This window comes from Pristis pectinata, chromosome 25, assembly GCF_009764475.1.
Source record: "Pristis pectinata isolate sPriPec2 chromosome 25, sPriPec2.1.pri, whole genome shotgun sequence".
In the NCBI taxonomy this organism is placed as follows: domain Eukaryota; kingdom Metazoa; phylum Chordata; class Chondrichthyes; order Rhinopristiformes; family Pristidae; genus Pristis; species Pristis pectinata.
Window position 1 is genome coordinate 14768346 of NC_067429.1, and position 119140 is coordinate 14887485.

Below are 119140 nucleotides of genomic sequence, written 5' to 3' on the forward strand. Positions count from 1 at the left end.
TCAAGCAATTTTGCTGATGATGACCCCAAGAAAAATGAAAAGAGTTTAGCTTATCTGTGTGCAAGATATTATCCAAGCATTAATTTTAGCAATATAGAGAGGTTCTGGGAAGTACTTCAATTTGTTGAACGTAGGGTGGAAATTCATATTCATTACTTTTGACAAATTAACTAATGGCAACTTTAGCATCCTGTTCAATAATAAGCTTAGCTAATCATCTCAGGCATAAAGACCACAAATTTTTTTCTAATATTGTTAGGCTTTGTCCCTTCCTCAACAACTACTGAAATGTTTATTCATGCTTTTGGGTATTTATAGAGTTAATCAAATTTTGGAGATGAAATAAAACATGCAGTAACTGCCACACAATGCATCTAGTGTATGTGATCAAGGATGAACTTCTGTCCCAATTATATTTTAGTTACATTATATACCACGCTGTTTTTAAAAATAGAATTAACATGAATTTTTTTTACATTTTGCACCTTTACATACATTGGAATTAGTGGACATCATTTCAGCAATGTGTCATTTCGCTCAGGACTGTCCTTGGTTATTTTTCCTGATTGAGAGTTTTGACACACAATCTTCTGGCTCAGAGATGAGAGTATTAGTGATAAAATTATTCCTAAATTAAAAAATGTTTTGTGCTACTGGCACATTAAGAAAATGAAATGGATAAAATTGTTTGTTGCTATGATAATCCATGCGCCATGACATGCCAAAATAGTGAGATAGGCATTGACATACTTTGTCTGAATATGATGTGTCACAAATACATTTATGACATCCTTGTTTCATGTTGAGGGAAACTGAGTGTATATTGCATAACGTATCCTTAAGCAAGGATACATTGTTTGTTTAACAACTGAAATATATCTTCACTTAAAGGCAATCAGTAAGGGTAAGTTACAGTTTAACACCAGTTACCTTTTTTACCTTTTTAGACAGAATGAGTCACTAAAGGAGGCCACAGCAGAAGGCATGTCAATCAGCAGAAGTTGCTCAATATTCTGCAGATAAAGTGTGTGACTGTAGTGTCTAAACTAGCCTTTTAGCTCTGTTGTTTACCAGCCAGTTTGCTTTCTCATCCTCCTCTTGACCGAAAGCTGTTGAAAGCTGCCCATTGGGCAAAGAATGACAGATATTTTCTTCAATGACCAGAACAAGCAGAGTCAAATGTCCACAATAGTTTCCATAGTCAAATTTGACTTGTTCTTAAGGTCAACCCTGTCCTCGAGCAACATCCCCTCATTCCCAAGAGTAACAGCAGTCACGAGCAGGAACTTCACTGGATCTGAATTTCCAGAGCTCAAAGGACATAAATATTACCACTTCTATTATCATTGCAGCAATTGTTCCAAAGAGTTTATCAAAGATCTTAGTTTCAATTCCTGATCTACTTTAGTTGTTCATTGCTTTGTTGGTCAGTCAATTCATCAGTTGGCTGTGGTAGCAAAGAACTTGATCCCAAATTGAACCATGTAAAGATCATGATGAAGATATTGTTTTTATATCATTAATCCAGATGAAGGCATTGTTGGAATTTCCTGAAAGTTTGTTGATGACAGGAAGATGAGTGTATATCAGACTCTTATTCCTTTTCCCTGCCCCCATATATGTTTGCTTTTCAATGATTTAATTATTTCCCTTACAAAACATATTTTTTCAGGTTTTTGATTTTGCTACTGATTTTGGTAGAGCACTCTACGTCCTAGCAAACTGGTACATTAAAATTATACCCTCCAACAGCTTATCAACTAATGGAAAACATTTCCCTGATTTATAATTCCAAATACTGCCATCAGATCTTCTCATCACTTATTTTAAGTTTTCTTATAACCAAAGCCTCTTATTCCTGTTATCTTGCTAAATGTCTTCTGATCTTCACTTCCTACTGTAAGGTGCCCAAGGTTGGATGTAAATGAAAAGAAAAACTTGAGTTTATATGGCAAGCATCTTTCACAAATTCCAATGATGATTGGAAGTGCTTTTAAAGTGTAATTGTCATTGCAATGTAACAGAAGTTTGAGTCCAGCAAGCACCTACAAAAGCAGTGTTGTGATGATCGAATTGTTTTACTAATATTGATTGAGGAATAATTATTGGCCAGGATCACCATGAAAAGTTCACTGTGGGACCTATGTCAACTTAAATTTGTAGATGTGGTGTAGTTTTAACATCTCATCTGAAAGACATTGTCTAATGGTGCATCACTGTAGAGCCAGCCTAGATTTTTGTGCTTCATAGAACATGGAACATAGAGCACCACAGCACAGTACAGGCCATTCAGCCCACAATGTTGTGCTGACATTTTATCCTGCTCTAAGATCTATCTAATCCTTCCCTCCCACATAGCCCTCCATTTCTCTATCATTCATGTGTCTATCTAAGAGTCTCTTAAATGTCCCTAATATATCTGCCCCAACAACCTCTGCAGCCAACATCAAACCGGAAATTTTCCTTAAGAGTTTTAGAAATTCAACAGCAAACCTTTTATGATTTTAGTGTTGTTGTTGCTGAACTTCTATGGTAGTTACCTGGATGGAGATACTGGTGTCCTGGAGAAATTCCCAACAAACATTCTAATGGTGGAGTAGTGGCCCAATCAATGATTAGCATTGGTTTTGGAAGAACCACTTTGTTTCCGCATGCAATGGCCCTATTTATATTTTAAATTGCAGTTTGATTAACTGCCCTTCAATTTTTAAAGATTTGCCTATCTAATCTATAAAGCTTCTCTGTTCCTCAGCTTCTTTTAATGTTTTATTGTTTCTTAACCAGTTTATCATCTAATTCTTTCTCTTTCAATGTATTAGCTCACATTTCACCACATTTCATCTTTTGGCAGCCATTCTATCTTTCTCTCCAGATTTTCCTGATGTTTCTAACAATTCTCCTCCCTCCCACCTCATTAGTTAATCTCAGTAACTTTATCTTCCATTCTGTACTGTGCTTTTGCTGCTCAAATCAAAATTATGTACATAGGCCTAACAATGAGTCCTGCTTCTCTTTTTTAAATCAATTTGCTGGATGTGGGTGTCATTGTCAAGACTAGCATTTATTTCCTGCTCACCAACCCCCACTCACCACAAAAAAAGGTGGCAGTGAGATGGATTCTGAACCTCTGCAGTCCAAGGGCTTAGAGCATTCCTACACTGCTGTGAGAAACTGAGTTCTACTTTGCAGATGTGGTGATGGTGAAGGAATTGCAACATACAAGATCTGGGGAGGAATTAACATGTGGTGATGTTTCTTTGTCTCCACTGGTCTTGTTCTTCTAGTGGATGTTGTATCTTTGGAATGTATGATCCCAAGGAGCCACAGCAGTTTGCTGTGGTGTGTTTTGTAATGATACATGCTGGACCAACAGTGCCATCACAGTGGAAGGAGTGAATTTTTGGGGAGAAGGGGTGTTTATTCAGCACCAATTGCATTATCCTTCTTGAGCTTCTTGAGTTTAGTTCGAGCTGCACCTTCCTGGCAAGTGGGGAGTGTCCCCAAGTGGAGAGCAAGCGGAGAGCCTCTTGTAACCACAATATTTATGCTGCTGCTCCGCTCAAGTTTTTGGTCAACGGTGACCCCAAAGTATTAGAGTCATAGAGTTATAGAGCATGGAAACAGACTCTTCAGCCCAATTGGTCCATGGCAACCAAGACATCCCATCCAAGCTTGTCCCATTTGCCTGCACGTGGCCCATACAATTTTAAACCTTTCCAATTCATGTACCTGTCCAATTGCCTTTTAAAAGTTGTTATTGTACCTGCCTCAACCACTTCCTCTGGCAGCTCGTTTCATACACGTGCCAACCTCTGTGTAAATAAGTTGCACCTTGAGTTCTTATTAAATCTTTCCCCTTTCGCCCTAAATTTATGCCCTCTGGTTCATGATTCCTGGTAAAAAGACTGTGTACATTCACCTTATCTATGTCCCTCATGATTTCATACACCTCTATAAGATCACCTCTTAGTCTCCTACACTCCAAGGAAAAAACTCCTGTGCAACTTCTCCCTATAACTCAGTCCCTCGAGTCCCGGTAATATCCTTGTAACTCTTTTCTGCACTCTTTCCAGTTTAATAACATCTTTTCTATAGCAGGGTGACCAAAACTGAACACAATATTGGTGATGGAAGACTTGACATCTGTTTTTGGCGGTTGTCATTGCCTGATATCTGCATGTTGTATCACCACGTGCCTGAGTCTTGTACAGATCATGCTGTGCCTTCATTTTCATTTTCACCCTGAAAACATCATTTAACCATATTTTCAGTCCATTAACTAATTACATTTGCATACTACCATGTTCCCATTACTATCAGATCTCTTGATATTATCAAAAAGATACATTTCTTCAACATACAACATAGAATAGTCCAGCACAGGAACAGGCCCTTCAGCCCACCATGTCTGAACTGGCCATGATGCCAATCTAACAAATCCCACCTGCCTGAACATAGTCTGTATCCTTCTATCTGTTTATGTGTTTGTCTAAATACCTCTTAAACATTGCTATTCTATCTGCTTCTAACACCTCCTGTGGCAGTGTGTTCCAGACACCCACCACTCTCTGTGTAACAAACTTGCTTTGCAAATCTCCTCTAAGCCCAATGAAAACAGTTCAAGTTTGTCCAACCTCTCCTTATAGTTAGTACTCTCCAATCCAGGTAACATCCTGGGGAACTTCTTCTGTACCATCTCCAAAGCCTCCACACCCTTCCTGCAATGTGATGAGCAGAACTGCACATAATACTCCAAATGTGGCCAAACCAAAGTTTTATACAGCTGCAACATGACTTCCTAACTTTTGTACTCAATGCCCTGACTGATGAAGGCAAGCATGCCATATGCCTTCTTAACCATAACATCTTTTAAGAATTCACATACACAATTTCTGCTACACTTCCCTTGTCAATGCATTTCATTACTTCCACAAAAAACTCATAAGAAGTGATATTTTTATAAATATTTCCTGAATGCACATTCTAACACATTAACTATAATTGAGGGTACACCACTTAAACATTTTTCTTCAGGACTATACATCGTGTGCAGGTTTGTATCAGTGTATGTTTGTGTGTCAACCATTTAAATACTCCACCATTACTCTGATCCTATCTCTCATTTCTTCAGCAAAGACAATGATTGATGACAAACCACCCACGATTTATGTTAAGAGGCATGGAAAAACCCTTCGGGAGGAAGAGGTAAATCTTTAATATACATGTTTTAAAACAATCAGAAGATTGTCCAGCTGCAGAAGTGATTTCACAATATTGCAATAAACTAATCCTATTTCAACATGGGTTATCAAAAATAGATTAGCAAACAATCCACTATTACCTTAGTTAAAAAGCACTATTTAAAACTTATCAGCTAGTTAATACAATGCTTGATTCATTGTGCACATTGCCAAAAGTGACCTAAAGATTCCAGCTGCTAAATATTTGTTTTCAGGTGCAGCCCAGTCTCCTCAGTATTGAAACTAAAATGGCAGAAGTGCATTAGTTTTCTGCCATATTGCTTAAGGACTAACAATATGTTCTTTGCACACACCTGAAGCAAGTATTTGAAAATTTTTTTAAAAACGTAAATACTGGAAATCTGAACAGAAAATTCTGAAAAAAATCAGCAGGTCAGGTAGCATCTCTGGAAGGAGAAACTGTTGATGTTTTGGGTATGTGACCCTTTGTTCAAATCGGAAAAGAGAGAAGTATAAGTTGGTCTTCAGTAGGAGAGAAGGTGGGACAGAGATCAACCTAAAATCTTATTTACTCATGGACTAGTAAATAATAACTTGCAGTATACGGCATATTCACAATGCAGTGAGACATAATCAGAGAATTAAGAGAATCAAAGGAAAAACTTATCTCTGCTTTTGTTTATGGTGATATTCACCTTAGTTTTTCAAATGTAAACTTTCATGTGGAGAGTAAATTATATTTAAGGAAATGAAAATTAATAAGCCAAACAAGTAAATAATCAGCCTTACAGTTTCCACTTGCAGATACAATCGTTTATCACATATGTAATTCATTCATACTGGCTGTTCATAATGTTTCAGCTGGACCAACAAAGAGCTGCCATTCGAAAAGGTAACATGAAGATGGTAGAAAAACTGCTTCATCAGATTCAGAGACCCTCGACGGTTGATTGCTGGAATGACAAAAAACTTGCATCGTATGTCAATTGTTTTAGATTTTTTTCCTATTACGTTCATCAGTAAATTTTGTTATCCTCTTACTCAGTTTTTAGGTAAGGGGCCAAATGGAGACCACCTGGATTTCAAATCTGTTATTCATTAAAGATAGGTCATTAACAAAATATGCAATAAAAAAATGCCAGAAATACTTATTGTAAATTCAAGCCCAACTAGTCATAGAGTCATACAGCACGGAAATGGGCCCTTGATTTCAATGAGTCTCTGCTGACCGACAAGAACCCATTTACACCGCTCTTGCACTAATTGCATTTTATTCTCTCACATACTCATCAACTCTTCCCAGATCCTACCATTCACTTTACAGGACACAATTTACAGTGGCCAGTCAATTTACCAACCTGCCTGTCATTGGGATGTGGGAGAAACTAAAGCTTCTGGGGAAACACGAGGAGAATGTGTAATTTTCACACAGCACCAAAAGTTAATCATGTTACCCAGAGGCGAAACATGCCTAGATGGTGTAGCAGATGGTTATTGTATGGTGGCAGTAACAACAATTTTGGTCATTGACCTTAGTTGCTACTGAACTAGCTGTGCACTTTTCAAGGCTAGAAAGCATTATATCTAGAATCAAGACTGGGTCCTGGGGAGGAAAGTTGGCCAACTATGTAGGCTGTGGACTGGGGCTTGTAATTGAGTCGGTGATTAAGATGAGGGTGGTGTGATTCAAAGATGAAGACTGTAGTCATGGACAGCAGTGGGGTGAGTGGCCAAGGACCAGGATTGGGAGCCTGGTCCTTGCGGGGTAGAGGGGTTTATCACAGGGTAGCCTAATCACTTAACCTATCTATATCCTTCTCCAGGCTCTTTGTGTCCTCCTCACAATTTGCTAACCACAGCAAATCTGGCCACAGTACTTCAAACCCCTTCATCCAAGTCATCAATGTAGAGTGTAAATAGTTGAACTGTAGCACTGATCCCATAGTTACTGATTGCCAATCCAAATGACCCATTTTTCTTGAATCTCTATTATGTGTTAGTTAAGCAATTCCCTATCCATATCAATATATCATAGACAACTTGTGTGTTCCTATCTTGTGCAGTAATCTTTTACGTGACACCTTATTGGATGCCTTATGGAAATCTAAATCTACTATAACTACTTGTTCCTTTTATTCACCTTGTTGGTTATATCCTCCATCTCTACAAAGATGGTGAGATGATCACTTCTACCAATGCTGTCATGGATGGATACTTCTGCCATAAGAAGATTATTGGGTATGAGATCAACTAGTTTCTCTATCATGCTGTTTACTCATACATGTCACAGACCTAATCTGCCAGCTATGTTCTTCAGGACCTGGCTATTTTGATCAGTTGTAGTGCTAATAATCACTTCTTAGTGATGGACATTGAAGTCCCCTACCCAGAGTAAATTCTGTGGCCTTCTTAATTTCAGTGCTTTTTCCATCAGTTGTTTAACATGGAGCTGATTCATCAGCTGAGCAAGGAGGGTAGATGCTAATCAGGAGGAGGTTTCCTTGTCCTTGTTTGACCAGATGACATGAGACTTCATGGGATCTGGAATCAATATTGAGGACTCCAGAAGTTATTTCTTCCCACCTATGTACTGCAGTGTCACCGCTTCTGGTGGGTCTGTCCTCCTGGTCGTACAGGGGGTATCCAAAGATTACGATGGAGGAGTCTGGCATGTTGTCTGTAAGATATGATTCTGTGACCTTGACTATGTCAGGCAGTTGGTTAACTAGTCTGTGGAACAGTTCTCCCAATCTATGAACTTGTACCTAGATGTTTGTGAGGAGGACCAAGGTCAACATGGATGGGAGCAACTTTACCAAGTCTGATTTCAGTACCTAGATTGATGCCAGAAGGTCCATTCAGTTTTATTCTTTCTCCAGATGAATGTAGTGATAATGGTACAATTGAGTGTCTTGCTTGGCTATTTTCAAGGGTGTTTAAGAGTCAGATTACCACCGAGAACTCATAAATTACCTCTTTATGAGTCATTGAGCTTTTCAATAGAAATGAGCAAACAGAAATTTCTATTTAAAAAGAAATTATTTCCAAGTAATGTTAAACATATATCATTAATGTGCATGCACACTGCTTCTTCAGTGCTTTATGACATCATTTCCCACAGTTTAAACAGAGATGGAAGAGAAAGTGAACTGAGGAGAATTGCAGAAGATAACCGAGCCTTTGCAAAACGCCTGCAAATGATTGCAAACCAACCTGGAAGATACTACTATGATCACATAAGTCAGAAGGTAAGTTATTTATATCAGTATAAATGCATTCCTTTGCTAAATCTACAGAGTAGAAATTTGTCCTCTGTTCTATGCACTCAATGTACATCACAAATATACATGGACTCTGCTTCTGAAATTTGGTTTTATTGAAATCATTAAGGTGGACTTTCAGAAGGAAAGTTCATGCGTATTTTACTGTATCACAGTTTTAGAATTTACAACAGAAGGTGAATTTCGACATTTGGTAATTTTTATTTCACCCACATATTTTGTTTAATTTACAAATATTTGGAATTCAAATATGGTAATAGGTTGAATACAAGCCCTAATTAATTTGCATTGTTGAGATAATTTAATCAATATAATGAACTTTCTGCATATGAAAGTTACTGCTACTAATTGTTTTGTGTTGTTAAGTATATTAGTCTTCAAGTTAAGAGGACTCTTAAAGAATGGGAAGTGAATAATGCAGTCTTTCAGGCTTTATTATGAGTGTTGTGCACCTTATTAGCATCACCAAGTTGGTGAAATAAATAAAAGGTTTTAGATTTAGTAGAGGACTGCTGATAAGTCAGAGGTTTCAAATGACTGGCCAAGAAATTTGATTGTGTTGGACTCTTTATTTCAATGCTATGTGATTGAAAATGCACTTTACTTGGAGTAAAATGCAATGATGTTTCTGGTTCATATCACCTCATTCTGGAAATTCACCCCACACTGAAATCACTGTTCCAGTAGATTGGTTTATTATTGTCACATGTACTGAGGTACAGTGAAAAACTTTGTTTTGCATGCCATCCATACGGATCATTTCAGTACAACAGTGCATTGAGGTAGTACAACGGAAAACAATAGCAGAATGCAGAATAAAGTGTTAGAGTTACAGAGAAAGTGCAGTGTAGGCAGACAATAAGGTGCATGGGCATGAACTTGTGGTAACTTTACACTAGATCTGTGAGACAGAAGAGCCCTTTAATCTCTCTGTCTTCATCCCATTTGTATTTTCCTCTCATTGTTTCATCTTCTCTGAGTAACTTAAATTATAATTTTTGTTTCGAACTGGCTGGTTTGGATTTTAGGCATCCAGAGAGAATGCTGATTGGTCAAAGAACCTCACTATTGTTTGCCCTGTTCATGGAAACTGTCAATCGTTTTTAAGACTGCTCCCTGGCAAAAGTCCAGGATCAGTGGAAATGTTTGTCGTAACTCCTGTGCACAGTGGACAGCTGTCAGTGAGAAGGATGGCAATGGTAGTTCTGGGACTGATTCATGCTACCTATCCTTATTACTAAAAATAATTCACATTGTGAATAAGGGCTGATTTTAATCACATCATATTTCTGGGAGTAATTTAAATGTAGGGCCCAACAACTCTAAACCCCCAAATCCCCGATGTCCTGATCGCCTGAATCACCAATTACTCAATCGTTTGAGGATCCAATGGCCAAGTGGCTATGTGGCCTAATCTTCTGGTATCGCTGATGGAGACTTTGATCCCCAAAATCACCCCCTCCTCCCCACACCCAGGCCTACAGCTTTGATGGCCAACCCCTTCCACCCTGACGCTACACCCTGTTTGAGCCTCTAGCTACTAGTGCTCTCTGCCAACTCCCACCCTAGAAGACCTGCCTCTGCCCTGGATGTGCTTTATCCTTCTGCAGCTCAGAAAAGAAGAAGCATGATACTAATTCCATCACAACCTGGACCTTGGTCCTCTGGCAGTGGGCCTGTGGCAGACACAATTGTGTGTACACAACAGTCATTTGCATACCTACAACACTCTACTGCAATTTCTAGTCATTATTTTCTTTAAAGAGACATTAACTAGGAATTACTTGACAAGGTTCAACCATGTCCTTTCAGACACCGTATGGCTTAACTTTCTTATAAACATACATATTTACAAGCATGTGGCCCTGAAATAATTTTAAAGCATTCACATTGCCTGCATGTTGCATGAAAATATACATTTTATATTACTGTGATGCAATAGTACAGTAGTGAAAATAACAATATAAAATCCGGCTGATTCATCATGTAGCTTTGTGCGTGGACAATATAATTACAGAGGTGATGCTATAGATCAGTGTACATAGGAGACAGAAGAGAATGCAGATACTGGAATCTGGAGCAACAAACAATACGCTGGAGGAACTCAGCAGGTCGAGCAGCATCTGTGGTGGGAAAGGAATTGTCGACGTTTCGGGTCCTGATGCACAGTTTCGACCCGAAACGTGGCATTTCCTTTCTTCCCACAGATGCTGCTTGACCTGCTGAGTTCCTCCAACATCGTGTTCATTGTTCCAGTGTAGATAGGAACAGGACAAAGGCTTTCAGCTCCTCGAGCTTGTTCTGGCACTCAGTTCATTCATGGTGAAGCTGCTTCTTGAAACAATTACTCCTTTGTTCCATATTCCTTGACAATTTCACCTGACAATAATCAGTTCATCTCAGTCTTGAAAAATTATTAATTTGGATGACATTTAAATATATATTCCAAGTGCTTATTTCAGGAAAATAATTGTGTCTTTTCAGATGCTATCATTGTGAGAGTTGTGTTGGTGATGATTGGTAAGTTCATGTTTGTTGTCTATAAAGTAAAAAAGTTTTGGGACAATAATTTTGCTTTAAATTGTTGCTGCTAGTGCAGTAGATTACATTAATATATAGAATGTCACCTGCTAGGCCAAAATGAAAGTTACTTGTCTTATTTCTACACTTGTTCAAATTCATTTTTGGGAACTGACAGTCACTGGCAATGCCAGTATTTATTATCCATCCCCAACTCTGCATGAGAACATGGCACTGCAGCACTTCTAGTGAAGGTACTCCCACAGTGTTGTTCAGCAAGGAGCTCCAGAAATTGAACCCAGCAACAAGGAAGGACTGGCAATATATTTCCAAGTTAGGATGGTGTGCAGTTTGGAGAGGAACCTGTAGGTAGTGGTATTCCCAGGCACCCCTGCTCCCCTTGGCCTTCTTGCTCATAGAGGGTGCAGGTGTGTGTGCAAGAGCAAGGTGTGGGAGATGCTGTCAGGGTAGCATTTTGCTGGATGAGCATTGCAGCAGTGGCTCAGAGAAAGAGTCTAGCAGTTAGCATAACGCTTTACAGTGCCAGCGACCCGCGTTCAATTCTGGCCACTGTCTGTAAGGAGTTTGTACGTTCTCCCCGTGTCTGCGTGGGTTTCCTCCGGGTGCTCCAGTTTCCTCCCACATTCCAAAGGCATATGGGTTAGGAAGTTGTGGGCATGCTATGTTGGCGCCGGAAGCGTGGCAACACTTGCGGGCTGCCCCCAGAACACTCTATGCAAAAGATGCATTTCACTGTGTGTTTCAATGTACACGTGACTAATAAAGATATCTCATCTCAAAATGGTAGATGGGGTTCCAATCAAAGATGCTGCTTTGTCCTGGATAGTGTTGAGCTTCTTGAGAGATTTTGGCGCTGCATTCGTTTTTTAATGTGGCTGTTCCATTGGAGTTTCTGGTCAACGGAGACCCCAGGATATTGATGATGGAGGATTTAGTGACGGTAATGCCACTGAGTGTCAAGGGGAGGTGGTTAGACTCTTGGAGACAACTATTATGCTGTAAATGTTACTTGCCTCTTATTAGTCCGTGAGAAACAAGGAACTGCAGATGCTGGAATCTAGATGAAAAACACGATGATGCTGGAGGAACTCAGCAGGCCAGGCAGCATCCATGGAGAAAAGCAGGCGGTCAACGTTTCAGGTCGGGACCCTTCTTCAGGACTGAAGATAGGAAAAGGGGAAGCCCAATGTATAGGAGGGAAAAGCAGAGCAGTGATAGGTGGACAAAAGAAGGGAGTGGGCACAGGGGGGTGATAGGTAGATGCAGGTAAGAGAAAGTGATAGGCAGGTGCGGGAGAGGAAGGGAGAGCAGATCACCCAGGGCAGAGGCAGGTCTTCGAGGGTCGTAGTTGGCAGAGAGCACAGGTAGCTAGAGGCTCAAACAAGGTGTGGCGTCAGGGTGGAAGGGGTTGGCCATCAGAGCTGTAGGCCTGGGTGTGGGGAGGAGGGGATGATTTAGTGGATCAAGGTCTCCATCAGCGATACCAGATTAGGCCTCAGAGCCATTTGCTTCCCCTTTTCCCATCTTAGTTCTGAAGAAGGGCCCTGACCTGAAATGTTGACAGCCTGCTTTTCTCCATGGATGCTGCCTGGCCTGCTGAGTTCCTCCAGCATCATCGTGCTTTTCACCTTATTAGTCCATGCCTGAATGTCGTCCGGTGTTTCTAAGCTAATTCATAAACTAATTTATTTGCTGAGGAGCTGCAAGTGGAATTGCTCATTGTGCGATCATCAAAAAACAATTGTGAAGTTATGATGGAAGGAAGGCTTTTGATGTCGCAGCTGAAGATGGTTGGGCCTAGTTCATTGCCCTGAGGAATTCCTGCAGTGATGTCCTGGGGTTGTGACGATTGCCTCCTGTAACATCTCTTAATTTGTGCAAGGAATGACTCCAACCACTGCTGTGTTTTCCCTTTGAAGCCATTGACTTCAGTTTTATCTGGCACTTTGATACCACCTTTGGTCAAATGTTGCCTTGATGGGAAGGACAGTCACTCTCACCTCACCTCTGGAATTCAGCTCTTTGGTACGTTCTCTAAAACTGGATACACTGCCGTTGGATAGCTGAAGGATTTGTACATATATTTAATGGAACAATTGTGAAAAGTGGAAGACACTAAGATATAGAGACATAGATAGTAATACAGCACAGAAACTGGCCCTCCGGCCCAACTGGTCCGTGCCAACCAAGATGCCAATTACCTTTTCTCAATTGTCTTATTATTTACCTTTGTTCTCTTTATTGATTCCAATGACTCTCTATTGACCATGGGCATGCCAGGCTGCAACCCATTTTGTGCCTATTTCTGTCTTTGTTTGCTTAGAGAGTTATCTACTTCTACAGTCGACATGGGTCAAAAATTGAGTCTTGTGTGAACACAATTTATTTCAAACATGCTCACCATGCATTTTCTTGACCCATATTCACTGAGGGAATTTACCCTAACTCCCACCTTGGCAGGCTGTAGTGTTGTCATAGAGAACCAAAACTCTGGAAAATTCCTATTATAGGGTTTAATTTGAACCAGAATAAGTAGTGCTCACAACATGTGTGTATCGCAAACGAGGCCAGTATTTATTGTCTACAACTGAATTGACTGGCATGCTAGGCGATTTCAAAGGAAAGCTAAGAGTTAACCACAGTGATGTGAGTCTGGAATCAAAATATAAGTGAGACCAGGTAGGTAGATTAGAACATTACAGAACAAGAATTTCACCAAGAAACAAGTTATGTTGTTCACCATTACATATATCAATTTGTTAATCTCAGAGTTTATTTAATTAGCTGAATCTAGATTTTCCAGCTGTCTTGGTGGAATTTGAACCCATGTAATAAAAACAGAAAATGCCAGAAACACTCAGGAGGTCAGGCAGTATCTGTGGAAAGAGAAACGGAGTTAACTTTTCAGGTTGAATACTCTTCATCAGAATGAGAAAGAAAGAAAACAAGTTAGTTTTAAATTGCAGAGAAGATTGGTGGGGGGCGGAGGGGGGAAGAGGGGGAACGCAGGAGCAGAGGGGGAACGCAGGAGCAGCAGGGGAAGCATGGATAGGACACAGGGAATATCTGTGAAAGCTTGAGGCCAGGAATAAGTTGTAGTGATCAATGGGTTAAGGGACAGTTGGGAGAAAGTGAACAAGTGTCTTTGTTTCACCAGTCCAGGCCTCTAGATTTCTAATTTTTAACAGGGATATATATATTAACAATGGTGAATTTTCTTTCTTAATCTTAGTGGCCTCGTGCCAGCTTTTTGAGATTCTATTTCTGTAATTTGTGCCATTATTTATTTTAATCTAAATTCATTTTAATCCGTGCAGGCACAGAAGCCACACACCAGCTCACAACCAACCCACCTGTCATCAGATCGAAGACTTCCGATTTCTCTTTTTTTTCTTTCACTGGTTTTGTTTACTACAATATCTGCTTCATAATAAATTCTGTGTTTGTTTATGAAATTAGTTCTTTACTGCTAATTGCTGCACTGGCTTATATCCACATGACTGTTCCAGGAATGGAAAATGCCATACAGAAAAAGGCATCCTACCGCAAAGACTCCACTCTCAAAGGACACGGCTCTCAAATGCAACAAGTTGACATAATGAACTAAGTCTTGTTGAATTGGCAACTGGTTTTGAGGGTTTTCAATTAGGTTAGTAATTTAATAGAATTGAGTTTCCTCCTGAACTCTACGCTGGTAGAACTCACAGAAGTAAAATTAATGAGTTCCTATATTGGAACCCCCCCCCCCCCCCAAGTTAAGAAAATTTAGAGAAACTGGGCTGTTGAGAGTTTTGCTCATCTGAAACATTGCAATTTAGTTGAAGGTCTTCAAATATTCAGGAGGAACCAAAATTCTTTTTTTTTTGGAAATCATATATATATATATTTATATCTTTTGAAGCATCTGACCATAGCTACACGTTTTGAAAATGTTGTGCCATTATCATTATGTTTATTTTGTTTATTTTTGCACACATATAAATTATTTATAATTTGTTAATTTAAGTTTATGTTAACCTGCGTTTGTCATGTTTGTAATGTACTGTGCTGCTGCTGCAAAAAGCTAATTTTCATGGCATTTATACTCCGTGCCTATGACAAAAATAAAACCTGAATGCTGTTGTAATAGCCGATAAGAAATCCCAGAAATGGTATTAAGTAGCTGGGGAACTGGCGTAAACTGAGAGAAAATTCTGCTTGAATGCTTTCATTACTTTTTATGCTACAATTTAAATCCCCCTCCTGAGATGGTTAGCAAAATGTTAACAGCTTTCAGTGAGGTCAGAGAATGAGATAGAAGGGGATAGTACTGTAGAATCAGTGGCGTGAGTCCAGGATCAATAGGTCTAGGTAACGGCTCAACAGAAAGACAAGACCGTGATGAGATGATCTTTAGCACTGTAGGGACATGCAGTTAATGAAGGATTGCAATCAGGACTCAGACCTTCAATTTCTGGGTTTACAGGAGAATCTGAAGATTAATTCTATGTCTGCTGATGATATCTTTAAGGAAAAGCATGGAGATGATAAAGAGGATTGACCAAATTTAATTCTCTCAAAAACGTCACAGACAACTGCATTGGGATGGAAGGTGAAAATATGAGAGGAAATTAGTCTGTCAGAATGAAAGCAGAAGAAAGAATAATTTATGGGGAATAGAGCACGGAGAAAAGAAACAAGTGGTAAAACTGGTGAGACAGGACAAGAATTCATTGGGGATTTTCATAATGCAGCCTGGCAGGTACATGTGTGAATTAAATGAGAAAGAGATTGGCTCATGTTGTTCCTTGGTTAATATTGCAGTCACTATTGGAAGTGACTATTGGCAGTTGAATGTAAATATGGAGCTTTTTAATCCACCAGTGATTATATAAACAATTTGATGAGAGGATCTGCATCCTAGAAACAACTGGATCTCAAATTTTTGCCAGTTATAACGGTATGCCTCTAACATGTGACTCATTAAAATTAATACATAACACAACTTGGTTACCAATATATTTTATTCTTCTAAAGGTCATTCAAAGAAAAGTGCTTCAAATATATTTTTCTGCACATAAGCTCATAACCACACCTCTTATAACACAAATTAAATCAATACAACCACAAAATATTGTACACCTTTTTAAAACATGCCACTTTTTAGTGTTCAGTATATAAGAAAATAACGTTTTTGTTGTGAGCTGTGGATTGTTCCATGCTTATTAAATTAACCTCTACACACTAAAATTATATATTAATTAGGGATAATTCTGACTTTGAGTGATGGTGCAAAGTTAATGATATTAGATGTGCCACAATTCATACATATATCCAAAAGAGCAGGATGTTGCCTGCTTTGCCACAATAAAGCTTAATTTCTCTATACAGCCCGAAAATGTTTTTTTTAATATAAACTATATGGTTGATGATTATATGGAAAGTGACAAGGGTTTACACCAGATGTTATTGGTGGCCTTGACCAAGGAATAAATTTCCATTTTGCATTGGAGACAGATACCAGTAAATAGAACATCAGATGGTGACATTTTTCGGAGAATTCTGTGATTATGTAGTTACTGAAACTAACTTAGTATTTTTAACTTTTATTTAAATACTTGAATTTAATTTTCCCAGTTGCAAGTTGGGATGACGAGAATATTACAAATGACCTGCTCCTGCTTTGACAAATTATTATGCACATTTTTAATTTGAGCACTAAACTAGATTTGATTTCAGTTTCAAATCCTATGCTATCAAACTGCCATGTGGACCTACTTAATTTCATTTTGACTTTTGGATTAAAGAAAAAGCAGCTCGTTTTGCCATATGACGTATTGTTAGTCCATTCTACTGGATTAGTAGGAATATATCACTTGTTTGCTATTTCTAAGTTTCAGCTGCTAAAATACAGTCAGAAGAAAACTATCTGTAAATGCCTTGGATGTGTCCTTGGGAGCTGAGTCACACAGAACTATGGACCTAGTGCTAGAAGGTAGGTTTAGGCTGGTTAGAAAGTCATTATCCAGCACAGATATGATGGGCCAAATGGCCTCCTATGTTGTAAATTTTCTATCATACTATAATTTACTCCAACCTGTTCAATCCAGATCAGTATCAATCCACTCATTCCCAAGGATGAGGTTCAGTTTATCATGGTAGCTCTGTGGATTATAGGACTGAACATTCCTATCCCATATCCTAGTGACAAGTCGACCATAGAAAAGGTGCTCTGCAGATTACGACTCAAGTGGTTCATTCAGAGATCAGTACATATAGAACTATTATTGTAGATGTTCTGCTGAGGTGTTTAAGTGCATGTTTGGCACAGTGTAGGATAAACTGTAGCCTGGGTTTAAGGTGGGGGGGGGGAGGAAATGTGAATGATTGGCCTCTTTCTGTGCTATAATATTAAATGTAATCCGTGGTACCTGGAATGTTTAATGCTGATGCTAGAAATTTATACCAATGCTCAGCACCATCATATCTTATCATAATGATTTCTGTTCACTGAAATTTTAAAAGGATGGGACAAAGAAATTAATTAAAACCAAAGGCTGAATATGGCTAATTATAACCAGTTGAATATGTTTTCCTGAAGGCTAGTACAAGTGTAAAGACACCAGCAGGAGCTCCCAAGATAAAACTCTTAAGGATCATTGGATAAGTCAAGGGTAGCCTGTTTTTTTATTGCAGTAATCATAGCCTAGAACTGATTGTAGGTGATATCAATGGACAAATGCTTAACGGGTTGGATTGACATCCTTTTGTTTGTTCTTTCAGTTGTCATAATAAGCCATTTAAAATATGTCAGCCGCTATATTAAGACCATGAATAAAGGAATATTGTTAAAAAGTGTTAACTTGACCTGTCCTAACCCATCCATTATTGACTAATTTATTGATGGAAATATGGAAGTATCTTTTGCCATATGACTTCTGTACTCTTTTACCTAAAACAGTTCATAAGGATTAAATCGCTGTAACCTAATCTGAAATTTAATTTGAAAGTAAAAAATGCAGATGCTGTAAATCTGAAATAAAAACAGAAAATGTCAAGAGTCAACTAATCCGATGCTCCAACTCCATAAACTTCAGCTCACCCATAGCCACTGCTGCTTCCTCATCCCATGGTTTCCCATCTACCTGTCGTCCTCAATGGACTCCTCAGCAACATAACTTCAAATTGAAAGTTCACATTCATGTCTTTGTTATCCTTCATGATCTTAGCCTTCCTTGGAATCAGTGACAGCCCCACAACCCTCCCCCTGCAAAATAATAGGATATAAAAGGAAAGGGACACAGCGTAAATAAACAAAGGTACTAATAATTTTAAACATGTTATGTGCTAGAAACACTGACAAATTGGTAGTGCTTGCCTAGGTAAATTCCTCCTTTATATTTTTATCTGATTAGCATTGTTGAAAACAGAATTGTGTCAAAATTAATATTTCCTCTTTGAAAATTGTGATGCATAACATAAGGACTTGTTATTTATTTGACCTTCACTGGAATTAATTCTTTTTAAGGGTATGTTTTTATGGAAACTCATTCCTTGCTATAAAAATTAAATGTGGCAAATTGACAAGGGAAAACAATGTTTTTGTACTTCTGTAAATGTTCTGAATCAGAAAATTGGATTGAATCATCCAGTAAACTCACCTGTAATATTATCCATAATGCATCTAATAAGAGAATTAACAGGTACTTAGTGGGCCAGGTAATAGCTAAAAAATGTAAACCCAAATTTACTGTGTGTCACATTAGGAATGAAACATTTTAAAAGGTTGACTCTGGGAGTCTGAAAACCAAAGTATTTACTGTGTTGTATACAGTCAGAACCAGTGTAAACAATAATGTCAAACTTTATGCCTTCTCCGCTTTTGGATTTGCATGAAAGAGTACACACAGTAATTTGTTGGTTCATTGTGAGCACTTAACTTGCATCTGATGATATACTCAAATGACCAAAGTCTGAACAAATGCAATAACATATATAAACAATTTATGATGAAGTAAGTATGCTTAGAATGATCTTCAGCTGATTAAAAGGCATCGACTGGTACATTGGCCAGTTACTTGTTTACATATTGGGTTTGATTGAGTCAGAGCGATGTATTTCGAGGGGAGCTAATAACCAAAACTCTGACCAATTAATCTAACATACACAAAAAAATCCATACTAAGCGGTTTGCATTGCAAACATTTAGTTAAGCTAACTCCAATTCAGTGAGTGAGACATAGATATAGGAGTCATACAACACAGAAACAGGCCCTTTGGCCCTCAAATTCCATGCTAACCATCAAGCCCCAATCAATACCAATTCCATTTTATTCTCCTCACATTCCCACCTACTCCCCTTGATTCTAGCATTAACGCATACACCAGGGGCAATTTACACTGGCCAATTAACCTATTAAACAGCTTGTCTACAAGATGTGGGAGGAAACCAGGGCACCCATGGGAAGCCCATGTGGTCACAGGGAGAATGTAACCTCCACACAGACAGCACTGGAGGCCAGGAGTGAATTTGAGCTACTGGAGCTGTGGGGTAGCAGCTCTCCCAGCTGCGCTGCCATTAAATTAATTACTACTGGTCATTTTAATTTTTCCTAGGGTAAACTCTTTCACATTTCCATGAAGTTTTAATCATGACCACCCTTTAGAATAAACGTGTTTTAACTTGCCTTCATAGATTGGAAAACAGATTGCAGAGGACTGTAGTCTTAGTTTATCCCTGGCCCCCCATCAGTATTTAAATTAAGTTGTTTTTGCTGTACCCGAGGAACCTCCGCAGAAAACTTGATTTCCTCCCTGATAAAAAGAAGTTTCAAGAAGGGAGCAACTTGCAATAATAATGCAGTCATAATGCACTAGTTACAATGAACCTTTTTAACAATATCTTCATCACAATTGTTCCCCGTTGAATGTCTTCATTACAAGCATTCCCTTTCATGGAAGACTTTGAGACTGCAATGACTCCCGGCAACCAGGTAACAAAATAGTTGCTTCTGAACAAAATGCAATTTGAATTTTTGTCAAGATGTTGGTGTCGCCAGGTAGAACTATTTGGTTGTTTTAAATATAATGAAGTAATGACAGGTAATTCTTTCAGAGACATAACATTTTCTCAGCTCACAAGTCAGAACTCATGTGATCCATGATGTGTGAAAGTTGATGGTGTAGTGGATGCAGTCTGCTTTGTCCATGATCCCTAATCATACAAGGAAATTACACATGCAAAATGCAACCAAACACTTCTTAATATGATGGAAATGCATCCTGACAGATAAGATTTAGTTACAAAAGAAGTCCACTGTAGTTAAAAAATACTTCATTTTTCTAAAAAGTATTAGGTTGTCACAATCATTCTTCCTTATAAAAGGCTTATTGTCAACATGCAAAGTGATTGTTAATTTGAAAAGTATCCATTCACAGGGCTTGGTCAGTAGCAATGATGGCATTTATTGTCCATCCCTAATTGCCTCTGAACTGAAGAGGCAATTAAGAGTCAATCACACTGGTGGGAGTGGAGCCACATAGAGCCCAGTCTGGGAAAGGACAGCCTATTTCCTTCCCTAAAGGAAAATAGTGAACAAAATGGATTTTTATAACAAACTAGCAGCTTCACATTCACCTTTACTGTTATTTACTCACTTTCCAGTTATTTAATTATTTGAATTTAAATCCCCCATCGGCTCTGGTGGAATGTGAACTCACGTCTCTGGATCAATAGTCTAAAACTCTGGCTGCCAGTCTTACAACTTCCCTACAACAGTGTACCCTAAAATGAAGTTGTGTGCTCCTCACCCAACGTAATGCTTGCAAACACTTGGGTAGAAATTTGTCTAAAATTCCATTTCTATCCTCATAATTCAATTCCATCAAAGTCTACTGAAGCCAATGTAACCAAATTTAGCATGCAGAATACAATGTGCAGCCACGGTTATATTGCAAGTTGACCAAGTATGAATTCCTGCCCTCAATACACAGTACACAAGCTGAAGTCATGAATCTGTATGTTCAACAGCCTACCTTACTGGGAGTGCAAATCCATAATTTTTGCCTTATGTTCTTTGACCAGATGTGGTTTCTCTTCATTCATTTCCACAGCAGTTTATTATAAACCTATTTTCATTGACTTTGAATTTTCAGAAGTCGAATTCTTCAGTATTTAATTACCTGGTAGAACTCAGCCGAAGGAAGATGCCACTGGATGCCGGGTGTAGTAAAATGTTATTACTCCTAGTACACGAGGGGATATTTCTCATCGACCCCACAATTCCTCCTGAACCACACAACCCTCAAGTTTCAACATTGAACTTGAAATTCTGTACCTCATCTTCACCAGTCAAGTATTGCTAATAAAAAATAAATACTTTTTTCCAACTAAGTTATAATGTATTCATAGTTTCAGTGGTTTATATAAATTCCTTGTCAGCATATATACACACAACTAAGAATGGAGAGACTTAATTCAATTATACACATGTATGCCATGCGCACCAGTGAGATACTTGCTTTTCATGTGTGTAAACTATCACCAACAGCAACATTAAAATCTATTTCAGATCAATGTTTTGGATTTGTTCAAAGATCAGAAGATGGGACGCTTTTAATTTGGCTGCATTTGGTTCGTACAGCTACGAACGGACCCAGCTAGCCGGCACCCACATTGGTTCCCTTTCTATATTATCCAGAATTACTTTCAATTCATTGCATGCAGTTTGAAGGTCACCTTTCACCAAGACTTTATCGATGAGATGACCATAATTCTCTTCAATATAGGCTGCTGACTGAATCATTTCTTGGTAATCATCTTCCTACAATTAGAGAACAGAACCATTCTAAATAAAAAAATAAACAGGGAGTGAATGAGAAAGGTAGAAATTTACACTGGAGAGTGAAATGCCAACACAATGATTCAAACCACAAATGTACCACGGTAAATTAACATATGCTGGGGTTCACCAGAAATAAGAGCGAGGGTAATAACAATCACTGCTATTCACATGGGAACTGGACAGTAATGTCTGACAATGACAGGTTTAATTAATAATGAAATCCAGAAGTCACTATCTAAGATGAGACATTCATCCAAAAGTTTGTTGAAACTGCATCTCATTTTCTCGCTCCCCATTCAAGCAAACTGCAGAGCTAAAATTGGACTAAGCTCATCAGGGAAAGTTAAACATTACCCATTCTCTAGGAAATACCCATCGAGCATCATCCTAAGCTTCAGTTATTATCAAACAATCTCTATTGCTCTGACAGGAAAAGTCTCATTCCTTCACATTTTAATTACTAGCAATGTAATAAATAATACTTCAAAAGTAGAAAGTACTTTTCAATTTCATATTCAGTGCTATGGGTTGGGTCACATATTTGGCAGATTTCATTCTTTGAAGGACCTTGGTAAGAGAATCCAGGGGTTATAATTACTGATATTAGATTTTTATTTCTTAAATTTAAATTTTCCAGCTGCCACAGTGAGTTTCAAATGCATGACTCCACGATTCTCAATTCAATGCTGCACTCTGCCCTTCTCATAATAGTGGATACTATTGGGTGTTAAAATAATACAGTGAATTACAAACATTGCAGGGGTAGAGCTTAGAACACACTAGTATTCTGCCATTAAAAAGTTCTCAATGGGAACATTTTCCTGCTTCTTTTCTCTTACATTCTTTGTGAAAGTTAAAATGAAATTCATGACAAAACTTTGTAGCAAAAATTACTTTAAGTGTAACTTTGAACCGATTGGACTTACTCGTAATTCCTTAATGACATCATTCTCTGATGTTTCAGCTGTTGTTGAGTTTGCCCTTGGTTCTTGAATAAATGGCTTAACAAATATCACATAGGGTTTAAATTCTGCTGTTCGGAGCTGTTTGATTGTCTGTAATTCAGGCAAAAGATCAACACAGTTGTACAAAAAAGAACTATTGAATAGATATAACTGTAAAATGGATACTATGCTAGAGATGATTCTTCCTTAGAATATTAAAAAAGACCAAATTTTTATATTGTTTCTGTAAGAAAGACCTCAAAGCTTGGAACCATGAATAAGCATAAAGTGCAAATGGTTGTTTTATAGCATCAACCGATGTGGCCATTTTTCACACAATAACATCTCACAAATAACAATGAGATAAATAATTAACTGATTTGTTTTTGCTGGTATTAATTAAAGATACCATTGATTAACACACCTCCATTAGATCCTATCTTTTCTGCCAGAGCTGTGACATATTTCCAGCATTTTCTACTTTTATGTAAAGTATCTACTCTTCACTTGTGCAGTGTTTCAATCAGATTAGAGGTTCTGCTACAGTTCAAAATAGAGTGGCATGCAAAAGTTTGGGCACCCCGGTCAAAATTTCTGTTACTGTGAATAGCTAAGTGAGTAAAAGATGACCTGATTTCCAAGAGGCATAAGGTTAAAGATGACACATTTCTTTAATATTTTAAGCAAGATTACTTTTTTATTTCCATCTTTTACAGTTTCAAAATAACAAAAAAGGAAAAGGGCCCGAAGCAAAAGTTTGGGCACCCTGCATGGTCAGTACTTAGTAACACCCCCTTTGGCAAATATCACAGCTTGTAAATGCTTTCTGTAGCCAGCTAAGAGCCTCTCAGATCTTGTTTGGGGGATTTTCGCCCATTCTTCCTTGCAAAAGGCTTCTAGTTCTGTGAGATTCTTGGGCCGTCCTGCATGCACTGCTCTTTTGAGGTCTATCCACAGATTTTCAATGATGTTTAGGTCGGGGGACTGTGAGAGCCATGGCAAATCCTTCAGCTTGTGCCTCTTGTGGATTTTGAGGTGCGTTTAGGATCGTTATCCTGTTGTAGAAGCCATCCTCTTTTCATCTTCAGCTTTTTTTACAGATGGTGTGATGTTTGCTTCCAGAATTTGCTGGTATTTAATTGAATTCATTCTTCCCTCTACCAGTGAAATGTTTCCCGCGCCACTGGCCTCAACACAAGCCCAAAGCATGATCGATCCACCCCCGTGCTTAACAGTTGGAGAGGTGTTCTTTTCATGAAATTCTGCACCCTTTTTTCTCCAAACATACCTTTGCTCATTGCGGCCAAAAAGTTCTACTTTAACCTCATCACTCCACAGGACTTGTTTCCAAAATGCATCAGGCTTGTTTAGATGTTCCTTTGCAAACTTCTGACGCTGAATTTTGTGGTGAGGACGCAGGAAAGGTTTTCTTCTGATGACTCTTCCATGAAGGTCATATTTGTGCAGGTGTCACTGCACAGTAGAACAGTGCACCACCACTCCAGATTCTGCTAAATCTTTTGCAGTCAAACGGGGGTTTTGATTTGCCTTTCTAGCAATCCTATGAGCAGTTCTCTCGGAAAGTTTTCTTGGTCTCCCAGACCTCAACTTGACCTCCACCATTCCTGCTAACTGCCATTTCTTAATTACATTACGAACTGAGGAAACGGCTACCTGAAAACACTTTGCTATCTTCTTATAGCCTTCTTGTGCTTTGTGAGCATCATTTATTTTAATTTTCAGGGTGCTAGGCAGCTGCTTAGAGCAGCCCATGGCTGCTGATTGTTGGAACAAGGTTTGAGGAGTCAGGGTTGTGAGATCTCACAAATCTCCAGCGATTTGAAATTTGCATCACCTGGCCTTTCCTAACGATAACTGTGAACAAGCCAGAGCCCTAACAAGCTAATGAAGGTCTGAGACCTTGGTAAAAGTTATCCGAGAGCTCAAATCTCTTGGGGTGCCCAAACTTTTGCATGCCACTGTATGAAGTTTAATATTTGTCATCTGAGAAAAGATCACCTCAAATCTGTGTTCCACATTAGGCAGAAGATACAAGTCAGTGTCAAATGTTGCTTCAAAGTCAATTTATATTTGATTGCAAAGTAAGATGCACAACAGTGCACTACATTTGATGTGTTCTAAAATCAATAGATAGTATAAAGTGCTGGGTAAATGGACTGGAGTTATACATCTGGGTGGAGTTTGGCAAATGATTGTATCTATTAAGGCAATCATCATCATTTCCTCTCTGTTCCACTAGTTAAGTTCAACAAGTGTGAGAACTATATTCCAGGCAGCGTGACCCAAGTAGGCAAGTTGACTTGAGTTCATTGAGAAGAAAACTGAAAACTTTGAGTTGTTATGGATACTGCTGCAAGTTGCAAATATTGGTGAGAGAGTGAGTCACGTCTGTATCCAGCATATGTGGGTAATAAAAACTGAAAATGCTGGAAATACTTATCAGGTCTGGCAGCATCTGTGGAGGGAGAAACAGAGTTGATATTTCAAGTCTGAGACCCTTCAATAAAGGGTGGACAAAGACTTGGACCTGGAACATTAACTGTATCTATTTCCACAGATGCTGCCTGACCTGCTGAGCATTTCCAGCACTTTCTGTTTTTATTTCAGATTTCCAGCATTGACAGTGTTTTTAAATGATTTTAATTATCTGTAGGTAAATGTGGCATCACTGCCCGACATATTTGGTCACGTGTGTCTTTACCTCTCGTTGTCTTGGTGAAGCAGTCAGCATAAATCAAAGACCCCACCCACCCGGGACATTCTCTCTTCTCTACTCTTCCATCGGGTAGAAGATACAGGAGCCTGAGGGCACGTACCACCAGACTTAAGGACAGCTTCTACCCCACAGTGGTAAGACTATTGAACAATTCCCTTATACAATGAGATGGACTATGACCTATGACCTCATGATCTACCTTGTTGTGACCTTGCACCTTATTGCACTGCACTTTGTCTGTAGCTGTGACACTTTACTCTGTGCTGTTATTTTTTTTTACCTGTACTACATCAATGCACTCTGTACTAACTTGATGGAACTGCACTGTTTAATGAATTGACCTGTAAGATTGGTTTGTAAGACAAGTTTTTCACTGTACCTCGGTACAAGCGACAATAATAAACCAATACTAATATCACTGCAAGCATGCTTGCAGTATGAAAAAGATCCTGAATGAACTAATTTCACATTCTGGAGCTTTCAGTGTTTTCACATACTCTGTATGTTGTCTTCCTTTATTTCTGTGGCTCCTTTCCCCCGCCTTGATGACCTGCCCATCTCCCCTTCTCCCCTCCTCCATCCTTTACTCCATGGCCCACTGCCCTCTCCAACCGGATTCCTTCTTCTTCAGCCTTTGGCCTCTCCTACCTATCACCTCTCAGCTTCTTACATCTTCTCCCCCTCCCCCACCCACCTACCTTCCCCCTCTCACCTGGACTCGCCCATCACCTGGACTCACCCATCACCTGGACTCACCTCTCCCCTGCCTGCGTGTGCTCCTCCCACTCCCCCCACCTTCTTATTCTGGCTTCTGCCCTCTTCCTTTCCAGTCCTGATGAAAAGTCTCGCCCCAAACGTCGATTGTTTATTTCCCTCCATGGATGCTGCCTGACCTGCTGAGTTCCTCCAGCACCTTTTATGTATTGCTCCAGATTCCAGCATCTGCAGAATTCCTTGTGTCTGCATGTTACTTCACTGTAGCTTGGGGCACAGACATTATAAAGTGCAAGTTCAAAGTTCCATAATCAGATGACCTCTTTCAATGCAACCATAATGGAAAAGCAAAGAACTGCACATGCTTAAAATCTGAAAGTAAAACAAAAATCCAAGAAACACTCAGTAGGTAAGGCAGCAAAGAGAAACAAAGTTAACATTTCAGGTCGGATACCTTTCATCAAAACTTTTAATGAATCTGATCCAAAGTTTGCCATCTGATCTGATAGTACTTATTTTTCCAATATCTGCAGTGTGCAATATAGTGAATTGCTTGCAGTAACAAGAATTGAAGTTTGATCCTTACCCACTTCTGCATTTCTAGATAACATGTGTTTAAAGTTTACCACTTCTCCTAGCTTGGAAACCATTCCTCAGTGAAGACAGACATTGATGATGAAATATGCCATCATTGTCAATGTGCCAGCACAGCCTTTGGTCAATTGAGGAAAAAGATGTTTGAAGATCAAGATTTCAGACCTGGCATAAGTCTCATGGTCTAGTAGAAAGGAGTGCCTCCTGCCCTCCAATCTGCACTGACACTTGGACCACCTGTGGCAGGCATTGGAAAAATACCTCCAACTTGTCTCCACATAATCCTCCAAGTTCACTAGAAGGATAAATGAACCAATGTCAGTTCTCCTCCCAGGCTAGCAGCCCCAGTGTTGAGACTCCAGTTACTCCCTGGACTGGCCACATTGTTTGCATGCCCGAAGCAGATTCCTGAAACAGGCACTCTGTTCTGGCTCTCATGGAAAGAGATTACCAGACAGACAGAGGAAAAGATTTAAGCATGCACTCAAAGCCTCCTTGAGAAAAATATTATTGCCTGACTCCTGGGAGTCTCTCAGCTCTGACAGCTCAAAGGAAAGGAGCATTTGGGATGGTATTGAGACTGTCGAGTCCATGCGTCAGGCATGCTTAGAAATGCTGCAGAAATGATGGAAGGAGCACACCACTTCACTGCCTGCCCCTTCAGGCTGCAGGGAGGGTAGGTAAAGGGAATGGGTAATTGCTTTGCGGAACACTTGCATTCGGTCCGCGGCACAACCCTGAGCTTCCAATCGCCTGCCACTTTAATTCCCCATCCCACACTCTGACCTATTAGTCTGCAGCTTCCTGCGCTGCTACAGTGAGGCCCATGGTAAGCTTGAGGAACTGCACCTCACTTTCTGTTTGGGCACATTGCAGTCTTCTGGACTCAATATTGAATTCTACCACTTCAGGTAACTTGGTCTGTATCAGTAGTCCATCTGTAATATTAACTCAGCTTGTTTTTTTCTGTCCTTTATTTTCTCTCTGGGAGTGGAGGACCTGCCAGGCATGTCTTCCTGCTCTGCATTTCACAACTCCCACATTCTTTTGTCTTGGTTCTTCTGTCAGTGTTCTCACTCTCTAACTGCTCCCATTCACTCATTGACCAGATAACCTTGTTTACAGCTTATCCCAATGGTCACCTCGTTTTATTTTCTATCAGAGATATCCCCCTTCATCGCCCTCCCTGCAGCTTTACAAACTTCTTGTGTTTCCTTTTCAGTTTTGATGATGGATCTCCGACCTGAAGCGTTGACCCTGTTTCTCTTCTTACAGATGTGGCCCAATCCACTGAGTATTTCCAGCATTTTCCATTTTTATTTTAGATTTCCAGCATCTGCAGTTTTTTTTGATTTTCTCTGGCATGAGGCTCTTGATCTACTTACTGAAGATAAATAGATATGAAGTAGTTTCCAACTGCCTTCCCTGGTTTTATCCTCTCTTCTGCTGGATGATTCTAGTCAAGTCTACAGAGACATGGTGAGGCGGATGTACCACCGGCACTCAACAGATGGAAGCAATCTAATATTTATGCACCACGCTCTGGTCTCCAATCAATTGAAGTCACAAAGTGTTCACCTTCTAACACACAAATGGGAATGCTACTGCTAAATCAAAGGGCCTTGGACGCAAGGTATTACTATCGTTTTCAGAGCCCTTAATTGTCCTGCAATGTAAACTAAGTGAATCCGGAACATCAAGATTGCGAATACGAATAATCTCTGATTTATAATAACCTTTAGTTTAATTTGGTATTATGTTCAGCACAGACATGGTGGGCCAAAGGGCCTGTTCCTGTGCTGCGCTGTTCTGTGTTCTATGTTTTGTCCTGAAGCTTTATTTGATGAAGATATTTTCACTGTTATCATTGCTAATATTGCAAGTTATTCACCTCACTATAATTGCTTCGATTGCAATAGAAAGCAATGGTTACCAAAGCACTTACTTGAGGATTTGCATCCACTAAGCAAATCTTCTTTTTCAACATCACTGTGCGGATGGAATCTACGTTTATTCCATACAGATTGTCTTTGTATTCCCCATGTTCAACAAATCTAAAACAGAAGAACAAAAAGCAGCAAATCAACCTTTTGGACTCAATATCTAACCTCTTCGGTCTGAATTATTTTGGAAATAGATGCCTTTTTCACTTCATTATATATCTGAAGAAGAATCAAGAGTTTGTCAGATATCTGGTCATGGTCAATATTCCTTCCTTAATCAACACCAGTGCAGAAACTCATTCACTGTCTGTGGAACTTTGCTGACACATTTTGGATGATATTTTTCCCTATAAAATGACTGTGATTTTAAAAGCAATGAATTAATTACAATATGACTAAGGACATCTCAGGTACATTAGTCCTAATTCACAAAATATTCTGCAGATACTGGAATCTGGAGCAATACACAGAAAGTGCTGGAGGAACTCAGCAGGTAAGGCATCATCCATGGAGGGAAATAAACAGTCGACGCTTCGGGCCGAGACCCTTCGTCAGGACTGGAAAGGAAGAGGGCAGAAGCCAGACTGTGGGTGGAGGGGGAGGGGCACCCGCAGGCAGGGGATAGGTGAGTACAGGTGACAAGGGGATGGTAGGTGGGTGGGGGAGGGGGAGAAGATGTAATAAGCTGAGAGGTGATAGGTAGAAGAGGCAATGGGCTGAAGAAGGACGAATCCAGTAGGAGAGGGCAGTGGACCATGGAATAAACTATGAAAGAGGGGAGGGGAGGAGATGGGCAGGTTGTCAATGTGGGGGAAGGGAGCCACGGGAATAAGGGAAGACAAAGGAGTGGAGGGGAAGAAGAAGGGGTGGGGTTACCGCAAGTTACAGAAATTGATGTTCAGGCCATCAGTCCTGATGTAGGGTTTTGAGCTGAAACTTCGACAATTTCTTTCACCCCACAGATGCTGCCCGACCCGCTGAGTTCCTCCAGCAGCTTGTTTGTTGCTCCAGATTTCAGCATCTGCGGTCTCTGGTGTCTCTCAAGTACACTGTTTTGTTCCCCTGTGCTAATGCAGCTATTTAACAACAACAGGCACAAGCTGCTTTTAACAATGAAAGAAGATCTTTCTTACTCTTACATGGGCTGAGCTGCAGTCACTTGGGTGTCAATGCACCTTGGTTTCAACAGAAAAGTGCATTGAGTCCAGAAAGTTTAAGACTGAGCTAGAGTATTAGCTTTCTCCAGCAGCAGGGCCAATATTTTCAGAGACAGATGCCTTGTTCTTTGCCTTCTTCTCTGCTTTGTTATCTGCCTCCCAGCAAGTGGAGTGGCTCAGAATTTCTAGAGAGCCCAAGCACTTATCCTTTGGCTTCTGATCTGCAGGAGCTTTCACCATTCAGTGAGCAAATGATGTTTGTGTTGTTGGAATATTAATCAATTGGCCCAGAAATAAAACAATGTGGATGCTGCAACTTAGGAGCAGTACACATGATTGCATCAGTTCTGCTCTGTTACATGCAATACAGGAAAACAAGACCATACTTTAAACCATTTAGGAATGCTCCTGGCTGAAGATGAAAGGAACTTTAACCAGAGTAATTCTGTGAGTTTTGGAGAGATGTAGCAAGTGGAGAAACACAAGATAAATACATTGCAGGATGCTTGTTCAAAAAAACCCCAGCAAATATTTGATTCAGAATGTTGCTTTTAGCCAGACCCTAAAAATATAGGAATTGCTGGCCCAAAGAATAAAGTCCATTTAGATTGCTTTTTATCAGTCTAGTAACTGCATGATGAATGATCCTGGAGTATCTGGCTAATTACTGTAATAAAATATTCATAATGTAGAGAAGTTCCACTTGGATTGAATGCCATAGAAATTCACTTAAGATTAATTTTTAATTCTCACTGTCAAAAGTAAATTGAAATGGAGGACTTTGTTATAGAATGGAAGTTGACATTCCTGAATGCTACAGGGTATTTCCTGTCAACAAAGCAACCCTACCTGTTCTTCTGAATATCTGCTTCAAATGAGGGTTTGCTGACGAAATGATACTCCATTCCTTGCCTCTCATGGACTTTCTTTTGCCTTGTTGTTGCTGAATTCAAATAAAATAAACAATTACACATTTAGTAACCTCTCAGTTCAGATCATTGGACTAATTCTTTTTCTATAACATTCATACCAGCCTTTGATTTCAGTTGATTGAACATCACCTTTCGATCTGGAAGACTTGGGTTTAAATCCCACCAGAATTCACTTATACTCAAATGTCTTTCTGATGGATAATATATAGGTGGAGAAAAAAAAAGGTCATTACTTGCACATTGCCACAATAACTGACTATAAACACTCAGGGATATCAGCATTGGGCCCAACAAATATCTATTGGACATCAGGTAATCCCTTTTAAAGATTAGGCCCATCATTTGCACCAACACTAGTTAGGTGCTAGTTTGGGTCACAAGGCCACTGCTCACCTGAAGATTCCCCTGAATGTTTTCAAATCTGGGATGAATCGTGATGTTTCATTTCATTGAATTGTGAGTCGTACTGCACAGAAATGGGCCCTTTTGGCCCATCTTTTCCATGTCAACTATGATGCCAATCTATGCTAATCCCATTTGCCTGCATTAGGCTCATATCCCTTTATGCCTTTTCACAGAATCAGAATCAGGTTTATTATCACTGACATATGTCGTGAAATTTGTTGTTTTGTGGCAACAGTACAGTGCAAGACATAAAGACATAAAAAATTACTATAAGTAACAAAAATAAATAAATAGTGCAAAATAAGAATAACGAGGTAGTGTTCATGGGTTCATGGACCGTTCAGAAATCTGATGGTGGAGGGGAAGAAGCTGCTCCTGAAACGTTGAGTGTAGGTCTTCAGGCTCCTGTACCTCCTTCCCGATGGTAGTAATGTGAAGAGGGGCATGTCCCGGGTCCTATCCCAAGTAACTGTCCAAACTGCTTTCTAGTGTTGTAAGTGTATCTGCCTTCACTACCTCCTCTTGCAGCTCATTCCAGGTATTCACCACCCTCTGTGTGAAAAACGTACCCCTCAGATCTTTCTGATAAGTGTTCCACAAGAAGAACTTGAGAAGTATTTTACACTTTGTTAATTTAAGAATCTTAAATGGGACTTTTAAATCGCCATTGCTATGTGAATTATAAGCTGCTTCACTTAGAATCAAGCAATGAGGCATCTATTAGCTGGTTGATGTAGTCAAAAAGCACCTACTGCAATGTTATTGTGGAAAAGAGCTTGGCCCTGAAATTGGAAGGCTCTATTGAAGGACAGTTGAGGCAGGGCAACTACCCTTTCAGTGGAGAACCAGCCATTCAGTAGCTTTCAAGACCCGAGGTGTAAGTGCTGCTGTACAGGCCTTACAAGGCAAGTCTGACTGCAGGTCATGAGTTGAGGTGTTGTCAAAGAGGTGAGAGACCCAGAAAGGGGGAAGGGTGGGGGGATAAAGGAAGGTGGATGTGTGGGGGAAGGATCATAGATCAATAGGAACGTTCCTGTGTGGAAATTGGTAGGAGGGTTGGTAGATTTTCATGCAAGGAAAATTGGTAATAGGATGGTGGGGGGAGTATGGTCAAGGACCGGTTGTCAGGGAGTGCGGGCTGCAGATTGGTAATCAGGTGTTTGGATGAGGATTGCAAGCTTGTGATAGAATTTGAGAGGGGGTGGGGAGGTGAGTATGTGGGGGGTTGAAATTTGAGGGAGGTTTTGGGAACTTGAAGGAGAGCCAGCTGAGCATGTTATCTGAGGGGTATTCCCAGCACTAGAATCTCAAGGTCTGGGATGTGCTCAGGTCCACTTATGTAATCTCCTTACCAAACCCTGCAATAGCATGCAGACTAGGACCAACACTCATAAGGAGAGACTCTGACTCTGGGATTCAGAGAATGCTGCGTACTCCAAAAGTCTGACAGAGGGTGATCACCTCATGTCATTGATGGATAGTATACTGGTGTGAGTGCTTGTCCTTTGCCTTAAAATTTGAATAAATTTTATACATTTCACTAATTGTTAGTGGTGTATCTCTAACGTAAGTGGAAATTTGATGCAACTATCTAAGGTTTACAGTAATGAATTACTATCCCATGTGAATTTTTTCGAATCACTACTTGGAATTTGCAATTCAGTTCCAATATTACAAGTTTGCCTTGAATGAACAAATGTTAGCTGAATGCACTTATTTAAACAAACATGCTGGTACTTACAAGGAACAGCCACATTGTAGCGATTGGGATTTTCTGCTATTATTCTTTGCCTCATCTCATTTATTTTTGCTCCTAAAGAACCTGGAAAAGTGCACAAAACCATCGAAGTATAAAGGCAAGAAACTAAATATAAGATTTGAACAGATTACTACATTACGATATTTGAACAGATTTCTATAAAGATATATTCTTTAAAAACTTTAAATTTTCATTAGTATTCCAGTTGCTTTTTAATTTTTTTTAAACTCATTAAGAGGTTTTGTATCAACCCAGCATCCAGCAGTGGGTTGAAGTGGCTTTATGTGATGATAATTATATATCCTCAGAGTTTTTCATCTGTTGCACACCTTCTCATTGTATGGAACTGCAGAAGTCTGGAGGTGGTTTGCATGATCATGATACAATTAGTGAATGACAGAACTTACCAACCAGGACCACCAGTCTGTGTGAATCGTTAGGACGCCGGTGGTAGATGGCCACTTCTTCATAGGTTAGATATCCCACGCTCTCATTCTGCTTTGTCTGTTTTTCTTCATTTTGGTTAGTCTGTCGGCATTTCCTGCTCAGCCGAAAGCTTCTCCGTAAGCCAGCTGTAACACAACATCAAGGACAACTGAAGAAGAGGGAAACAACTCATTGGGGCTCACTGCATAAGACATTGTCACCATACAATTCATGTGAGCAACAGATCACTACATGAAATATTATATTGACACAATGCAAACTGATGAATATTTCCTTTCAAAATAAATACAATTTTTAATTCCACTGGATATTTCGCAGAGATGTGTTGATCTGAGCAAGTCCACCTGGCCCACCTTGGTCATCACGGTCTTTCCAATTTAAATGCACACGTTGAGTTACTGTGGAAGAAATTCTCAATTTCATTCCTTGTGATCGATTTATTTCAACACTAGCTTCTATGTGACTAGTTCTGTCATTATTTGGGTTGTTTTACTTCCTTTATGGAATAAAACACTACTTTGAATAGTATTTTACTTTACTAGCATCTCCCCAAACTCATTAAATGCCTGGTAAGGCTTATCTGGGTCATCATATAAATGGAAATGCAATCCTTGTAGTTGTTCAGCCACCTCCAGTAATGGTTTTCTACTGATGTCTTTTTGGGTGAATGCTTCTGGAGAGAAATAATTTCGTATGTCACTGGTTTTTACTTCATCCTCAACTTCAACCACAACTGTATCCCTAAGGATCTTAGTTTTTCCCTCATATCTTTTGTGCTGTTATTATATTGTTGCTTTTGATATGTAACTATAATTGCAATTGTCCCTGTCCTTTATCAATATGGTTTTGATTATTCAGTTTCCTCCTGGTGATCCTCTCACCTTCCTTACAGATTTTGGAAAGTTTCACTCCTTTATTTACTGGCGTTCATTCTGCTCACTTGTACATATCATCAGACATCTCATTTGTTCCTTATCTGCCCCTCCCAAGTTTGTCTTATTGCTGAATTTGATCAATTTGAATGGCACTTTTGAATCCGTGGATTAAATAGAATGGAAATAGCCAGTTACCAGCACAGATCTTTGCAGCATTTCACTCATTACACCTTCTCAATGAATCAAAGTTCAGATACGTCGCATCATAGTGCTTTCCCCAAAATCCACTCCACATCAATTGATATGTCACTTGACATGGAAAGGTAACTGAGAAAAGCACTGTAATGAAAACACTTTGTTACACTGACATTGGACAGGAGATCAAATGGTTTATATCGTGTTTTAGCTATCAATTGTTATCGACTGAAAACAGTTAAAGCATTTCCTCTTTACAGCCCTTAAGATACTGTGATGCACTTATATCTTAGTAATATGGAGAAATGTTTTATGGTTGGCACAAAAATGCTACAGAATGATTTACTGAGTGAGATTTACCAAAAATAGAACTGACACCACTACATTTGCTTTGTTGTTCTTTGCAGTTTTTGGACAAATGTTACCTTGTGAGAAGCCTTGTGTTTCTATAATCAACAGAAACTATTATACTGGACCAGAAATCCTCTGAAATTTGTAAGAGCTATTAAATTTAAAAGGGATGCAATTTGGAAATGAATGGAAACAAACTGGAAGTTATGATTTATATTTAAACTAAACACTCCAATCAGCTAAATGCACAAAGGAATGTGGCATTATTTTGATTACTGGCTGCATTTAACCTTTGCTGAAGGTTAACTTACATTTTCTATTTTCTTTTGCAGTTTAATCCTCACGCAGACTACAGGTTGTTTTTTTACAAAGAATACTTTACAACACATGCTTTCACTCAACAGCAAGCTATTTACTGCTCACTATCAATCGTTCATCTAACTGATTAACTCTCAATGCATATGGAGGGTGTGTTGGCATGTTGGCGTAAATCAGTTTCATGTCTGTAAGTCTGTACTGATTTCAGAGAAAGATTTAAAATGAATGCCAATTTATTCCAAAAAGAAAATATATCATTCTGAATTAACAATCATTACCTCTGCATTGATTATTAAAATGTTCAGCAATGCAGATTCATTAGTCTATTATTGCTGAGACTGAAAGAAGGTCATCAATGGCTTCTCATCATCACCCATTAATTGCTGGAAAAATGAACTGTGTGGATCGGACTCTCAGCAATAATATCCTACATAGTGTCACAGTAACAATTCAATCTAAATGTTTCATTTGATAGTCATCAACTTGAAATGAAATGATCAGCACTGGTGTTAAACTAACATCACAAAATCTACTCTCTATACCGACAAATACTGAACAGTTATTTGGGCAGGTAGTTGATAACTTTTCCCACCCATGGTATTATGGTCCTGTGTGTCTTTAAGGAGAGGGGAATAAAGGACAGGAAATTGTGCAGAAAAGAAGTATTTACACTGGATTATAGAGGCACAGGATGAAGCTGTTCCAAAGCCTTCAACAAACACGACTCTAGAACCCGTGCATCAGACTAGACACAGGCTTGAGAAAAAGAAACAAATGAATTGAAATACAACCCATACAGTTCAACAAGCATTTGTAAGCAAGAATAAAAATTACAAAAATGTCATATATTTTCATTGTAAGTCTATCAAATTCCATGAAAAACAAATCTAAGAAAGACCACAGTTTTATGATTTTGGATAAAGTAAAATCTGATTTATATTGCTTGGGATTCTGCATTTTCCCTGGTTTTCAGAGCAATTACATTCAATGATTCTATTACCTTGTGTTTAAGCTTTGGATATATCACCGCTTGAAGGATTAAATTCCACTTTTGTTCGTGATTCCAATATTTTAGGATCAAACTTGATGATATTTTTTCCAAGAAATTCTAAAACAGTGGCCTTTATAAAATTGCATTAGAAAGTTTAGCAGAATCTAGACTCTCACCTATATAAAGCCCATTCAAATACCCATCACAATCACAGTCCTCTGTGAGGCAGAGAAGCAGCAAATAGAAAAGGAAAGAATGATCAAGATCAGAAAGTAAAAAGCAGAAAACTAATCAGTGTCTGAGAACCGCAAATCAATAAGCCATCAAACAGCACTCTACAGTATGTATGGAGAGTAAAATTAACAAAACACCGCAGGTCATTGTCTCAACCCACATTTCTGGGAGTTATTTAATACATCCTCGAGCCTACTCTTGTGCTTATTCATTATTCAATTATAATTCATAAATTTATCACATTTCCACAATTAAGAAAATCTATATTTTAATTTGATTTCAAGTATCTTTTCAGAAAATGGCACCCAATCCACCACCTTAAACATTTGATTCCATCCAGAACTGGCCTACTCTGACTGCAGTGGATACTTTTTACAGGATGGACTCAACATTGCCATGTTTCTTCAACAGTAGCTTCCTAATCTTGAAGGACAAAGGCAGCAGACTCACAGAATATTACCCACTTCTCATTTCTACTACACAGCAGACACAATCCGAACATTGGAATTTATCACTGACTCTTCATTATTATAGATACGAAATCCTGGATCTCTTTCCTCTTTGTGGAAGCTCACGGAGAGCAGTGCTACAAGAGGAAGTATCATCACTTTCTCAAGGATATTTAGGGATGGGAAATAAATGGTGGCTTTGCGAGTGATGCCCACATCCTACTGATAAATAAAAGTAAGGCAGAATCTCTTAAAAGACACTCTGTCTTTGATAATACCACAAAGATATTTCTTTACATCACTTTCTTTAATTTCAAGACATCCTTGTCTGTTCGTTTCTGTATGCTATCCTGACTCACAGCAACGAGGCTTACTTTTAACACCCCTCTGAAGTGACCTAGAATACCACTCTATCCAATTAAATGTAAATAAATGTTGGTGAGCTCAAAACATAAAAATAGAAAGTTAAATAAAATCAAAGATAGCTATTGTGATTCTTATGATAAGTACTCTTTAGACAAGCTCAGAATTGGAACTGAAACAGCTGTTATAAAAAAGATATTAAAACTGTTCAGATAATGTTAAAATGAACATTAATTGACTGCTTTCTTAGCAATATTATTTGATTATCTTTAAGATTTGCAGGCCAAAAAATAATCATTTAAGTCGCATTAAAAGTGGAGCAGTTTTCCTAATTCAACGTTTAATGCAATAGTATTGTACCGCATAATAATAAATCTGAAATAATACTGTTCCTGCCTCAATCTGTGTGCATTAATCCTTCTACGATCTTTGAAACAAATATAAAATATTAATGTGTGGATATGTTCTATATCATGAGTAAATACTGAAGATTTACAATCATTAGCGCAGCTAGGCATGGTCATATGAAAATATACATGCAATTTACAGATGTGGAGCACCCACCTTTCTCACAACTTTTGTCATCTAAGAATAGCGTTAATAAGGAAAAAGGAAAAGATTGAAAAAATTTATTTTCAGAATTAAAAACTGATCTGGCTCATAGGGTTAACCAGGATATAGGTATCAAATCAATATGTTAGGATGTTCAGATTCATAGCAACTAAAATTTCCTTTTCAATGGAAACACTTCACGTGTAACGCAATGAACTATTAATTGTAATTCTTTTAAAGAAAAAGTCACTGAACATGAATGGCAAGAAAGGTGGAATTATCGACACTTTGTTGATTTACCCTTCTTCAGGCTCAGATATTCTGATGAAATGTTTATGCCCAACACTTCGCAGAAAAATGACACAGAGGAATTACAGAATAAATCTTGTTTTTTTTTCCCTTTGCAGATGATGACAGTTCTGTTATGTACAGTATTAAGAACACTTTCACTTTTATTTCAGATTACTTGCACTTCTTTTTCCAATTTAACCTCTGCTGGAAATGAAGAGAAATTCAGGGCCTCAGAGGATTGGGAGGCCCTGAAATGTTCCACCTGCAGTAGTGGTGGAAGCGAACATATTAAATAACTTCAGTGGAGTTGGGTAGGTACTTGAGTTGGAGCAAGGTCACAAACAACTTTGAACTTTGCATTATTGTTCTTTTAAAGAGCTGACTCAGGATCAATGGTCCAACTGGCTTCTTGTGTTGCAGGCTTGTGTTATTCTATGGTAGAAGCAGTCACATTCACTAAGGTCACAATTTCTAGTGGTTATAGTCAAGTAAAATGTTAATGGAAATGAGTCACAGCATAATGCAATCTTGGGCCTTTCTACAGGAGTCAGTAGATTGTGACCAATGGTGGGAAACTTGCTGAATTTGATTTCTCCTAACTTTGGAGCTACAGGAACTTCATAATGTCAGTCTCGCAAAAAAGTGCTTTTCAGACTTGAATTAGAACCTAGGTGGTTAAAACACTGAAAAATATAAGGCACAATAAAGTAAGTTTGTTTGCTGTCTGCTTACATGAAGATCTTTTGCTGCTTTTCTCTTGTTCCAAGGTAGCATGTTTTTGCCGATAAGCAAGCCGTCTAAAATTGAAGGAGAGAATGTTTAACTTAGCAGCAAAGTATTTCATCAAGGTCACCAAATTTTCTCAAGAAGCAGCTATCTGCAAGTTCTAGGTTTGTTTGGTGTTCACATTTTTAACCATAGATCCACTGTTAAAGAATTGTTTTTTTTAGGTCTTTCTGTGCGTCTGTTTGAAAATGCACCATTCCAAGAGGTATTGGATCTTGTTGTCCAGGAATATATATGAATTTTGAGACTAGGTCAATGTCAAGCTGGCTAATGTCAGTTGGAGCAATGGTCTTCACATTACAATTGATTTCTGTGTCTCTAAACTAGAGAGGGGAAAGTCAGCAATCATGTGAAACACACAACTGCCTGCGCAAGGATGTGAGAAAGAGCTGGATTAACTTTCCTTGCCCCATTGTTAAAAAATACTGGCTGGAATTTACCTTCCAGATTCACATGTGAAGAGCGATCATTAAATTAAGAAAGCAATGGGTATCCTTATACCAAATCCCAGCTCATAATATCATCATCCCTACTGACCTATTAAATGATCATTCAACTTTGGTATCTTGGAAATAGTACATTGTGGGCAGTCATTATATCATTGCAGGATAATTTGTCTTGCTTGAGCTGGATATTGCAGTAGAAAAATGGGGAATTTAACAAAGCTCACTATTACTAATATGTCAGAGAACAACCTCCAAGAAATGCGCAGTGCAGTTAACAGGTGATATCATAACACTGCTGTCTGAGATAGCTTTCTCCTCCCGAAGGTGCACCATATCAAGAGAATCACCTCTTAACTATGATGCACAGTGTCAAATTGTTATCCTTAGTTGATAACTGGGCAGAACCCCCCCCCCCCTTATATTGTGGATACTCCTTTAACAGTTTGATAGGATTAGTTACAACTAAACAACTGCTCTGCCACTGAAATTAACTTTTAATAAAGTACCAGCTCTCATTCGTGCAAACTTCAATTGTTGATGGGGATTTCAAACATTCAAAACTTTTTTTTACTTTCTCATTGTGCTTTTAAATGGCTGTCTGAGAACACTATGTTATATAAAAAAAAATCCATTGTTGTGCAAAAGTTCAACCCAACATCAGAAAATCTAACCTTGTTTTGTTTTCCTTCAAGGTATTCTCTAACAGAAAAATGTATGGGAATAAATGAACACGAAATGTATCATTAATTATGCACATTTCTCCACAGTTTTAGAAGATTTTCATATACTTAACTTATACTGTAAATAAAAAGGTAAAATGAAATAAGTAATACTTGGAATTTTTTTGTCCAAGAGGCAACTTTTTAATAATAAATTTTAATTAAACATTTTACAAGACAATCTTATCCAATTATTAATGATTGGATGAAGTAGACTAAAGAAACCTTGGAGAACAATCAACTTTAGTCCCGTTTAGTATTAGGTAACAGAAGGAACAATTGAAGTGAACTGGATAATTGAATTGTGCTGTTCATGAAGCGGAACTTGTGTTATTTGAGAAGAAGCCCAAATTTAGGCAAGTAAGGTCAAGAGGTAATCAGCTTTCAGATATAAATTTGTCTTGTAGTTGGCTATGCACTTCTGAGCCATTTAATTTGGCAGTTTACCAAAAACATATTAATGGTAGTTTCTACCAGATCTTTGACCTTTAAGCCATAAAGAACAAATATATACAGATACCTACTTCTCTTGAAATCTCTTTGATGGAATAAGACCAGCCCGGAGATTTGCATCTCCCACACGCTTTGCTTGCCACCACACTGAATCGTCCTGACTCACAACTTGAAGAATGTCTCCTCTCCTGAAAGGTAACCCTGCCTCTTTACAGGGAATTGCCTTATCCTCACTTGGGTCATAGTCAAACAAGGCCCTCACGTGCACCTATGAAAAAGAAGGAATTAATTTAGAAGTATGTTGGTCTGTTAACATTGATGTGATTTTCCCAAGTTACCTACTCTACAAAACTAAATTGAAAAAGGAATCCCATTTTATTTTTATTGATTTTAACTTACGTCTCCTTTCACCTCCGTGAAAAATATTTTTTAATAAACACTGAAAAGTTGCATTAGGACATGCAGTAATGTTTAGTTAGCCAGAGTAAACAAACTTCTTAAATCGCTATTTAGCATTATTATACCCAAAATGATTCTAATTATCCATCATGTTACCCTGCCAAACACTTGCTCTTGATTAAGTGACCAGAACAATGGAAATTACATATGGATCTAGCATCTTCTACAACAATATAATTTATTTTATGACCAAATGAACATAAAATTTGCAAACAGGAATAGGCCCTTCAGCCCTTCGAACCTGTACCATCACTTGAGAAGATCATGGCTGATCTCATTGTAAACTCCACTTCACAGCCTGACCTAACCTTGGTAACCTTTCACACCCTTGTTAAAACTAGTACAGTGAACCCCTGCATTACAGAGAGGTTGCTTTCCTACAAAACCATTGTATTGTGGTTTTCTGTAATGCAAACCCTTTATTCCCATTGAATCCCATGTTATAAGTGGAGATGAGTTCCTATGGGAAGTTATTCTCTCAACAGTACAATATTTAATCAGCGCAATACTTTACCTCCTATTTTGTGACTCCTTACCTTGGACCTTAATCGTCGTCGTGGGACTTTGTGAAAAACTTTCTGAAAATCCAAGTATAAAATATCAAATTATAATTCTGCTTTACTTGAATCTTCTTGCAACTCTGTTCACAATCAAGAAAATTATCTTACTACTTCATGTTACTTGTCTATAAGTTCAAGCCAGCATTAGTTTTACCTTGATGCATGGCCTCTTACAGAGAGTTCAGCTTTTTATGTCTCCAGCTACCCTTTCTCATTGAGTTGTCAGTTCTGTAACTAATTCACTGATTCTCCAAGAAAGTCTCCAACATCTTCTGAGTTCAAATGAACATAAGAAATGGATCAGGAGTGGAGCAAATGACACCTCAAGTCCATTCTGCCTTTTAATAAGATTACAACCAATCCTGTGCCCTGTTCTATCTTCCCTTCTGACTTATATATTCTCTGATTCCCTTAATGTTCACAAGTCTATCACCCACACCCCTGAATATGCCAAAAGACTCTGCATCCACGGGTAGAGAATACCTAAGATATTCAGTTTCACAACTAACTATGTTAGACTTGATCAGCCACACAAATCAGGTTCTGGGTTTTGACTTCCTGCTCTCCCTCTTCTGGGCTCTTTAGTCTCAGATCTTCCATTGTAAATTCAGAATGCAACAGGCTAACATGGTTCACCAAAGGCTGAGCCTGTTTTGCACTACAGTGCCAGCTAGGTCATTTGTAGCCATGTCAAGAATACAAAGCATTTAGGCTGTAGCATAACATTTTGTGGATTGTCAGTCCCATTCCCAGTCAGACAAGAGTAAATCAATACCAAGGATCAAAAAAACCATAGTGAGTGGTTTGTGGTAAACAATGAATCCAACCAGTAAAATCAATGTTAGCAGCTAACATTAACTTGTGGCCTTATAGTTCTAAGGCAATATTAATATCAAAGTTACTTTGCTCACTGGATCTCTTAATGACTTGTTTAGTGCACTCATCTCCAGGTTTAAAACCAAAATCTGTATTTTAGGTTTATGATCACGGCCACTGGGCAATAGGAGCAATAGTTTCAGCTGTGGCTCATTTGTTCAAGCATTTGTCCCTGATTCAGAGAGTTGAACGTTCTAGTCCTGCTCTGGAGACTTGAGCGCAAAGACTTTGCCTGGCACTTCATATGCAGAGCTGAGGTAATGTTGCACCGTTGGAGCTGCTGCCATTTGGTTAGATGATAAGCTGAGGCTCTGGCTGAAGCTTGAGGTAGTTGTGAGTAGTACCATGGGGTTCTTCCAAGAAAACATCAAGGAAGTTATAAATAAAACGAGAAACACCCAACAGGTTGAGCAACATCTGAAGAAAGAGTTAATGTTCAAGGTCATAGACTCTACTACAGATGCTGCCAGACCTGTTGAGTGTTTCCAGCATCTTTTGTTTCAGATTTTCAGCATCTCTAATGCTTTGATTTTTTGTCAGGAAAATTACCCCTGGCGTCTTGGTACTATTTATCCTTTAACCAACATCTTTATAAACAGATTATTTGTTTATTATCACATCACCATGAGAGCTAGTGCTCAACTTGGCTGCCCGGTTCCTCCATGATAACAGTAACTAACCTCAAAAAGACTTCCCTGTCTCAAAAACATTTTGGGACATTCTGAACATAAAGAAAAAGGTGACATATGAATACACGTCCTTTCTTTCTTTCGGTTGATTCCGAAGCTTTGGAATTGAGATGAGATTACAAAAGCAATCACAATATTAAGGATGATAGGATGATGTCAAGGCACATGTATAATAGCAGCAAGAAGACAACCAAGGCAAAAACAGCCTTGCAATCTTGGATTAGGCCAGATGTTTCAAGGATAAATTCAGACTTGGCAGCTTCCACAACATTCAGATCTTCCAATGCATGAGGAAGATTATGGGCATTCCTGGCCTTGCCCAGAGCAATAAAGACAGATTACACTAATATTAGTTTGAGGAGGTGGCTAAAGACAAAACAAGTTTACAATTTGAGGCAAAGAATAATATCGTCAAGACCAGACACCTTACTGCTGTCCAGAGAGTGTAAGAATGGGAGTGGGGCAGACCCAGTGGATATAAAATATGTTGGCAGCCATCTAGCAGATTATAGCTTCTCTTAGAGGAAAAAAAAAGCAGAGGCCAAAAGGACAGTCCATGGAAAGACTAGCCATTGTTGCCAAAGTGGAAGGTGACTGGGAAAAGGAATTCACCAAGATTCTGAGGAGCAACTTTTGTAGGAGCCAAAGAGAACAACTTGTGAAGAGAGAGCTGCATCTAATTGAGATTCTTTTTCTATAGAATTTATCAGCTATAGTTCCCTATGAGATAAAGTTCAGTTAGGATGTTGTTAATCAATCAAAGCTGTATTGTGCAGAATTTTTGCAGAGATTGGATGCAATGGAACCAGGTGTAGTGTCGGATTTGAGGATAGAGGGCAGGCACTGTAGTGTAGCGGTTAGCATAACGCTATTACAGCGCCAGCGGCCCAGGTTCAATTCCGGCCACTGTCTGTAAGGAGTTTGTACGTTCTCCCCATGTCTGCATGGGTTTTCTCCGGGTTCTCCAGTTTCCTCCCACATTCCAAAGACGTACAGGTTAGGAAGTTGTGGGCATGCTATGTTGGTGCCAGAAGCGTGGTGACACTTGCGGGCTACCCCCAGAACACACTATGTAAAAGATGCATTTCACTGTGTGTTTCGATGTACATGTGACTAATAAAGATATCTTGTCTTATCTTAATAGATGAATAACATCATTCTATAATCCTATGTCTGTCAACTGACATCAACTTTCCATATCAGATAGAGGATTATAGAAACAGATATATCGGTAATGGGACCAAGTTTCTTTCTGGAGGAACAAGAGGATATCTGAATTTGTTAAGTATCTTGGTGACATTTTTTGGTATTGGTATATTATTGTCACTTGTACCGAGGTACAGTGAAAAACTTCAAGGTACCAATGTCCAGAAATTGCCCTTGGTCCGTTGTGCTAAATGCACTGTGATCCTGGTCAGTGCGTCGCACTCTGTGCCAGACGTTCATTTCATTCACTTCAGTGGCTTGAATTTCATAGGTAGAGTATAATATCCAGACCCAGTTATATAGTGTATTTACTGCAACTGACCGAAGATGAGTTTCTCGGTACAATTGCTTAAAGGACACAATTATTTATAAGAGGAAATACCCATTAGGACTAACGAGCAAGATTCTAACGTAAATCCCACTTTCTTTCTTCCTTGACATTTATGTCAATCCCTCCTCTAATGTAAGCAACAGTCTCAGAAACCCACTTACATCATTCATTTCTTTGGCTATTCCTGATAATGTTCGATATTTATTGTCCTTCTTGTGAAACAGTTCCTCATTTTTAATTTGCCTTCCTTGGGTGTTTGAACCTTTCTGTCAATCTCGCCCTTGTCATTTCCCTTTCTTATCTAGAAAGCTTTCACTGGGTTACCTTTCTATTAACACCATGCTGTTGGACAAAGATTCAATTATCCACCCATTAATATTGCTACTGTTTAATTGCTTAGATAATCCCTTGCAAAACCTTAGGTTAGGCCTTGGGCTCCTGCAGCATTACCAAGCAGTTTATTTAACACGAGTTTGAGCAAGTTCATAATTTACAGGCTGTCCTTACCTCAATTTCAATCAGCTGATCCTCTTCTTTGACTGCTGGGATTAGCTTCAGGGTTATTGAACCCTGACACTGGGCCTGAAAGAAAATATTACACCAGTGGGACACATTCAGTTCCTTTCAATTGGTACTGAAGGTATTACTTAGCATTCAGCTTCTGTGAATGTTCTGCTCTCTCTGTACTTACAAGTCAATTCAATGAATCACAGAGCCATGCAACACATTAACAGCCCTTCGGCCACCATGTCCATGCCGATCATCAAGTTCCCATCTCTACTATTTCCATTTACCAGCAATTGATCCATAGCCTTCTTCGCCTTGGCAATTCAAATGCTTTTCCAGACACTTTTTAAACATTGTGAGAGTACCAGCCTCCACCACCTTTTCAAGTAGCACATTCCAGATAATAATCACGCTCTGGATGAACACAATTTTCCTTAGATCCCCTTGAATCCTTTTAAACCTCTGGTCTCTGGTTTTAGGTACCTCCGCTATGATGAGAAGTTTCTCATTATCCCCCCTCATGATCTTGTGTACCTCTATCAGCTCTCCCTTCAGCCTCCTCTGTTCTAAGGAAAACAAACCCACATCAAGTTAAGCTTCCATTTTTTGATGCTGTCAGATTACGTTGAGTAAACAATGAAGCAGTACATTTCTTGCCTGCAAAGTACAGTGTTTATCTAACATCACTGCCTCCTTAAAAATGCCTGTTCCTGAAGTTACTGATTAGATCTTTTATCCCTCTTTGATGCGATATTATGCTGTCCCCAAAGAATTATTCCACCTATATTAAACTCATATATTTGCAATTTTATAATTGATTCAATGTATTCAGTTCGATTAATGCCACTGTCAAGAAAATGGAGAGTAATTTGTGTAAAACTTTCATTTAGATACATCATTCCCAGTAATTTTCAATGTCATATGCATGTAGTTTTACAAACAAGTTTGCTTCATCAATCCTGTCACTTCACTTCAGTTTTGAGGTATTTTAATGCCAGATTTTTATGCTAAGACAGGCTGCCTCAGATTTTCATGTAATTGCTTTGCTTTGCGGTTTTGTCTTCTTCTACACAACCCAGGGTCAAGGAACTGAGAAGAACAATGTTTCTTTTACCAGATGTAGACTTGGTTGATCAACTGTGGATCTTCATAACTTGCTGGTGTGTTAAATCAGCACCAGCAAGGAAACTGAGCACTTCATTGACAGCTATGGTTATCAATCCAGGTGAAAGTTGATCAAATTTTGCATCTGACCCTGCAACTAATTAGCTAGTTTCCAAGATGTTTTATAACATTTATATCGTCCATGTCTGACAGTGGAATATATATTAATGAATAGATATGCAGGAAATGTCTGACATAACATATAATTTTAGAATTCTTATGCAAGTAGTTGACTGAACATGAGAGATGCTTTAATGCTTATGCCAAGAAAAAGTGGAAATAAATTCTTTTATTAAAAGTTTCATTTCAAAGAGAACTTATCTACCAGTATCTGACTGATTTCTTCTGGTGTCTTGTGCTCAACTGGAATGTCATTGACTTCTCTTAGTTCATCTCCAACGTGCACTAAACCTGTAGAAACAAAATCAAAATAATCATCCATCTTTGTAAATGATTGCTTTGTTAAAAGTAGAGATAATTCTGGGCATCCAGAATCAGCAGTTCCCTCTCTGTGTTAAGCTAACTGGTCCCACTGGGGTGGCAACTATTGTGCAGTGAGGAGAAATTCAGTCAGGCACACATTCTAGTGTCTATGTATTAATGCCAGTGAACATATTTCTGGGAGACACAAGAGACTGCAGATAGTGGAAATTGGAGCAACACACAAAATGTTGGAGGAACTCAGCAGGTCAGGCAGCATCTATGGTGGGAAACGGACAGTTGATGTTTTGGGTCAAGACCCTTCATCAGGACTGGAAAGAAAGAGTGGAGATAGCCAGTGGGGGGAAGGGGTGGAGCAAGAGCTGGCAGGTGATAGGTGGATCCACGTGAGGGGAGTGATAGGCAGATGAGGGAGGGAGGAGAGTGGGAATAATGTCAGAAGCTTGGAGGTGATAGGTGGAAGTGACAAAAGGCTGAAGATGATTGAATCTGATTGGAGAGGGTGATGGGGGGGGGGAGCTGGTGGGAGGAGTGTGTGGGTGATAGGTGGAGGTGAAAGACATAGGATGATGGAGCCCAGCTGGATCAGGAGGAGAGAGAAAAAGGAAAAATAGGGGAAAGGACAGAGGGAGAGCGGTTACCGGAAGTCTGAGAATTTGATGTTCATGCCGCCAGGTTGGAGACTGCCCAGGTGGAAATAAGAGGTGCTGTTCCTCTCATTTTCATTTGTATAATTCTAGGAACAGCTATGCAAATGTATGACATACTTAGTAACATCCATTGTCCACACTAGCACATGAAAACTAGCTACCTGGTCAAGGAATTTCAGTTTGATCTATATGCCAAGAACTGTGCAATAATACCTGGTATATAGAGGTTACTTCAATATTGCACTTTTAGTTCAATAATACATTTCCAGTTACTGCTTATGTCTGCTGTAAATTAATCAAAAGTAGTGTGTTATAAAAAACAGGGAGTAAAATTCTGCACTGCAAGAAGAATTGCTGTCAATTAGTCAAAATGACTATGATAATCCTCCAAATAACCATATTTGGGGAACTAGTTTCAATGCCAGTGAAGATTGCTTTTAAGTTGGTAGAATATATGGGATTTATCAAAGCCAAAGGTTTCCATGAGCAAGTTTCTGTTCTGCAACTATTCCCTGACCCAGAGAAAAAGAAAATGCAAGGTTTACAAAGAAACAAGGAAGTCAAAGAAAAGAAGCTGGAGATCTTGAGACGGTGGGAAAGGCAGAAGGAAGGCAAAGTGATGACTAATGACAGGAGGGAGTGAGAAACTAGAGAATGGAAAAGTGGAAAGATTCTCTTCTCTTTGATCCCACCAGGGCTGGCAAAACTAAGTTGATAGGAAAGTAGCTGGAATTTTGTACAATAACAGATCTCTAATCCAATGCAATGGGATGATACTCCTGCTTTTTCTGGTGCTTGGTGGATTTTCTAGTATTAGGGTACATTAGCCATTGCCCATGGGTCAAGTGATCCCCTTTAGGTTTAAGGGGATCACCTTTAAGCTCCTTTAGGTTTAAAACAGCTCCACCTTCCCTTATGCTCAAGTGTTTCCCTGATTTAATGCTTTGGGTAACATTTTCCTTTTATCTGCATTGGCATGTCCTGGCCCTGAATAGCATGGACATATTCCACACTCCCAGTCACATCCCCAGTTAGCAAGTGGGGAGCTGCCAGAGAACCTTCTGCTCCATTCCCCTGGATTTGCATCAGGGATATCATGTGATCATGTGGTGGAGAACCTGGGAAGAGCTGGGAAGGTGAAAGAAACACAAATCCTTCCCTCAGTTCGGCTTTTGCAGAGCACCACTCTCTTGATGTGGCAAGGTGATAAATGATAAATTAAAAGAAAATTGGTTAAATGCTTGAAGGGGAAACAGTTACAGAGATGAGTTGCACAAATTGGATAGTTCTTAAAGAGGCAGTATGGGAAAGCTGGGCCAAATGGCCTCCTTCTTTGCTCTGTCATTCCAATGGTATTTTCCCAAGGAGAATAGCATCCGTCATTACAGTGAGAAAAACCATACCGCTACGGTCAGCTGCTCCTCCTCGCATGATCCGAGCCACAACAACCGCGCCTGTTTGCTCATTCTTCCTAATTGTCGCACCCTGTTGTTAAAAATAGTTGGTGTTAAATGATGAGCATTGAAGTTTGTTCTGCCATTTTACCACGTTTTTTGAATTCCCATATTTCTTTCAATCAACTAATCATGCTATGGTTTAGGCACAACATGGCATGACGGGTGCAAAGGATTTTTGCTGCCAATGGGTAAATCTGTTTGATTATTCAGTTGAAAGTCTGTGCAATGAAATTTTAAATATAACCTTAAACCATCAATATCTAATGGTGCTTTAAGCATTAGTATCTATCAGAAAATTAATATCCTTCAAAAGAGCAATGACATTTTCTAATATAATTCAGGTCAAAAATAACTTTTATATTTTAACATGTTACCACGAAAAAATAACCAGCTTAGTCTCAGTTTGATACCATTCTGTGATAATGCTTTTAGCTGCAATCACTTAATCGGTCCCCAGTCCAATTAAATACAATTAAAGCTTTTTTTATATATAATCTAAAATGCAAGCAATCTGTACTGCAATGTGTACTGGTTACCGTTAATTTAATTTTTATCCTATTCTGCATGAAAGAGTTATGCATTGAAACTTCCTTTTCAGGAAAAAATTGCTTCAACCATTTCAAAATACTTTGTCTCATACAGAATCACAGAGAGATACAGCATGGATACAGGCCCTTTGGCCCATCAAGTCCATGCCAACCATCAACCACCTAGTTGCACTATTCCCAAACTAACCCCATTTTATTCACATCAACTCCCCTTTCACTATATACTAGGGGCAATTTACAGTAGCCAATTAACATACCAACCTGTATGCCTTCAGGAAGTGGGAGGAAGCCGGAGCACCCAGAGGAAACCCACGGGGTCCCAGAGAAAACGTGTAAACTCTGCACAGACAGCACTCGAGGTCAGGATTGAACCCGGGTCTCTGGCACTGTCAGGCAGCTGCTCTGTTAGCTGTGCTACTGTGCCACCCAGTGAGAAGGTAAGCCCTCATTTTCTTGAACCAGTGTGTCACACATCCAATTCCCATACTCTCTACTATATTGGCCTTTCAGAAAAATTTGTCTAAATCAATGCCCAGCAGTGTCAAAAGTAATGACAATTTGAACTGCAGGTCTTTAATCACTGCATTGAATTAAAACTCTACCACTTAGGCTTCTTTTTAAGGATCGCCTTCTCAAGGTAAACGGCAATAATGTTCCTATTAGTCCATCATTCACAGCTTTCATCTTATATCTACACTTTCAGATGCATTAAACTTTGATATGGTTATAAATTATTACAGTTGAATTATTAAGCATACTTAATTATTAAGCATGATCTTTTCATCCAGGTTTGTTGTAGAACATAGAATAAGCTACCACGGCATGTAAAAAGGAACAGGATAAATTTGATGGGATGGAAGTGGTAATTTGCAGCAGCCTTCATGAATTTTATTTTCCAAGGATATGGATCCAAAGTTATTGTGAACATTTATTCTGGGCTAGGATTCTAATTGCATTTTAAAACAATTAAACAGTCTAGTCGTATATAAACAAATTTGCTCAAGTACAATGTAGTCAGTTAGTTTTGTACCTGATTGTCATTAAAACCCAAATAATTCACTTATCTCCCTCAGGGAAGGAAATGTGACTACAGTGTCACCAATGTGGTTGACCCTTCACTACCTCCTGAGTTGAGGGATGGCAAAGCTGGTCTTGTCAGCCATGTCCAAATCCTATGACTGAATCTAAACTACTTAAGTCAAATCAAAATGATTAAGATTCCAAATACAAGTTTAAATATAAATTCTGAATACCAATGGTTCTTTGTTTTTCACAAGACGGACAATCTTCATTGATTCCTCCTCATCCTCAACTTCCACATCATCTGGCATTGGTGGTAGAACTGGACCAAAGGCCTTGCGTGCAATCGTGTCATGTGCCGAGAGCACAGCCTGTGAATGTTAAACAACATTTGCTTTTGTACTTGATGCTGCAGCATCTCCATATCCTTATCAATACATTCCACCCTGTTTTGTGCACAATTAGAAGTCATGAACTGAACAAACTCTTCTAAATATTTACAGTTTTTACACATTTTATTGGCACTTTCATTACAGAATCTGCAACTATTGATTGAGTTGACTAAATTACATTGATTGTATCTCATCCATTAAACATTTAATATATTGTGCATTGGTCTGACAGTGATCACTGACAATCAGCAATGGTACTTACTGTAAAAGATCCAAAGATGAATTAGATCAGTAGTATGATTACAATGGATAGCATAGAATGGCTCGGAGTCTGTAATCTGACCCTCCTCTCAAGTATCATTTGATGATTGATAATTGCTTGATATGAGTTCTTGGGGTTAGAATTACGTATACAAACTGTAGAAACACTGCAGAGTGTGTGTGTGTGTTTCTGCATGTGTATCTGAGTAGTGTGTAAGAGAGAGAGAGAGTGTTACAAATGCCTGACTCTGCTGAATTTACTGAGAAGAGAACAGGAAGTTTGCCCTTCATGGCATCATTCCCTAAAGGAGAGACATCCAAAGCACTTGGACAGGAATTTTGATCTGTGGGAATGCTGCATCTACCTAGCAGGCTAAATGGACTTACTCCAGCTCCTTTATCTTGTGTTCCTCCACCCAGTAAAGGTTGACACCGAATGTGCAAAACAATTTGCAGACCGAGAAAATCAACTAAGTTCAAGGTTTTGGTCATTATCTCACATCAATTAAATGGACAAAACTCTACTGCAGACATAATTTGGACCTAAAACTTGAGCTTAATACTTTCATGATTGTTCAAACATATGGGAAAAGACCCTTTGTCCTTTGGTCCAACCAACCTATACCACACCAGCCAAAAACATGTGATGCACACTTGGTATATTGGCATTTTCGATGGTTTCAGACAGTAATCCTTATAACAAATGTTCAGCTTGACGAAAGGTGATCCCCCCACTACCTTTTGTGGTTGGTGGTTGTTGCCCTGGAGTATTAGCTTTGCTTCTGTCTCCATGGATGCTGTCTAGTCTGCTAAATATTTCCAGTATTTTTACTTTTTATTTCTAGCTTCTAACTCAGAACCCATGATATGTTGCAAACCGAGCTTGTGTATTTATGAACTCCTTATTTCTCTCTTGATTCCATCTAATCCTTCACCTACACTTAAGCAAACAACGTATTGCTAAGTAATTACTACCTATTGGAGTTTTACATAACTAACATTTCCCTCTTGCACTTATGCCTAAAGAACCAGTTACAGGTTTCTGGGCCTATATTACTCACTTCTACAGCTATGAAGATCAGCAAAGTTAAAACCAACCAGAGGGAACTGAATAGTCAGTTTGAAAAGAATACAATAATTATGAGTGAGAATGTCAAGAAGACATGAAATGAAGGAGCAGGAAGCTGGAAACTCTGGGGATTTGAACTTCGTGGGGCTAATTTCAAAAGAGAATTGTTTTCAGGGTACCATAGTTTTCTGAATATTTACAGAAGATTGTGGCAGCCTACAAGGGTAATAACCATAGAGGAAGTTGCTAGCTCCTTCTGTTTAGTCAGACAAGAGGTGTTCTTCTAACTGTAATCACCAAAACTCCACTGCCATCTGTAGTGGCTCTGTAAGTAGCAGAAGCCCTGTTGGAGCATCTGTCATTCCTTCTGCTACTACCACGTTCTTAGGCTTCAATCTTCAGTAGACTCTTACGTCTACCTTTAATACTCTGTGGGGCCGATTTTAACATTCATTATTCATTACTTTCCAGAGATATGCTCCAATAAATTTCACTATGGGTGTTGAGAGAACGCCGTTGGCAAAGGCATGGAAAGAGAAGCTACATATAAAGCTGCTGCTTCTTGGCTAATATCTTGTTCCAGACCTTTAGCCACTTTTGCACTCTCCTAATTTCTAGCCTTTGTTTTGGCATATGCCTGTGATTTGAATATACCTCAAGGATTCCACAAGGAATTAATTGCATTAAAAGTGCAAGATGCCTTATTTAAAGTCCAAAGTTGAAACGGCTAATTGTTTTCATTCAAATTTATATTAACTAAAAGAATGTGTCGCCTCTGCATTACATGTGATTCTTACCTGGAGGTGTGGTTTAGCTAGTAAATGCATCAATTCCCTTATGTCACTGTTGTTTGGTCCACTCTGCAGCTCCTCTGTTATCTAAAAGGAGTTTTAAAAAAGTCTATAACAGAGCATCATGTAATTTCTATATTTAATAGTCAGATTTTAGAAAATGTATCCTAAAATCATTAAACTTGATACAAAAGGAATCAGGAATGCAGTGAATGTCTGCAAAGTCAGGCAGTGATATTTTATAGGATTACTAGTTGGCCATATTTAGTGCCATACTTAGTAAAGGCCAGACATGTAGGCCTGGGAGTGACACAATGTTGGGCAAGACAATGACTCTGGCCATCCAAATGCAGCTGGCATAGTAAACTCAGAACAATGTCACAAGTCGTCGGTGAAGAATAAATAGATTTAAAAATTTACATAGCAATTTCAGTACATTTGTTCAATCTTTAGGGAAGTGTAATCAGTTGCAAATCTATATAAAAAGAAGCAATGCAAGCAGACAGTACAGTGATATTTGCGTGTCGAAGTCCCACAGGATCAAGCAGAATGCAATATGGAATAAAGATTCTAAATTCGTTTTGAATGGAAGTTAACAGAAAATGAGAAACATGGATCTGAAATCTTATTTATCCTTAATAAAGATATGTATTTTTAAGTTCTTCTGAGTGATGCCTAATCACAACTTCTAGATTTAACTTGTTATTCTTCACCAATCCTTCAGTTTCATTGGATTGCTCCAAATCACACTACAGTCTTGCTGATGTAATATGTTGTCTAACAAGCTATCAGACAGTTACTGAAACTGTGTTTCTTATCCACCCTTCAAAAAGTTTATATTCAGCAACACTATTGGAAGCTGAAAGTGACTGGGAATAGAGACAAGGGTTCTGATATGTCTCTCATCACCTCATGCAGAATTTAGCTTGGAATTTTTGAAAGAATGTTACTTTGACTTGTGTTTAACATGACCTAACATGACCTCTGCTAAAGCTGTAATCTACATAGTTGGGAAAACTGATTTGGCCTTCTTATGAAGCAAACCACCTGGAATTTTTGACTTCAGTGTGATTTCTGGTAGAATTTTATTCAACATGGAAGCAACAAACAGAAATTAAGAAGGTGTCGCTGTGAGGATGGAGACAGTCCACAGAAACCAAAACATTAGAAGGATAAGTCAGTAGGATAGGAAAAGTATGCTCCCTATATAACCATGCTAGTTTTCCTTCTTGTCTCAAACATAGCTGTCTAAGCTACATGGATTGAAGTTTACTTCTTTTTCTCCAAACCGAAAGAAATGTTTAGAACAAAACAAATTGTCCAGTAAAATGCATACATGTAAGGACAGAAGCTACAGAAATATGATTGTCTCCTTCTCCAATGAGGTCAGGTCCTTTTTTAAACTCTGATTTTTATATCTCGTCCACTGGCACAAAATACATGAAGCTTGTTTAAAATAAAGATAAAAAATGATTGGACCTAACCAGCCAGTTCCCTCAGTCTTAGCATTACTGAAAATTATGATTCACTGTCACAAGTTTTCTACAGGTTTCAAGTTCTGAATGAATCAGAAGGTTTGAAGAAACTTCTGTCAATGATAGGTTTAGGCAATGGCAAGGACCTGCCCCATCCATCAGCAATGACATCTGTCACTCTTATTACTTGTTGATTTGACTTATCACTCAATTTAATCATCAAGATTTCTGAATCAGACTAATCGGTTTGTAATTCCACCAGTGGATCCCAACTGGATTTATGGCGTAACAGTCATCAGCTCCAGTGGAGTTGATGGATTTTACAGCTTTTGATCTTAATATTAAATAATAACTATTTTATGGTTGCATTATTTCCTTGGTTTGTTAATATTTTAATTGCCATACTCTTGATGTTTTTAATCTAATTTGGTTATATTAAAATTAATAGCTAGTATCAAAACAATTATATTGTGAATTTTTATAGTGAATGAGCTGATTTGTGTAGTTTTAAGAAAAGTAATTAATTATCCTAATTTTGCTTACGATGCAACCAATTAAGACAGTTCTGTCAGAATTATCGGCAGCCCAGCTATAATGCAAATACTGACCTTACATTAATTAGCTCACTAGAAGCAGTACAATTAAAAACATAAATCATTGAAGCCTGTGCACCCTCTCACAATGTCACTCACTCAATCACTTAATTACACTTGCTAAAAGTGCAGTCCATAGATTTAGTCTTTGGAAGAATTTATAGTCTGTTGTTGGCTCATTTGGCTGATCTCTAACTAGATTGTTGAATGGCTGCTTTCACTCATCTCATTAGAGTCTATTTTAAAATATTTAACCTTCAGCCTTCACTATGGGTACAGTAGCATAGCAGTCAAGTTATTGAAGGTCAAAAGAATAAATCTGGAGACATTAAGTCAAATCCCACCATGTCAGCTGGGGAATGCAAATTCCAGTAATTAAGTAATTTTTTTTAAATTATTAAAAAAAAAGAAAACTAGTCTAGCAGTAGCATTGTTACTATTGCTTGACTCGTTTTCTCTCTTTATTACTGGAACTTGTATTCCTCAGCCGCTAATGGATTGTTCATTGAGTCACGCAGCACAGAAACAGTATCTTTGGCCCGTCATTTCTATGCTGACCATCAAGAATCCATCTATACTAGTCCCATTTACCATTCCTTTCTCCGCAGCCTTCCCTGCCGTGGTGATTCAAGTGCATATCAAAATACTTCTTAAATGTTTGTTCAATGGTGTTACACCCCACTGATCACTGGTAAATAACAATGCAGAGAATTAAAAAAATCAAAAAAAATGCAGATGTTTGAAATTGAAATAAAAACAGAAAATGCTGGAAACTATCATTAGGTCAGGCAACCTCTGTGGAAACAGAACTGGAGTTAACATTTCAGATCATTTCTCAGTTTCCCTTTCTACAGATTGTGCCTGACCTGTTGTTTCCAGCATTCCCTGTTTTTATTTTAGTGCAAAGAGACGTTACCTCCCAGCATTATAAGGGATTTTTTCCATGCATCTTAAAAGTTGCTTGCAGTAGAATCATTTTTCAATGCAATCATGCACAGTGTGACCCTCTGTTCAAAGCTAACTAGACTTTTGACCATAGCTACTCACGTCCTCAGCCAAAGCTGCTGCGCTGTGTACAGCAGGCGACGGACTTTGCCGGATATACTGCTGAAGCTTCTGATGAATCTGTAATGGAAATGGAGACTGTTAACCCAATTTTTACTCTTTCCTGGTAAGTCTACACTTAAACAAATAGCTGAGAAGTAGCCAGGCTTAACATCCGTGCAAAGAACTGACATTTTGATGTGCTCAATGATCAACCAATTATCTTTATAAGTGTGTGCAAAAATTCCTGTGTTGATTTGTGTTTGATAAAACTGGACAGAATGAAAGAATAGAAGATTGAAAGCCATCAAATTCTATGGTTACTGTGGATCAATTCACGTTATGTGGCCAGCAACATTATTCTGCAGTAATCTTTCAGTCAGGTCCACATAAAACAAGCACGAATCTCATTGATGTGGTTTCCATTTATTCCCACAAATTGCATTTTAAGTGACTACTTCCTGAAGCCTAGGCTAGGTAGGGTTTATATATATATATATATATATATATATATATATATATATTTCTTGCAGTAAATATGGTGGATATTTAGTGCATCTGCATTGCAATACTGTACCTTTATGAGTGAGTTGAAACTATTTTCGCTGAAGACTTCTGTAAGGAAGCCAATTTCTGCTGTGAGATTTGCATCTGGTCTTAGCTGTGCAGTCAAAAGAGCCAGCACCTCATGTAATCCTGCAACAAGAGACAACAATAATTCCTCATTGCATTGTTGTTGTAAACAGCACAATATGTTATGGGATTGTCGTAGAAAACACTACCATAATACACAATGGAATTGTCATAGAAAACGCTATAATAATACACTGTGGGATTGTCATAGAAAAGACTACAATTAAATACCACGGAACTGTCATCGTAAATACCATGATGATACCTTGTGGGGTTATTGAATTATACTTTCAGTCTGAGATTCTTGATCCTTTCTCATTAATCAAAGTAAAGCATTTAGGAACATTTGCTCAGGACCCAAAATGTTATAAAGGTACACTTACCACCACTTTAAGTCAATCCTTGTTTCACTGAATTAGATCTTGTACATCAGCAGAACCAAGGTCACCCGAACCTCAGTTTCTGAGCTGCAGTATGCATTTTTATGTGCTCGGAGGCCGAGCCCCAAGCCGTCCTTGACTCATTCACAGAAGCACTTGGGAGGATGGGCCTTACACTGAACAGCTGCAAAACAAAGGTTCTCTACTAACCAGCCAATACTGTTCAACACTTCCAACAAATCAAGGTTCATAGTAAAACTCCGGAAAACATTACCCACTTCTTATTTCTCAGGAACTGTCTCCCAGTAATGAGACATTGCTGATGAAGTTCACATTTGGCCTCGATGTGCTAGCACAGCTTTGATAGTTTGAGAAAAAGCCTATCTGAAGATTAAGAACTCAGACCTGGCACAAAACTTGTGGTCAACAGGGCAACAGTGATCCCTGAACTCCTATAGATTTCTTGGATTTGGACTACCTACAGTAGGCACCTCAAGGCACTGGAAAGCTACCAACAACATTATTTGTGCAGAATTCACATTGACATGTTGATAATTAAAGATTTGATTTACAACCTAAAAAAAATGCAGTCCAAAAGTGTGGAAAGACTTCAAAGCACACTTTGAATCAAAGAATGCTTCCATTTTAATTTCAGCTTACATTTTACGAAAATGACTGGTTAAATGGACTAACATCCGTTGGTCTCTCCCAGGCCAACACTGGGTCCTGATATAAGCAGTGGAAGGGGAGCACTACTTCCAAATCTACCCACTTGCCCACCCTAACAGACAATCTGCTGCCCCAACTGTGGAAGAGTCTGCATTTCCCACGTTGGACTAAGTCATCTCAGAATCCCCGAAACATGAGTGGAAGCAAGTTACCCTCAATCCTGTGGGACTGCTTGGAGAGGAAATTATAACTAATTTATTGCTATGAAAAAATAATCTTCTATTAATTCTATAAAGAACACTAGATAATATTTCTTAAATATAAGAAATTTGAGATCTAGAGTGATAAATGTCTACAATTTTTCACCCTAGACTGAATCACTTAAAGGTGAGACTGAGATCCTTGTTTTCCACCCAACATTTAGTTTTCAATCAATATGACAAAAGTGGATTATTCGTTATTTATTTCATTGTTGTTGCCAAATCTTGCTGTATATCAAATAAAAACAGAGAGTGCCAGAAATACTCAGCAGGTCAGGCTGGATCTGGTGGGAAGAGAAACCTAACTAACATTTCAGGTCAAAGACTCTTCATCAGAACTTGTTGTATGTACTTAGGTTGTCACATGACAATAGTGTCAACAAGGCATTGGATATGAAGCACTTTCAGATATCCTGCAGATATGAAAAATCCTACATGAATACATGTTCTTCATAAAACATGTGAAAATATTAATTCCTAGCTGAGGTTAGCAACCTGTTGTTAAATGTTTATCATGTTATTTTTTTAAATATGTCAACAATTATGGATTCAATTTACAATTTACAACCTAAAAAAGTTATATCCAATTAGGTCGGCTTTAAATCACACTTTGAATCAAGAAATGTTTCCATTTTAATTTTATTCTGCTTTTAACTATAACTGATCACAAATTTGCTGCATCACATCAAATGGAGTAATATTTCTCTTGCAGCAGGGAAATTTGGCCTTAGCAGAGAAGATACGATTAAAGAAAAACCTTTCTTTAGAATTTTAAGTTATATATATATAAAAATTATACTGATAACTTTATCATAGCCAGCAGACATCAAATTGTACTATGACATTGCTGTTATTTACAGCTAAGGTGACTGAACTGCAGTTGTAATCATAATTGCATAGACCCTATATCATTCCCCAATGGACCAACAGTGCCCTTTAATTGGTCAAAGTGGTCAAAGGTATTTAGCATGCTAATTAGTTATTTCACTTATAAGCCTCAAGTTACTAAGAAGTCAAGTTGAAGTCGAAAGAAAATACTGTTTTGTATCAAAAACCAGCATTGAATATACATCTTCAAAATAAAGACTGCTTTGCATCGACTTATTGATAAGTGGTTTGTTTCAACTAATGTTTGAAAACACATTTCAGCTAACAAACTTGTAGTTTTACATTTTCCACCTCAGAACACTCCAGGGGCGTGTTTCAGGGATGTCTTTTTGAAGTATAGTCATCAGTGTAATGTGTCAATCAATTTGCAAACAGCAATTACTTTAAAGTGACATCATGATAATAAATCTACCCATTAAAAGTCTTGCTGATGTAAATTAAGGGTACTCTTCAAATAGATCTTTGTGATCTTGCTAGGTCACCTGATAGGATAGTGCAGCATCTCTGACAGTGTAATACTGGTATATTAATCTGGAATGTGTGAAGTATTTATGGTTTGGCTTGACCTTCTGATTCATAAAGAGAGCTTTTGGCACATTGGCCTTCATAAATCAGGGCATTGAGTACAGGAGTTGGCATGGTATGTTGAAGTTGTATAAGATGCTGGTGAGGCCAAATTTCAAGTACTGTGTGCAGTTCTGGTCACCTACCTACAGGAAAGATATCAATAAGCTTGAAAAAATACAGAGAAAATTTACACAGATGTTGCCGAGACTTGAGGTCCTGAGTTACAGGGATAGGTTGAATAGGTTAGGACTTTATTCCCTGGAGCACAGGAGAATAAGGGGAGATCTTATGGAATTATACAAAATTATAAGGGGTATAGATGGAGTGAATGCATGCAGGCTTTTTCCCCTCAGGTCGGGTGACACTAGAACTAGGGGTCATAGGTTTGGGGTGAAAGGTAAACTATTTAAGGGGAGTCTGAGGGGGAACTACTTCACTCAGAGGGTGGTACGAGTGTGGAACAAGCTGCCAGCGGAAGTGGTGGATGCAGATTCAATTGTAACATTTAAGAGAAGTTTGGATAGGTACATGAATGAGAGATGTATGGAGGGCTATGGTCTGGGTGCAAGTAGATGGGACTAGGCAAAAACCCAAGCCGGCATGGACTAGATGGGACGAAGGGCCTGTTTCTGTGCTGTTGTCCTCTCTGCCATGCTCTCATCCCTAAGCAGCGCTCTCCATGAAGATAAAACTCACATTCATCCTTGCCTTCCACAGCACAAGATCTATTCAAGCAACCTCAGCTGAACTGAGTGAGGTGCTGTCAGGAACTGTGCAAGTTCTTTCTTTGGGTTTTATTCTGAGTGTATCCATAGAATACTTTGTTTTTGACCAACTTATTAATGTTATTCTGGAGCTATCTAATTTGATGCTAGTATTAAATGCAATAGTGCTTTGGCACATCAAAAAGGGTGAAGTCCACTTTCTAGGCTGTAATAGTTCCTATTAATATTTTTCTTTACTTTTAAAGATCCACTTAATTAATATGCATGCATTTGGGTTTGAGTGAAGCACAGTGGGGCAACAAGTAGTGCTGCTGCTTCGCAGGAAGGATATAGAGGTTTGGAAAGGGTACAGAAGAGGTTTACCAGGATGCTGCCTGGATTAGAGGGTATCAGCAATAAGAAGTTGTTGGAGAAACTTGGGTTGTTTTCTCTGGAGCATTTGGAGGCTGAGATGAGACCTGATACAAGTTTATAAGATTATGAGAGGTATAGCTAGGGTAGACAGTCAGAATCTTTTTCTCAGGGTAGAAATGTCAAATACAACAGAACATGCATTTAAGGTGAGAGGGGAAAAGTTTAAAGAGTGCACAGAGTGGTGGGTGCCTGTAATGAGCTGCTGGGTGTAGTGGCGGAAGTAGATACGATAGTGATGTTTAAAAGGCTGTTAGACACATGAATATGCAGGGAATGGAGGAATATGGAACATGCACAGGCAGAAGAGAATTGGCTTCATTCGGCATCGTGTTTGGTGCAGACATTGTGGGCTGAAGGACCTGTTCCTGTGCTGTATTGTTCTATGTTCTATATTCAGTGCTCCAGTAAACCAGGTTCCATCCTAGAACATAGAACATTACAGCACAGTACAGGCCCTTTGGTCCACGATGTTGTGCCGATATTTTATCCTGCTCTAAGATCTATTTAACCCTTCCCTCCCACATAGCCCTCCATCTTTCTATCATTCATTTAAGAGTCTCTTAAATGTCCCTAATGTATCTGCCTCCATCCTGATCTAAATTCAGTCACTAGTCAATAAAAATACACAATTCATAATCTAGTATCAGCAATGGTGATCATGAGTGACTGAATTGCTATATTAAAAAATCTTTCGTCCATAATGCTGAAGAAAACAAATCTGCAATTCTTAAATGTGACTGAACACCTGCTAAAGCGGTTGATTCTTGCCTGCGTTCTGAAGTGGTTGAGTAAGCCTTTCATTTGAAGGGCAACTAAGAATCAGCAATAAATGCTGGGCCTTGCCAGTGACGTCCACACCTTATGACCAAACATTATTTTTAAATGCTGCTTTCAGCTGCAAGTAGCTGCCAAAATTGGAGCTTAATTTCAGATACATTACATTGGAATTCATTACAAAGTTAATGTATGTTGCACACTTCAGCTTGGTGTGAAATGTGGGTCTCTGTTTTAGTCATTAAGAAAATATTGAGACCAGTATTTTGTTTCACAATGAATTGGTATCAGGTCTTGGATTGTTAATCTCATCATGAAAACACCTTAACAATGAGATTTTTTTCTTTGAAATAAGGTTTTTCCTCTTTTTCTTCTCTTTCCAACCATAACTGAAACACAGAACAAAGCCACAGTGAACTAAATCATCCATGCCACGGCTTGCTCTGTCATGTTCCCATTTCACTTTTTTGAATGCTTACCGCTGTCAAAGGCTTTTGAACAGTTTTAAAAAGTAATCAAATTTTATTTTAAATTTAGATCTTAAAATGTAATGAAAAATGATAGAAAATAGTAGTACAAAGGTAAGATGAGGTATAATAATTTGACCATTTAAGTGTACTGCTGTTTTTCCAGAGGGCCGATACACCTTTCAGATGAACGAGGTTGCCACTTGTACCCCAGCCCTCCTGAGTATGAAGTTGAGGGATCCAATACGAAGAGCATTTGTCCGATCCTCAGATGGGCCAGCAAGTGATCTCCAGACCATCCTGGCCTTCTGTGCATGTTTAGAAGCTTGAGATATGCTGAGCTTCAAATGACTGACAGCTGGCCATTCCCCATGGAACTGCTGGCTCTCAGTCTACTTGATTTCAGCCCCATGTATTTTCCCACATGGGATCCTCTCTTCTGTTTACTACCATTATTCTTGTTTATTCAGGTAGTTGATGGCATTACTGAACTTTGCATCATCTGAAGAACAAAGATTGGTAGTTTTAAAATTTTTGGAAAGAAGCATGGGTCAAGATCAGTGAAGGTGCATGAAACTCCATTTGTTTCCAGGTCACGTACTGATAGCAATCTACACTATTTGTTCTATTTCAGATTGAGGCTTGTCTTTCTAATCTTCTTTGCAGTGATAACATAGCAAGTTGATTAATATATGAATGCCAGTGTTAAGGGTATGAAACTTTAAACAAACAATAAAATTCACAGGAAATGCTCAGCAGGTCAAGGTGAAAGATCATTGTTCGGAAACATTCACTTTATTTTGGGCACTTCATAGATGTTGCTGAATAGCTCCAGCTTTTTTATTCTTATTTCAGATTTCTACCATTTGCTGTTGGATTATTGTCCAAATTGATAAAGAACTGAATTGATGACCTGTTTTTGAATTGCATTTTCAATATTAATTTCATTTCCCTATATCAATGCATAGCTCAAGTTCTGGTTAAAAGATTAAGATTTCTTTTGGCAAAATTGCTGTTTTTAAAAAGAAAAGCTTGCATTAAAATGGTGCTTATTTTAAAGAATAAGGAAGAAGTGTACAACACTTGAAATTGGTTTAAGAGAGTTAACACAAAAGGAACTGTTACTTATACCTGCTGCAGTAGACAGAACTGGCATGGTTGCATTGAAACAGGAGGGCAGACCTTTCACGTTTGAGGATATATTGCTTCATTCAATGACACCCCTGCAACAGAAGATGCAGATTAAAAGAGAATGTATTAATGAGCAGACATTTGTCAACTAAATACACATGGCAGCCACGCTATTATTCAGTTGTATGGAACCGGCTAACTTGAGAAAGAAAGCAGCTCATAATGTTAGCATAATGTAACAGAAGCCTACAGAGCAGTTCCTGTGCCAGGACCGTTGATGTGCAGATTGACGTGACCAGTTGTTTCCACGCCCATGAGACAAACCCAAGACATTCTGTAAAATGTCCCTACTGCTGAAATAATAGAAAATTCTGTGTTAGTATCTGAGCAAGTAAAGCATTCATGAGAAAGCGTTTGCTCCAGCTATATTGACTGGGAATATTTTTTTTAAATCCTTATGTTTTCTCCTCAATTTCTTTTCCCTCTTAAGGACCAAGTCACTTAAAGTTATCACTAACATTCCAAAGCTGGCACTTTCCAGTTCTATACCCATTAACTTTTCTCACTGAAACATAAGCAGGTGGATATTGGCAGTATTTTGTTTTACTAACTTGCAGCCTTGTTGCAAACATCCATGTAAAGGCTTATTGCAAAATATTAACTCTGTCCTGTAGAAGTACAGAATATTTTTCAGTTCATAACCTTTGTTATGTTATTTTTTAATTTATGCATTCACCTTTCCAATAGAGGACTGGAAAATAAGGATTAGAAAAGGATGTTCTGCTTTATTTTTCTTACCCTCTTTATTGCAACAGTACTGACATCAGGTTCTCTCGAAAGAGATCAATGAGTTCAGTAACTGACTGGGATTAAAGCCAGAACTTCCTTGGTCTGGATGGCTCAATATCACACTGAGAAGCAAACGTGTGTGTTGATTCCAGAGTGTGCAATATAATGACATGCTTGTAAAACACTGTCATGTCGTACAACTCTCACTTAAAGCTCAGCATCTTGAATCTACATCTTAAACAGTTTGGTCAACATTTCTTATCTTTTTGACATCATTAATAACCAGAAAAAAAATACAGATTGATAAGCCCTGAAGTAGAAATGTCCATTGCAAAATTAGTAACTCAGTCCTGTAGAATTATGATCCAGTATTCAGAATCTTTTTTTTTAGTTCTAGTTTACTGAGTTTAGAAACAATATACGGACATTTGACAAGGCCGGCTTGTGATGCCTCTCCCATATTGATAGGACTGAAAGAATATGAGGTTTGTGTTCTCACGGCACACTGAACATAATGATCTCTGCTTTCATTAAACTTTCTGAGCTGATGGATTACTTCCAGGGTGATCTCAGCATGCTAGAGCTAGGTAGAGGGTGAAGATGTCTGACTGGCGAGTTACATCTCAAACTGAGTTGTTACAGACAAAAATGGGGAGGAGGAACGAAACTAGTAAATTTTTTTGGTGTGGGGATCATTAATGGAGCCTCAGCTATACACAACGATTTGAACTAGAGGATCAAATGCAACCCAACCAAGTTTGCTGCTGATTGCCAAGCTAAGTGGTAGTGTGGGCTTTGAGGAGGGTGCAGAGAAGCTTTGTGGGATTAAGACCAGCTAATTAAATGGCAAGGGCACAGCAGAATATAATGAGGCAATTTGTACAAAAATAAAGGTGAGCATTTTTTCATATAAAGAGGTGTTCATCGGGACCTGGATGTCCTGTACATAAATCATTGAAAACTAACATGCATGTTCAGCAAGCAACTAGGAAGGCAAATATTACATTGACATTTATTGCAAGAGGACTTGAATACAAGGGTAGTGATGTCTTGCTCCAGGATTGGGATGAGGAGAAATAATGTCATATGGAGAGTGGTAAAGTTTTGGAATTCTTGATTCACAAGGGCTGTGGAAACTTGGTGCACAGAGTGATAGAGAGCGATTGATGTTTCAGATATCCAGGGATTAAGGGGTTAATGCAGCGAAGTGGCGCTGAGATAAGAGATTAGCCCCGGTCTTGTTGAGCGGCAAAGAGATGTGTGGGATGAACTCTTGCAGTGAGACTGCATCAGATATATTGTGTGGAGCTATTGTCTTCCTACCCAAGGAATCTTAAGCTTGCAACAGAAGGATCACAGCAAAGGTTTACCAGATTGATTCCTGGGATGGTGTATTTGTTCAATAAAGAGAGATTAAGCAGGCTGGACTTCAACTCTCTAGTTTGTGACAATAAGGTTGTCTCATGGAAATATAAAACTCTACAGGACCTGACAGGATAGATATGGAGCTGATATTTCCTCTGTCTGTCTCAAACCAGGGGCCACAACGTTAAAAACCAGAGGCAGCCATTCAGAGTAGAGAAGAAAAAAATAGTTCTTCACCCAGAGGGTGGTAAATCATTGGAAATCAACACCCAAAAGGGCTATTGCGCAATATATTCAAGACAGGTCAATAGATTTTGAGATATTAAGGGATATGGGGGTAAAACAGGAAAGTGGTGCTGAGGTAAAAGATCAGCCATGATCTTCATGAATATCACAGTAGGCATGAGAGGCTGAATGGCCTAATCTTGCTTCTATTTATTATACCTTGATCTCTGCTAGAAAGCCAAGATGAGGATATTGAACAAAAACTGCGTCCTATGTTCTAATTAGTACAAAGTTCCATCCAAAGAACTGATATTCAGAGTTCTACATTGATTTCCATTTAAGCAACACTTTCATTTCAGAATTCTCATTCATGTGCAAATTCCTGCCTGGCCCATTGATCATCCTTGGATTTAATCTCTTCATCATTGGTGACTATGCTTTCAGTCACAAAGACCCTTAAACTCAACACTTAATTATCTACCTATCACTTTAAAACCTACCTTTTTGATCATCTGCCCCCGATACCTCATTGTGCAGCTTGACATCAGTTTTGTTTTGTTTGAGAGTCATACTATAAAGTGCTTTGCAAAATTTTATGTCAAAGGAAATGTGGAAGTTATTGCTGACATGCCGCCATTTATCAGGTGCTTGCTGTCATTACTTCTTGGGAAGAATAATTAGTTTGGGTAACTTGAAGGTACTTTGGATCATATCCACACATGAGTCATCCCTTCAAAATAGGTGAAGACAAAAGGGACGCAGGGCAAGAAGCCAATGAAAGCTAATAGTCTGATGCAATGTGTTAGATGAAATAATAGCTATTGTATTCTTGCATTTTTACTTGATGTTCAGATCGCGATTTAGATCAGAGCCATCTGGAGGACAATAATTAGGTAAATTGGCAACTGCTGCTTAGTCCAATGAGTCCTTGTTGGTATTTGTCTTTCAATCTGCCTGTTGTCCTATCTTGCAGATCTGTATCTGTTTCCAAGTCTTTTATTCAAATTTCCTTTGAGTCTCCATCTATTTCTTTTTCTTAAATGTGGACCTGGGTCTTGGAAAATGTTGACCTATTGAACTGGTTGTCAGGTAGGGGATAAATGTACTGGAATAGTCTTCTTGTTACCATGAAGACACTACACTGTCAATGGGCATATGATCGGACTGATGGAAAACTGGCATGGATTGCTTGGTGCCCATCTAATTAGTGTTAAAATGTTATATCATTATTCAGATTGTAATGAGAGGACTGGATTCTGAGGTGTTGAATCATAAATGAAGGTTGATAATCACTTGATGAATGACCTTGGAAATTGTATCAAGTAAATTGATCGACGGATAAACATGGCATCTTCAACTTTCATGTGGAGTTAACTTCATATTTTGAATTATTCCCAAGCAGTTGCATCCACAAATTGCATCTGCTTTATAATGGAATGCTTCTTTATTTATTTCCACTTGTATTTATTGATTATTTCCTCATTGTTGCACTGTTACTTCAGGTACAATGCACTCTTCTCCTGTTATCAGTGGATAGGCAAACAAACTCGTCCAAGAAGAAAAATACACAGAATGGAAGAATCAGCTGCTTGCTGTCGACGATGGAACAGGTAAATGTCCTACTTTCCTCTTCCCTTGCTCAGGAGGTAGCAGTTCAGTCTCTAAAGCAATTGCAACAGCTTACCCATGGCTTGGCCACCATGTAACAGTGAACTTGTGTACAAGTCACCATCTTTCCTTTTCTTTGCAGAGCACTTGTGTTCAGTCTGCTGGGGTGATTCTTTGCCTGCCTGTTGCCTGTCACTTCAATCTACCATCCCACTCTCACTGATCTCTGCTGCCTCCTATACCCTTAGTGAGGTTCAAGCTTGCATTGAAACACAAGTTTCAGAGCATTTGCAAACTTCTAGCTTTGCTATTGAATTCTCCAACTTCAGGAAACATTCTGTCTGTACCAGAATTAGCCACTTCTGCCTATCATCATTTTGACTCAATTTTTCTATTTTTTTTCTATATTGTCTAGTCTGCTGGGCATGTCCTACAATGTTATGATTAGCAACATATTACACAAATAAAGATGGCTAATTAGATCTTAACTGCAATCATCAGTTGTCTGGTCTCACCCTATCAGTGATATTTCCTTTGATCTATCCATTCATCCCCACCTTCCCTGCTACCTACAACTGAGTCATAGAGTACTACAGCACAGAAACAGATCCTTCGGCCCATCTAGTCCATGCCGATCTGATGTTCTACCTAGTCCCATTCACCAGCACAGGGACCATATCCCTCCAAACCCCTCCCATCCATGTACCTATCCAAACCCCTATTAAATGTTACAATTGAACCTGCATCTACCACTTCTGCTGGCAGCTCGTTCCACACTCGCACCACCCTCAGAGTGAAGAAGTTTTCCCTCAGATTCCTCAAATATTTCACCTTTCACCCTAAACCTTTGTCCTCTAGTTCTAGTTTCACCCAACCTTAGAGGAAAAAGCCTGCATGCATTCACCCTATCTATACCCCTCATAATTTTGTGAACCTGTACAAGATCTCCTGTCATTCTCCTGCACTCCAAGGAATAAAATCCTAACCTATTCAACCTTTCCCAATAACTCAGGTCCTCAAGTCCTGGCCACATCCTTGTAAATTTCCTCTGCACTCTTACAAACTTATTGATATCTTTCCTGTAGGTAGGTGACCAGAACTGCACACAATACTCTAAATTCGGCCTCACCAACATCTTGTACAACTTCAACATAACATCCCAACTCCTGTATTCAATGCCCTGATTTATGAAGGCCAATGTGCCAAAAGCTCTCTTTATGACCCTGTCTACCTGTGATGCTACTTTCAAGGAATTATGCATCTGCATTCCCAGGTCCCTTTGTTCTACCACACATCTCAGAGCACCACCATTCACTGTGCAAGTCTTCCCCTGGTTTGTCCTCCCAAAGTGCGACACCTCACACTTGTCTGCATTACGTTCCATCTGCCATTTTTCGGCATCTTCCTACCTGGTCAAGATCATGCTACAAGCTTTGATAGCCTTCCTCGCTGTCCACTACACCGCCAATCTTGGTGTCATCCGCAAATTTGGTGATCCAGTTTACCACATTGTCATCTAAATCATTAATATAGATGATAAACAACAACAGACCCAGCACCAATCCCTGCGGCACACCACTAGTCACAGGCCTCCAGTCAGAGAGACAACCATCTACTACCACTCTCTGGCTTCTCCTGCTAACCCAATGTTGAATCCAATTGGCTAATTCATCCTGAATGGCAAGCAACTTAATCTTCTGGACTAACTTGTCTTTTCTTTCCCAGTTCTGATGAAGGTTCCAAACATGAAACGTTAACTGTTTCTCTTTCCACAGATGTTGTCACACCTCCTGAATGTTTCCAGCATTTTCTGTTTTATTCAGATTTCCTGAATCTGCAGATATTTGATTTTTATTTATCATCTTTCCTCCCCTGCTCAGTTAATAATCTGACCTAAATTCTCATGTTCATAGCACACTGCTTTGCTAAATTGCATACCAGTTACACGAGTGTTTGGAATTAGTGCTGTCTTGTGGATTCAGAGTAAAGTATAAAGAATAAATTATTCATCGATGTTTAAGGACTGAACCCATAATTCTTCTCCAAAGGCACAATATAATGATGTTCTACACTAGCTTCAAAAATTATCATCAAGCTGAGTTCCAAACCTTTTATAATGCTTATTGTGAGCTAAACGAAGTTTAAATGCTTGCCCTACCATTTAGCAAAAAATATTAAAATTCACTATAATAGCTACTTCCTAAATGGAGTTGTGTTATTGTGTGCACTGTGTAAATAAGGACTGAAGGTTAAATTTAAAAGGCAACAAAGTTAATTAATCATGCAAGGGCTTCATTAGGATTTAGGAGGCCATTCAGCCCACTAAATCAGTGCCAGCTCTCAGAGCAATCCCATTCCTCCACTAAGTTTTCTCTGTAATCTGTATTCTCCCACCATTCTACACACTTGGGTCAATTTACAGTTGCAAATTATCAACAAACCTACATGTCGTTGGGATGTTACGGGGAAAGCCACATGGTCACGGGGAGAATGTGAAAACTCCACATAGCACAGTAGATATTTGTTTAGAAAAAGAAACGATCCATTGAAACGTACAAAATTCTTACTGAACTTAACAGATATATATGGATTTGATAGTTTTCCTTGCTGGGTGTCACAAACCATGCATCACAGTCTCAAAATAATGGGTTGGCCCTTCAGGATTGCGATGAGGAGAAATAACGTCATATGGAGAGTGGTAAAGTTTTGGAATTCTTGATTCACAAGGGCTGTGGAAACTTGATGCACAGAGTGATAGAGAGCAATTGATGTTTCAGATATCCAGGGATCATGGGGTTAATGCAGGGAAGTGGCGCTGAGATAAAAGATTAGCCCCAGTCTTGTTGAGTGGCAAAGAGACGTGTGGGATGAACTCTTGCTTCTATTTCTTCTAGTCTAAGCATTGCAAACAAAGCGTTACACCAAAGGTCTGTTTGAAACACAACTGATCAAAATACCCAATTCATATCACATCTTAAGTCACACTTTCTTTTTTATTGTTAATGGTTTTGAATCGGGGTAGAATCCAAAAGAAGATAACTGCAGTAAATTTGGAGAACCTGGACTTGTGCTGCTGGTCTGGATTTTTGAGGGAGAAATTAGCGTTTGGTCAGTAGCACTAAATGTAATGAGTTTTTGTTGCTGGTCATGCGCACCTCCAGTTTCAATGAAATCAAATGAGCAGGCATGGGGGTAACTCGCAACTAATAAACGTGCATTTTCTCTTCTTTTATGTTTTGGTCTAGTTTTTGTATTCCCAACTCTTCGGCATTTCAGTCAGTGGTAGTCCAAACTGTATTTTCAGCTTGTGTAAAAGACCTCCATGTATAAGGCAGCTTTGAATTTTACGTGAAAATTATTCAACTCTCTAACTTGAAATGTATGAATCACCATCTGCTTCATTTTAGGAACATGGGAGAAACTCACCCCAACACTGAAAGATCCAGAAGCCAGAAGGAAGAATGCTGAAACAAATGGGGATTTGTGCTCCGGACGTACTACTTTTCTCTCAGGACAGCAAGATGCAGGCCAGGTACAAATGAGAGAGTTTACTTATTGGGGTAGAGAAGGGGTGGTGTGCTAATATTTGAACTTCAGCACCTCCAAATGGATAGAGGGTGACTTACAAACAGAGAATATGCTAGAAATACTCAGCAGGTCAGGCAGCATCACTGGAAAGAGAAACAGATTTAACAATGCAAATTGACGACCTTTCATCAGAACTGGGAAAGAGGCAATAATGTAGAGAAACTGAACACAGATTGGGTGACAATTATGCAGAGCACCTGCACTCTGCCCAGTGGGTCAGTCCACTGGGTGACCCTAGTCTTTTTGTTGCCTGCCACTTTAAATCTCCATAACATTCCCATTCTGATTTTCCTGTCTATGGCTTCCTGCACTGTTCTAATGCAGCCCAACGTGAACTTGAAGAACAGTGCCTCATCTTCCATCTGGACAAACTGCAGTCATACCATTGAAGTCTACAACTTTCTTTCTCTGTTGGAATCAGAATTGGCCAGTTCTCCTGTAGATTGTATGTATCCCCATCATCCTTCATCCACAGCTTATTTTCATGGCAACCCTGGCCTCACCCTATCAGGGATATTCTCTCTGTCATATCCATCCTTCCCTCTCCTGCTCTGCAATCTAAAACTGACTGGTTTTCTCTTTCTCAGTTTTGAGGAAGGGTCTTCAACCTGAAACATTAACGCTCTTTGCACAGATGCTGCCTGACCTACTGAGCGTTTCCAGAATCTTCAGTTTATATTTTGGAATCTCTAGCATCTGCAGTTTTATTTTTATTTACAGGAGAGGCTGACTGTTGGATTGATGATTTTGAGCTTGAAATTTATTCATGCATCTCATGAAAAAAACCCACACTATGCTGTTGAAAATTGGATTAACATAAATGACAGCAATTTTATCCCCATTTCTGGATTGTATATAGTACTATCAGGAATTTTGTCCCTTTTTTTAAGTGGGATTTTATTCTCCCCAGCATTTTATCTTCCATGATACAAATCTCCCCAGTGATGTCTACAGTATGCCAACATGCAAAATTCATTTGCTCTGCAATTTTCAAATGGACTGGTCTCAGAAATTATAGTTCTCATTTACTCACAGAAAAAAACTTTTACCAATCTTGTTTCCTCTGAAACCAAGCTACGTAAAGTGTCAGTAGTTAAAACGCATTCTTGTCCCCACTGAGATGTATCTGATTACAACCACATGTGGCTTGACTACTTTGCCCATGATCATTTTCAGCTTCCTAGCCTCAATCATTCTCCGCTGTTGCTGCTTGTTTCTACCACTTGTCATTGCTGCATTAGGGAAGTCACCAAAATTCTCCACAGAGGAGACTTTGTCTACTTCTTTCCACAGAACAGGCAGAGCAGATATAGGCACTTGCCTACACTGCAAGCTTCCCACAAATTACAGGCATTCATAAACTTGTCTTTGGCGATCTCCCTTGCAACTTTGCCCTGGAGGTAGACTTTGGCCTCATGCATTAAGAATACGACTCCTACAGCATGCCTACCTCTCACTGGCCCCTAGGGAGCAGAGTCCTACAATCCATCCATCATTGCAGCATCCATTTGGTCAGCAGTAACACTCCCCTTGTAGCTGCAAGAATGTTGCTTGTATTACTGTGGAATGTTTGGCTTGCAGAAAAACCAGCTGGTCTGCTACCCGCTGAAAACTGCAAGATGGTGCAGTGCATCACTAGAGAATGCTACTTGAAACCAACATTGTCAATTTCAGTGTGCATTACACAGGCAAACCCAACAACGCTACAATTTCAGTGTGCATTACACAGGCAAACCCAACAACGCTACAATTTCAGTGTGCATTACACAGGCAAACCCAACAACGCTACAACTCCGTGGCACTTGCATTTGAGATCCCTGTGAGCTCCTTTCGGAGCATCTCAACATCCTTCGACTCGGGTATTCTGAGGGTGATCATGGTTGGTTAATACTGGTATAATGAGTTTTACAGAGCTAGACTGGGAACCCTGTCAGCCAAGTCCTTAAATTAGCTTTCATCCTTCTGCCTCCTCCCCTCCAATGCCAACACCCCAACTGACCTAGGCTCCATCATCTTTCTCTCCCCAGGGCTCAGGCCTGCATCCTCGTGAAGCCCAGCATTTACAATTCCCCTCTTCCCACCTACCGGTATCGGCTCCATTGATACATCACTGGGCATCCTACAAGGGTAAACCTAGGCAGAGTGCCACCAAAACTTCCCGATGATATTAGTCCACATCATTATCCATTACCAGTATATGTTCATAAATTGACAACCAGGTCAGTGAACCCTGGGATTTCACCAATAACAAATTCAACCTTCCTCTTACCCTCTTGAGGATTACTAAAGACAATGAAGAGTGCAGGCAGAGAACTAGGGGATCCAGGCAGATGGAATCCTATTTACTGAGGACACAATTAAAATTGGGGATTTGCAAGAGGCCAGAGTTTGAGGCTGGCAGTGGACTTAGAGGGCTAGAGTTTATTAGAGAAAGGGAGTGTGAGATCATGAAGACCTTTGAAATTCAAGGTGTTGTTTGACTTGGAGATCATAGATCACCGAGCAAAGGGGTCATGGCTTTGCTGGAGATTAGGCAGTGGTGATTTAAAAAAAATAGCTCAAGTTTATGTAGACAGGAGACCAGCCAGAATTGCTTTGGCATGGGTTGGCCTAGAGGTTAAAAGTATGGATGGGGATTTCAGTAACAGTTGAGCTGAGGCAGGTTGAGTTGAACAATAGTACAGAAAAGAAAGTTGGAAAGCATAAATAGGTAGGTATGGGATGGAAGCTGGCAGGTATGGAATTGCCCAGCTCAAAGTTTCAGACTAAAGCCCTTATTGATCTGTAGGCCCCTTAAAATATTGGCAGAGGGAGGGGGGAGCTCACAAACATTGATTTCTCTAACTTCTGGTAAACCCACCCCTTCTTTTTCTTCCCCCACCCCCATTCCTTTGTCTTCCCTTATTCCTGTGGCTCCCTTTCCCCTCCTTGGTGACCTGTCCATCTCCTCTCCTCCCCTATCCTTTATTCCATGGTCCACTGCCCTCTCCTACTGGATTCTTCCTCCTTCAGCCCTTTGCCTCTTCTACCTATCACCTCTCAGCTTATTACATCTCCCCCCCACTTTCCCCCATCACCTGGACTCACCTATCACCTGAACTCACCCATCACCTACCTGCCTGTGCTCCTCCCCATCCCCCCACCTTCTTATTCTGGCTTCTGCCCTCTTCCTTTCCAGTCCTGATGAAGGGTCTTGGCCCAAAACGTCAACTGTTTACTCCCCTCCATGCATGCTGCCTGACCTGCCAGAGGGACATATATAGGATGCAAAGTTGGGCTGAGAAGTGGCAGATGCAGTTCAACCCAGCTAAGTGTGAAGTGGTTCATTCTGGTAGGTCAAATACAATGGCAGAATATAGTATTAATGGTAGGACCCTTGGCAGTGTGGAGGATCAGAGGGATCTTGGGGTCCGAATCCATAGGATGCTCAAAGCAGCTGCGCAGGTTCACTCTGTGGTTAAGAAGTCATATGGTGTATTGTCCTTCATCAATCGGGGAATTGAATTTAGGAGCCGAGAGGTATTGTTGCAGCTATATAGGTCCCTGGTCAGACCCCACTTGGAGTACTGTGCTCAGTTCTGGTCGCCTCACTACAGGAAGGATGTGGAAGCCACAGAAAGGGTGCAGAGGAGATTTACAAGGATGCTGCCTGGGATGCGGAGCATGCCTTATGAAAGCAGGTTGAGGGAACTCGGCCTTTTCTCCTTGGAGTGATGGAGGATGAGGGGGGACCTGATAAAGGTATAGAAGATGATGAGAGGTACTGATCGGGTAGATAGTCAGAGGCTTTTCCCCGGTGCTGAAATGGCGGCCACAAGAGGACATAGGTTTAAGGTGCTGGGGAGTAGGTATAGAGGAGATGTCAGGGGTAAGTTTTTTTACTCAGAGTGGTGAGTGCGTGGAATGGGCTGCCGGCAGCGGTAGTGGAGGCGGATACGATAGGGTCTTTTAAGAGACTGTTGGATAGGTACATGGAGCTGAGAAAAATAGAGGGCTATGGGTAAGCCTAGTAATTTCTAGGGTAGGGATATGTTTGGTACAGCTTTGTGGGCTGAAGGGCTGGAATTGTGCTGTAGTTTTTCTATGTTTCTATGCTAAGTTCCTCCAGCACTTTTTGCTCCAGATTCCAGCATCTGCAGAATTTGTTGTTGTCAAACATTGCTTGATGTCTGTTGCATTCTTTTTCTGTTTCTTCAGTTCAATGTAAAAGCTTTTATAATTGCAAACAATTATGAATTAACACTGTATTTTAAAACATTGAACAGAACAGGCCCTTTGGCAAACAATGTCTGCGCCAAACATTTCTCTCTTTACTTCAGCTATTGATCAGCAAGGAGAAATGTCCTTCTATACACCACGACTGAAGCATGAATGTTCCCAAGATTGAACAAATTTAACAACATAAGCAAGGCCTTGGCTACATTAGAATTCACAGATGTATCTTATTTCTAATCTGCCTTGGAAAACTAGCTGTCCTGTTCTCTCAAGTTATGCAGTGGTGTGAATAACACTAATGTTGGAGAAAAATACCCCATGAATTAAGATTATTAAAAATAATCCCTCCTATCTGGTTTCCAGCCTGAAACATCTATCCTTGCATTCATAAGGCTATTTGTACTGACAACAGTACAAATAGAAATGATAAAATATCTGCAGAAACTGCCACCATTCTCATTATTTGAGACAAACTCAACATTCTTATTTACCAGTTTTTTTCTGATCTTTTAAATATAAAACTGACTGTGCAAAGCACTGCACTTGCAGACTGTTTTTCCTTTCTTCAAAAAAAATAAAGTAATTGCTTGCAGCGAATGAGATTTGACAGGAAGGAGCTGCAGAACTTTGCAAATCTTGAAAACAAAACATTTTACAGTCTTGCTATCTAAACCTTCAAGCAGTAAAATAATCAGATATTTGCCAGGGAAGACCACAAAACATGCACGCATTTTCAAGGAGAGAAATAGAGCAAAATTGGCATTTGCAATCCACGGGTACATTTCAAAATTGGGCCCTTTGCTACCCTCCACTTTAATTCTCTGGCTGTTTTTTTTTCCTTGGATTGCATCATTACTAAGTCTGTATTTTAACAATGAAGAAATTAAGACTCCCCCAGAGCTGAATTAGAATACTCCCCCCTCCATCTGAATTTAGTGTGTTGCATCGCACATCTCAGCCAAATTGGTTCTGTGAAGATTTAACAGTGCCACTGCATTATTGATAACTGTAGCATTTAGGATCAGCTGAAGTAAGGGGGAGAAAAAAAATACAGGTTGCTAGAATTTTGTCAGCATTCTGCTTTACAAAAATCACCGAAATGCAAAAGGGAGAAAACTGTTACTCACAAGAGCCTGTGGTATTTTCAGCAATAATCAGCCTGAGATTTCAATGAGCTTTGTACATCATACAGTCACAGTGAAGTGAAATAAATCCTCCTGTGTATCCATCCCGGGTAATTAGTGAAATCTCTCTGCTGCTTTCCTATAGGAAGGCAGCCTCATCTGAAAGTGCTGGGTGGTGGCCAGGAGAACAGCTTGCGACGTCACAATCCGACTTATTGTGGCAGGAGCTAATGTAACGTTTCTACTCTCTGCTGTTTACTGTAACACAGTTTAGCACTTATGCAGACAATGTTAACCCTTTGAGGTGCAAAGCACATTATGCAGAGAAGGCCAATTAACTGCTTCAGTTATAGTGATGCACGTTTATTTTCAGTAAGTCTCTTTTGCAATTGAAACTTTGTTGCTTAAATACAGATTCTTCATTTTTCTGGTAGAAGCATGCTTAATGTTTAAATTGGGGTGGGAAATTGTGAAGTTTTGCTTGCAATGATGCAACTTTTCAATTATAAGTAATTTTCTTATGTTTTTCCCCTCTGTGCTTCCTGTTGTTGGAGCCACAGCAGGAACACCAGGGCAGCTGGCTGCTTTGCGTGAACATTAGTTGCTCAGGAGGAAGGTGGAGGTTATCGTCACTAAATCACCTTTTGCAAACACCTCTGAACACGAGGCAAATCCTGACTGATTTCTGGATCCCATCGACAGGGGGAATGTTCATCCTGCTCAGCTGCTCTGGTCTAGGATTAGCCAGCTCTTGATATTCCCCCACCATCTATCTCAAAAGAAATTCAAGTGCTAGTCTTTCTTCTCTTCCCCTCTATGGACCAGCAAACACCTACGTGTTGAACAACAGGTGGATGAGGAGGAGACTTCTTTGCAGTTCTCCTTTATGATTTTACTTGGAGTATCTCAAATGATATGAAAACTGCTGGGAATCTGAAATTAAATTGGAACATCCAGATCTGGTCAGGGAGCACCTTCCTCAGAATTGCCTCTGGGGCCCGATGGTATTGATTGGTACTTTGTCTCTTGACCCAGAAATGGTTCAGGAAAATATATTCTATTTCATGCTCCTTTTAAAGAATCTCATTGACTGTGAAGTCACTTTGGAAAATCCTGAGGTATTGGAAAAACCTGATTGGTGAAAAATTTTTCTTTCTGTTATGTGGTATAAATGTAGGTTATTTGACTAAAATTGGTTCTATCAAACTCTGAAAGCCTTGGTATCATAAACCTCTACATGGGGTCTGTGCATGAGCTTGAGGAGGTGAAGTCTTGTCATCTATTTAGGCTTTGGAAATAAAGTTTCCAATTATCAGCTTTATCAATCATACACAAACAAACAGACAGACAGACAGAGACCAGATTGCTGGAGGAAGTCTGTGGGTCAAGCAGCATCTGTGGATGCAATGGGACAGTCGACATTTCAGGTTTCTTTTTATTCTTTTTATTTTTCTCCTCCATTTTGAGAGCTTCTCCCATTCTGGAGCCAGAATAAAATCCTGGCAAACCTAAGAAAATCTTCGCAGTGTAATGGAGAAATCGGTTTTGATGGAAACCTGGACATATCAAAGACAGAAACTTCCTGGGAATGGTTGCAAGGTTTACTCTAAACCGTATTTTTTTACCAGGGTTGCCCCTGTATTGAGACGGAGACCTCAATCAGAGGAATCCAATAATTCCAGGACATGACTGTTAGATGTCTATGCCTATTAGTGATTCTTGATGAATTGTATGTAGAAACTTTCAAATAATCCTTTATTAACTAATATCAAGAAAAGATAGCAGAATACCTTGCTTGTGGAAATGTGCTACGTATAAATAAGCCATTGCATTTTCTACTTTACAACATTGATTATACATTGAAGGCATTTCTTTGGCTGGAAAAGTTTGGAATTGGCTGAACGTTTGAAAGACATTGTAAGACCGTCTTTCATTTTCCTGTTTAATTTTTTTTTGATGGCATCATGCACTGCGTCCCTAAATTGAGATCATTTGAAATATTACAAAGAATTAAGTAATGAATACTGAGAAGAATCCTCAAGTTCCTCCTTTAACCTTAACACCTTATTGGATGAATAATTTTCAAATAAAAAATCAAGAATTAATGGCATCACTGGGGAGCTATCTTGTGAAGAATGAAATAAAACTTATTGGACATGATTTTTACTGCAGCTTTTCAACAAATGTGTTGGCTCAGTGACACAGCAAATCTGGCAGGGTGGTGCAGCAGTTCATGCTGCTGCCTCGCAGCTCCAGAGACCTGGGTTCGCCCCTGATATTGGGTACTGCTTGTATATTCTCCCCATAACTGTGTGAGGTTTCTGCCAAGTGCTCTGGTTTCCTCCCATATCCTGAAGATGTGCTGGTAGATTAATTAGCTACTGTAAATTACCCTTTAGTGAAGGTAAGTGGTAAAGGAGTCATGGGAGTTGATGGGCATTTGTGAGAATATGCTGGAAGATGGCATGGACTCGAAGGCTGTTCAGCCAATCATCTCTGTTGTAATGAAAAGGTAAATGTCATTCCTGTGTTGATTGAGTTCTTTCTAAATTGTTAGAAACTGAGTTTTCCAAACTATTTTTTTCAATGATGGATTTGATTTTGCTGTTGTGTTGAGGAGGTGGTGGGCAGCAAGGTAAGACAACCCAACCTCAACACTAAGGTTCGGGAAATTGAACCACCTGGATCTCCCTTGCTATCACCCAGTTAGGTACCTCACAAGAGGCAGTAACTGGGGCTGGCAGAAAGGAGTGTATTCTTAGGCAGCAGGAAGCCATGGCCCAAATCACAAACAGAGTGGAACTCCCCCTGTTCCTCTCTCATTATTTTCCATATTCAGATCCTACACCATTCCTAAGGTTTCCCTGAAATCTCTCTTTTTGAGAAGCTACCCCTGACCTAAAAAAAAAACACATTTTTGTTTAACTGTTCGTTCCATTTTTTTTATTTTTAACAACCCTAAACAAATTCTGTATGTACCTTCCAAACCATTCAACTACTGACGTTTTAAGAGAGACGGACAGGATTTTGGTCTATAGGGGAGTCGCAGGTTTGAGAAATGAGCAGGAAAATGGAGCTGAGGCCATGACCTTACTGAATTGTGGAGCAAGTTCTTGGACATCCAGCTATTACTGCTGATTTTTGTTATTCTCGCAGTATTGAAATGCAGTACAATTGAACAAAAGCTTGACTAATATAAGATGCCCATCCTGCTCTTGATTGCTTGAATGTTTGCCAAACCTTGTTTTATTGAGCACTCACTTCCCTATTTGCCAGCTGCCCTTGTACCCCTAAGAGAATGCTTTGTACCTTAACCAGCAATAATTATTCCTGTGGCAGATGGCTGTTTGTCATTGGCCAACACTAGCCTGGGCATGGATATACACAAGGTGTCCAGTTCCAGAACTTTGAGCTGGGTGCTCTCAGCCAGCCAACCACTCCCAATAACCAGCCTGGCTGTAAACCCACCCTCTAATCTGTACCCTCCTATCCCATGTATCATCTTGTAGACATTCAAGACTGAGACGGACAGAATTTTAGTCTCCAGAGAGTTGAGGCACCATTTCTGATTTCCTCTGTCACAACCTGTCAGCTGCAGATTTTTTTCCTCAAACTCCGAGTGCTGGGCTTTGATGCTACCCAACCACAACCACAAGGCTTGGGCCTCCGTTGTAACTGAAGTTTGAAGTTGTAGCCCAATGCAAATGCTAGTGCACTTGTTCGAACTATTGGGGCATGAGTCTCCAAAAGCAAAGGCAGTATAGGTTAATGAATCTGGTCTTGGGGTATGTTTTGAAAATCAAACACTGCAGATGCTGGAAATTTGAAATAATAGCAGATACTGTAAACTTCGACAGGTCAGGCAACATCCATGGAAAGAAAAACACTTAACTGTTTTTATCATCTTGGGTCAAGTTTGCTTGTTTAACAAATATAAAAGCTTGGAACTGGTCCTCTGCAGTACCACTTCTTTGCAAGAAGGAGATCATAGTTTGTGGAAGTCATTCTCAATGATCAAGAGAACCTTTTTTCTTGTGTAAGGTGCAAATTAATACAGTGCTCTCAATAGGATAGCTCGATCAGCAAAAAGCATTAATGGTAGATGCTGGCATGCACTTGTCACAATTTTCCAAAGTATGCTGTCATCCATAATTTTAAAAAAGCCTTCCTTCTCTATAATTTGCTTCCCAATCCCATCAGCACATTCTCAACACATCGTCAAAGCTGAGGTAAACCCATTATAGTGTTATAATCACATTTAATTGGTTATTTTCTGCAGTAGTCTAATTAAGTCATTTATTACATAACAATTATAATTTGCCAGTTTTGACGCAAACTCTGGATAAATTAAAATAAACAAAGAAACAGATTTGATGCCAAAAGTAACATGCATGATTGAACAAAACTTCACTTTACTTGCTTGAAGAGTGATGCAGAGAGACCATTAAGAAAGTTGACCATTACAATTCCTATCAGGTCCAGTCTGTGTCCAGCAAGTTATAGTCTTTGTGATTTACATTCCTTGACTTGGAGGTTACTTGGGAACGTCGTAAGAATTGGACAATTAGAGATAAATGTGCTGGAAGGCTGAAATAATGTGGAGAATATTGGTCTGGAAGTTTTAGCAGAGGGAGAGACAGAGTTGATGTTTCAAGTTGATTTTTCATTCAAGCCCATCTCATTACCAGCTCTTCCACCACCCAGACCAGGATCCTCTCTTAAATTTCCTTCACTCTGTCAGAATGAAAACCAAGTCTACCATTCTTTTCCATGGGAGAAACCATTGGGGTCAAAGGGTACATACCCAACATGCCCAGCATTCTGGGTTTTCCATTTGAAACTACAATTCCCAACTAGGTGACTTACTGCTGTTAATGAGTCATGGTTTTGGATTATTATGAGCTCTTGATAGCTGGAAAAATTTGTTCTAACAAAAGGCATCAACTTGAAATTGTAACTCTCTTTATCCACAGGTGCTGACTGCCCTACTGAGTACTTCCAGCACTTCCTGTTTTTTTTTTACCTACAAGTAACAAATGTTTAACACAATATTGTTTAGGAACTTGGTCAAAATGAACCTCATTAGACACACCCATCTCATTCACTATGATATGATACAACTGTAATTCAAGCCAGTCATTCATTTCCACATAAGGCAATTACCAGCATGCAGGAAGTTCTGGCTTTTCCATCTGAAACTGCAATCTCCCACTCTGTGATCTGCTCCTATTATCATTCAGGCAATGGTTCTGGATGATTATGACCCTCTCATACTTGGAACCATTATTTATATGTTCTTGGCTTTGGTTAATATTTCTATGGAGGTATTGTTGATACATTCAGTTACCAATGCTGTAGTCTCTTCCAATGAAATGGTTTGGTGAATGATAATGCACAGAACAGCTTGTTTTGCTATCGATTTGGGTTCTATTACAGATCAGGTCTGCCACAATACAGGGCATTGAAACACAAAATCATGTTATCTGCTGAGAAAGAAAGCTTTTGTTGAATTACTGTGATCTCAGTGAAATCGCACACTAAATGCCCGTGCTTGTTGTGTCTTTTCATTCCTTCAGCTCCATTCAAAGAGGGGAATAGAGAAACTCCATTTAATAATGGCCTTGGAAATGGGAATATATTAAACGTGTCTGCACAACTGAACTGTCATTTTGACTATTTTGAGAGTTCTGTGTAAGAAAAAAAGTACATTTCTGCATAATACTTGTCAGTAAATAATGAAAACTCCGATGCATTGGGACTCACTTGAACTCCATTATTGCCTGCAGATATCAGCATGTCAGCGCTAAAACCACTTAGCCTTTGAAGCTTCATCCCACGAGCTTGGTCCTTGTGAAACCACCTGACTTTTAACTCTGTGGACTCTGTCATCCAGAGTAGGGAAAATCCAGTACAGCTACAGTGACCAAGCAAGCTGTATGTCTAATAAATACTAAAGCTGCTAAATTATCCATTGACTCAGATTGTTAGCACTTAATTCTCACATTGTAATTTACTTTGCTTTTAAATAATTGAATGATTCAATATTTCTTGGAGCAAAATGTTCAGTGAACCATTGCAATTATGTCTTATTAGTTATGCTTGTATTTAATAAAATTGGGGTTAAAATTAACTTATCCAGAAGCCCAAAATTAGTGGGTACAGGCTGTCCCCAGGTTATGAACGCCCAACTTATGGACAGCTGTACATACGAGTGAGCTCCCCTAATATTATTAAATTCAAAAGTCTAATGTACATACATAAGTTCTTTCCTATGAACGGCAGAACTAGGTTCCCCTCTCTCTCCACTTTTAGTAATTGTCGTTCTTGTCAGTCTTATGTACTTTTGATAGCATTCGTTACAATACAGTGGAAGTATGGTTACCAAATCGAGTGATCTGTATATACTTTCTGACTTGCAGACAAAATTGACTTACGTATGTATGTAAACAGAACCCGTTCATAACCCGGGGATGGCCTGTATATGCTGAACACATGACTCAGGAATTCTCTAATGCATGGACTGAAAATGATTGTCATTATTTCATTGTAATTATGAATTATGATGTTGTCACCTCAGCTGAAATTTGTGTTACTTTGGCACAAGTCACAAAGTGTCCACAATTTGAAGAGAATATTCCTTCATTAATATTGACTGCAGCTCACAACCACATAACAAGTCTATGTTTCAAATAATGGTGCTGCACCCTTCTCAATATTTTAACTATGGCAGAAAATATGATTGAGAAGTATAACACAATTATGCTTTGAGATGGGCTGCAATTATCTGTCCTTGTCTCAAATACTGCTGTGTGCCCCTGGTTATGTGTCCCCAGTCAGCGGTGTTTAATGTGCTATTAAGTTGATGTGTTGCCTCTAAAATTCAGTCCCTTGATCTCAATGATATGGAGGCAGACCTCAGAGTGTTGACATGACTGCCACTTTTGAAGTGGTTTCTCTGGATAAAGGATGACTTGTTCCACCCCAGTTCACTAGATTCTGAGGTGACAGATAAGGCCAGGATGGGACCTGCAGATCTACCACAGGCAAAACAGAAAGGATTGACTTGGTGGGCAACTGAGCATTTTGGGAGGTGGTCTGATCCTGCCAGTATTTCTATTGAGCTTCTATGTGCTCCTCACCTCTGAGCTCAAGGTTCTCCATGCCTACTCCAATATGTTCTTCTCCATTTTAAGCAGTCATGAGCTAGGCATTGCCAAAAGTTGATGAAGACATTGCACCTTTACAGGATGTTAGTGTTGCCAGCTGGAGCTGAATTTCTAGGTAGTAGTTCTTTAGCCAGTCAAGTAGCTTGAAATGGATCGGCTGACCTAAAAAGCCATTTGTGCAAAATGGTTCCACCATGAATTTTATTTTCCAATGTTCTGAGTTACTTGACTCGGTGAAAACACAGTTAATGCAATTTGCAGTTGATGTCAGTAGTTAAATGCTGAGTGAGTTCGTGTACTATTCTTTGGCTATTAAATGAGTAATTACTCCACTAAAATATTGGATATTATGTTGACATAGGCATTTCCATTGGGCTATGGTGCCCTTAAAAAGCACTGGTCAGGAAAGAATGCAGTAGAAGTGTGCATGCATGTTATCCTTGGGATGTAGTAGAATATAAGCATTGTAATCCACTTGCAAAAATGGGTTCAATTGAAATCGGTTGAATCTCCTTTCTGGAAACGTATAATGTGCAAACACAACAATATTGTGCATTTCCAAAACAGAAACTGCCAGAAGCACTCAGCAGGTCAGGCAGCATCTGTGGAGAGGGAAACTGTTTAAATTTTCAGGTAAATGACTGTTTGTCAGATAAATGTTGACTCTGCTTCTCTTTCTGCAGATGCTACATGACCTGACTCGAGTCAGGTTCAGATTCAGATTTCCAATATACACAGTGTTTTTTGCATATATTGCATATGGTAATGGAAATTATATTTAAATATGAATCATAACATCATCCAGCAGAGAAATGGGCCCTTCTGGACCACCTTGTCCATGCTGCCTGTGATGCCTAACTTCACCAATCCCATTTACCTTCATTAGGTCTGTATTCCTCAACACTTTTCCTATCCATCTACCTGTCCAAATGCTTTATAAATATTGTAATTGTATCTGCCTCTGGCAGCTTGTTCCAGATCCTACTACACTCAATGTAGAAAAAAACTTGCCCTTCAGATCTCCTTTTAAATTTCTCCCCTCTCACCTTTATACCTGTGCCCTCTGGTTCTAGACTCTCCTGCCTTGGGGAAAATGACTCCGACTATCTACCCGACCTACACCCCTCATAATTTTATAATACTCAATAGAGTCACCCCTTAGCCTCCTATTTCCCAGGAAGAATAAAACCAGTCTATCCAAACTCTCCTTATAACCACAATTCTCCATCCTGGGCAACATCCTGGTGATTCTCTTCTGCATTCTGTCCATTGCTACCACATCCTGTAGTGTGGCAACCAGAACTGTACACAGTACGCTAACCAAGGTTTTGTACAGCTGCAACATAAGGTCCCAACTCTAAGACTCAATGCTTTGCCCTATGAAGGCAAGCAAACCAATGCTGCTGCCTTCATCCTATCTGGCCATGTTGCCACTAGACTCACACCCCAAGGTCCCTCTGTACATCAACACTCCAAAAGTCCCTGCCATTTACTCTGTCCTACCAGAATTTGACTTCCCAAAGTGCATTTCCTCACACTTCACTAGATTACCAAAGTCTGCCACTGCTTTGCCCAACTTTCCAGCTGATATATGTCCCACTGTATCTTTACAACATTCTTCACTATTGACAATCCACCAGTTTTCGTTTCACTACAGACTTGCTAATTAGACTACCTACATTCTCATCCAAGTCATATTTATAAGTTCCCAACACTGAGCTCTTCGGTACACTACTTGTTACAGACCTCCAGTCAGCAAACCGCCCATTCACCACTATCCTCTGCCTCCTATGACCAAGCCAATTTTGGATCTACTTTTCTAACATGCTTGTTGTCCCTTGTGCTTTAACCTCTGGACCAACCTACCACATGGGACCTTGTCAAAAGCCTTACCAAAGTTCTTGAAACCATGTCTGCAATGCTGCCTTCTTCAATTTTCTTCGTTAAAACTCAATCAGATTTGTGAGACGTGATCTCCCATGCACAAAACCTTGCTGAGTCCTCCTAATTGGTCCCAGCCTTCCCAACCGAGCATAAATCCTGTCCCTTGGAATCTTCTCCAATGACTTCCCTTCAACTGACGTAAGGCCCATTGGCTTATTATTTCTAGGCTTCTCCCTACTGCCCTTTTTGAAGCAGAACTTCAGCCACAGCAGACTGGAGGGTAACTAATGAAAATGCAAAAAATCTCTTTTGGATCCCCAGCAGTCTCCTCCCTTCCTTCTTTCCACCTGCATCCAGGTTAGATTTTCCATTGAATTAAATAAATAGTTCAAAACCAAAGGTCTTAGGCTGGGCTAATCCAATCCCTTACCAAGAGTATTCAGACTTTCTAATTGTTCAATATAATATTTTTCAAGCTGATGTAGGGTTCTGATCAAGATTACCTTTTTCCTAAAGAAAACAGTAAAACTATTCAAACAGGTATCCATTTCCCTGCAAGATGCCATAGGAAATGTAATTTTTTTATTATTTGAGCAATTACTCCTTTGTTAAGTTATGAAGTTCTATGTTAGCAACACAGAACTTCACACTGAAGGCAATGAGTAATATGACATGAAATTATACAACAAATATCCATTGCATATTCTACATCAAAGATGAAAAAGCATGGTGTGGGTGGGAGGGAGTGTTGCAAAATTGCAGTGCAGTAAATCTGTGCACACAAGTCATTTTTTAAAAATCCTATAAACCAGGCAGCAATGAGGTGTGCATGCATGATTATCAAATTATCAAGGTTGAACAAAGCCTCAATGTTCAGGTGATGCCACTAAACCACTTGCATAGTATCTGGAGGCTGATTGTGTTATCTAAATTGCATAATTGCCTTTAAATTCCAATCCTTCTGCTGTTGTCCACATGAACATCTGGATGCAGATGGCTACTTTCTCAGACAAAGCAATAAATAAATCCCAGCCACCAAATTAAATCTTGCAATTCAATCTTGCTACGAGATTCATTTCCCTGCAAAGGCTCGACGTTGTGCTCTGTTTTTAAAGAAAAGTATTCTGGTTCTAAAAATTTAATTTGTACCAATTTTGGATAATCCATCAGCTAAAGAATTATTTTGACAAATTATTCTCTTGTTGTCTCCCTTGTAAGACCCAAGGTGATTCTAAATACAAAATGGATGATAACAGTGTCCACAATGCAAAATATTTCATCTACATATAAATGTCACACCATTTTTTGTGGAAAAACTATTACCATAATTCTTGAAGGAGAACCTACCTTTCAGAATGTTTCTTGAAATATATTTTCTGTATCTTTCCTGGGGAGTAAATTCACTTTCAAACTATAAATTAAAAGGAACAGAAAAAGAGCATGTTTGAAGAAGGCTTTCCAGCAGCAAGACTTCATTAATCATTTAGGAGATTTTTGATGACATCAGTATTTTTTTAGCACATTGGAGAAACAATATGATTCTCTTTTTCTTACGGAGGCATTAATCTAATTCTATGACATGTGTCACTATTACGAGCAAATACTGGTCAACAATATTTAAGCCAATAGATAGGGTAGATGCCTAGAGTCTGGTATAGACGGGGTAGGTGGATAAGCTTTTCCCCAGGATAGAAATGTCAAATACTAGAAGGCACTGGTTTGAGGGGGGAGGGAAGGGGAGGGGTGGTGGAGTAGTTTAAAGGAGATTTACAAGGCAAGTTTTTTTTCATAGAGGGTGGTGCCTGGAACCTGCTGCCAGTGGAAGTGGTAGAAGCAGATAGGGTAGCAACATTTAAGAAGCATTTAGACAGACACATGAACAGGCAGGGAATAGAAGGATATGGACAGGAAGATTGGATTAAGTTAGATTAGTATCAAGGTTGGTGCAGACATCGTGGGCTAAAGGGCTTGAACCTGTGCTGTACTGTTCTTTTGTTCCATGTTCAATAAGAACAGAAGACTGTGTATAACAGACTGGAATAATGGAGACACAGGAGGTAATGGAATCTGGAGCAACACACAAGATGCTGGTGGAACTCAACGGGTCAGGCAGCATCTATGGAGGGAAATGGACAGTTCACATTTTGGGTCGAGACCCTTCATCTAGACTGGAAGAATGGCCCATAAATCTTTCAGTCCTGGGGATGGCCATTAAATGTACAGTGAGCTAATGCATGTTTAGTGTGAGGGACCTTATTCCTGCAGAATTTTACTGTGCTTGAGGGCCTGGGCATTGTCTGCAGTGGAATAGGCCTTGCTCCTTCTGCACACTCGGGCTGTAGATTGTGGATAGGAAATGCTCCAATCATGACGGAGTTTGGATTGAGTCTCAGAAATGAAGCAGGAAGGAGGATATCGGCTCATGGACAGGGACTACAGCATCAGGGAGGGCTATGATACTTCTCATGGGCATTGTACTCATGGTGGGATAAAGGTGATGGGCTCCTGTTTAACTTAAAGGGCACCTGCCTGCTGCTATTTCCCAGAAGCAGGCTCTGCAGGTTGGAAACTGCTCAGATAGGACTCCTTTAAGTTTTACTGGGGAAGGCGTCTCATTGGTTGTAAAGGGTTTCGTCAACGTAAAGGGGCTGTTCACTTCCTGGCTGCATGTACACAGTGGCTTATGGATATTTGGTGCAAACTGTTGGATACCACTGTACACAGGCAAGCTCCTTCTTGTGTTAGTGGGTACTGAGGACTCAGAAACAAAATCACCGATCAAGTTCAACATTCAATGTTTATAGAGTCATAGATTTAAACAGCATGGAAGCAGGCCCTTTGGCCCAACTGGTCCATACTGACCAAGGTGCCCATCTAAGCTATTCCTATCTAGCTCATATCCTTCTAAACCTTTCCTATCCATGTGCCTGTCCAACTGTCTTTGAAAGGTTGTGATTGTACCTGACTCAACCACTTCCTCTGGCAGATCATTCCATACACATACCACCCTCTGTGTTCTTTTTTAAAAAAAGTTGCCCCTCATGTTCCTATTAAATCTTTTCCCTCTCCCCTTAAAGCAATCAGTTTATCTGACAAGATTTTATTGTGTAGAACATGCACACATTGCACAATAATTGGAGTTTCTCAAACAGCAAGTCTTTTTTTCACTATGGTTAGTTTGATTTTATACGTGAACACAGTTGTAAGGTATCTGCAGTCAAGAATCATTTCTCCGGTTGTCTCTCCTCTATTACATTTTGCCTTTATTGATAATTCCCATTAAAATTAGTATGAGCAGCTCCCTTGAGTACTTCCACAGCTTTCCTCATTCCCTACAGGTATTAATAATGCTTCTATCTATGGGCTCTTTACAAACATTTCAGTGAAACATAGACATAAGTGGCAGTACTCTAGCATTGGAGCCATTAGGTTGAGGGTTCTAGTTCCACCCTAGGGGCCTGAGCAGAAAATTTAGGCTGACAGTCTGACTTAATCCTGAGTGCTCTGCTGCCACACGTGTAAACCTTTAGCTGAGACATCTGCTCTCTTGGGTAGATCTAAAAGATCTTGTGATCCTATCTTGAAGGAGCAGGGATGTTTGCCCTGGAGCACTAGCCAATGTTTATCTCTCAATCAACACAAGAACAGTTTGTCTGTCTATCACACTTGACCTTGTTATGCACAAACGGGCTGCCATTTTTCCTACATTAGGAGAAACACTACGTTTCAAAAATATTGACTTAATTAGCTGTGGAGTGTTTTGGTCCATCCTAGTTGCAGTATAAATACAAAGATTTTTTTCTCCCTCTTTGCTTAATTCTTTCTCAAAAGGGAGAATTGATTTTATCGGGTGTAGAAGTTTTATCAGCCCAAAAAGGCCTCTACAATCAGTAGGTCAGTCTCTTTTTGACTAAGATTAAAACTAGAATTTCACCTAATTTGTCAACCTCTTCCTCCTCTGAAGTTATAGGTAGTTACCCCTTCAACATATTTATATTATCACTTCAATGAAGTTGGTTGGTAATACTTGAAGTATTTTTATTATTGCTTGGAAACTGGCTGACTTCTTAATATTTTGTTTTAGTATTTGTCCTTGCTTTTGAGTAATTTGGTCCCAATATTGCAATTATATTAATGCTTGGATAAACTAAAATCAAGTTGTCTTCAGCAAGTTTGTTTGCAGGAAGGTGTTTGAACAGAGAATAGGATATAAAGAGCCTTAAGGAATGTGTATGTAGTCAAACACCATGTCCATATCTCCTTATGGCATGGAAGGAGGTCATTTCAGCCCATTGAATCTATACCAGTCTCAGACCAATTCTATTCCCCATGAATTTTCCCTGTAAGCTGCTTTTCCCACACTCCCATCAGCTAACCCCTTCACCCCAAAAATTGTACCACTCATCTACAAATTAGGGCCAATTTACAATTGCCATCTAACCTACCAACCCACACGCGTTTTGGTTGTGGAAGGAAATAGTAGCACCTGTGGGGAAACCACCACAGTCACAGGGAGAATGTGCACACTCCACACAGACATTACCAAAGGTCAAGATAGAATGAAGGTCACCGGAGCTGTGAGCAGCAGTGCCACTGGCTGTGCCACTGTATTACCCAGGAATACCTGCAAACCTCTGAGCCTTGAGATATCATCATTCATGAAAGAGTCAAGAATCAAGAATTTTCTAGGTATGAAGAACTTTAAGTTAAAGGAAAGCTTAAGGAAGTTTGTTTTTTTAACTTTGGAAATGGATGGAGGTGGGGCTTCAAGATTCTGAATGGAATCTAATTCAGCAAAGCTGTTCATTTTGGTGGGTGGTTCCAATTCCAAAAGACAAAAGTTTTCAAATTAGAGAAGGACATTACTTGAATGTTTTCTCCCAAAGTATGATAAAGTTTTGTCACAAGCTTCCAGAGAATGCTTTTTGGCAAGTGAGTTCCAGAAACATTTGGATAAATCTCTGGAGCAATGATCTGAAAGTTAGTGAAGTTAGTGAGGACAAAGGTTACTCTGTTCTAAGAATTCTTTGCCAAGATATTCATCATGTGCAGGTAGCGATAAACACACTATATGGTCATGAATAAATATGGAATGTAGTGCTATTAATCAGAGATGAAATTCTTGATTGTGGTGGTTAATTGTGAGACCAACAAAAAACCTCTTGTGATAAAGTGCAGTCTTCATATTCAAATGATGGACTTTCCTCATATCAGTTCATAGTTACACCAGGTAGGTTATGATAGACATAGATTTCATTGAAGCTCCACACAGAAAACTGGAAAGAATGGAATAAGTGCACAAGTACATAATCCAATGGAAAGTTAGATTTATTCATGATTTTACTTTATTCCATGGCTCACTTGCTGAAACCCCGATAGCCCAATAGTGATCCAAGACATGGTACAATCACAACCAATTAAACATGCCCTGAAATTTACCACATGCATTGACTGACCCAGTTACAGGGTCCAATGGATAGAATATTCAATCCCAGTTCCTTTTACACCAAATTATCCAACAGATAAAAACTTAATACTTTTCCTTAATTACATTGTGCTCTGCTCATATTTTATTTCACTTCTATCTCTCATCATGTCAACATGTGCCTTTGAAATTGCTGTGATCTGTCAGAGTTCTGAGAAGATCATGTATTGCCCCCACACCTCCAATGACCAACAATCTCAGTGCACTGTGGACATCTGAATGGTGTCTGTGTGGAGTTTGCTCATTCTCCCTGAGGAAACCTGTATGGGTTTCCTTGACGTACTCTGGTTTCCTTGCACGTTGACCAGTGTAAATTGCCCCTAGTTAAGGTTGGTGGCAGAAAAATTGGAGGAGAGTTGATGGGCACATGAAAGAATATGTTGAAGGAAAGTAAATGAAGGAATTGGAACTGATGGAAATGTTCTGAGAGACTTGATGGGCTGAATAGCCTCTTATGTCCTTCAGTGTCATAAGAAAGCAAGAGATTTACTGCATAAAGTAATGCTGACAGCATATAATGTAATTTTGGTATGATTTGTAACACCGCACATTAGGTAGACTTTTCTATTCATTGCATCTGAGGGACACTTAGTTTCCTGATGCAGTGACAAGAAAACTGGGTGAGGAATTGGAGCTAAAATCTTACTATGGCAAGAATTTAGATTGCCTTAACTTAAACTAACTCATAGCCAGCTCTAGTACCCAAAGCACACAGATCACACTATCTTAATATTACTCTCAAAGGTGGCAACTGAAAGTGCTTGAATAGCTAATTAGAAATGGGTAGCTGAACTGATATGCTGCCATAAAATAAAAGCAATTAGTTTACAATGTCAAATAAACACTAGCTTTTTGTGTTATGACTTATTTTTAAATGACTGAGACGTTGATCAATGTTTTGAAAGTGTTGCTGTGAAAGAATTGGCTGACTAATAAACAGCAAGAAACCAAACATTGTGATCTTGGAAGACCTTTAACCTTGGTGTTCATTCATTTTGATTATGACTCGATCAAGTGCCACTTGTTAAAGGTGTTACATCAAGGAAAGATGTTAGTATATTAAAAAACATAGTGACTTTTACTTTTGGAAAGACTCATTGAATTTTAATCACATTTGTGATGTCTTATAATTGATTGCCTGTGGGTGTGTCCCCACTAACTCCAACTATGGTGCAATGACGCCAGATCAATTCTGTTCCATTTCCCAAAAAGCAAAAAAATAAATGCAGAAGCTAGAAATTGGAAATATAAACAAAATATACTCAGCAGATCAGGCAAAATCTGTAGAGCAAAAACACAGTCAGTAAGTTCTGTCGACTTTTCGTTAGAGCTAGGAAAAGTTCGAAGTTAATGTTTTATATTGACAAAGGAGGGAGGATTTGAGAGCAGCTGAAGGAGACAGGCGAACAGGGGCTGACAGTGGGAGGGAATGGGGACTGCAGTTGGGTGAAATCAGAGACTGCACTTGTTCGGGGGTATTAAGAACAAGCAGTTGTTGTGGGGAAGAATGGGTGGCGGATTGAAGCTGGGAGTTTTCTAGATCAGACACTGGCTGATCAGGGTTTGGGTCATAGTACTTCAGATGAGGTATATGCCATGTTACTCTGGAGATGTCACATAATAGTAAATAGTGATTATTCTGAAGCAACTTGATAAATAATTCACCATCTAGTTTTGACACATTATAAGGAAATAAGAATGGAACGTAAAATTTCAAATAATTATTTATTTTGACAACCTTCAGGTACAGGGAAACCTATTATCCATCTGCTAGAGGCCATGGCCTAGAAATTCAATTGTATGATTGCTTCTTGTGATTGAATTGGAAAGTAAAGCCAGTTATAAGTGTAAATAATTCCTCACAGGGTGCATGATCCATACTGACTTTGAATCATGTGTTTCTATGTCCATGATACACTTACATATGATGGATGTAAAGCACACAGCAATGAGATTAACCATTGTGCAGCAATACTTGCCTTCGTTGATGCAACGCTGCAGAGTATGGGCTTCAACCAGGGAAACAGGCTTTCCTTGGCACCTTCCCAAAGAGACAGATATTGCCAGCACCAATATTGGGCAACCCACCAAAGAAGACATGATGGATTCATGCACACTAAATTCATCCCCCTTCAGAACTGGGTGGGTCCTGCACAATGTCACTTTGCCACCTGTTTTCATTCAAGTTACAGTTTCTAGGCTTTTGTGTGGGGCACATAGAGTGAATGGGTGCCTTACAGAGAGAAAGAGACATGTAAGGAGAGAGATCTGGAAAGTGAGAAACATAGAAGAGGAAAGGTCATATTCACAGAAAGAGTGAAAAATTGAGTTACGATAGACAACTTGCTGAGAGAGAATTTGAAGTTTATCCGGAGAGCTCAAAAAATTGCTTTCTGAAGGAGGAAACATTTTCTGAGAGAGGAAGAAATACAAAAATAGATGAGACAAATGGAGGAGAGGGAGGGAAATAAAAGTGATACTGAGTTAAAACTGGGAAAGAAAGCATCAAAGGTCCACATAGAAGGAATTACATAGAAAGTGAGAAGAATGAAAGAATTCAACTGAATAGTTCTGAATATATCTTTACAGTTGCCAGATTAGCTTGAACGTGGCATCCATTGTTCATGTCCTTCTGAAGTATGCACAGTGGATAGAGCGTGATGTCAGTCATTGACATGAATTCAAGATCGTTCAGTGCTGCCAAAGAGGACCATGGCAATGCAGCTAACGCTATGTGTTAACCTTCCGCAACTAAACACATGGAGGAACAGGAAGGAAGTGTCCCATCCCCACCACCATCTCAAGACTTCAACTATTACTGACTTATACGGTGTATTGGTTTGAGTAAAAGGGAATGTGGTATTTTCAGAGATAGGAGTTGAATCTATAGAAAGAATTGGCACTCAAGGAGTTGGTGTAGATATGCAGGCTTCTGAATTAACCCAGTTGTTCCCATAGTTGCCTTAGTATGTCATTTCTCTTGGAATTTAGTGTGACAGAGAAATCGGAGAGAGGAATATTAAGTAGAGTAGAACAATCTACTACATGATAGAGGGGTTGAGAGAGTTCCTCAGCAGAAGGTAATATTCACCAAAAGAACAATTATTTTACTTTCAATTCATCAGGGAACAATGTGTGTGAGGCTCCTATAACTCAATATATGGAATATACCTCCTTCTTCGGCCAAATTTGCAATCACACACCTACATACAAGCTGTTTATTGCATTCTATTTACATTAATTTATTTGGGTCCTGGTCTGGAGCTGGAGATTCCTGCACCACGTACCAGCATTGCAAAAGGAAGATTTCAGATGTCTTTTATTCCAAGAGAACTTGATGGTTTCTGAATGTCCAGTTGGTGTGTGATGATAGACAGTCCGTCATGAAATTGAATGCACAGCATTCAGTTAGTGTGTGTATGGGTGTGTGTAAGAGATGATAGGTTACAGGAAAATATGTATGGGAATGCTTAATTGTCCAAATAGCCTCCTCCTGTGTTGTAAGTAAATGAAAATATGAGCTGAATGCATCTCATTTCCCCTTGCAGAGAGTAGCAGGCAGGGCCAGTGCCTGTTTGCTGGGATTACAGTTTCCTCTGGTGTGGGGTGTCATTGACTACCTTCAGGATGATTTGAAGGCTTGAAATTCCCTAAACCCAGTTGGGATTTCAGTCCCTGAATGTCCAGATGGTATGTGATGATTCACAGTGCATCATGTTATTCAATACATAGCAATCTACTGTGCTACCATTTGAACTTCCACAGTAAACCAATGGGTGGTTTCTGGCTAGTGAGAGCAATGTGATTCCTGCCCCTGTTGTGCAATATGTACATACGTGGCCAACATGTAAAAGAAAAGCCACGCTAGCACATTCAACATCAAGGAATATTGTTGTGTCGAGCAGAGCTGCTAGGGGCGCAGAGTGAGAGGTGCTGGCTCACGCTATCTGCAGCTTGTACATGAGGAGAGGTTGTGGGATTAGGGTGGAATGGGACCCAAGAAGGAGGAATGAAGATCCTTCCATCCTCATTGGTTTCCCCCAGCCACTGACCACAGACTCAGTCCCACCTGCTCGAGTTATGGAACATGCAGTCTCCTCCAGGGTAGTTGGGTGATGCCAGTGGATAGTTACCTGCTGGAGAATACATACCATCTTATGCTGCAAGAGAGGAAAGTGTGTTCATGGTGTTCGGATGATGTGCCTAATGGTTATGTAACTCGCAGTGTATACAAGTAGTGAAATATTGGCATAAGTCTTGCAGCAGTGTGAGGGTATATTGTAGCTTATGAATGTTAGAATTAGGAGACTCAATTGATTGAGATTTTTGGTAGGTGTGTGTTAGTGTTATAGTGTGTGAGACCAGTGGTGTGGTTGTTGGAAGATCTTAACCATTCAACATTTAAGATAAGAAAGATAAGATTTCTTTATTAGTCACATGTACATCGAAACACACAGTGAAATGCATCTTTTGCGTAGTGCTCTGGGGGCAGCCTGCAAGTGTCGCCACGCTTCTGGCACCAACATAGTATGCCCACAAATTCCTAACCTGTACGTCTTTGGAATGTGGGAGGAAACCGGAGCACCCGGAGGAAACCAGAGCACCCAGAGGAAACCCACACAGACACAGGGAGAACGTACAAACTCCTTACAGACAGTGGCCGAAATTGAACCCAGGTCGCTGGCGCTGTAAAGCGTTACGCTAACTGCTACACTGCCTGCCCATTTTTTATGACTATTTTGTAGCCATACATCCAGACCCTTGGTCCACGGACTCTCCTCCTGAGCTGCCAGCTCCCATGTCCTTCATAAAGTGTGCCTGGAGTTGTCCTCTGTGGATGGAGAACATGTTGCCCTTCCAGCACCCAATTTTACTATGTATCATCATCTTGTAAAATATGAAATCCCAGACAATCTTTTTGATATCACGTGTTACCGAATCGTTCTTGTTTCTTCACAATTCATTTTATTCAGCTTTATTTGTACATTGGCCCAGATTTTCCTGTGAAATGCCTGCAGTTCAGCATGAACCTGTCAGTTTTTACCTGCATTACTTTCAGCAGGTCTGGGACTACCACACTGACCTTCTTGAAGAACTCCTGAGCTGATCACCCCCACCTAACACTTCATGAAATCCAATAGTGGAGTCATAAGGTCATAGAGTTGTACACAGAAATGGGTCCTTTGACCCAACATGTCCTTGCCCATCTGCACTAATGCCATTTGCCTGCATCAAGTGTGTATTCTTCGCTGCTTTACCTATTCAAGTTCCTGTCTAAATGCCTCTTGAAAAAAGTGATTGTATCTGATTCCACCATTTCCTCTGGTAGTGTGTTCCAGATAGCAACCACACTTTCTCTCTGTTCTTTAAAAAAAACTTTCTCCTCAAATGCCCTTTAAAACTCCTTCCTCTCACCTTAAACTTATGCCCTTTTGCTTTTGACGTCGCTATCTTAGGAAAAAGATTCTGACTATCTACCTTTTCCATTTCTCTCTTAATTTTATATACCTCGATCAGGTCACCCCCCCCCCCAAGTCTTCATCGTTCCAGGGAAAACAAGCCCAGCCTATCCAATCTCTCTCCATAACTAAAGTCCTCTAATCCAGGCATATCCTGGTGAATCTCCTCTGCACTCTTTCCGGCAGAACTCTCATCAACTTTCTGCAATTCTCCTGCATGAACTGAAAACTCTGCTTGCCTTACATATTACAGATTTGAATAAAAATTGCATTCATTTCAGTAGAGAGGTCCAAGGTTAGTATTAGGTCAGTTACATTTTGTTGACCTGAGATTGCTTAGATATTATTGACATTGATTTAAGCAATTTAATAGTTTTTAACAGTTCTGGAAATTAGGATGAGTTAAAAATGTTCCATATATTGATAGATTTGACACCCAACTAAGCCATTGGGCTTGGCAACCATTTTCCTTCACAACTGCCCCACTGCTATCTCTCCCACCTCATGATGGAACATAGGGCGAGAAGGCCCAGTGGTGCCGAGCCTTGCTGATTGTAGATCGGGGCAGTCTCAGAAAGGGAGCTGCTGCTGAGAAACTCATACAAATCAAGTGTGAAATTAGCAGGGAGATGAGTCCTGGCAGGAAATTCTGAGCCAAAGTTTCTTGTGGAAAGGAAAGCTACAAAGAAGTATACCACAGTAGAGAGTGTCTTCACATGGAATTGAAGGATGCACTCATGAATGATTTAAAGAAATTAGATCTATATTGTTTGGAATTTGGAAGCATGAGGGATCAATTGAAATAGAGGTGTGTAGGAACTTTTTGTATAAGAGGGAGATGACTCTCTGGAATTCTTTACCCCAGGGGATTATGGAGGCTGGATCATTGGGGGTACTTAAAGAGGAAGTGAAAAGATTTTTGAAAGATCAGGGATTGAGAGCTATGACCAACTGGCACAGATGGGGAAGGCTTAAGAGGCCAAATGATCTAATCCTGCTCCATTTTCTTATGTTCTGATGTCTGCTGTTTAAACAGAGGTGTTAACTCTAAGAAGTGCCTGAGGAATAGTTGTCCATTGTTAGTGCCAACAGCGATCACTAGTTTCACAAGCTCATAAAATTCAGTCTTCAGCCGTGGTAACTCATGGGTTAAAATCATTAAAGCTGATTAGAATTGCATCTGAACAACAGAAACTCAAAAACAATGTTATTCAATTTCAATCAAATATATTATATAACTTACCATTGCAGTACATTTTACTGTAAATGATGTAAGTGCAACAGTATTTCACGAATCCCTGCTGGATAGGGAAACTTGCTGCGTTCATTGTACTTTAAATGGAATAGTACAGCTTATTGTTATATCATATAATGGCACCAACACCATACTGTATACTTAAGAGCACAAAAAATGTTACACTTTATTGTAATGGTACGTTTCATGTATGTTGTGTCATTGAATACAAAGAATACTAAACATTTTTTGAAACTACAATGATCTTAAATGTTTATTTTATGGATGCATACTCAATGCTCTTAAAATTGTTTTGGATAAAATCAATATTTCCTATTTTTGTAAAGCTTGCTGTTTAAATATTGCATTGTTCTTGTATTGTCAAGTTCTTTTCAACCACTTCAACCCCTTACTCTGCATCCTTGTACTTGCCTGACCAATCATCCCACATGTTGAAGACGGCTGAGCTGGTGGCAAGGGGGTACCAAGGGTTCTCATGTGCAAATCAATTTTTACTGTCTTATCCATATATCCCAAAGTTAATAAGCAAAGTTAATAAATAAAAAGAGTTTGAAAAATCAAAAGCTGTTGTATTTGCCAAATGTGATCAGAAACTACCTGGGTATTTTTGTGGATTTATTTAATATAGGAAAATGAAATGTTAAGTGTGGTTCTGTGAACCGCATTTAGTGTTGAGCTGGTAATGGGTATTGCAGCTAGAGAAAATGTCGTAGTGAGATTTCCCCTGGGTGTTTGACAGCCTGGGGAACTATTTAGAGATCTTGAATTTAAAGGAGCATCTATCATACATTCACCCAGCAGGTTTAAAGCATTGAACTAAAGTAAAATGCAGCATGTAATTACCCACACAAGTACCTTCCTGATATCAAAAAATATACCAGAAGCACTACTGAGCTGAATGACTGTATTCTCCAGAACTAGAGGATCTCTGCTGAATCACAGGCAAATGCAATGTTTCTTGACTGGACTGTTTAATTGGTGTTTTATTTTTGAATTTACTTTTGAAATTATTTATAATCATCGTGTGTGGACTATTTATGAGATTAGAGCAATGCATTCCAAATGGCCTCTGCAGTCTCTTGCAATCAGTGATTTATTTATTACAGCACTAGAGGAGGCTGTTTAGCCCATTAGATCTATGCTGGCTTCCAGCAGCGCAATTCATCAATCCCATTGCCACTCTTCTTATTTCCCTGTTTCCTGCAAACCATTTTTTCTTGCACATCCATCTATTCTCCTCTCTTTTGCCACTTACCCAACTATGAGGTAATTTAGAGTAGCTTATTAACCTACCAGCATGTCTTTAGCATTACATTGAAGAATGCAGTAATCAATCATCTGTCTTCAGCCTAAATATTTCCTTCTGTGGTGTGGTGTCAAATTTGGTTTGATTATGAACATAAACAGAATATGCTGGAAAGGCTTAGAAGGTCGGACAGCGTCTGTGGAAAGACAAACAGACTTACTGTTTCCAGCTGAAGATGCTTCATCAGAACTGGGAAGGAGAAAATAAACAAGTTAGTTTTAAGTTGTTGAGAGGGTGGGGGAGGGGTTGATTGGACAAAGGGAGTGTCTGTGATAGGGTGAGGCGAGGTCAAATGGGTTAATAGGGGTAGGTAGGTGGATGGTGGTTGCACATCTTTGTCTGTGTTATGTGTTGACAATACCAAGGCTGTAGGACATGCCCAGCAGGGCAGGCTCTACTAACGGAGGGGATAAAATGAGGCAGTGTTGCACATGAATGACTTGCAGCAGAAGTGGCCAGTTCTGATGCAGACAAAGCCGGAGATATGAATGACTTCAACTTGCCCAACACTTCATCTTTTGTCAGGGCACATTGCTGTAATTCAATAATCTGTGGTTTGATTCAGTGTTCCTTTTTCTAATAGTAATGCATTGGACCTCACCTCACCTTATTACAGATATTCCCTTTGTTCTATCCTTCCCCCTCCCCTCATCTTCTCTGCAACTTAATACTAGTGTTTCTCTCTTTCCCAGTTTTGACAAATAGTTTTTTTGACCTGAATAACTAACTCTGTTTCTGTTTCCACAGATGCTGCCTGACTTGCTGAGGGTTTCCAGCATTTTCCGTTTTTGTTTCAGATTTCCATCCCCTGTAGTTTTTTTGAGTTTGGTTTTATGATCTCCCTGGGAAGTTTTGCCATCTTAAAGACACTATATGAATACAAGTTTTTGTTCTTTCTGAACAAGTGATTCAACCGTGACTGAGAAGAGAAATTAACAGGAGTGTTAAATCCAAGGAAGAAGTTTATAAAGTTGCCAGAATTAGCAGTAGGCCTGTGGATTGGGAGCATTTTAGAATTCAACAAAAGAAGACCAAGAAATTGTTTTATAAAAAAAAGACGAGAAACATAAAAACAATGAAAGATTTCATAGGTGCATAAAAAGGAATAAATTAGCAAGGTTGAGTGTGGGCTACTTACAGGCACAGAATTTTTAATGGGGATTAAAGAAATGTGCAATAATTATGTCTTCATGGAAGAAGGCACAAAACTGTCCAGATATATTGAAGATCAAAGGTCCGGCAAGAATAAGGAAATGAAGGAAATAAGTACTATTCAAAAAATAGTACTAGCAGAGTGGTAAATTTGCAACCTGATAAATCCCAAGGACCTGATTGTTTACATCCTAGAGTTTTGGAAGGGGTGGCTTTAGAGATAATGAATGCTCTGGATATTGTCTTCCAGAGTTTTATAGATTCTGGAATTGTTCATATGGATTAGAGGATGGCAAACATTAACCATATGTAAGTGAGGAGGCAGAGGGAAGATGGAGAATGACCTGACACTGTTAGCCTAACATCAGCAGTTTAAAAAAAGGTGGAATCTATAACGAAGGATGTAATAACGGAATATGTTCCATTATTCCCTTTGGGACCTATTAATTGTTTTAAGTTTAATGGTCCTTTTACAACCTATTTGTTAAACAGTTAAATGGTGATTATGTGTGCAGAGGATTCTGAAAGGATGCAGGGGAGTTCAGACTAGGGGGCATAGATTTGGGGTGAGAGGGAAATGATTTAAAACAGACCTGAGTGGCAAATTTTTCAAGGGTGAAGAGTATGTGGAATGAGTTGCCAGATGAAGTGGTTGAGGCAGGTACAATAGTATCATTTAGAAGCAATTGGATAGGTACCTGGAAGGGAAGGGCCTGGAGGGATATGGGTTGAATGCAGGAAATTGGGACTAGCTAGGTGGACTTAAGGGCCTGTATTCGTGCAGTATTACTCTATGATTGAGTTTGAGATCCATTTGGAGCCTTACCACTAAACCAGAAAGTTATGGGTTCATGTTCTGCTCTAGAGCCCTAAGCAGATCATTCAAGCACTGCCAGTGATGGTTTAGGATGAGAAGTTAAAATGAGATCCTCTTATACAGCTGTAAAAGATCCAATAACATTATTCTACAAAAGAGCAAGGGAATTCTCCCCAGTGGCCTGAAAATACTTATCCTTCAATCACTGTGACTCAGATAGATAATCTTATTGTTGTCTCTGATCTTTTGGTTTCTTGATCTGTCACTGCATTTTGATTTGAACTTTGCTGCAATAATTACACCTCAAAAATACCTTATTTAGCATGGAACTTTAGGATGGATTTAAAGTAGTGCAAAGCTTTGTGGAAATTGCTACCTTGAGGTTCAGTCCCATCTCAATGATTCAGGAGTTGAATCCATTACTTCCCTGCAGAGTGGCAGAGTAAACCTGAGGGATGGAGAGTCATGATGAAATGTTTTTCAAACCTGTCAGCAAGCATTCACAAAGTATGTAGGATTAGAGTTGGAAAACAAGTCCCCTTGTGTTTTCACCTGAAACCACACCAGACTGAATGAATTATTAACTGTTTCCAAATCGATCTTGTCACTCAGAGTCTAAATCACCATGGAATGTGTTTAAATTTATTTACCATTAATGGGTAACATACTAACTGATACATAAAAATTCCTGAGCCTAATGATCCCTTATTATGATAAGGTCTCCATTATAATTTTTAATTAATTAGTGCTCCAGTTACAGAGAATTAGGCACTAGGAGTACAGTTTGAAAACAGTCACAGTGGGCAACACATTCTTTAAGCAATGCTTGCTTTGTTCACCCATGTTTCTTGTATTTATGAAACTGTCCTTGGCTCTGGTTCTCTGAAGCCTCATGTTTGCAGTTCACAACCTTCTTTTCAATGTCCTTGCACCCCTCCACTCCTGTAGCCTCCTCTAATCCAACAGTCCTCCAAGGTCTCTGCACTCCTCTTACTCTGCTTCTTTCAGCCTTCCAATGGTGACCCTGCCTCAGGCATAAAGCTCTGGAATTCTCTCTACAAACAGCACCACACCCCTATTTCCCTTTGCTTCTTTAAGGCACGATGTGAAACCCATTCCCAACCACATTTTTGGGCATTTTTCCTAATGTTGTTTTCCATGGTTCAATATTAATTCAGTCTTCAGTCTCCAGTGAAGTGCCTCAGATAATAGACAACATTAAATAAGTTGATGTAGATTTTATGATGTCCCATCTTCAAATCTCTTTGATAATATAATTTACTCCAATATGATTATGATATTTCCTCCATTAAAAATGACATACAATGTTGTATGACGGAGTAACACTGTTTCTAGGTCAGTTTCTTTATATTTTACCTATCGAATGTTATAATCATCTTAAACACCGCAATTAAATTGCCCCTTAATGTGTATGGGTGAGTGAGATGAGCAAAAGTAAATATATTTGTTTCTTGATGAAAGATCATTGACCTGAAGAATTAACTCTGTTCCTCTCTGCACTGACCCCACTGAGCATTTCAAGCATTTTTTTTCCCACACTTGCAGTATTTTGGACATTTTCAACACATCCATTAAATATTTCAATCAAAATAAAGCATTTAATAATGGATTGTGGTTTTAGCATACATTTGACATTGCGGTGCTGTTTTGCATTCTGGCATTGTTACTCTTTTTTGTGTGATATTTGTGTTATACTGAAAGCTGATAATGAGCTGTTGTCAGAATAAACTAGAGCAATACATGGAGGTTTTCAGCAGATGGGTGTCCTGTGAAGCATGCAAATTATATTCCAATGAGACAACCACATTTTAATAATTGACATTGTTTTTAATTAGCTCTATTCTGACATTCTTCATATTCATTGTTATTATTTTGGAAGAAAATTGGAATCAGACCATTGTTTCCCCATTACACCTGACACATCCACCTCATCCTCACCAAATACACTGAAAATCTGAGGCTATTTACAGAACTGCCTTTAAAAGTCTCAGATGGATTTTTAAGTATCAGGGGTGCATCCTTTGGGACAGGAGACTCTTGCTGAGGAGATTTATGCATATAACTCCTTGAACTTTGAAACCCAAAGGAAAAGCCATCTGCTGCCCCATTACCAACAGATTCCTCTACATATCTCCAGTCTCTCCAGTCACAGAACATAAGAATAGAACAAAATAAGAGCAGGAGTAGGCTACCAAGCCCTTAAACCCACCTCGCCGTGATTACCATATGACCATATATGATCATAGTTAATCTGCGATCAATATGATCATAGCTAATCAATGCTGGCCTCAACTCCTCTTCTGTGTCAGTTCCCCATAACCCTCGATCTTTCAAAAATTATCTATCTCCATCTTAAATATATCTAGTGATCTGGCCTCCACCATCCTGTGGGCAAAGAATTCCAGAGATTCAGCACCCACTGAGAGAAGAAATTTCCATGCACCTCAGATTTAAGTGACTGGCCCCTTATTTTGTAGCTATGTCCCCTTGCTCTTACTGGTGGGAGACTCATGAAAATTTCAACATCCACCCTGTCAAGGTCCCTATGGAGCTTTTATGTTTGAATAAAGTCACCCCTCATTCATGTAAACTCCAAAGAATACAGACCCAAACTGTCTAACCTTTCGTGATAGCCTGGTAGAGTCTCCTTTGGTCTTTCTCCAATACCACTATATCCTTTTGTAGATTATGGGACAAAAACCATGCACAGTATTCCAGGTGAGGCCTCCTTCTGCTTGGTGAATACCAACATGAAGTATTCATTTAGGACCTTGCTCACTTCCCCTGGGCTCCACACATAAATCCCTCTTTCTCTAGCTACCCTCTTGCTCTGAATATGCATTTAAATGCACTGGGATTCTCCTTGATCCTATTGCCAAGGGCATTTCATGGCCACTTTGAGCTCTCTTGCTTCCTCGTTTAAGTTCTATCCTGCTTCTTTTATATTCCTCAAGGACCTTGTCCAATTCTATCCTTAACTCTAAACCTTACATATGCTTCGTTTTTCTTTTTGACTAAACTTACAATATCCCTTGTCATCCAAGGGAACTGGTGTGCCAAAAGTTCCCATTTTTTCTCTACTTTTGTTTTAAAAAATTGTATCTGTCGCATTGAAATGTGATGGAGAACCATTTAATGGTTAAAAAGTCACCTTGCACCTTAGATCCTTCCTCAGCTAATGACGTTCGAGCATTAACAACTGTCCACAAGGAGCCTTCAGGAATTTTGGCCCTTGATTGCCATTCTTCCTCTGTTTCTGCCTATCATTATCTTGTTTGCTTTCTTACTCTCATTTTCCTGTCTCCTTTTGTTACTCTCTCTCCCTCTCCTCTCTGTCCCCTCTCTCTCTTACCTCTCTCCCTCCCCTCTTCTGTATGTGAGTGTGTGTGTGTGTGTGTGTGTGTGTGTGTGTGTGTGTGTGTGTGTGTGTGTTTGTTTCTTTTCATCACTGATTTTTAGTTGGGCTGATTGTTTTCTTTTAACTGCACAACAAAGTTCTACAATGCCACACCATACTGCACTTGTACATTACAGTATCATGTAAATAAGTCATCATCACAATTTGGACCCTTGAATTAACAAAGTTCCGACAGTTCTGAGTGAGTAGGAATAAGCTTTCTCAGCTGGAGGCTGTTGCAAATAAATATCTCAGATAAAAGTTTACAACGAGTTCATGGCATCTGCCATCATCAATGTGTAAAGTCAACATCCCTTCCCCACCAGAAACTTACAACAGTGAAGAGATAAGTAATAAGTTGCAGCTTGATGATTTGTGACATTTCTCCATTAATCTCAGGAAATCTGAAGTTCTGTCAGTTTCCCATTGATATTCATTGAATGTCATGAAATTGCTAGATCTGCAGCACAAGTAAGAATGAATCTTACCACAGGCTGTTATTTCATGTCAAAGGTCCATTTTAATGTTGTGATTTAGAGCCCTGACGTGCTGCTTAACCTTGAAAACTCAGAGGAGGAGCTGTTTTCATGTTTTTCTTTACTTCTCTGTCCCTTTTTCTGTCTCTTATTTCTTTCCTTCTCTTCATTTCTCTTTTGATACCTAATTAGGCTCTAACACAGGATTTGTGTACCCTATCGGCAGTTATACATTGGAAGATGCTACAGTGTAGGAAATCATCATGATCAAACAACATTTGATGTGGAGCTGTCACTTCTGAAGATCAAACTGATTTATATTACTTACTTATTTTTATCTTTCTCTTAATTCTGCTCCAAGTCTCAATCACCTGTAATGCTTGTGATTGCTTTGATGGGATCTCATTTATAAAATCTTCCTTTTATCAAGTCCCTCTTTGACCATGGCCTTCCTGAACTCCCCTTCTGCAACCTATTTCAAAGCTACAATCCTTCTATCTCTTTTCACTCCTCTGATTCTGAGCATGTGCTGTCTCCTGATATTATTCATTCCACCATTGGCAGCTATGTCTTCAGCTACTTGGGCTTAAGTTCTGCAATTTTCTCTTTGAATCTCTCCCCCGAAAACCTATCTGTTTGTCTCCTGTCCTGACTTCCCTCACTGTGTGTATTTTTATTGTTCGATAAGTCTTGTTAAGTGCCTTAAGACATTTATTATGTTAGAGGCACTTTATACAAGCAACACTCCAAGGAGAAACATGAAGAACATCACAGACAGGATTATGATCCATGAATATGGTGCTATCTGTATGGAGTTTGCAAATTCTCCCTGTGACAATGTGGACTTCATCCAGTGTCTTGGTTTTCTTCCACACCCAAAGACATGCAGGTTTTTCATTTAATTGACCAGGGTAAATTGCCCCAAGTATGAGGTGAATGGTAGATTCTAGGGAGAGTCGATGAGAATGTGAGAAGACATAAAAATGGGATTAATGTAGGATTAGTGTAAATAGCTGGTTGATGGTCAGCACAGATTTGTGGGCCAATGGGCCTGTTTCCATGCTGTATGGACCCTGTGATTCTATCACTGCTGTCAGTTTGCAGCACTGATATAGAAATGAAGGATTTCAGCCTGGCCTCCTTCTCTTAGAAATCCAAACTCAATTACAGCAATTAAATATGTTGTACAGTCATGTCAGCACATTGTACTCTAGCTCTGAAATTTATCAATGAAATGAATTTCAGGAGCAGAATCCAGAGTGCTGGCATGACTATGATGCACATTTAGCATTATGGACTGTGAATGAACTCCTGGGCAATTGACTGTCTGGTTCTTTCCATACAGGGTTCTTTTGTGAATAAACAACAGAGCATTTGTAACTTGCCTGGTTCATGGCCTCGCATTTCTCTGGATTTCATTCACAGCTTTTTGGCACATACGTCATTGCAAAGAAAAGTACAAAATGAATAACTGTGTGGTGCAATACTGGTGACACTATTGAGTAGCAGCTTCCAACAGGATCACTACCAGCAGCAACATAGTGTTGCCACTACTATTCGACATGGAATTACATTAAAGTCATCATCATCATCATCATAACCCGTAAAAAAAACACATTTCCAGCCAAAACTTTCCAAGGATTCAGCGAATATTTACCATGGGAATGTCATATTTGTGGAATAAGTGATTATTTCTGATTATGGAATTAAGAGTCATAGTTGATACAGGTCCCATTGTTATACATGAGTATACTTTGTAATTGTAAGCAGTTTGGTCAATTATAATGAACTTATAATTAACTTTGCAGTTTTCTCTTCTGCAATATATGTTCAAGTCACAAGTTCAAAGTTACTGTGGAAATCCTGAAGTTCACTCACTGATTTATTCCTCCTCCTTTGACTACACTGAACTTTGGCCTTCAAGGAAAGTGAAATGCTAATATTTGCTCATGAACAATAATTTTTACTTTAAAGCTGTTGCTTCATTAAGGAATGTATCATATAATTAACTGCTCTCTGGGCCACAACAACACTTATGAAAAGTTCTAAAAAGCTGTCTATGATGATCCCTTCAGTAAAAAGAAGATGCTTTGTTTGATCCCCTTGTACCTCATTTGTCAGATCACTCTGCAAACTGGCTCCATTGAACGTTAGGAATTCACAGAGAACAGACACACCACAGTAACAGAGGGAAGTGGGTGAATTGATGAACCTTTCAGGTGGTTAAAAACAAATCTCACTGTAAAATTCCTTGAAAATATTCACTTTGCTGCATTAAGTGCAAAGGATTTACTAGTTTGCTAAGACATAATTACTGCTTTGCAAACTATTTGGCCTGAAACTAATTTTGGCCCAAGTACCAAGTATTTGGCCAACTAAGGGGGCTCACCACTGAATTACTTGGATTACCGGATATACCAGTGTCATCTTGTGGTAAAGTGTTGAGCCCTTCTTCAGTGGAGACACTATAAGTAGTAGGGCCTTGCACAAAGTAGCCCACATTGTGACAGCCAAAAAAAATACACCCCTACCTCAGCTAGCTGTCAAAAATTGGATTTGAATACCTCTCACAATGAGAAACATGCAAAGATGTTAAAAAGCTATTAATGACTGAGAAAATTTAAAATGATTTTAAAATTAAACAAAAACTCAAAAGAACATTTCAAAGAAAACAATTAAAACATTTAACTAAACTAAATTTATTCAAAAATAATAATTACCTAACACTTGCTTTAGATCCTGGCAACAGTTCCTCCATCCAATGAAGAAGAGAGCCATCCTGTGTCAGTTTGAAACTGGCTCAAGATTGCCTCATTAATATTAAAAAATATAACAGGATTTTATATTTTTAAAAAATTGTTTATTTATGATATTCACTAGATCTTTGTGGGCAGCTTACTTCAAGGCAAATAACAAGTGGTTGGTCATAAAGTCCAATTCTCATTAACATCACAGTGGGACTGAGGAGTGCATTTATCATGTTCATGTTTATATCTATTCAAAGCCTGGTACTTTAGAGAAGCTTGTTGTTTTATGGTTAACATTTTAGTTTCAAGAATCATGAAAAGTCAGAAACAGTTGTGAGCTTGCAAAGAGCACAAAAGGAAATGCATACTGCAAGCACTAGGACACGAACCCTTATTACATGCATATTTCGTTACCTTGATCATTTCACATTTTTTCTCACCTAACAATGCTCAATGTAGTTTAAGAGTGGCATCCAGAATTGCTCAATCGAACAGAGGCTGAGTTAGTACTTAAATCCTTCACAAGATGTTCATTAGTGACACAAATCCATTTCCACCAATTTGCCCCTTTTTAAGGGATTCTGTGAAAATTGGGCTGATTCCAGAATAATAGTGAGAATCAACTGTGGCTCCAGGCCCCCATCAAAGCAAAATAAATCCCACTCATGATTGTTAACGGGCTGGGTCAAGCTCTGATATTGGCAGCTGTTTGCCACCTGACGATCTGCGTACCTTTGACTTCTCCGACTGAGTCCAGTGGCAGTTCCAGAATGTTCTGAACTGATGGGTGGGTGGACTTTGTGTCCACCTCCTCAGCTTTACATCAGCATTAATGGTGTACAACTCAAATCATTAAAAACATGAGTGTAGCCAAGTTTTCATTTGTTTATTTTTTCCTTATTTCACTTTATTTTTATATTATTTAATTATTCACCAAAATGAAACTCCCACATCTTATAGTCAATCAAATTACTCAGCAATATTGAAATTTGTAATTTAAATTGTTTCTTTCCAAGGGCTATTGGAAGGATAATTAATCTGACACCAGCAATAATAGAAGAAAGAATAATTTATGGAGTGCATATGTCATTAATTTATGGAGTGCATATCTCCCTTATGTCATTTCTTTGAGTCTGGTGTCAACTGTTTGGCTGGATCAAGACTCATAGAATAGTACAGCACAGAGTTCCTTTAAAGGTTTGTTAAAACTAAGTAAACAGTATAACAAATATATCAACCAATAATATTCTATGCTACATTATTTTTAATAAAAACTATAGAATTAGAGAAAACATAAAATACTGCAAAAACTGTGCAATGTGATAGCTTCTGTACTCTTAATGATCTTCCACGGTTTTAACTCTTAACTTGCATGTGTCGCTCTGCCTAACTTTGATCCTTAAACAATTCACTTCAGTGGTTACACAATGGAACTTGCTCCCATCTCTACACATTATGAACTCTGCTGTCCCTTGCAAGTTGCTCAAGTTTTGCCCCCAGCCACACCTCTTCATAACTGAAAAATAAGTCAGGTCTATGACAAGTGCTTGATTTTTTTGGTTGTACCTTCTGTAAGTGCTCGACTTAACTACTGATCAACTTTTACAGAAAATTTCCATAGGAAAAAGTTATTTTTTCATGAAGACTTATCAATTGACTCAAAAAAATTCTATAGACAGTCATAATATAGATGATCTGTTGAGAAAGTAGATAAATAAGTTGTGTCCTTGACATGTGTGGGAAAAGAACTGAGTTCTCAGACTCTTCATCTTGAAGTCTGTTTCTTTAAGTAAATCCTGTGATTGGGTCATGGTGTGTTGGGATATAAATTTTGGTCAATTTTCATTCAATATTCGTTTAATGCTTGGCATACCATAAGTTTTGGATACAGATTTGGTGACACTGAATAATATCTCACAAACATTGCACTGAATGAATAAAGATTGTCACTGAAGTTGATGAATCATATTACCAGAAGGTCTTCAAATATATTGTGATAAATGGGCCAATATTGTGTTAGAATGACTGCTATCATCTCCGACAGTAACTTGCTATTTCAGATAATCAGTCTACAAAATTTTGTTTCAAATTAAACCTGGCCAAGATGTCTTATGTGAAAAAAATACATCTTTCCACAAGGGGTCATTGTTTGATTAAGAAAAGAGAACCATTTTGAAACTCCAGCTGCAGAAATTCTAAAAACAAGTGAACAATAGACAATTAAGTTTACATCAAGACTTCCTGCAACAAAATTTAAATTATTTTTCTGTAGGCCCACATCATTGCTGTCCAAAAACCCATCATTATTGAATTTACTAGCTGCCACCGATACCAGAATCCTATATCCCAGAAGGATTCCCTCAATTCCTGTCATCTCGATTTTCATCAGAATTAGAAGTATTCACTCTACCTCCATGGGACTGCCAAGATACCAAAAACAAAAGTTGTCTTACAAAAGTGGATGTTGTTTACTTGGATTTTCAGAAGGCCTTTGACAAGGTGCCGCACATGAGGCTGCTAAAGGAGATAAGAACCCATAATATTACAGGATGGATAGAAGATTGGCTGACTGGCAGAAATTAAAGAGTGGGAATAAAGGGGCCTTTTCTGGTTGGCTGCTGGTGACTAGTGGTGCTTCGCAGGGGTTTGTGTTAGGTCCGCTACTTTTCACGTTATATGTTAATGATCTTGATGACGGAATTGATGACTTTGTGGCCACGTTTGCGGATGATACAAAGATAGGTGGAGAGGCAGGTGGTGTTGAGGGAGCAGGGAGTCTGCAGAAGGACTTGGACAGGTTGGGAGAATGGGCAAAGAGGTGGCAGATGGAGTATAGGGTAGGGAAGTGTATGGTCATGCACTTTGGTAGAAGGAATAAAGGCGTAGACTACTTTCTAAACAGGTAGAAAATTCAGAAATCGGAGGTGCTAAGGGACTTGGGAGTCCTAGTGCAGGATTCCCTGAAGGTTTACTTGCAGGTTGAGTTGGTGGTAAGGATGGCAAATATAACGTTCGCATTCATTTTGAGAGCACTGGAATATAAAAACAAGGATGTAATGCTGAAGCTTTATAAGGTGTTGGTCAGACCACATTTGGAGTATTGCGAGCAGTTTTGGGCCCCATATCTAAGGAAGGATGTGCTGGCATTGGAGGGGGTCCAGAGGAGGTTTACAAGAATGATCCTGGGGATGAAAGGGTTAACATACGAGGAGCTATTTATGGCTCTGGACCTGCACTCGCTGGAGTTTAGAAGAATGAGAGGGGATCTCATTGAAATTTATCAAATATTGAAAGGCCTGGATATAGTGGACGTGGAGAGGATGTTTCCAGTAGTGTGAGAGTCTAGGACCAGAGGGCACAGCCTCTGAATAGAAGGATGTCCCTTTAGAACAGAGATGAGGAGGAATTTCTTTAGCCAGAGGGTGGTGAATCTGTGGAATTCATTGCCACAGACCGCTGTGGAGGCCAAGTCATTGGGTATATTTAAAATGGAGGTTTGATAGGCTCTTGATTAAAAAGAACATCAAAGGTTACGGGGAGAAGGCAGGAGAATGGGGTGGAGAGGGAAAAAAATAAATCAGCCATAATCGAATGGTGGAGCAGACTTGATGGGCTGAATAGCTTAATTCTGCTCGTATGTTTTATGGTCTAAATTAGAATTTCCTATATATTAACTGAAAGCAAAATTCATCATCCCTTCTGCAAGTTGGACTTGTTCTTTCCCAGGACCACAGAACTGCAGACTATTCCAACCCACTTGTTGCAAGAAGTTTGCTGATCATTGAAGTCTTTGTTAATTAGTGGTGATATCACAATAGTGTGTGGCCCCATGATCTGTACAGCAACAGCAAGTCCATTGAGAGTGGACGCCGCAATAAATGAGCTCTTCAGGTAGTGAGTTTGTTCAGCAGTTCATTCTACAATCCCAGTATAATACATCTATAATATTCAAAATAAACCTTTTTGATGGATTAGCTCAGTCCCATTGCTTCCTCAATTAATCCTCAATGTTATTTGATGTTTACAGGAGTTCCATGCACCAAAGTCTTTTCCCAATGTTTCTCAAGTTCAAATGGATAGATTCTATTTCTTTGCACATTCTGTGTGTTTTATTTATTCAGTCATGGGATAATGGACATCACTGGCAATGTCCATCTCTCTTCATCCCAGAACTGCAGAGGTAGCTGAGAGTCATCTACATTAAAAGGTCTGGAGATGTACATAGGCCAGAGTGGATAAGAAAAACAGATTTCCTTCCCTGAAAGGCATGACTGAACCAAATGTTTTTTACGTCAAGCTGGTAGTTTCATTAATGACACTAGCATTTTTTAAATTGCAGATTCATTAATTACATGAATTTAAATTCCCCAGCTGTCATGTGGAATTATGAGCTCATGTTCCTGAATCGATAGTCCAACCATCACTCTGCTAGTTTTGTAATTTAACCACTCTGCTATTGTCCCTTTTCTGTCAAGTAATCAAACCATCTTCTCATTTCTTGTCTTCCTGCTTCAGACATTTAGCTCCTGAATATTCTGTTTATAACAAGTTCTGTAAGCCATGTCAGAGCTTCAGGATACAGTTCATTACTTTGCTAGTCCTCTGCTGAGGGACAGAGGACCAGAGTGGTTCATTATCTGCTCCACAATCCTCAAAATTGCAATGTGGCCTCTCTTTGGTTCTCTTCTTGAGGAAGAGATATGCAAATATCAAAGCCAAGAGGTACAAAATTTGTGTCATAAATCAGATGCTCTTTGTTCCAGTTTCTTTCCCAGCATTGTTCTGGATTTGATTGAGAGTCTAGGATAAGGATCAGGAATTGAATCACATAATGGGTACACAGCTGTGTTCTAGATTGAGGTAGTCAGTGGTAAGGAAGCATGTAAACTCTCTTGCAAAATGTATGTTTCTATTGATACTTAATTGAAAATATTTACCAGGACAGAGGGATAGCAAAATGGTGTGTTTAAGAAAATGGGTAGACATGACTTGGATAAAATAGGACTAGGAATTATCCTTCAGCAAAACATGATGATGCTGGAGGAACTCAGCAGTCAGGCAGCATCCGTGGAGAAAAGCAGGCGGTCAACATTTCGGTTCAGGACTGAAGATGGGAAAAGGGGAAGCCCAATATATAGAAGGGAAAAGCAGAGCAGTGACAGGTGGACAAAGGAGGGTAGGCGGGGTGAGCACAAGGTGGTGATAGATAGATGCAAGTAAGAGATAGTGATAGGCAGGTGCGGGAGAGGAGGGGAGAGCAGAACCACCGGGGGATGGGTCAAAGGTAAGGAGGAAAAAAGGGGGGTGGAAGAAAGAGAGATCAGCTAGGAAAGGGAAGAAAAGATGAGGCATGGTTGGGGAGGAGGGGTGTGGTGGGGCTGGTTGTGGGGATTACTTAAAGTGGGAGAATTCAACGTTCTGTCATTAGGCTGCAAGGTTCCAAGACGGAAAATGAGGTGCTGTTCCTCCAGTTTGTGCTTGGAAATTTCCTGGCAGTGGAGGAGGCCGAGGACTGACATATCTGTGATGGAGTGGGAGGGGAGTTGAAGTGACTGACAACAGGGAGATCCAGATCACGGTTACGGACAGAGCGCAGGTGTTCAGCGAAATGGTCACCTAGTCTGCATTTGGTGTCGCCAATGTAGAGGAGGCCACACTTGGAGCACCGAATACAGTCGACGATATTAAGGGAGGTGCAGGTGAATCTCTGTCCTACCTGAAAGGATTGTTTGGGTCACTGGATGGAGGTGATGGAGGTGGTGTAGGGGCAGGTGTTGCACCTATGGTGGGGGCAGTGGAAATTTCCTGGGGTGGGGATGGGATGGTTGGGAGGGGAGGAGTGAACTAGGGAGTCACGGAGAGAGCAGTCCCTGCTAAAGGCAGAAAGGGGTGGGGAGGGGAAGCTATGCTTGGTGGTGGGGATCTGTTGGAGATGGCAGAAGTGGGGGAGAATGATGTGTTGGATACGTAGGCTGCTTGGATGAAATGTGAGGACAAGGGGGACCCTATCCCTGTTGGGTCTGAGATGGGTGGGGGTGAGAGCAGAGGTGCGGGAAATGGCAGATATACGGTTGCGAGCTCTCTCAACCACAGCTGGGGGGAAGCCACGGTTAGTAAAGAAGTTGGACATCTCGGATGTCCTGGAGTGGAAAGTCTCATCATGGGAGCTGATACAGCGGAGAAATTGAGAAAAAACGATAGCCTTCTTGCAAGAGACAGGGTGGGAGGAGCTGCAAAGTGATTGTTCAGATGTCTCTATCTTAAAAATTTGAACATCACAGAAGAATGTAACCCATTACAGCAGTAATTATTGTACTCTTTTAAAATATTTAATTACTGTTACTCTTGAAAGCTCCAAATAGGTGATGGGTATCTTACAGATGAATGAAAAGTAAGGCTTTGAATGATGCCAAAATTTACAAACATTTTATATTATCAAGAGAGTTGAAAGAAGGAAATATGCTAATATTGACCATGAGAGTTAGATTAGCAACTTAACTTTTCATGCCTGCTTCACTGTTCAGCTGCACTGTGCTTGAATGCTCTCTTTTGCCTTGTGTTCTTTGATAGAATGTCTGGTATTGACATTGAATTACAAAAAGTAGCAAGATTGGAATTTTTCTGCTGGTGTTTCTTTCATGACTTATGGCAAATGTTGCAGATTTCTGAATGGTCCTTGAACCCATGAATGCTACCTCGCTATTCCTTTTTTTGTGCACTATTTATTTATTTTTGTAATTTATGGATTTTTATGTCTTTGCACTGTACTGCTGCCACAAAACAACAAATTTCATGTCATATGTCAGTGATAATACACCTGATTCTGATTCTGCTTCAGAATGTCTGGACTGTAAATAAAAATCTTGAGTTAGTTCTTGCTAAAAGAATAGGCCCCTTGCAGGCATTATTCTTCAAGCCTGTCAATACATTCCCATCTCATCATGACAGTATTTATTAATTAAGTAACAATATCTCCTACATGTAGTAACCGCATGTATCCCTTTAAGACCAGGCTGTCATGACTGCACCCACAAAGCAATACATAGAAGAGAACATTGCTGTCATTGAGGCAGCATGGCATTACACTAGGAAACCTGATAACACTGTTGTGTGAACTTTACATCTGAAGGTTTGGATCTTTATGATACTTCCACATCCAATGTTAGGATGACATTTTACACCATTAAAAATAATAAAGCAACTTTGAGACCATAGAATGTCTATGTTATAGATACTTCTGTACCCTGCATTTTCAGGCTGATGGCCCTGGAGTAAATAATGACAGGAAATGATGTGAGACGACAGGTAGTCAGCTTTCCTTCACTGATACCATGGGTACACACCTGTGATAAAACATCCTGCCCCTTTAAATGGAGATATCTTCCTTTGGTTCCATCAGGCTCCACAATTAGTAGGGTGGGCTAATCCTAACCCTAACCTAATTGAATAATCTTTTGTTTCCTTTCTGACACTCTTCACCTTGCATACGGAAGGCAAATCTCATCCATTGATCCACTCAGCCCAAAATTGCCACATACTCCACTCAGAGCTGATGAATTTGATGATTAAGTTATCTTAGATTCCTTATTAACAAATGCCAGGGTTTTCTGAGAAAATGCTTTAACTAATATGAAAATGTCACTGATGCAGGGGCATTCGGTCTTTTTATTCCCCAGCTCCCCAGGGCCTATTCTATTAGCAAGAACTAACTCAAGATTTTTATTTACAGTCCAGACATTCTGAAGCAGCTTCCACCCAAAAAGTAGACACACAGACATTTTTTACCCCCTAAGTGTTTTATCCAAATAATCTTCCCCTTCTATTCCAATATTATTGAGATGTTTTCAGCTCTGGGAATGAATATGATGTTAAATAAAATAGGCTCTGAACAAATTAATGTGTCGAGCATACTTGTGCTAGCATGCCTGGAGTGATAATTAATATTTACATTAAATCCACAGCATTGCCCAAAGCCATCCACAATGACCTATCGCTACTAAGCAGATAATTACCAAGATGATCCAAAATAACTGGTGTCAGCAATGGAAAATTTAAAACATCAGAAAAAGAGATGACATTAAATGAGTGTTGTCCTGCATAGTTTCTATTCTTCAAATAATGAATGAGATCAGAGCATGCACTCATTTAAAAGAAAGTCTCCTCCTTTTGGTTCATTTGTATTATGTAGTGTTCCTCAAACAATCTATCAGGCAATCAAGTATAATGTGTGTATTCATTTGTTTTTTTTTGTTATGGAGTGCTGTTATATAAGAAGCTCCAATTTGTCAATTTTTAGTCTTTTATTCTGTCTGTTTCTCCTGCACTCAGTCCATCACTGGTACTTTTGTGGCTTTTGTTGTGCAAGTATTTCAACGAAATAAGAAGAAATTATTCTGAAAAAAAGTTACTTAAAGTAACAATATTAATAACCAGTCCATTATACTGGGCAGCTAACTCCAAGCTCCTTTGCCAGTTACGCTTCACAATCAGATGCTTGGAGCTGGATGACAATAAAATCGGTTGATTCCTTCTTCACTCTGTTGGGAAAACTTATTAGCTTTTCTTTCTTTTACTGTGTTTGTAGGGAAATCAAAGACAGCCATTTATCACATTAAGCTTCAGTGCATCCAAGGCAACATTACACTTATTTCTAGAAAAGCACACTGAAGACTTTTACTTATCCAGAGGAGATGACAGAGTATCAGCATTGATATGAAATAGCAGGAATGAAATACTACAATGTCTGACATAATACCTGATTTTCTGTGTATTACAATTTAGTGCAAAGTGAAATAGATTAACCAGGCCAGAAACTCCCACATCACTCCTGGCAGGGATGGCTGTGTCCTAGAGCAACAAAGACAGAAGATAACCCAGTTATCTTACTAATCAATGATGCTTTAAACAAAATCAATGTTGAAAATTGTTGGGAATGAAAACTAAAACAAATTATTTTCAGTATTCATTTCACATCCTTGTATCCAAGCATCAAAAATGGTTGCACATAATTTTTTTCCCTTCATTTCTGCTCTTCATACTTTCACAACAGTACTATGAGTAATTCATGGCAGATCCACTAGGTCTAAAATTGATTACAATTGAAGTGCCACATCTGCTACCTTGTGATGGCCAGCACATTGTGTGTGAGTTAGGATTCAGGGATTTATTTCTCTTAGCAGAAAGACAAGTAATTGAGGGACACAGACTAACTGATAGCATTAGAAGGGAGTTGAGAAAAGTAGTTTTCATTGCAGAAGTGACAGGATCTGGAACTCACTGGCTGAAAGGTGACAGAAGCAAAAACCTTCATTGCACTTAAAAAATACATGTGATGAGTGTTGTATGTGCGATAACCTACAAGATAATGGAGCTGAGACAGTACAAAGCTGAGAAGTACATAAAGCCAGATAGAAGCCTCCAGCTGGTGTGGACTGGATAGGCTGAGTGGCCTCCTTCTGTGATACAAATTTCTCTGATTCTATTATGTCCAGGTAGGCTACAAAACAGAGAGATGTGGCATAAGTTCATAGTTCCATTTGTGCCCATAGAAAGTTCAGAGGAATTAATGTCAGACAGATTAGCCAACTAATTGTCAATTGACTCAATAGTTAAAAGAACATATTAAAATAAAAATAAATTTAGTTTGATTTTGCTGTTTTGCATGCAGGGAATTGTTTTTTTAAAATCTGGATAGTGGTGTCCTTTGGGAGGAAGAATGAATCTTTTGTTCTCGAATTAAAACAGTTCCTTTGCAGTCACATTGGTAAATGTAGTATTCTTCTTAAAAGTGTAGCACTGGGTTTCTGCATAAAGCAGGCAATGTACAATATGATGATGAAGGTGAATACCAGTGCTGGGGGTTGGAAACAGTTGCTGTGCAATATATTGTTTGAATAATTGTCATGTCTACCAAGGAGGCTTTTGAAAAGTCAGCAAATTGTACATTAAAGTGCAAAGCTCACAACTGCAGGGAGGGAGGGACAAATGAAGAATGCAACAGGATTAATGGTATCACTACTGGCTACAGATAAGTTACATTTGGATGTGGCAGGGTATATTGTTAAAGAATTTTTGTGGCTATGCATTTTGTTATACTACATATGAATGAGGTCTAAAATAATCACAAGTAATGAACTTCACAATTTAAACCTTCATAGGATATTCTTGGTGACAGATTTCAAATCTAGTTATGCCATTATTGCAATTCCCAGTATGAACCAACATGTATATTAGTCACATTGGACGGGATGTGGCAACTTTGGGCTTTGTTTTGGTATCTTACTTTTCATCTTGGAGGTGCTTTAGATGAAAAATGTTTATCTCTTCTGGTTTTCTCTCATCTCTGATCTCCCAGAGTCACATGCCAGTTGAGGTTAAGCAATCTTCTTGTTAATTTCAACTTGCAACCTTTACATTGTGCTCATCAATGGAAAGATCAACAACTTTGGTGGAGAAGAAGAAATTAGCTCCCAATCCTTCTGCCAGTGTGAATGGTGATGCCATGTTATTTTATCCTTTTGTTTTGCTCTTGAGTCTCTTAGTATCATTTTATTGGCACATTAAAATCATGAAATTAGGATCAAAAGAAAGGGAAAGCATGTCCACATCCCAACGATTCCAGAAGCAGTGGTTTCGAGCATATGTTGGTAAGGTTGTCAAACTCTTGAACAAATCCTTATTGTAAAAAAAACGGTTGGATTTTTTGACAGGTAGCATGGCCACCAGTTGGACTGCACAATTGACCTCAGAGCCATATCACTGTAATCCTGAATTGTAATACAAATTGTAATGCAGTGTCATCTTCCTGGTGTTTTCTATGCAAGCATGTTAAATTGAGGCCCATGCAACGCCCCAAAATACCTGCAGGGAATGCAACAAGCAATGCAGTGATCCAAATTATCTTTGAAGGGAAAGTAGAGCCCATGTTTTCAGCAAGTGAATATTTCTATCGCCACTGCTACATATTTCATACCAACAAGCTAAGCTCTTAAAAGAGGTATTAAGTTGAGTTTTAGTCCCCAGTGTGGAAGGACAGACACAAAGCAGGATTGGTAACACCAGTAATATGCAACTTTTTCCTTCAAGTGTAGCCATGTTGCAGAATCAATCAGGGAAATTCCAAGGTTAATTATTGTCACAGGGAAATTTGCGCTTCTGTTAAGGACGGAATAGTGAAATCCCTAGTTCTAATTGTGGGGCTTGCTCAGTGAAGCAGGTCTCACCACTAATCACCAAGGGGCGAAGATTACCAGACAATCTGAGGCACTGATCTTCTTAGTTAGTTCTTCTAAAGTTTTACTTAGCGATCACTCACTCCCATTCAAATCTGCTTGTTATCAAATATCTCTTTGTCCCTCATAACCCTCTCCCCTCCTCTTCACTAACCATCTCCACAACCGCTTCCCATAGCCACCTGCCCCCAACTTTTCTGCCCCATGGTTGCCTTGCCTCTTCCACCCTTCTGCAATCATCTTGCTCCTCTTGCAATCTTCTCTCCACTGCAATCCTCCCTACAGTCTCTCAATGATCTCTCTCCACTCACACCTCCCTGCACCTTCCACCAATCCCATAAACATTTACCCAGTTAATTCTGCAATAGCAGTAGCTAAGATCAATAAGACTGTGCAAGAATCAGTGTGCAAGGCCAGTTCTGTCATGGGTAATGCACTGGGATGTGATAGAATATTGCTGCAATGAGCCCACCCACAAAAGTGGCAGGGGACTCTAATCACACCTAAATTTGACTTTTCAGCCTTGTTACAATCTCTTGCCCTGATGTACTTCATGACAGCTTCAATTCACTTGGAGGGTGATTCTGTACACCAGTACTGGAGTAATTCAGCAGCTGATGAATGCCAATTTTCTCTGCTGCAAAGATCAATGGTCTTCATTATTTCTGTCCACAAAGTAACCAAGACTTTGAGTGCTTTGTAATGATTTCAATGGCACTCTGAAAGGATTGGTACCATTGACACAGGACATTGTTAATTTGATTAAGGGCAAGGTTGCTTCTCAGTTGCACTTCTACATCAAAGAAAGCGAACCGCTAAAATTCAGAGACTCAGTTTCATACGTGGGAACTTTTCAATGAGCAGGCCCCTGACATCTTTCCTGCCGGA

At 39.3% G+C, this 119140-nt stretch overlaps 1 protein-coding gene across 3 annotated transcripts; it reads right to left on the reverse strand.

Annotated features, from left to right (window-relative positions):
* Positions 1-16008: 16008 nt before the first annotated feature.
* LOC127583071 (MAGUK p55 subfamily member 3-like) lies at positions 16009-75967 on the reverse strand. 3 transcript variants are annotated; one of them, XM_052038807.1, is made up of 21 exons: positions 75860-75967; positions 62943-63034; positions 56612-56730; positions 56038-56115; positions 52929-53009; positions 50643-50780; positions 48788-48869; positions 46619-46704; positions 45130-45204; positions 41497-41538; positions 40573-40769; positions 38830-38894; positions 37819-37839; positions 36385-36426; positions 33439-33603; positions 33014-33094; positions 30785-30878; positions 28781-28889; positions 22773-22901; positions 21741-21825; positions 16009-20216 (listed from the first exon to the last, which is right to left on the reverse strand). In XM_052038807.1, exons 2-21 carry the CDS (start codon positions 62965-62967, stop codon positions 20152-20154), a joined length of 1779 nt encoding a protein of 592 aa, XP_051894767.1. In that variant the 5' UTR covers positions 62968-63034; positions 75860-75967; the 3' UTR covers positions 16009-20151. The 3 variants fall into 3 exon arrangements, with proteins under 3 accessions (XP_051894767.1, XP_051894768.1, XP_051894766.1); XM_052038808.1 differs by adding an exon at positions 57051-57231 and having other exon boundaries at positions 16009-21825; positions 75860-75907; XM_052038806.1 differs by having other exon boundaries at positions 16009-21825.
* Between the last annotated feature and the right edge of the window lie 43173 nt (positions 75968-119140).

Bases quoted from the DNA above. Each gene is read 5' to 3' on its own strand.
- LOC127583071 (XM_052038806.1), bottom strand. From the start codon at position 62,967: ATGCCAGTTCTGTCTACTGCAGCAG. The intron at 45,205-46,618 runs GTAGATAAGTTC...ATTTTCTTTCAG, and splicing joins AAGAAATCAGTCAGATACTG to GCCCAGTGTCAGGGTTCAAT. The intron at 36,427-37,818 runs GTGGGTGCTCCA...TCTGCCTCACAG, and splicing joins TGACAAAAGTTGTGAGAAAG to AGGACTGTGATTGTGATGGG.